Here is a 144,179-nt window from a genome sequence, read left to right on the forward strand (position 1 = left end):
CTTAAATTTAAGATCTTTGGGTGAGTATTTCACATTTACACACTTGGGTCAGTTCAAAAAATTGATTCATTCATAAAAAAAAGTTCAAAGAGATCTGTCTTATCAGAGGAACAAATAGTCACATGTTACATGAAAAAGACTGCATTCTTATGGTCACAACAAACATGGAATCACTTAAAAGTGATTTTTTTTAAAAGATGGTTAGCACAAACAAAATAATAAAAGCAATGATTTTGATTAAATTTTGAAGCATCTTAGCTACAAGGATCAAACACAGCTTATTTATAGATGTTATCTAATCAGATTCATTAAAGCACTGATTATTTTTATTTATTTATTGAGGAATACACTAAAGTTGCAATAAAAATCACAACACATTTAATTTTTTTTTTACCTATCCTGTTTAGAATAAAACCTCAACTAATAAATTTTATTAGTTTGAATTTCTCTAAATTTGTTCGAAAATTTTATGTACTTTTAAAATCAAACTAATTTATAAAAACAGATTGATTTGGTTTGAATTAATAAAAACAATTTTTTAATGTGAAAAATTTTATTTAAAAAATATATTGCTTTGTCAATAAATAAATAAATATAATCTTGTCATTAAAAGATGTAAAAGTCATATTGTGATATAATTTACTTCTATAAACTAATAATTGAGAAAAAATATAAAATAAATACATGGTTCTATTATAAAATTCAATACATAATAATTAAATATTAAAATTTTCCATTAATTTAATTTGGAGTTATTAGATTGATAAATTATAAATCTGATATTCGAGTTAATTATTATCAAATTTATTTGATTTGGTAGAGTTAAATTAGATTAGATTAAAAATTGGAATTAATTTAATTGATTTGATTTAAAATTTTGAATTATTTAAGTGAGTGAAGACAAAACAATAATAGAATGATAGTTATAGAAATAGCAGATGTTTATACACTCTATGCCCCCAATTGCAAAAAAAAAGAAAGAAAAACACCACTTGCAATTTAAATCCTTGCATAACTAAAGGCACATACAATTATATATTTAATTTATGCATCATATTATTGGTTAATCATGAAGAAGAGTGCCAAGTTTTTGACATATTGGAGGAAGTTTTATATTGAGGAAAGAATAAAGGGAATGAAAAAGAAAAAGAAAAAGAAAGTGATGAAGAAGAATAATAAATACTATGAATGATAATAAGTCCTATAAAACAGTAAAAAGAAAAGCATAGAACAGAGAAAGGTAGCAACTCTCATCAGCACCATCATTACAGGGATCACTAATCATCTCACACACTCACCCTAAAAACTCCAAACAATTCCATTCTTTCTTTTCTTTACTTTCTTTTCTTTACTTTCTTTTCAACCCTCTGCCCCACATTTTCCCTCCTTCTCTTGTTTGCACCTTCTTACACTCCACCTCTCCTTTCTCAAATCTTCTCCTACCTTGTCTCTCACACTTCTTCACATGCTCTATAAATATATGTCTATGTTTTCATTCACATGAATAGCCCTCAAAACACCTTTTTCCTAGAGACCACTCACCATCTCTAGTTTATGATATCTTCATTTCTCTCTAGCTGTTTCAAGGGAAGAAGAAGTGTTATTTGGGAGCCACATTGAAGAAGAAGGAACAAGAGGAGAAGGAACAAGTACCAAAGCAGCAAAAGAACAACAAGAGTCAAGATGGAAAGAAGTGTGAGTTACTATGTGCTACTTCTTGTACTTGGTCATTTCCTTTGTTCAGGTAATTTAGTTTTCATTTGTCTTTCTTTGGTCTATTTCTGCTTCTCCCCTTTTGTTCATGTGGCTCCTTCCACTCTATTATTCTTCTATTCTATGGATATCTAATATAAAGCTATAAGTTGCTTCTGCTTTAAGATAATGTTCCTCTCTGTTCACTATCTATGTTTCTCATTTTTCTTCTGTTTTGAACTGCTTCCTTTTGTGTTCTTTATCTTTATGGCGGATTATTTTCTGCTTTTCTCTTTTAGTCCTAGATTCTTTGGACCACTTGGATAATGTTTTTGAATTGAATGCATTTCCTGCACCTGAGTTTGGGATTTCTATAGCTTTAGTCCTTTTTCTTGCAACTTTTGTTGTTGTTCAAGTTTATTAGATATACATGTTGGATCAGTTGGGTGCAATTATCTTTTCCAAATTTATTTTCCCCTCTATCATGCTCTTTATGTTGCACTGTATAGGTTACCACCATTTCACCACTTTTTTTTATCAATGATTTTTTAAATAACAATGATTATACTGTTGAAATAGCTGCCTTTTCTGTATTTCTGTTGATATTGCAGTATCACATGGAGTTGTTGTATTGTATTCAATCTCTCTCCAGTTATACCGTTTCCTGAAAAGATGCAAGGGTCCAACTTTTTTTGGCTCATGTCTCTATGCAAAAGATACCCTACTTGTCTCTAGTGCCCTCTCTAGATCCACTCTAATAACAGGATAGGGACCTAATAATTAGTTTACATGCAATTATGCAAAATTTTGAATATAAGTACTGTTTTGGTTTGATCCTAAGTTGAATGCTATAGGAACAATTTGAATCCAGTTAGCACTGTTACTCCCTAAAGAAAGTGCCTAAAATTCTATAGTGAGTTAATTAAGAACTAAAGAAAGGTTACACCATTACAAATGCACAATCACATGCTTACAGTGATAAAATAGTATAATAATCATCATCATCTTCATAAATAACCTTGTCATTGTTATTTGAAATACAGGTTCAAGTAGGACACAGAAGGAAGCACTAAGACATGTGAATGTACTAAGGCATGATGAAGAAAAACAACTAGAATTTACAGCCTCAAAGTCCACCACTCAAAGGGACATCACCACACCAATCACTACAATTCCCAACTTAGTTCCCATCACTTCAACATCTCCAATCCTGAATCCCAATTCCAACCCTGATACAGCCTCTCCAGCCTCCACCCTCCCAATCACCACTCCTACCACACCAAATAACTCCCCAATTTATTCCTCAGGTGCAAGCTGGTGCACTGCAAGCCCTACTGCCTCACAGAGAGCCTTGCAAGTTGCATTGGACTATGCTTGTGGATATGGTGGCACTGATTGTTCTGCAATTCAACCTGGCGGAAGCTGTTACTTCCCAAATTCTGTTAAAGACCATGCTTCTTATTCCTTCAATAAGTATTATCAGAAGAACCCTGTTCCTAATAGCTGCAATTTTGGTGGAGTTGCTGTCATCACTAGCACTAATCCAAGTAAGGCTTCTAGTTATGATTCTAAGTGTTATTCTCAGTGTGATGTTTAAGAGTTAAGAGACCACTTCTTAGAAGAATATTAGACATGTTTGGTTTGATTTGAGGATATAAATTTTGTTTTCACTTCCTGTTTTCACAGATAATTACAATTATTTTTATCCTGTTATGATTTTGAGATAAGAGTTTTTGGTCTTTAAATATTATTTCCTTATAGTCTTTATATTCTAATAAGACACACTTTCACAAAACATATTGAATCCTCAATTTTAGTTGTTTATTTTAATGATTTATATAGAAAAAGATGAACACAACAAAATGTTAATTTTGTTATTTCCTGAAGAGATGATAATAAATATAAATAAAGTGACCTTGCTATAATTATGTGAATATAGAGTTTGTTTTCCCTAGCTAGATAGAAGTTTAATATTATGATAAAAATTTGGGGTAGGTGAGTATTAATTTAAGAATAAGAGACAAATCAAAGTGTGCAACAAGTCAAGAACACTGGCACTGTTACTGCTCTAACCAAAGTGAAACACAGGCACATTGCCTCTGATTGGTGTGATCAGAACTATCTCTGGTGGATTCTTGGGTTCCATTCTGCCCAGACAGCAGAAAAATAAAAAAAGCTTTTCCTGCATCATCTTTTTTGGAAATATTTTACTGCATCTTTGAATACACTTCCAAAGTGCCTTGGGGAAATACATAGGAACTAAAAAAGTGCCACTGGGTGATGCCAGAACTCTAGCTTTTTTCTTTTTCTTACTTTATTACAAAAAGTATCTCAAAAGCCTCCTACATCTTCTCAATATCTAAAGCAATGAATCCTATTTATCACAGTTTGTTTTTCAAAACATTATGTGTGTACTTTAGTAAGGACCCTTCAGTTAAAATGATGTCTAATACTTAGGACTCAGGACTTCAGCACATAAGTAAAATTTAGGTTTGATTATGTTTTTAATTTTGGAGTAATTCTGTTTTTGATCCTTTATATTTTTTCTAATTTTGAGAAACTAAGTAGTTTTAATCTCGGTATAAAAACTTGGTTGATTATAAACACTTATTAATTAATAAATGTGTTGCATTGCAGGTACTGGAACATGTCAATATGCATCCACTAGGTGACAATCTTTTAACTATCTTTCTTTCTCTTTTTGTAACAACAAATTGTGACAAATCTTAAAACATATCTGATGCTTGAAATTGCAGTATCAGTTCATCAGTGTTGAACACAACAAACACAAGTGGTGCAAATGTTTTTGGTTCAGTACCTGTGCCCAGGAACCCCTCTGCCTCAGCTGCTGCAGCTACCACATCAGCTAGATTTGTACAGTTTTGCCTCATTCTGTGGCAATTATTAGCAATTTTGGGGAAGAATTATGTTTAAGAAGAATGAAGTTTAGATTTTGCATGGATTTGATCTTGATTTTAGTTGAGGGTGGGGAAGGGGTTGTGTACTGGAAAAGGAGATAGGTACAAAACCATTAATATGACATACATCATGATATGATAGAAACACTTTGTAGAAAAAGTAGCAATTATATGAAGGGCTTTCTGAAGATATTTTTACCTTTCAACATTGCTTTTCTTTTTATACATTGCTTTTTTTCCGTATAAGCATTGGTAGGTTGGAATCAGAATTGGTGAAAAAAGATGGGTGGAGAATAAGAAAAAAATAATAATTTAAAAAAATGGAATAGAAAATTAGGGTTCACAAAGAAAATAATCTTGGAAGACTATATATATATATAAATGTAGAGATATAGATAGAATATGGATGTTATACGATTCTCAGGAAATTTTCGTGATTCTCTTTTATTTTGCAATTTTCAATAATTTGAATAAAAAATTATAAATATTCACACATTATATGTGTTGTAGTGAGCAAATATGATGGAAAAAAACTTGGAGATAGATATATACAACTGAGATTAAATATATATGCATGTTTTAAGAAAATAAATTTGTCATTGGAATTTAAATATATTTTAAAAGATTTTTTGATGTTAATTAATAGTGTTAGATTTGTTATCAACACATAACCTATTGATATGACGATAATTACTTCTTTAAAGGTTCTTCTCACCATTGCTCATTATTTTAATCTTAGTAGAATTAAAATGTAAAACATAAATTATTTTTTAAAGATAATTTTGAGCAAATTTACATATTTTAAAAGTGATTTTCTATATTTTTAAATATAATAATTAATTATGTTAAGTTTATAATTGATTAAACTAAATTTAGAATTCACATACAATTTCACAAGTAATCACCTAATATCTTTCTAACTTATTTTGCTCATATTATCTTAAATTCTTTTCTTCCTGATAATCATTTATTGCTATACTTAATTAACCACATCAACAATAATTTTAAGAAGATATTTTAAAATCTTTAGAAATTTTAAACCAATTCATCCATATATTTTAGTTGTGTTTTTAGTCATTATTTATTTTCCAAGATTTTATGTCCATATACAATAGAATTTAAAATCAGCACATTATTTCATTAGTATCAACTAAGTATTATCAGCCAAAAAAAAACTTTATGTAGTGATGACTAAATAGATTCTAAGTTGTATCAACTAAACTCACGTTGTAACAAACTAGTATATTGCACTAACACATGTTGATGTGTGACTTCTAATTGGAAAAGAAGATTAAATTAAAAATAAAAAATAACTCTTGTTAAGAAAGAAACTTCATTCTAAGTGTGAGAGGAACTTCCACTTTGTACAGAAAAAATATGTTTATTTTAAATCACTCAAAGGCACAAATTATAATAACATTAACTAAAATAAATATTAAAAAATACATTAATATCGATTTAAATTTTTTGAATTTAAATAAATATTAAAATAAATAAAATTAATATTAAAAAAGTCAATATTAATTTAATAAATATAAATATTAAAAGTAATAAGATTATGATTTGTTAATTTAATAAAAATTTAAAATAAATTATATTAATATCTATTTAATTGATACTTTAAATAAATTTTGGAAGTAAATTAGACTACCATCTAAACTAAAACTAATTTAAATCAATATAATTATTAAAACAAAATAAAATTAATTTCATACTAACTTTAATAATTAAATATAAATCACGCTAACATAATACATCAATTCCAACTTTAACAAATATTAAAAATATAATCTATGGCTCATTTAAATAAATACTAAAAGTAAATTAGAGTAAATATAAATAATTTAATTAAATATAAATATTAAATAAAATAAAATTAATATCAAATAAAATAATATTAACTTTGATAAATATTAAACAAATACTTAACATCCGTTTACCAATATTAATTTAAATAACATTAAAATATATTATATTAGCCTTGACAAAATAAATATTAAAATTTAATTAAATTAGTATCAATTTAATTAATACTAATTTAAAAATATTAAAAATAAATTAGAGTAATAATTTAAATAAATATAAATATTAAAATTAAATAAAGTTAGTATAGAGTAAATCACATTAATTTTAACATATTCAGTTTTGTTAATTATTTTAGTTTTACTCCGAATTAAAGTAGGTTAGTGGACTTTAGGAGTTATATATAACGGGTGCAATTGTTGATATTCTTGTAATGTTTAATTAGTATTTATAATTATTAAAATATATGGTTGAGATTAAATATCCCTGTATGTTTTAAAAACATAAATTTGCACTTAATTGATATTTTAAATTATTTTAAGAAAAACATTGAGATATTTAACCAAGATTTTTTAAATATTCAAATAAAATCTTATAATATTCAATTAGCAGCAAATTGAGATTTAAAATACAAAAAAGTAATTAATTTGACATTCAAAATCATACTATTTTAATAAATTATTTTGTTGATTGAATTATGGACTTTGTGGGTTCGATATCCATCCTTAGGAAAATTTATTACTTCTAACTCAGTACACTTGTCAAAATAGGTCAACACTATATTGAATAAAATAAAAATAGTGATATCCACGACCAAATTAGGAACCGAATATGATTATTTTTCAGCGATTGATTTTCATTTGGTCGCTAAATGAAATTGTAAATTTCTGCCACCAAATTAACCACTGAGTTTAATAGATTTTTAGCGACCCACGACCGCTAATGAGTTTTCAATTTCCCCTAAAATGAGACATTTTCACTTTGCATCCAATTTCTTCAAATTTCCAAATCCTGTAACCTAAATTAGCACTGAAGAAGTTATCCCGCCTAAACCTGTTCTTGTTGAACCTGTCCCAAATTTAGCCATGGTCTTTGTGATATAGGAATCGACTTTCAGTGGGTAAGTGAATATCAGTGTGCACGTTTGTTTCCATGGAGAGGGAGTTTGAGCTGTAGAGCTTAGAGGGAGACTTCGAGCTTCAGAAGTTAGAACCCGATAAGCTTTGATTTTTTTGTTGTATTTTTTTCAAGAAACCCAAAAAATCTCTCCACAACAATGTATTCGTTCACAAATATATGTATTTTCGTGAATGAATGTTTACTAAGCACATACTTATTCTAAACTGATAAAATATTATGTTTTTATTTTTCTGTTGAAATCTGTTGGGTCTTTAATAAGTTTTTATTCATAGGCTAGTTAGCTTTTACTTTTGCACCCCATGTATATAAGACACAACTTTACTCTTTCTAATTACTCATTGAATAATATTTTGCTTTTCATACAAGTGTTCTTTCTCTTCTCTTCTCTATTCTTCTCCGCTTCTTTGCTTCTTTCATAATCACTAAAGATTTCTTTCCCTTTTTTCTGTAATTGCCACTGATATTTTGTAATATGGTATCAAAGCTCTTCATCGTGAAGAGCTTTGTTGCGCGCACTCTAATTCCTTCTTCATTCTTGATATTTTGTACTTCCACAATTTTTTCGATCTTTTTCTCCTTTTTTGACTAACGAGTTTTTCTTTTGCAGTTTTGAAGCTTTGGTTTCAATGGCTACAAAAAAATCCTGATAGAAGCAAAAACCTTAACCCTAACTAGTATAAAAATCCCATTCAAAGTGACAATCTCGCTCACAACTTCTTATACTTGCACCGAGTGAAAACCCTGCGACTCCTCTCGTATCTTCAGTTCTTGATTTGACAAATTACCACTCTTGGAGCCGTTCAGTTACCACAACGTTAAGTGCAAAGAACAAGGTAGAGTTTATCAAAGGTGTGATACCTCAACCCTCTGAATCGGATCCCTCCTTCTCGTCTTGAATGCTTTGCAATAACATGGTGGCGTCTTGGCTTGTGCATTCGGTTTCTGTTCCCATACGTGAAAGCATCATATGGATGAATAAGACACTAAATGTTTGGAATGACCTTAAAGCTCGCTTCTCATGAGGTGATTTGTCTCGCATTTCTGACCTTCAAATGGAGGCATCTTCTCAATCAAGGTGATCTTTCTGTTACTGATTATTTCACAAAACTTAGGGTTATCTGGGATGAATTAGATAATTTTAGACCTGATCATGTATGAACTTGTAATGGTTTTTCTGTTATTGCCCAAAGAAAAAGAGAGGATCAAGTCATGCAGGTTTTACATGGCCTCAATGATCAGTACAATAACATAAAGGCCCATGTTCTTCTCATGGAGCCTGTCCCTACTATTACTAAGAGTTTTTCTCTGGTTGTTCAGCAAGAGCGTCAATTTAACAGTAGTGTTTTAGTTGCTCATATAACAAATAATAATTCTGTTATTCATACCAATGCCAATGCTATTACTTGTTCTTTATGTGGAAAAGTGGGTCACAATGAAACTATATCTTTTAAGAAAAATGGTTATCCTAACCAAGATGGTAAGAGATCAAGATCTGATGGTAATAATAGAAAGGTTTGTACATACTGTAATAAGAATGGACACACTGTAGAAGTCTGCTATAAGAAACATGGATACCCCCGGGTATAGATCTCAATAATGTATTTTTTCTCATGTCAACAATGTTGTTGCTCAGGAAGACACTGTTGGTGGTCAAGATCATAATAAAAATAATGGTAGTGGTGACTTCCAAATTACCCAAAGTCAGTTTCAAATCATTTCGGTTTTTTTGAAGAATGTAAATGTCTCAAATAGTCAAGCTCGAGTGAACCAGGTTGGTTCCATTTCTGCCGATCCTCAGGAATCAAAATTCAATTGTGACAGGTAATCATTATAGATTTTGAAATTTTATCTTCAATAAGCATGCTTGGATTCTAGATTCTGGTGCAACAAATCATGTTTGTTTTGACCTATCTAATTTTGCATCATATAATCCTATTAAACCCATTATTATTAAACTTCCTAATGGAAATTATGTTACTTCTTCCCATTCTGGTACAATCTTTTTCAATGATAAATTTGTTATGAAAAATGTCTTATATGTGCCAAAATTTTCTTTTAATTTGATTTCCATATCTCGATTGACTACATCTCTTAAATGTGAACTTATTTTCTCCTCCGCTGAGTGTTTAATACAGAATTCCATAACCAAAGACAAGATTGGTACAATTGATGTTATGGCTAGTCTATATGTCTTCAACAAAGCTGACAAAAAATCTTTTAAGCTGTGCTATAAAACAAACGAATATCTGACACCTTAGAATGGGTCATCCTTCAAAAGAAAGGTTAAAAGTTCTACAAACTTATTATCCTAATATTCATATTGATAAGGACTTCATTTGTGATGTTTGTCATCAAGTAAAGCAAATAAAACTTTCTTTTTTCCCTTAGTGATATTAGAACTGTTTAGTCTTTTGAATTATTTCATATTGACATTTGGGGTCCTTGCTTGGTTGTTTCAATGCTTGGTCATAAATTTTTCCTTACTATAGTAGATGATTTTACTAGATATACTTGGATTTTTCCATGCATAATAAGTTTGAATTTGGGGCTAATGTTACCAATTTTATAACTTATGCTGAAAATCAATTTTATACTAAAGTTAAAATTATTCGTATTGATAATGACATTACATTTTCCATGCATGATTTATGTGCATCCAAAGGTATTATCCATCAAACTACTTGTATTGAGACACCGGAGTAAAATGACACTGTTGAAAGAAAACATCAACAACTTTTGAACGTCACTCGCACTTTACTTTTTCAATCTAGTGTCCCTGATGTTTTTTGGTGTTTTGTTGTGCAACATGCTGCATGTCTTATTAATTGCATGCCTACTCCGCTGCTTAACAATGTCACTCCCTATGAAAAATTATACAAAGAGTTGTGTGATATTTCTCATTTGTGTGTTTTTGGATGTTTGTGCTACTCTTCTACCATTCTTGCTAATAGAAAAAAATTGGACAACCGTATTGTTCCTGGTGTTTTCCTTAGTTTTAAACCTAATACAAAATATTTCCTCTTCTTGAACATTAAAAATCACAAAATAGATTTATCGAGAAAAGTTATTTTTCATGAAAATTGTTTTCCTTATTACTCCATGTATGTACAAAACAATGATTCCAATAGTCTCTCTTTGCCTTTTCTTAGTCATTATGCCTAGACTTATGATGATCCTAACATGTAATCTAAAAATAATGTTCATGATGTTTTACTTGATAATACTGTTGAAACTAATGCTGAGATTGAACAAAGTGAGAATGTTACTGCTTCTCCTAGAAGATCAACTCGCAACAGAAGAATGCCAACTTATTTACAAGACTTTGAGGTATCCAATATCAGTAACAATAAGTACTAAATACCCAATTAATTTCTTTTTAAATTACAAATCTTTTCTGATAATTTCAAACATACAATCATGCTGATTTCATCTACCGAGGAATCTCAAAATTATGAGGAAGCTATCATGCACCCATCCTGGGTCCAAGCAATGAAGGAAGAACTTAAGGCACTAGAAGATAACAAAAGTTGGTCTATAACCGAGCTTCCTCTAGGGAAAACTGCCATTGGATGTCATTGGGTGTATAAAGTTAAACACAAAGCAAATGACTCTATTGAATGCTACAAAACTTGCTTGGTAGCAAAGGACTACACTAAAATCGAAGATCTTGATTTTCTAGATACTTTTGCTTTTATAGCAAAGTTAACCACTCTTCGATTGCTTCTTGCCTTGCTCATACTGGAAGCTTTCCATTTAGATTGTTCAAAAGTTTTAAAATTATTTACTTTTAAAAAACCATCTTTAATTTTTTTTTTTTTACTACAATTAACTATTATCTCTTTTAGCGACGTAAGATGATAGTTACTATTTTCTATTACTTTTACAATTGAATTAACGATTAATTTTTGATATTTTTTATCACCTCATCCTTAAATTTTGGTGATCAAACATTTCTACCACCAAACAATCACCGAATCTTTCAACCATAACTTTGCCAATATTCAGAAAATAATACTTTACGAATATTTAGAAAATTGATCGTAGAGTAGTTTGGAAGTAGGATTTTTTCTACCACCTTCAGTAATGTAGTATATTACTAGATTGAAAAGTTGCAAAAAATATTGACCACTTTAACTATTTCTATTGTTACTTCCATGAATTTTCTATTGAATTAATAAAAAATATTCTCAAAATTACAAATCAGCGAAATCATAATTTTTAATCTAATTTAGATTGAAGAAGGGTTGAAACAAAAAATAAATAAATTAACACATGGAAAGCTACTATAGTTTTAGATACAATGTTATATTAAAGGGTAACTTAATTAGTTATCATAACTTATATTGATTGTCATTTTTTTAATCCGAACTTTATTATTTATTTGTTATCTCTAATTAAATATGTCATTTAAAATTTCTTGTTCATATGGAAGATAAGGAACTATTGAACCTATATATTATTTTTCACACATTTTTTTTCATTAGATTTGTAATATTTTATCTACAAAATTTTATTTCATGTTTTATAAATTCTTTTAAATTTAACTACAAATTATTTTAAAAAGTATTACATTTTATAAAATATTTTAAAATCTACAAAAAAGTATATTTGAAAAATATTTTAAAATCGAAATTAAATAAATCCCTTATTATATTACACATTACATACTCTATAATAATATTCTTTCAAAAAGTACTTGTGTAAAGATTAATGATCAATTTTGTACCCATCACGGAGACCCTTATGTTTGTTTATTATTTTCCATTCTACTTTGATGTGAATAAAAAACTGATTTATTGCTTTCTACCTTCTAATTTATTTTTATTTCCAAAATATATAAGTTTTATTCATAAAGTGGTAGGGAATGGAATGGTTTCTATTGTTCAATTTCAAAGAGTATTAATTAATAAAATGAAAGGATAAAGAAGAGAAGAAAAAAAGTGCTTAAAGTGGATCTAATCATCTCATGAAGTTTGCATATATAATTATGTATGAATTTTAATACATTTTGTAGCTTTTCCCAACCCAAAATCACGGGTGTAAATAATTAATACCAAAAACTCACTTTCACTATTGTCTCTTGTGACATTTTCAAATTTTAAATAATTTATTCTTTTAATAAAATTAATACTATTATATATTGAGCATATGACTCAACATATTATTAAAAATTGTTTGCTGATATCATACTATTATAATAAATATTTAATATCTATATATATAAATCCTTCATCTAAAGTATTTGATATTAATAACTAATTAAAAATTATTTTTAGAACACCTTTTAGACTAATATAAAATTTCTAACTAATTGAACGATAGTGTAATTTACACTACGAATGCGTATATTACTTACTCTTGAGATATTTTAACTAAGATAAATAAACCTAATGACCTAATATTTTTATATATAACATGTATTTATTTATTCATTTGCAATGCAAAATAATTGACCAATATACAGTAAAAGAAAGTTTCAAACACTTGAATATGATTAATGAACAAATCTACAAAATGAAAAAGTAAGAAAATTTGTGTTGATTTAAATTAGAATGCGTCTTTATCTTCTTATTTTATTCACTTATTTTTCAAGGAAATAAACCCCTCAACTCAAATACACATTTAACATAATATTCTCTAAGTAGAAGACGACTAAAAAATTTTATAAGAGAAAAATTAAAAAATTTAAAATTAGTTTATGTATAAATTAATGTGTAAAAATTATTATATATATTTTTCTGATTTTTTAATTTTTAATTATATAAAAATTAATTTTAGTTTATAAAAAGTATTTTTAATTTTTCATTTCTAAAAGTCTCTTTTAAAAACTTTATTCAAACAAATTGAGCACCAAGCAATGACATTTAATTATTTTATGTACCCTTAAATGCTTTTGTCTCTTTGAGTTATTAAAAAAAAAACCTCATTATCATAGGTCTCATGGAAACCATGTTTGGTCTTTTATTTATTTGGTTTTTTGGGTAACCTTCCTAAAAAGGTCAAAAAGCACTTTCCGAAAGACACTATGTCGGCTAAATAAGTGATTCTGCAATGATTATTTCTTGATACGACAACGACACTCAATAGAATTTATCAAAATCCACTTTCAATTACTTGCATAACAAGGTGTACACCAACTCTACTAATGCTTACATGTTTCTAGAAAGTGTAACACAAAATTTTAATAAAGATAGATTTTAACAGATAAAATAAAATTATAAACAGACTATAAACAATAATTATTTATTTTATTAGAACTATACCCTTTTTAAATTTTAGTCTCTTTAAATTGCTCAAATAATATTTGAATGATGAGTTATAATTATATATAATTGTTATAGTTTGAATAATACTACAAGAAAATCATAAAATAAAAACTAATTTTTGGGTAAAAAAAAATTGAGTGTTATAATGACTAAATTAGTTTATATTATTATTAAATTATTTTTAAATTGGTGTCTAATTAGCAACCAAAGTTTTTTTACCAAATTTAGAATCTAAATAATTGGTAACAAAAACATTTGGTTGCTAATTATACATCAATTTAAAAAATATTTAACAATAATAAAAATTAATTTAAAAATTTCTAGAATAATTTTTAATTTATTTATTATAGTAATTAATTATTTTTTATTTTTAAAAAAATTAGTTTTTATTCTATTATTTTCTTGTATATAATAACAATTAATAAAGTTTGAGTGAGAAAGATTAATAGTTTTGTTTCTCTTAATGGAACATACCGTGTTTAAGCAATAACAAAATTATTTAAGTTTTGAGTTTTTATTGTGAGACTATGTAAGTATTTAATCCATGATATAGTCGTTTAAAAATATATTTTGTACTTCTGGAATTTTTATGTGGTAAACAAGTGCTATTAGTGAATAAAAGTCACCGTATAATAATAAAATAATAGTTTTAACACTAATGTTTTAATTATAGATAAATTCATTGTATATTCATTTAAAATTAAAACTCGCACTGATTAGTGTCCACACTATGGGTGTGTTGCATTTTTATGTTGTAGAAATTAATAAATTAAAATCAGAATTAAAAGATAAAAATTTGAAAAGAAAACATATTTAGAATAAAATTCATATAGTATAAAACCAAACACCTACAAATTCAAGTCAGTCCCAAAAGTGCAGAGATTGTTAGAATTTGATAAGATAGATGAGAGAAAATAATATAAAGAGAAGCTCCACCTATATATTAGAAGTAAATAAAAGTGGTAAACTAATAAATATGTTTTGAAGTTTAGGGACATAGACACACAACTTCAAGTAGCATAAGACAATGGTTAACATCCTCTCTCAGTTTGCAGTAGAATCTGTAATTCATTTGAAATATTTAGAACCTCTTAGTGTTGATTTTTTTCTTTCATATTCCTTATTTTATTTTATTAGTTATTGTAACATTCCTATTTTTACCCATATTTACTAATATATTATACATGCAATATTTAATTAACATATGTTACTTTCTCATATTTGTATCGTTTCAAGCACCGACAGAACCGGAAGCACCCTTTGTTTCAAACAGGGGAGAGCGGGTTATTCACATTTCATTTGATGGTCAGAGGCGAATTGAAAGCTAACCTGTGGTAATTCTAAGGATTCCCCCTGGCAAAAAAGATATCACTCTTCATAGGGATTTAATATATATACAAAAGTCTAAAATAAAACGTTCAAAAATAAAATAAAATAAAAATAATAATAAAATATTTGTTCCTTTGATTGCTCACTAAGGAACTCTGTCACCTGCAACCTCATCTGCTCCCGTGTAAATTAACACGATCATCACAGATTAAAGAAAACAAACACAAAACAAAACACATGGTAAACTTGCTATTTTTAAAACTTCAAATATAAAACTTTATATCAACATAAACCATCAATATTCACACATTTTCACAATTTCATCAAGTGTCTATCACGTTCATCATCCACATTACTCCTGTTAGATTTCTACTAACTCACATACTCAAACACTTGACTCTACTTCCGGAAGACTCGTGTATTGAAATTAGCATCCATAGAACTGCACCTGTCATACTACTGCTGTGAAACCCACACATCCATGCGCATAATTATCTCAATATCTCATCATCTCATCATCTTCATATGACAGGGTAAATCCATTTGATCTGCTCTGATAAGTTCTTTCAAACATCAGACTCAACCAAATGGGCCTCCTTCGACTCTCACCAACGAAATAACTTCATCTATGTGATTCCATTATATCAGTAGAGTCAGGATCGTCTCATTTACAGCACACTCACAAATCAATACACCCTAATAACAATCTCAACACGGTATTTCCTTTCCTGAAAATACTGTCTTGATCACACTTTAACCTCATTACATACATCATTTAAACTTTCTAAACAATCCAAATATATCTCAAACCTTACTTAAACACATAATTAATTCCAAATATATGCTCTTTAAATCAATCATCATCTAAAATCAAACCACCACTTCTCATCTAACTTCTCACTAATTCAACAAAATATTAAAAAAAACAAACAACCACTTCTCATCAAACATCTCACTAATTCAACAAAATATTAAAAAAAAACAGTTCAACTCATTTATATTATCATTAAAAAACTTTCAATTCTCAATCACAAACACTTTCAACAAATTATTCACCTTAAAATCAATATAAAAGATTCAAAATCAACCATTCAGTCAATATATTATTTTACTTTTCAAAAGAGACAATCCTGTAAGTAAATATTGGAATTGGTGACCACGTCACCCTCATATCCAGATCTTCTAACCTATGGTTCTATTGAAAAGAAATAAGACTAGCTTTCCTTACCTGAACTTTAGCCGATGGTCACTGAGAGCTCCAAATCTACCAAAAGCCTAAAGGATAGTCTAACCTGCACCACAGAGTCTTGATCACAAATCTAACTATACCACTAGGACCCTGAGCTAACACAAACTAATTCTGAAGATAAAAACCTCACATGCAAACTTAAATTAAAAGGAAAATCTAATCAGATCAAAACTAACTCAAAGGAAAAGGAGTCAGGAATGAACTTACTCTATCTAAGATTTTGATCGGCCAATCTTGTAGATCTCATTGCCAGGAGTCCAATGGCAGACTCTGATCATCAAACTGATAAGCGAGGAGCTCAGAATCTTAGTGAGAAGGGAAAGGAAAGGAAAAAGGGAACAAAAATGAACTTACTTTATTAGAGATTCTGATCGACCAGTCTTGTAGATCTCGCTGTCAGCAGTCTAATGGTAGACTCCGATCGTCAAACTGATAAGCTAGGAAGTCAGAATCTTAGAGAGAAGGGAGAGGAAAGAAAAAGGAAACTTATAGAGAGATGGTGGTTCTTTTAAAATGAAACCTGAATAACTAAATTTCTATTTATATAGTTTTTTCACTTTAATAATAAAATATTCAGGTGTCATTTTAATGGTACCATTTCTACTGTAAGACTATTTTTCTTGGTCCTTACAGTTATATTTAGAACAGTACCAACAAGGCATAACATAAGAGAGGAAGCAAAAAGGGAAGAGATGATGTCCATTTTTTTGCGGATGATTTTGGGGAACTTTGAGAATCTTTACTCAGGTACGTCTTTCTGTGCAACCTTGCCCGTCTGCTAGGGACACCCTTTTCTGGTAATCTGTGAACACCTGCAAAGAAGTGAACAAATGGGTGCCCTAGCGGCCGTTTGCACTCTGACGCTTAAGTCAGCTAACAAGAAACACCAAAACTCTACACCTTCGTATCGGAGCACCGTGAAAGGCGCTCTGAAGGTGGTAAAGAACTGTATATTGTGTGCTGTTTTCTGGTTCTGGCAAACAATCCTTCTCTAGTCCCTTGTGCGTAGCCTGAGGGCTCGAGCAAGCAACTAGAGTGTGTTCTGGGGAAAATTTGCCAAAGGTCCGATCACGATTCCAACGTCTAAAGCTCCCTTTAAACGTCTCTAGCATTTAAAGCGTCTTAAAGCGCATTTAAGGTGTAAAAACGTTCGGCGCCTTTAAGGCGTTCAAAACACTTAAAGCATTTAAAGTACCTTAAAGCGTTCGAAATGTAAACTTAATTACATAATCTTGATTACCTCATACCTGACAAACTATCCGGAAAGCAGTGATGTTTCTGTTCTTCCCGCCACGTGTCCTCCTGACTTGACCGTTATTCTACGTGGAGGGCCTCACAGCACTGTAACCCAATTTAGGGATATTTCATCGTGTGAGTCCTCATTCGTTGAGTGCATCTGGCGCAAAGGGGTGACTTTTTGGGTGCCAATTCATGCGACCCAATCTCTAGTCACTCGCCTTGGGAGTGTATCCACCTTCCTCTCGCACCCTGCACCTGGTTTCCCCTGGGCATGACCTTCTCTTGAGTCGTGTCTACCCCAAGGGTCTCCCTGAGGTGGCCTGGGTACTTCACGAGTCAGGCTACCCCCTACTGGCGCTAGTACTATGGCCTTGAAGCCACCTTTCTCTTCTCTTTATTACTGTTCTGAGCTAGGCGGGCCCGAAGCCTCCCGTGGTGTCACTCCCTCCATGGTCTTTCCTACCCATGGGTATCGGGGAGTAACACTGCGGATGACTTACTTGGCGACGCCTTACCTTGGCGACGCCTTGTTTAGGCGACGCCCTTATCTCGGTGACGCCTTGTCTTGGCGACACCTTATGTAGTCACTCTGTCGACTTCCTTCTTTGGGCCTTTCGTGTGGTCCCACCATATGTTGACCTTGGCCCTTACGTTGACTTTGACTTTGACTTTGGTCGACGCCCGGGGACGGGACGGTACACAAGCCCCCCAGTCTTGAGCTGGTGACTTGTCTTCAGCGAAAAGACTAAGGCCTCGCCCACACCTTCCACGTGGCACTCTGGTGACATGTCATTCTTACTGACGTGACATTCCCCGAACAGTTGACGTGACATTCCCTGAGTAGTTGACATGACATCTTCTTAATGGCTGACAGGACATCCTCTGAATCGGGAAAAGTGACGCTTTGGGTCACGCTTAATCGCTGGCCACGTGGCCCATCACGCGGTCACCATCTAAAGCCTCTTGTGCTCCCAGGGAGTGCATGATCCTGCGACACGTGGACTCATCGAACGATCCTGATTTAATATCCTTTGGGCTTCCTTCGTAACGTTTAAGTTACCCCAGAGCCCGCGCTCGAAGCCACTGTTCCATTCACTCTCTTTCGCACTCCACTGTTCATCTTCTTTCTCTGAGTGCTCGAGACTCTCTGCGATCTTCGTTCTTCCTGCACACTCTCCATCTCCAACCACTCCTATACTCAAAGGTATGATTTTTTTCCCCTCAACGACTCTTTCTCTTCACTGCATTGCCCTATGTGTTAATGAACTGCCTGAGACTATTTATCTTTTGCACTGTTGTACTGTTCTTGTGTTTCCCTGTTCCCCCATTGTCATTCTCTTTCTCGCGTGGGTAGGGTTGGTCTAGGGCTTCCTCTTTTTCCCCCTTTCTCCTCTTCAATTCCCCCTTTCACTAAACCCTTTCTTTTTCCTTCGTTCTTCAGCTCTTGATTTGATGGCACGAAACAAGACTACCGCCAATCCTCCGCCCCCCAGGTCCAGCTACAAAGAGGAATACAGCTGGGCCTCCGATGAACTTCTTGCGGAGTGCTCCACCTTAACCTCTGTCGAAGACATTGAAGCCCACAGGGGGGACCCCACACTCTACACCTTCAACGCGTTCCATAAGACCCACGACTCCCACATCTTTGTGTGCCGTGCAAGGCCAGGGGAGCCCGTTTGCGTAGACGAAAGGGCCACTGGGGGAAGCCCTTTCTTCTTCATCTACCAAATGGTGTTTAAGCGAGTGGGTCTGCGCCTTCCCCTTACTCCTTTCGAAAGGGAGTTACTCACCGAGATTAACACTGCCCCTGCCCAGCTTCACCCCAACAGCTGGGCGTTCGTAAGGGGCTTCCAAATTCTCTGCGGGTACCTGGGCATCCCCCCCTCCGTGGACGTCTTTCTTCACTTCTTCGAGGTGAAGAAGCAGGGCAAGAGTCTCTGGATGAGCTTCTCCGGCGTCGCCGGCCGCATCATCCTCACCCTTTTCCAAAACTCGTTCAAGGGGTGGAGGGGGAAAGTTCTTCAAGGTGCGCGCCACTAAATTCGATCCCACTGCACTGAAGGGCTTTCCCCTGTACTGGTCGGAGAAGCCCCTATCGACCAAGCCCAAGGCCTTGGATGAACTTGCCTCCGCTGACAGGGAGGTATGCAAGGCCTTGGCTGGGCTCGGGGTAGTCTTCGACACCGCCAAGCTCATTGCCAACGAGTTCAAGGCTCACGGCCTCTCCACCTACTTCGGTATTTACTTTTGATTAAATCTGTTCGAACTTGCTTGCACTTACTTGGTCTTGTTTGAATATACTTGGATTGTTCGAATCGTTGGGGTTATGTGAACTTACTTGAATTGCTTGAACTTCAGTGGTTTGCCTGCATGTGTTTTCATTCTTCCTCACCCGAATTAATCTTTGCTTGGTTATTCTGATTGATGCAGGTTCGATAATGGACTCTTCAAGGCGCCGCACACTCGCCAAGGCCTTGAAGCAAATAAAACCCGCCAAGAGAGGTGGGGACTCCCTCGCCCTCAACGTGCCTCCTACTACTTCCCCCGCGCTCGTCACTTCCCTACCATCTCCACCATCCTTTCTCCAAACATACCAAACTCCTACCTCCCCCTCTCCCATTGATGCGGTCCCACTGGCCGCGGCATCAACATGTGCTCCAACACCCCAGATAAAGGGAAGAGGGTGCTGGAGATAACCTCTGATAGTGAAGACTCAGATGGCGGCTTGGTCTTCAAAAAGAGGAGGGCTACGAGGGTCCCTACCCTACCCACCGCGTCTGCAGGTGGCGTGGATTCTCTAAGGGACAGCCCTCCAAGTGCCATGTCACCTCCACCTCAAACAGTCCAAGAAGAACGAGATGAAGGGGCTGAGTCTGTTCCTCCGCCACTACCACTGCCTGAAGTAGCTGCAGCTTCAGGTTCAGCCCCTCCCGCGCCTGCTCCTGTTCCTTCTCCCCTCGAAATTCTGATCCCCCGCCCTGTCTTCAGGCAGTTGGCGCGGGGATTCACCGAGGAGATGTCGCCAGGAAACCCCAACAGGGGAGAAGGCATGCCCTACTACATGGGGGCCTTCCTGCGATAACACTCGACTGGCCCTCCCAGGCCCAGAGCGTTGTAACGGGGAGGCAGGCCCTCCAGAGGCTGAAACAGGAGGTGGGGGCACTGAAGGAGGAGAAACAGGCTTGGGGGCTTAGGGAGGAAGCCCACCAAGCTTCATTGAAGATGACCCAAGAGGCCAAAGAGGGGCCGAAGCATACGCACATGAGGTCGAACAAGCGTATGCAGACCTGCTGGCCCACCTCACCTTCCACCAAATCCAGAACATTGGCCTCCAAGAGGTGGTTCGTGCCTCCGAAGTGCAGTAGAAAAAACTTGAAGAACTGTATGCTGCTCGGGGGCAGAAGCTGACTGAGGCTGAGGGTGCCCAGGCGGCAAAGGTCGAGGCCCTCGACCTTCTCCAAGCTGAGTGTAAGAGACTCCACATTGAAGCCAACAAGTTCCAAGTGGGGAAGGAGTTCTTGGACAAGCAGCTGGCGTCCAAGGATTCCAGGATCGACGAGCTGGAGAGGGCAAACCAGGAGCTCACCAACGAGATGGCGAGCGTGTTCGATGAAGGCTTCAAGGAGGCCCTAGCTCAAGCATCTTGCGAGAACCTAGGGATTAACGTCTCGAACTGCGACCCTACCAGCCACATCGTTGATGGAAAGGTGGTGCCTCTTGATCTGGATGATTGAACTGCAGGCCCTCAGCCTCCATTTTTACTTTTTGTCTTTTCCTTTGCTTTTGTGACTTGTAAATATCTCAACGTTTGTAGCACTTGACCCTTCTATACATTTACTGGGAACGCAATCTATGCTTTACTTTCACTATTAATCTTCGCTTTATTGCTTGCTCATTCCTGAGAAACCGAATGCCATTGGACTGCTATCTCTACTCTTAGAGCCTCACTTGGCCCTCGTATTTTTCTTGCCCTTGGCATCTCACGCTTTTACGCTTCTTCTTCTTCTTCTTCTTATTCTTCGGGTCTCTTCGGCCTTCTGGGCTCATTAAGCCCTCGATTGGCTTTCTACTTGCTTGTTTCAAGCTCCCAGGCACTTACTGCTAAAGGCACAGCTGGTTCTTCCATCACTTCAGGATGGGAAAAAGGGGGAGGGGTCTCGTTTCATCTCTGGCCTTGACGTCGCTCAAGGGCGAGGAAGGCTTATCTCATATGTACTGAGTGTCCACGCTCGAGGAGAGACCTGCTCTGGGTGCCCTTAGCGTGTCTAAACACTTGGGACAAAGTCGCGCTTTGGTGCCCACGCCCATGGAGAGGCCTGTATAACAGCGCCGTATCGTCCATGGAGTGTCTCAAACACCAAGGCAACTTGTCCCTTATCTCTTGGTGTTTGGTGCCCACGCCCATGGAGAGGCCTGTATAACAGCGCCATACCGTCCATGGAGTGTCTCAAACACCAAGGCAACTTGTGTTAGAAAAGATGGCTTTAAACTAGAGGTTTTCGCAAACCTTTCAAAGCTAGAATGAACTTATTTCAGAAACCAATTGATTCAGCAATTCAGTTAGCCAAAACAGCAAGCAAAACTGTAATACCAGGAAAAACAATCGGTTGTTTCTTCGAAACAATCGGTTGTTTATACCAGCAAACAACAAACAAACTGAATTTAAAGAGATAGGGATAGAGAGATTGTACACAGTTGTTTATACTGGTTCACTCAAAACTAGAGCTACATCCAGTCTTCTCAGAAACCCTGAGGATATCCACTAAGCAACCACACCTTGATCACTTACAACACAACCAAGAGAATGACCTTGAACACCTCAAGAAACACACTCTCCTTGGCCAACACTAAGATTGCTGATCTTGAACACCTCAAGAACACACAACCAATCTCAGCAACACACCCAAACGAATTGTTCAGCAATTTACAAAGATTACACTTGTTACAGATGAAAATCTGAAATCAATACAAGCAGAATCCTATTCAGCACCTTGATCAATCTCTCAACTCTTTAGCAATCTTAGAACTCTTTGAAAAACCCTTAGATGAAAAACTTTGTTTCAAGATTCTTAATATATCAAAACTGTTTTTCAGAATATATCTAAGAATATAGTTTGTTATCAAATCTTAACAAACTCTTAATTGCATTTAAAGTTGATTGGTCAAAGCATTTAATGATGGGAGCGTATTCAGTTAAAGCATTTAAAGCTCAGTCAAAGAAAACAGTTTTTCGGTTATGGTTTTAAAACAAACAATCGATTGTTTCCTCGAATCAATCAGTTGTTTTGTTACTTAACAAAAACACCATTCAAAAACAGTTTTCAAACTTTCTCAAAACACCTAAGTGTAAACAATCGGTTGTTTCGACAAAACAATCGGTTGTTTCAACTTAGTTTGAAAATCATTTTGCTTTGATAAAATTGAGATGCTAATTGCTTTGAGATTTAACCTAAGTGTTGATTACAACATTGAACTACCCCAGAACAAAGCTAAAACCAGCACAGCAGCATCAAGCAAAGTAGATGCTTCATCATCCTTCAAAGGATTGGATACATCAAAACATTGAACACCACTTGGTTCAACAATCTCCCCCTATTTGATGAAGACAAATCCCTGATGCTTGTGTTGTTCTTTGATTAAATCTGAAGCAATTCCTGCAAAAGAACTTTGAGTAATACATTGAACTTCTGATATTCTGTTAGTATACAGATTAACAATTAAAGCTTAAACATTCAATATCAGAACCAAATAACATCACTCATCCTGTTTTTAACAACTTTGAAAAACAGAAACATAATACAAATTGGAAACACAAACACAGCATATATCTCCCCCTATTTGTCTTCACAAATAGAAAAAGATAAGAGATAAAATAAAACATTGTTCCAATTACATCAGAATAAAACAGCAACAGCAGAAGGAAAGAAATTTTAAAACCAGAAAAGAGAACAGCCAAAAACAATCGATTGTTTCGATGGCCAATCGGTTGTTTTTCTCTCAGTCTTCTTCATCAGCAAACTGAAGATCAAAGATTTGATTCTGGACAGCTTGAATCTGTTCGTCCAGAGTCATAAACCTTGCATCCATGTTGTCAAACCTTGTATCTATCCTCTGAAAGTTGCTAACACATAGATCATGAAGGCTCCTTTGATTTTCAGCAAAGGTATCTAGCCTATTCACCATGAGTCTTTCAAAAGGAGACATGGTTTGCATTCTTTCTCCTTGATGTTCAGCATTAGCACTAGGTCCTGCATCTTGAAAATCTTTAGCTGGATCTTCATGTTGAACATCCATGTCAGCAGGTTCATCTTGTTCAAGGTGAGCAGCACCACTTGATGAGGCACCATGATCACCATCCTTACTTAACCATTTTCCACCTATTTTTGTGAAGCCCATCTTGCTGAGTGATCCATTGTTCAACTCTTGAGTTGACTTGACCAACTCAGAAGTTTCATCTTCAAGATTAACATCAAATAGTATAGAAACTTAGATATTAAAACAGCATAGGGATAGTGGTAATCGCCTAACCTCATGGCTTTTTGCATATGTTCCTTGATTATGTGAATCCAATTGATCTTCACTTTCTTGGTGATACAGAAGATGTAAACCAGATCTTCTTCAGTCAACACTGAGTGATTACTCCCCCTTGGAGTTAGGATCCAAGTTACAATGAGAGCAAGCAGTCTCTCATCAATCCTCAAGCCTCCAACCGAGCAAGTGCTAACTTGAGATTGTTTGTTCTTCAAGCAACTTTTGTAGAACTGGATTTTGTTGAAAGCTTCTACCACTCCAAGGTTTCCTTTGTTGATTCTTAATCCAGAAAACTTAAGCCCAGCTACAGCAGCCCAAACCTCATGGGTTATCTCCATCTCCACGCCTTTCACATGAGAGACCAAGTTGTTTCCCTCAAACTTCAAGTTGGTGTAGAAAACTCTCACCAAATCTGGATATATGTTCCCTTTGAGCTCCAGAAACTTTCTGAGTGACTGGTCTTTGAGAAGCTTCCTCACATTGTCAAGTTTTTGACTTTTCAGCCAGTCAAAGCACACAACCTTGGGGTTGTTTATCTTCTTGACACTTGTTTCATATCTATACTTCTCAATGAGATCGGTGTCACCAGAAAACCAGCTTTCAAGCCTTCCTCCAGACCTTACAGCTCTGGTTTTGACTCTTTTAGAGGTGGGAGGGGTTGATTCCATGACAGCAGTGATGAACACTCACTTTTCAGAAATTTGCAAGAGATGGTGCAAGAGATGTTGCAAGAGATGTTGCAATTGGTTGTTCTTGATGAAAGAAATCTGCACCTGATTTTATAGTTGAAAGAGAATCAATTTGAATTTAATTTCATTCAATGGGTACTTGATTTTCAGAGAGAGGACTTGACTCTGTTCTGCACTGAAAATGTCAGAAAAAGCTGAAAATCACATGGTCTTCACATGTGATTTTTGACTAGTCATTAAGGCTCTTGAATTTCCAAGATTTTGGAATATATTCCTTTATGACTGTTGTAAAACCTTTCTGAACGTGATCAGCTTTCAACACAGATCCTTTGACCAAGATTCTCCCTTTGAAAAAAATCTGCAACGGCTAGAAATTTAAAAAATCAGTTAAATCAATTTCTACACAGTGCTGTCTGACTCAAAACAATCGGTTGTTTCGAAGAAACAATCGGTTGTTTTTCTGCAGCAGTTAAAAACTTGATTTTTCAATTTTTAACCATAAACAGAAACAGATTAAGGCACATGACATTGATTGAAAGACAATTAATCATAAGAAAGAACTTTGAAACAGAAATTGAGAACAAATAAAAGGAAGGTCTTATCCTTCTGTTGTTTCTTCAATGAGCCACTTGCTTGTTGATCAAGAAAACTTCTTTTCACTGTTTTGACCTTTTGCACATCATTGATTCAGCTTCAATGACTGTCTTTTTCTTCAACAGCTTGATCAGATGGCTCAATTCTTCCTTTTTCTCTTCATTTTTCCTGCATAATCAAATACAAGTTGCAAGATTTGGTCCCCTTACAAATTTGGGTCCATTTGGCTTTTCTTTGCTGTTAGAAACATCACATCCCTTAGGAATCCATTTCATAAAACCTTTAAGAACATAATATTTTCTAATTTTGCAGAATCTAACAGAGTGGCCTTTCTTCATGCAGTAAAAGCATGTAACAACTGGTTGTTTCGTCTTAACAATCGGTTGTTTTTCTGATTTTCTCAAAAAACTTTTTGAAAAACTATCTTGCTTGTTCTGTGGATTGAAGCCTAAACCAGCCTTTCCAAAAACACAGCTTTGAGATGCTAGGACATTCTCAAAGTTTGACTTTCCTTTTGAAAGCTTGTCCATAGTTTCAACAAGATAGTGAATCTTTTTCTCATGATTTTCACAATTTGTGCAATTGAGAGTATCACACTTGCAAGAGGCATTTTTGAAATCTTTTTCCAAATTTTCAAAATCACTTTTTGCTTTTCTCAGATCCTCTTCAAGTGATTTAACTTTCTTTTCAAGCCCATTGTTAAGATCTTTCAATCGGTTGTTTGAAAGAACCAATCTATTAGCCTCATCATTAGTTTCTTGAAAAGCTTCAAGCAATTCACTATAGTTTTGTTCATTTAAGGAAGCACATGAACTAACCTCACTTGAACTGCAAGAATCATCATCGTCATCCTGAGCAACTAAGCATATGTTGGCCTTTTCATCTTCACTTGATGAAGAGCTTGATGATGATACTTCATTTTCATCCCAAGCAATGTAGGCTCTTTTTTGTCTTGCCTTTCTTCTCCTTGTAGCTTGTCTTTTTCTCTTTGCTTTTGTTGGGACAATCAGCCTTTATGTGACCTTGCTCACCACAACCAAAACAAGTATAGTTATTTGAATTAAATTCATTGGGTTTCTTGTTTCCATACCTATCCTTGTTGTTGTCTTTGTTGCGGTTTCTCTTGAGGAATTTGCTGAATTTTCTTGATAGCAAACTTAGATTTTCCTCATCACTATCATCACTTGAATCTTGCTTTCCCTTATGTTTGGATGCTTTCAAGGCTATTCTCCTTGTGTGCTTATCTTCACTTTCTTGAACATTGAGTCTATTCATCTCTAGCTCATGTTCCCTAAGCTTTCCAAACAAAGAGGCAACACTTAATGATGTTAGATCTTTAGATTCGAAAATAGCAGTTACCTTTGGTTGCCATGCTCTATCAAGACATTTTAAGATCTTGATGTTCAGCTCCTCTTTATCAAACGTCTTGTCAAGGCTCATAAGATGATTGATGATGTGTGTAAACCTTTTCTGCACTTCAGCTATGGTTTCACCTTTCAGCATTCTAAACATCTCATACTCTTGGATGAGAGCATGCTTTCTAGCTCTTTTCACCTCATTTGTTCCTTCATGATTGACTTCCAAAGCATCCCACATTTCTTTTGATGATTTGCATTGTGAGACCCTGAAAAACTCATCAGAATTTTAAGCAGAGGTTATAATATTTTTGGCAATGCAATCGAATTTGGCCTTTCTACTTTCTGCTTCAGTCCATTGAGACCATGGCTTCTCAATGACAGAACCATCTTTTTCAAACATTGGGATAAAAGGGCCATTTTCAATTGCATCCCAAATTCCTTTGTCAAGAGATTCCATAAATATTTTCATTCTAACTTTCCAAAACTGGTAATTCAAACCACAAAACAAGGGTGGTCTGTTTATTGAGGCACCTTCCCCAAACGGTAGTCTATCAGCCATTTTGAAAGATTTTTAGGATCAACTTGAATGACTTACAAGAACCAAGCTCTGATACCAATTGTTAGAAAAGATGGCTTTAAACTAGAGGGGGGGGTGAATGGTTTAAAGGAGTTTTCGCAAAATTTTCAAAGCTAGAATGAACTTATTTCAGAAACCAATTGATTCAGCAATTCAGTTAGCCAAAACAGCAAGCAAAACTGTAATACTAGGAAAAACAATCGGTTGTTTCTTCGAAACAATCGGTTGTTTATACCAGCAAACAACAAACAAACTAAATTTAAAGAGATATGGATAGAGAGATTGTACACAGTTGTTTATACTGGTTCACTCAAAACTAGAGCTACATCCTGTCTTCTTAGAAACCCTGAGGATATTCAATAAGCAATCACCACTTGATCACTTACACCACAACCAAGAGAATGACCTTGAACACCTCAAGAAACACACTCTCCTTGGCCAACACTAAGATTGCTGATCTTGAACACCTCAAGAACACACAACCAATCTCAGCAACACACACAAACAAATTGTTCAGCAGTTTACAAAGATTACACTTGTTACAGATGAAAATCTGAAATCAATACAAGCAGAATCCTATTCAGCACCTTGATCAATCTCTCAACTCTTTAGCAATCTCAGAACTCTTTGAAAAACTCTTAGATTTAAAAACTTTGTTTCAAGATTCTTAATATATCAAAACTGTTTTTCAGAATATATCTAAGAATATAGTTTGTTATCAAATCTTAACAAACTCTTAATTGCATTTAAAGTTGATTGGTCAAAGCATTTAATGACTGGAGCGTATTTAGTTAAAGCATTTAAAGCTCAGTCAAAGAAAACAGTTTTTCTGTTATGGTTTTAAAACAAACAATCGATTGTTTCCTCGAATCAATCGGTTGTTTTGTTACTTAACAAAAACACCATTCAAAAACAGTTTTCAAACTTTCTCAAAACACCTAAGTGTAAACAATCAGTTGTTTCGACAAAACAATCGGTTGTTTCAACTTAGTTTGAAAATCATTTTGCTTTGATAAAATTGAGATGCTAATTGCTTTGAGATTTAATCTAAGTGTTGATTACAACATTGAACTACCCCAGAACAAAGCTAAAACCAGCACAACAGCATCAAGCAAAGCAGAGGCTTCATCATCCTTCAAAGGATTGGATACATCAAAACATTGAACACCACTTGGTTCAACAACTTGTCCCTTATCTCTTGGTGCTTGGTGCCCACGCCTGAGGAGAGGCCTATTACAGCAGCGTCGTATCGTCCTCAGGGTGTCTAAAAATACCAAGGCGGAGTGTTCCCATTTGATACCGGGGCTAGTTATTCATACTTGAGGAGGGGGCGTCCCAAAGGAATCCCCTAACCCCTGCTCTAGGACTAAAACTCCCGGGTTTTACCTTATCGAACATCTGATACCGGGGCTAGCTATTCATACCTGAGGAGGGGGCATCCCGAAGGAATCCCTTAACCCCTGCCCAGGGACTAAGCTCCCGGGTTGCACCTTGTGTTGGACATACCTGTCATCTTGAGCTCTAGGCGCACGCATGTGTTCTTACTGCTTGCTTCGAATTCTGATGTATGCTCCCTATTTGGCGATGCCTACGTTTGGCGACGCCTCACCTTGGCGATGTTCCACCTTGGCGACATCTCATTTTAGCGACGCCCTATCTTGGCGATGCCTACGTTTGGCGACGCCTCATCTTGGCGACGCCTGACGCTGCCTTGAGTCTTTGTCTTTTATTTCTTTAACCTTTGGTCTTACACTTTGAGTGGGAGGAGAAAAAACTGAGACAAAGTTTTCTTGAACTTCTTTTTTACTTGGGTGACCTCAATAAAAAACCCCCGAGAGGGAAAAAGAGTGTCCCCTTTACAACTTGTATTTCGTTACTCATAACTGAAATAAAATTTCAAATTGGCCGCGTTCCAGCTGCGTGGAATTGGACCTCCTTCCAAAGTCTCTAGATTGTATGAACCATTCCCCTTGGCTTTGGTGACTCTGAAGGGTCCGGTCCATTTGGGAGATAACTTATTCTCTAGCTCATATGGGTGAGCCTTCCTCATGACTAAGTCACCAACCTGGAATTGCCGCAGCTTCACCTTGGAGCTATACTGTCGCTCCACTCTTCTCTTCACTGCCTCAGCCTTTATTCTTGCTTCCTCCCTGGCTTCGTCTAGTAAGTCTAGGTTCACTCGCCTTTCTTCATTGGACTCTTCAGCCACAAAATTCTGGTAACGGGGCGAGCTCTCGTGGATCTCGACTGGAATCATCGCGTCTGACCCATATACTAGACTGAAAGGCGTTTCCATGGTGGCAGATTGGGGTGTGGTGTGGTACGCCCATACAATCCTCAACACTTCTTCTGCCCACGCCCCTTTAGCTTTCTCTAATCTTCTCTTCAGCCCTCTCAGCAAAACTCTATTTGTTGACTCTACTTGTCCATTCGTCTAGGGGTGTTCGACTGATGCGAACACCTGCTTGATGCCTACCTCTGCGCACAGGTTTCTCAGCTATTGGCTTGCAAACTAGGTGCCATTGTCGGACACCAGCCGCCTAGGCACACCGAAGCGACACACGATGTTCTTCCAAACAAAGTGTTGCACCTTGTGCGCAGTAATCTGGGCCACGGGCTCCGCCTCTATCCACTTGGTGAAGTATTCAATGGCGACGATTAGGTACTTCATCAGTCTTATCGCCAGTGGGAACGGGCCTAGGATGTCGATTCCCCACGTATGAAAGGGCCATGGACTATATATGGATCTCAGCTCCTCTGGCGGCGCCTTGTGCCAATCAGCGTGCCTCTAACACTGCTTGCAACGTGGGCGTGCCGCACGCAATCCTCTTTCACCGTTGGCCAGTAGAAGCCGGCACATACCACTTTAGAAGCTAAAGACCTTCCCCCCACGTGGCTCCCGCAAATACCTTTGTGGAGTTCAGCCATTATCTTGGTGCACTCGTCGCCGCTTACGCACGTCAGGATGGGGTGTGTGAACCCGTGTCTGAACAATATCCCGTCTACCAGGGTATATCTTGCAGCGTTCCTCTTAATCTTCTTGCCCTCTTCTGGTTCCGCTGGAAGAATCCCATCCGCCAGGTATCACCTGTATGGCGTCATCCAAGTGTCTCCCTCGGCCAAAGTATATACCTGCATATGCCTTCCTTCCTCGAGTGCGTCCGCGTATGTGCTGATGCGAGGTGTCTTCATTGTATCTTGAGTCAAAGAACGATGACTCCTCGACCTTCCTCTTGCTGTACCAATATGGAGGACGTCCACCCTGTTATCTTCCACGAATTTCCGCGGAGCTTTGAGCGTCTCTTGGATCACTGTCCTCTGTCTGCTCCCCTTGCCTGAGCTGGCCAGCTTGGTAAGCAGGTCAGCTCTGACATTCTGCTCCCTTGGGACATGTACTAGTTTAAGAGCGCTGAATGCTCCCCTTAGCAGCTGGACATACCTCAGGTATGCCGCCATTTGTGGGTCCTTAGCCTGAAATTCTCCCGAGACTTGCCCTCTGATCAGCTGTGAATCACTCTTTACCAAGAGGTTCTATGCACCCATTTCTTTGGCCAGGAGCATCCCTGCTATCAGTGCCTCGTACTCAGCTTGGTTATTGCTCGCTTTAAAAGCGAAGCGTAGAGCTTGCTCGATCAGCAAGCCATGAGGTCCTTCCAAGACTATTCCTGCTCCACTTCCTTGTTGGTTGGACGAACCATCGACCGAGAGCGACCACTTCGATCTTGGGTCCGCCTCTTGGTCGCCTCCGGGTGATAGCTCTGCAACGAAGTCTGCATATACTTGACCTTTGATAGATCCTCTGGGCTCGTACCGGATATCAAACTCCGACAGCTCCACTACCCAGCGAACCATCCTTCCAGCAACGTCAGGTTTTTGTAGTACCTTCTGGATGGGAAAGTTCGTCATCACCACTACTGTAAAATTGTGAAAGTAGTGGCGGAGCCTCCTGGCCGAGAATACCACGACCAATGCTGCCTTCTCCAGCGACTGATACCTCGTCTCCGGGCCTTGCAAGGCTTTACTCACAAAATAGATAGGCCTCTGTACTTGGTCCTGCTCCTGGACTAGCACAGAACTGATGGCTCGCTCTGTTACCGCAAAGTATAGTCGGAGGGGCACGCCTACCACTGGTTTGCAAAGCACTGGTGGTGTCGCCAAGTACTCTTTCAACTTGAGGAATGCTGCTTCACACTCGTCGGTCCACGCAAAGCGGCTATTTCTCTTGAGGCACTGGAAATAGGGGTGTCCTTTCTCTCCTCCTGCAGAAACAAACCTTGATAATGCTGCCATTCGCCCTGTCAGCTGTTGCACTTCCTTCACTGATGTCGGGCTCCTCATAGCGATGATGGCGGCGCACTTATCAGGGTTTGCTTCAATTCCCCCTCTCCGTAAGCATGAAGCCTAAAAACTTTCCCGCCTCAACCCCAAAAACACACTTCTCAGGGTTCAGCTTGAGGCGATACTTTGAGATGGTGGTGAACAACTCTTCCAGATCTGTTGTATGTTGCCTCCTATCGCGCGAAGCTACCACCATGTCATCCACGTAGGCTTGTACGTTCCTCCCTAACATAGGCACCAGGACCTTGTCCATTAACCTCTAGTAGGTGGCGCCTGCATTCTTTAACCCAAACGGCATCACTTTGTAGCAGTAGCTACATGTCTCTGTCATGAATGTTGTTTTACCCTCGTCCCTCGGGTGCATCTTGATCTGATTGTACCCCGAAAAAGCGTCCAAAAAGCTCAGCATCTCGCAACCCGAGGCACTATCCACCAGGGCGTCAATGCTGGGTAGTGGATATGAATCCTTAGGGCACGCCTTGTTCAAGTCTGTGAAGTCCACACACATCCTCCACTTCCCGTTTGCTTTCTTCACCAGAACGACGTTGGCCAGCCACTTGGGGTATTGGATTTCCCGGATGTGTCCAACACTCAACAACTTTTGTGTCTCTTCCTTCACCACGAGGCGCCTTTCTTCGTTAAACTTTCTCCTACTCTGTCGCACAGGGCGAATCGTGGCGTCCATGCTAAGGTGGTGGCATAAAAAGTCAGGGTCGATGCCCGACATGTCTGAGGCGGACCACACAAAAGCATCTAAGTGGCGTGAAATCACCTCCGCCACTTCGTCCTGTTCCTCTTGGCTCAACAAACGCCCCAGCTTGAACGTTTTGCCGCCGATCTGTCTCTCCACCACATTGGCCGCCGGTTGGTCTCTACTATCTTCTTTTGGGGGCGTTGCCTCGTAGTGCTCTCTAGGCGACGCCTCTTCTACGGGCGAAGCGTCGTCATGCCTCTCCTCTGTGCGCGCGTCTGCTTTAGGCGTCGCCCCTACGGCTGCGGCCTCGCCAAGCGTTGACTCCGTAGGCGTCGCCTCATTCGAGGGTTCTACTTCAATCGCTGTGTCTGAACTCGATGGACGTTCAAATACCATGAACACACTGTTGAACCAAGTGGTGTTCAATGTTTTGAAGAATCCAAATCCTTTGAAGGATGATGAAGCCTCTGCTTTGCTTGATGCTGCTATGCTGGTTTTAGCTTTGTTCTGGGTAGTTTAAATTTTGTAATCAACCCTTTGATTAAATCTCAAAGCAATTAGCATCTCAATTTTAACAAAGCAAAATGTTTTTTAAACTAAGTTGAAACAACCGATTGTTTTGTCGAAACAACCGATTGTTTACACTTAGATGTTTTTGAGAAAGTTTGAAAACTGTTTTTGAATGGTGAATTTTGTTAAGTAACAAAACAACCGATTGATTCGAGGAAACAATCGATTGTTTGTTTAGAAAACATAACAAAAAAACTGTTTTCTTTGACTGAGCTTTAAATGCTTTAACTGAATACGCTCCAGTCATTAAATGCTTTGACCAATCTGCTTTAAATGCAATTAAGAGTTTGTTAAGATTTGATAAGAAACTATATTCTTAGATATATTCTGAAAAACTGTTTTTATGTTTTAAGAATCTTGAAACAAAGTTTTGATCTAAGAGTTTTTCAAAGAGTTCTGAGATTGCAAAAGTGTTGAGAGATTGATCAAGGTGCTGAATAGGATTCTGCTTGTATTGATTTTAGATATTCATCTGTAACAAGTGTAATCTTTGTAAACTGCTGAACAATTCGTGTGTGTGTTTTGCTGAGATTGGCTGTGTGTTCTTGAGGTGTTCAAGATCAGCAATCTTAGTGTTGGCCAAGGAGAGTGTGTTTCTTGAGGTGTTCAAGGTCATTCTCTTGGTTGTGGTGTAAGTGATCAAGTGGTGATTGCTTAGTGAATATCCTCAGGGTTTCTGAGAAGACTGGATGTAGCTCTAGTTTGGAGTGAACCAGTATAAACAACTGTGTACAATATCTTTATCCCTAACTCTTTAATTTCAATTTGTTTGTTGTTTGCTGGTATAAACAACCGATTGTTTCGAAGAAACAACCGATTGTTTTTTCTAGTATTACAGTTTTGCTTGATGTTTTGGCTAACTGAATTGCTGAATCAATTGGTTTTTGAAATAATTTCATTCTAGCTTTGAAAATTTTGCGAAAACCCCTTTAAACAATTCACCCCCCCTCTAGTTTAAAGCCATCTTTTCTAACAATTGACATCAAGAGCTTGGTTCTTGAAAGTCATTCAAGTTGATCCTAAAATCTTTCAAAATGGCTGATAGGCTACCGTTTGGGGAAGGTGCCTCAATAAACAGACACCCTTGTTTGGTGGTTTGAATTACCAGTTTTGGAAAGTTAGAATGAAAATATTTATGGAATCTCTTGACAAAGGAATTTGGGATGCAATTGAAAATGGCCCTTTTATCCCAAAGTTTGAAAAAGATGGTTCTGTCATTGAGAAGCCATGGTCTCAATGGACTGATGCAGAAAGTAAAAATGCCAAATTCGATTGCATTGCCAAGAATATTATAACCTCTGCTTTAAATTCTGATGAGTTTTTCAGGGTCTCACAATGCAAATCATCAAAAGAAATGTGGGATACTTTGGAAGTCACTCATGAAGGAACAAATGAGGTGAAAAGAGCTAGAAAGCATGCTCTCATCCAAGAGTATGGGATGTTTAGAATGCTTAAAGGTGAAACCATAGCTGAAGTGCAGAAAAGGTTTACACACATCATCAATCACCTTATGAGCCTAGACAAGACATTTGATAAAGAAGAGCTGAACATCAAGATCTTGAAATGTCTTGATAGAGCATGGCAACCAAAGGTAATTGCTATTTCCGAATCTAAAGATCTAACATCATTAAGTGTTGCCTCTTTGTTTGGAAAGCTTAGGGAACATGAGCTAGAGATGAATAGACTCAATGTTCAAGAAAGTGAAGATAAGCACACAAGGAGCATAGCCTTGAAAGCATCCAAACATAAGGGAAAGGAAGATTCAAGTGATGAGGAAAATCTTAGTTTGCTGTCAAGAAAATTCAGGAAATTCCTAAAAAGAAACCGCAACAAAGACAACAACAAGGATAGGTATGGAAACAAGAAACCCAATGAATTTAATTCAAATAACTACACTTGTTTTGGTTGTGGTGAGCAAGGTCACATAAAGGCAGATTGTCCCAATAAGAGCAAAGAGAAAAAGACAAGCTACAAGGAGAAGAAAGGCAAGACAAAAAGAGCCTACATAGCTTGGGATGAAAATGAGGTGTCATCATCAAGTTCTTCATCAAGTGAAGATGAAAAAGCCAACATATGCTTAGTTGCTGAGGATAATGATGATGATTCTTGCAGTTCAAGTGAGGTAAGTTCATGTGCTTCCTTAAATGAACAAAACTATAGTGAATTGCTTAAAGCTTTTCAAGAAACACATGATGAAGCTAATAGATTGGTTCTTTCAAACAACCGATTGAAAGATCTTAACAATGGGCTTGAAAAGAAAGTTAAATCACTTGAAGAGGAACTGAGAAAAGCAAAAAGTGATTTTGAAAAATTGGAAAATCATTTGAAAAATGCCTCTTGCAAGTGTGATACTCTCAATTGCACAAATTGTGAAAATCTTGAGAAAAAGGTTCACTATCTTGTTGAAACTGTGGACAAGCTTTCAAAAGGGAAGTCAAACTTTGAGAATGTCCTAGCATCTCAAAACTGTGTTTTTGGAAAGGCTGGTTTAGGCTTCAATCCACAGAACAAGCAAGATAGGTTTTCAAAAAGCTTTTTAAGAAAATATGAAAAACAACCGATTGTTAAGACGAAACAACCGGTTGTTACATGCTTTTACTGCATGAAGAAAGGCCACTCTGTTAGATTCTACAAAATTAGAAAATATTATGTTCCTAAAGGTTTTATGAAATGGATTCCTAAGGGATGTGATGTTTCTAACAGCAAAGAAAAGCCAAATGGACCCAAATTTGTAAGGGGACCAAATCTTGCAACTTGAATTTGTTTATGCAGGAAAAATGAAGAGAAAAGGAAGAATTGAGCCTTCTGATCAAGCTGTTGAAGAAAAAGGAAGTCATTGAAGCTGAATCAATGCTATGAAAAAGGTCAAAACAGTGAAAAGAAGTTTTCTTGATCAACAAGCAATTGGCTCATTGAAGAAACAACACAAGAATAAGACCTTCCTTTTATTTGTTCTCAATTTCTGTTTCAAAGTTCTTTCTTATGATTAATTGTCTTTTAATCAATGTCATGTACTTTAATCTGTTTCTGTTTATGGTTAAAATTTACAAAATCAAGTTTTTAACTGCTGCAGAAAAACAACCGATTGTTTCTTCGAAACAACCGATTGTTTTGAGTCTGACAGCACTGTGAAGAAATTGATTTAACTGCCTTTTGAATTTCTAGCCGTTGCAGATATTTTTCAAAGGGAGAATCTTGGTCAAAGGATCTGTGTTGAAAGCTGATCACATTCAGAAAGTTTTTACAACAGTCATAAAGGAATATATTCCAAAATCTTGGAAATTCAAGAGCCTTAATGACTAGTCAAAGATCACATGTGAAGACCATGTAATTTTCAGCTTTTTCTGACATTTTCAGTGTAAAACAGAGTCAAGTCCTCTCTCTGAAAAATCAGGTACCCATTGAATGAAATTAAATTCAAATTGATTCTCTTTCTACTATAAAATCAAATGCAAATTTCTTTCATCAAGAACAACCAATTGCAACATCTCTTGCAACATCTCTTGCACCATCTCTTGCAAAATTTCTGTGAAGTGAGTTTTCGTCTCTGTTGTCATGGAATCAACCCCTCCCACCTCTAAAAAGAGTCAAAACCAGAGCTGTAAGGTCTTGAGGAAGGCTTGAAAGCTGGTTTTCTGGTGACACCGATCTCATTGAGAAGTATAGATATGAAACAAGTGTCAAGAAGATAAACAACCCCAAGGTTGTGTGCTTTGACTGGCTGAAAAGTCAAAAGCTTGACAATGTGAGGAGGCTTCTCAAGGACCAATCACTCAGAAAGTTTATGGAGCTCAAAGGGAACATATATCCAGATTTGGTGAGAGTTTTCTACACCAACTTGAAGTTTGAGGGAAACAACTTAGTCTCTCATGTGAAAGGTGTGGAGATGGAGATAACCCATGAGGTTTGGGCAGCTGTTGTTGGGCTTAAGTTCTCTGGATTAAGAATCAATAAAGGAAACCTTGGTGTGGTGGAAGATTTCAACAAAATCCAGTTCTACAAAAGTTGCTTGAAGAACAATCAATCTCAAGTTAGCACATGCTCGATTGGAGGTTTGAAGCTTGATGAGAGGTTGCTTGCTCTCATTGTAACTTGGATTCTAACTCCAAGGGGGAGTAACCACTCTGTGTTGACTGAAGAAGATCTGGTTTACATCTTCTGCATCACCAAGAAAGTGAAGATCAATTGGATTCACTTAATCAAAGAACATATGCAAAAAGCCATGAGGTTAGGCGATTACCAATATCCCTATGCTGTTTTAATATCTAAGTTTCTACTCTATTTTAAAGTTAATCTTGAAGATGAAACTTCTGAGCTGGTCAAGTCAACTCAAGAGTTGAACAATGGATCACTCAGCAAGATGGGCTTTACAAAAGTAGGTGGAAAGTGGATAAGTAAGGATGGTGATCATGGTGTATCATCTAGTGGTGCTGCTCATCTTGAATAAGATGAACCTGCTGACATGGATGTTCAACATGAAGATCCAGCTGAAGATTTTCAAGATGAAGGTCTTAGTGCTGATGCTGAACATCAAGGAGAAAGAATGCAAACCATGTCTCCTTTTGAAAGACTCATGGTGAATAGTCTAGATACCTTTGCTGAAAATCAAAGGAGCCTTCATGATCTGTGTGTTAGTAACTTTCAGAGGATTGACACCAGGTTTGACAACATGGATGCAAGGTTTATGACTCTGGACGAACAAATTGAAGCTGTCCAGAATCAAATCTTTGTTCTTCAGTTTGCTGATGAAGAAGATTGAAAGAAAAACAACCGATTGGTCATCAAAACAATCGATTGTTTTTGGCTGTTCTCTTTTCTGGTTTTAAAATTTCTTTCCTTCTGCTGTTGCTGGTTTATTATGATGTAATGGGAACAATGTTTTTTTTTTTTTATCTCTTATCTTTGTCTATTTGTGAAGACAAATAGGGGGAGATATATGCTGTGTTTCCAATTTGTTTTAAGTTTCTATTTTTCAAGTAGTTAAAAACAGTTTGGGTGATGTTATTTGGTTCTGATATTAGATGTTTTAAGCTTTAATTGTTTATCTGTATACTAACAGAATATCAGAAGTTCAATGTATTGCTCAAAGTTCTATTGCAGGAATTGCTTCAGATTTAATCAAGAACAACACAAACATCAGGGATTTGTCTTCATCAAATAGGGGGAGATTGTTGAACCAAGTGGTGTTCAATGTTTTGAAGAATCCAAATCCTTTCAAGGATGATGAAGCCTCTGCTTTGCTTGATGCTGCTGTGCTGGTTTTAGCTTTGTTCTGGGGTAGTTTAAATTTTGTAATCAACCCTTTGATTAAATCTCAAAGCAATTAGCATCTCAATTTTAACAAAGCAAATGTTTTTTAAACTAGGTTGAAACTACCGATTGTTTTGTCGAAACAACCGATTGTTTACACTTAGATGTTTTTGAGAAAGTTTGAAAACTGTTTTTGAATGGTGAATTTTGTTAAGTAACAAAACAACCGATTGATTCGAGGAAACAATCGATTGTTTGTTTTGAAACCATAACAGAAAAATTGTTTTCTTTGACTGAGCTTTAAATGCTTTAACTGAATACGCTTCAGTCATTAAATGCTTTGACCAATCTGCTTTAAATGCAATTAAGAGTTTGTTAAGATTTGATAACAAACTATATTCTTAGATATATTCTGAAAAACTGTTTTTATGTTTTAAGAATCTTGAAACAAAGTTTTGATCTAAGAGTTTTTCAAAGAGTTCTGAGATTGCAAAAGTGTTGAGAGATTGATCAAGGTGCTGAATAGGATTCTGCTTGTATTGATTTTAGATATTCATCTGTAACAAGTGTAATCTTTGTAAACTGCTGAACAATTCGTGTGTGTGTTTTGCTGAGATTGGCTGTGTGTTCTTGAGGTGTTCAAGATCAGCAATCTTAGTGTTGGCCAAGGAGAGTGTGTTTCTTGAGGTGTTCAAGGTCATTCTCTTGGTTGTGGTGTAAGTGATCAAGTGGTGATTGCTTAGTGAATATCCTTAGGGTTTCTGAGAGGACTGAATGTAGCTCTAGTTTGGAGTGAACCAGTATAAACAACTGTGTACAATATCTCTATCCCTAACTCTTTAATTTCAGTTTGTTTGTTGTTTGCTGGTATAAACAACCGATTGTTTTTTCTAGTATTACAGTTTTGCTTGCTGTTTTGGCTAACTGAATTGCTGAATCAATTGGTTTCTGAAATAAGTTCATTCTAGCTTTGAAAATTTTGCGAAAACCCCTTTAAACAATTCAAACCCCCCCTTTAGTTTAAAGCCATCTTTTCTAACACACACCTCTCTTTGTCTTTAAACTGTTTTCATAGTATTTTCGCGCTTCTTCTTGATCTGACTTGATGACGATCACCCTGCCACTGAGATCCGACAGCTTCATCTTCATGTGGCGCGTGGAGGATACTGCTCTCAGCCTATTCAACGTCGGTCTTCCCAACAAGATGTTGTAAGCCGAATTGGCGTTCACAACTAAGTACCGAATGCTTTCAGTACGTGAGGCCGCTCCATCTGTGAATGTCGTCCTCAACTCCAAGTAGCCACGCACTTCCACCTGGTTGTCGGCAATCCCATACAAGCATCCGGTGTAGGTCTCAAAAGGTCGAGGGACAACCGTAGCTTGTTGAATGTCGACCATAACATAACGTCTGCCGAGCTTCCCTGGTCGACTAGAACCCTATGCACCTTCCTTCTAGCCGTGACAACCGAAATGACCACGGGATCATTGTCGTGCGGGACGACATCTCGTAGGTCCGCCCTTGTGAACACGAGGTCTGACTCCCACGGGTCGCCTGAGATATTTTCGTCAATCGAATTTACTCCCCTCGCATATTTCTTGCGTTGGGATGCAGTGGGTCCCCCCCAGAAAAACCACTAGAAATGGTGTGAACTTCGCCATGGACCGGCATCTCATGCGCTTGATCCTTCGCTGGTTCTGGTGGGGCTACGGTCGTGGCGAGTTTAGCGAGATAATCCTTCAAGAACCCGCTTTTTACTAACTCGTTTAACTGGTACCCCAGCGATAGGCAGTTGTTGATATGGTGACCGAAAGCTTCGTGAAACTCACACCAAGAGTCCTTGCGAGGCCCCAGCACCTTGTCAGACTTCACTGGTTGCCTCAATCTTTCGGCTATATTAGGTACGGCGATCAGGTCCTTCAACTCCACCACGAAGTCGTACCTTGTTGGTCTGGCCCTTTCCCTGGCCGGACGATTTCCTCCCGCTTGACCCCTGGGTTGGGGTTTTCTCGCCTCGTAAGGGCGTCTCCCTTCCTGATTCTTCCTTCCCGTCGTGGTCTCGTTGACCCTAATGGGTTGAGCCCGTGTCTGCGCTCTCGGGCGTGTGGGTGTGACACTCGTGCGCTTCTCACACACCTCTCCCTCAGAGGCAATATGCTCCACCGCGCGACGCCTTATTTCAGCGAAGTTTCTGGGGCAGTTGTGAATGATGGATTCGAAAAAGGGGCCAGGGCATACGCCTTTCCTGAACGCGTACACGATCATGGGTTCTTCCGTAGTACCGACCTTCACTACTTGAGCCCCGAAACGGTTGATGTACTCCTTCAAAGTCTCACCCTGATATTGTTTTACGTCAAACAGATCATACGAAACGGGCGGTGGGGCCCTATTCGCTAGGTATTGCTCCCTAAATAACTGCGACAGCTGCGCGAAGGAGGTGATATGGCCATCTGGAAGGCTAATGAACCAATCCATGGCCATTCCCGTCAAGGTGCTCATGAAAAGCTTGCATCTTACGGCGTCGGAGCCGCCTACTAGCACCATCTGCGTGTGGAACGCGGTGAGATGTGCTTCGGGATCCTCCATCCCTGTGAAGATCACCTTGGGCCCTGCGAATGTATTAGGGACCAACGCCTCCAGAATCTCCTGCGAGAATGGTGTGGAAAACTCCCTTGGGGGGGTGAGACGTTCGGTCTCACCTGGGTCGCGTTGCCCTTGGTTGTTGCACAAACCGCGACGCAATTCCTCGTTTGTGCGATGGAGCTCTTCATTTCTCGCCTGAGAGTCCGCAAGATCCGCCTGCTTGCGTTCTTGCTCCGCCCTCGATTCCGCCATTTCATCCTGCAGCCCCTACACCATGGCCATGACTTGCTGCATGGTCATTTCCTCGCTCGTAGCGCGCGCTGAACCTTGTCTCGTGGCCCTCATTCTTCAACGTTTTCTCTGAATTTCTCCTGTTGTTATGGTAGCTCTGATAAACTCTCTAAAATTTAAGAACTGAAACTTGTGATGGGACTGATGTTTTAAATCGGCCCCACGGTGGGCGCCAAATGTTCCTGCCGGTTGACCTGGGTACGTCTTTCTATGCAACCTTGCCCGTCTGCTAGGGACACCCTTTTCTGGTAATATGTGAACACCTGCAAAGAAGTGAACAAATGGGCGCCCTAGTGGCCATTTGCACTCTGACGCTCAAGTCAGCTAACAAGAAACACCAAAACTTTGCACCTTCGTATCGGAGCACCGTGAAAGGCGCTCTGAAGGTGGTAAAGAACTGTATATTGCGTGTTGTTTTCTGGTTCTGGCAAACAATCCTTCTCTAGTCTCTTGTGCGTAGCCTGAGGGCTCGAGCAAGCAACTAGAGTGTGTTCTGGGGAAAATTTGCCAAAGGTCCGATCACGATTCAAACGTCTAAAGCTCCCTTTAAACGTCTCTACCATTTAAAGTGTCTTAAAGCGCATTTAAGGTGTAAAAACGTTCGGCGCCTTTAAGACGTTCAAAACACTTAAAGCATTTAAAGTACCTTAAAGTGTTCGAAACGTAAACTTAATTACATAATCTTGATTACCTCATACCTGACAAACTATCTGGAAAGTAGTGATGTTTCTGTTCTTCCCGCCACGTGTCCTCCTGACTTGACCGTTATTCTACGTGGAGGGCCTCACAGCACTGTAACCCAATTTAGGGATATTTCATCGTGTGAGTCCTCATTCGTTGAGTGCATCTGGCGCAAAGGGGTGACTTTTTGGGTGCCAACTCATGCGACCCAACCTCTAGTCACTCGCCCTAGGAGTGTATCCACCTTCCTCTCGCACCCTGCACCTGGTTTCCCCTGGGCATGACCTTCTCTTGAGTCGTGTCTACCCCAAGGGTCTCCCTGAGGTGGCCTGGGTACTTCACGAGTCAGGCTAGCCCCTACTGGCGCTAGTACTATGGCCTTGAAGCCACCTTTCTCTTCTCTTTATTACTGTTCTGAGCTAGGCGGGCCCGAAGCCTCCCGTGGTGTCACTCCCTCCATGGTCTTTCCTACCCATGGATATCGGGGAGTAACACTGCGGATGACTTGCTTGGCGATGCCTTACCTTGGCGACGCCTTGTTTAGGCGACGCCCTTATCTCGGCGACGCCTTGTCTTGGAGATGCCTTATGTAGTCACTCTATCGACTTCCTTCTTTGGGCCCTTCGTGTGGTCCCACCATATGTTGACATTGGCCCTTACGTTGACTTTGACTTTGACTCTAGTCGACGCCCAGGGACGAGACGGTACAGGATCTAATGGTGTGTTTGAGAAGGAGATTTGAGGGAGTGAATTTGAAATGATTTGAGAAGAAAGTGAAAATGAAATTGTTTGGATTAGGGTATGTTAGAGTAGATTTGTGAGGAAAGTTTATTGAAATTAGTTTACAATGTGAAAGATTTTTTAATTTTTTTAAAATATAAAATGTATAAAATATAAATTTACAAATTTGATAAATATAATAAATTTTAAAAAGATTATAAAATAATTTAATATAAAAGCATTTAGAAATATATATATTAAAATAAAAATAAATAAAAATAAAAAAATTAATATTAAATATTAATATAAATAAGTATTAATAATTAAAATTAAAATTAAAATTAATCTTTTATTTATTATTTATTTTATTATAATATGAAAATTAATATTAATAATTAATAAAGAAATTATAAATGTTATATGTCTATATTAAAATATAATTTGTATATATAATCAGTATAAAATTTATTAAATTTTATTAAAAAATAATATATAATCATCTTTCTCTTCAAATCCTTTCATGAAGACAAAGAAAGCTTTGACCAAAAAACTTTTATTGTTTTTCGTGTTTTAACCCAATTCTTTTCTCATTTTTTCAATTTTCTTTGCTTTCTCCATTTCCTCACCAATCCTTGCATTTTCTCGTTTGGATACAAACATGCCCTAAGGGAAAGGAGCAAACTGCATATAGAGGATTAGACCCCCACTCAAAAGGAATCTCTAGAATCAACATTGTCAAACTCGTAAGTCGAAGGCAAATTGTGAAGGATTTGAAAACTTGCAACTCGACTATATATAACATAATTAAAAATATATTCATAACTCATGAAATGGTCAAAATACATAACATAATTTAAAATAGATTCATAATTCATAAAATTGTCCAAATATATAACATAACTAAATGGTCCAAATACATAAAATAATTAAAAGTAGATTTAAGATAATGTTTAATACAAATAAACTATTCAAGAAAATCATTCATATTAATCATAGGATAATCATCTCCCTCCCTCAAAAGATCTTCATTTTCATTATCATCATCAATTGGAGGAACCTCCAAATCATTAATGGATGGAGCAGTTGTTGCTCCTCTACTAGCATCATCTTCTCTAACTTCAAGTAATATGTCTTCATCTAAACCATGTAATGTTTCATTTTCCTCCACAGTCCATTTATCATTAGAAGAAAGATCATCAATAATATAGTATTTTGTTTTTCTAACATCTTTCTTCTTCATCAATCTTGAATTAGTCATCACAAACATCATATCATTCATGGTCATTTGGTGTAAACGATTTCTTTTCTTAGTGCGGACCTAAATAATTATAAAACTAGTTAACACATCATATGATCATCTAAAAAATAATTATAAAATCACTTTCAATAGTTTAAATTCTTACCCTTTCAAAAGCACTCCAGTTACGCTCACAGCTAGATGAACTACAAGTTAAACTCAATACTCTAATTGCAAATCTTTGTAGTTTTGGATGATCATCACCATATGATTCCCACCATTGTGATGGAGTTTTGATCTTGAGTGCAAGTTGAGCTATTCCAGTACCATACAATTCAGACTTGGTCTTGAAACTCTCAAATTGAAGATGAATTTTACTTATCACATCAAGGTCTCTCAACAACCTCCCAAACATTCATGCATTCCACGTTTCACCTCATAATCAACTTTAAAGTTAGGGTGATAGTGTAACATGGGATTAAGATCATAGCCTACAATATGCAACGAATTATGCAATTGGTTGTCCCATCTTTGATCAATGATTTTCCAAAGGGGAGTGAAGCTAAATAAGATAGAAATAAATCAATTAATCTCCAAAACAATATATATATATATATATATATATATAATCTAGAAATCAAATATAGGTAAATTACCTTTTACTAACTCCATTGAAGAGACTTTATATCTTCTCTTTTGCAATATCAATCTCTTCATGAATAAATCACATGACTGGTTTCTCATCTGAATCAACCATGTGCAACACTTTAATAAGGGAAAAAGCACCCCTCAAGCAATTTAAAATGTTTTTTCAAAATCCCTTGTCCAATATCAAATTTTCCACTAACCCTTCATCTTTAGTTTTAAAAAATTGACTGGATTGCCACTTCGAGGACGTGAACTTCTTAATAAGTGATCATTTATTCTCATTCAAGCATCCTAAAGTCAGATAAGACCAATTCTTGAGTAAATAGGAGGCTTGAGGCACAACCCTAGACATCAGTGATTGGGAGCAAAACACCATTGAGTAAATTTTAATCCAATTGGGATAATAGGAGGTGTTAGAAACCCTAAAGGAGGCAGCCGTCAAGGAGAAACATTCAGAATCTTCTTTTCTTGACCTCCCTGCTTGTAACAACTATCATGTGTGGCTAATTTTACCTTTTGGGAATGAGAGTAATCCGTTCAAACTCTTATGTATTAAGTGCTATCTAAACATAATATTTTGTTCTTGATTGATGATTGGTATTATCATTTTGTTAGTAATGCTTGTTCGCCTTGATGTCGAAATTTAGATTTGACTGGAAAATACTTCTACGTTTTTGACTCAAATGATAATGCTTAACATATTTGATGCTAAGAATAGATTTGAAATGTTAATTGTTATCAACGTTTGATCTTACTAATAAGTTGTTTTTATAAATATGCGAGGAATCGATATTTATGAAGCATCTTAATAATTTTATATGTGAGGAATCCATATAAATGATTTTTATACGGGCATCAATATCAATCAAATGACACAATATTGTCATCCTAATCAAAATACAAAAGAGTGAGAATGATGAACCCCAATCCCTATTTTTCCAATTGAAGCAACAAACTCTTTGACTTGTTTTCTTATTAATCATTGTCATCATAACAAATCTCAACAAACTTTTATTATTCTATTTTATATTCAGTGAATCTTTTACTTGATTATTCAACTGTTCCTTGTGGGTTCGATATCCGTCCTTAGGGACAAATTATTACTTCTGACAATGCGGTGCACTTGCCGTAGAAAAGTCATCAGTTAGAAAGCCTCAAAACTGTCCTTACAAAAAGTGTAGGATATGTCCTACCTCTCCTAAAAAACCTCCCAAAAATTAGAATTCACGCCATTTTAGTTACATGCATTGATAATGTGGATAAGATATAAGTCTTATGTTAATCGAGCAATTAATAGATGTTATGCATATTACATGTTCTGCTCCGTCCACCTTCACTATAGTTTTTATATTCTTGCATTTTTCTAGGATAGTCTTGTTGTGTTATTGGCTAGTATCTTTTAAAACTTGATAAATAAAGTTATATTGATTCTTGCAAAAACACCAGTAAGATCTATTGTGTTGGCATTCCAGCCTCTACCCTTGATTGTTGTATGTTTCTTCCATGTTGTATGGTTCTTCCATAAATCTGCAAAAAATATATATATATATTGTCCGCACACCCTTCATAACCTTTGTAAGTGTCGTCATCTAATCCTAGAATTGGCTCATCAACATAGTTGTAAATGCAACAAGATTTTTCTTACACAATGGAACAGCTCCAACAGGTCCATCATATACAATCCTAACAGGTTCTTATAATGTAATTCTTAAACCTCCATTCAAGCATTCATGATGTAGCCCTAGCACAATCCCCTTCCAAAGTGCTGAAAGACCTTCTTCCTTGGAAATGGTTGCAACGGTTCCAAGTGTACCCCTATATTTAGGTAAGGTCACTGCATCACCAACACCAACATATTTTTGAAGTTGAAGCCTAACTTTGCATTATTTGAAGGAACAATACACACCTACACTACAAGAAAATCATGAAATAGAAAATAATTTTAGAGACAAAAAATAATTAGTTGTTATAGTGACTAAATCAGAGACCATTTTAGGGAGTAAATAAATTTTTGGTTTCTAAATTAGTTTCTATAATTGTTAAATGGTTTCTAATTGGTATCTAATTAGCAACCAAGGTTTTTTCTACCAAATTTAGAATCTAAATAATTGGTAGTTAAAACCTGAGTAGCTAGTTAGATACCAATTTAGAAACTATTTAACAATAATAGAAACTAATTTAGAAACCATTTTTTTTTAGTTTCTAAAATGGTCTTTAATTTAGCTATTGCAACTAATTATTTTGGTTTCTAAAAATTGGTTTCTATTTGATGATTTTCTTGTAGTGCTATGACTATGGTTCAACTTGTTCAATTTGATTTGGCTTCTTTTGCCACCCGCTTATGAGTTTCAAAAAACTATTCTAGACTATAGCGTTTATGAGGTAAAACAATTGGTTTTGAATTCTCCAGTATTTTCTTCTTGGCAATGTCCCCTGTGTTGTTCTCCAACTCATTGTACTTCATCATTCCTACCTTTGAAATGGTGAATCCCAACAACATAAAACACAACATACCTTTGTGCAACATCTGTTCAGTCTGATAACAGGGAAACTTTTTATTTTAAGGATTAGTATAAGATAATTAAGCGAGTGAACCTATCCTACCCCACAATCACTTCTTATGGGCTATAGTATTTCTATTAAGTCCTTTATGAGTGAGTAGGTTATAGTCATCTTTGCTCAGTCTATATTTTATGTTATGCAAAACTCTTACAAAGTTTTTAGATACATAATTGGACATTGACACCAATCTGAATATGAGATGTTCATGGTTCTATGCATATGTTTAAACCACAACTAGACTTTTTGTTCTAAGACACCATTTCTGGTAGGGGAAATTTGTTCTAAGATTTTTGTTTGTTATCTAGAACAAAACATTCATTTAAGCTAGACAAAAAATCTCCTCCACATCTACCTTTTCCTTCTTGGAGATAATATTATTTCTTTGCTTTCATATGTTCCAAATTACTAGTACCTAAACACATTTCCAAATCCTATGTTCTTTTCTACTCAATCCGTTGTTGAAAACATTGTTTAGCAGACCAGTATTGTACAAAGCTAAAATTTGCCCACTTATTACACATATTTCAGACTCTATTTGTAATCCTACACTTAATGATATGATTCCACTAGGTAGATATGAATGATTCTTGACATTCTTAGGAATCATCTTGAGTTGGATATGAGATAGGCACTTTATGATAGAATTGGATCAAGGTTCTATGCTCAAGAACTCACCAAGACTAGTACCAAAACCCAAACTCATATGGAAGTTCCATGTATTGTCAAATTGAACTGAACAAATTGAATGAAAAGGAAAAAGCACCGAACAAAATGCATAAGAATAGAAATGCACCGAACAATTAAGCTAGAAATGAAGAAGAAACAATGAGGAACAACAAATAGAAAAAGGAACCGAAGCAAAACAACAAGAACACTAGAAAACCGAACTGAAAAGCAAAGGAAACAAGCTAAGACATGAACATAAAAAGAGAAGGAAGGAAGGAAAAGAGAAAACTCATGAAGATGGAGGATTGGTTGGATGATCACGCCACTTAGAGGATGGAGACTCCAAGATGAATGTGCTATGCCGCCACTTGAGGTAACCAAAGAACTCTCAAGATAAGACTAAGTGAGGAAGGCACAGAGCTCTCCAATTCTCTCTCAAATTGAGTAGAGTTTCATTAATACAAATTTCCAATCTGAAAAATACAAAGGCAGCACCTTAATTTATAGCCTAGAGGTGCTGAAATGCAAAGCTAATTAAATTCAAAATTCCCCCCAAATTACATGAAAGTGGCGCCAAGCATGAGGAAGGTGTGACTTCCTCTCTCACTTTGGCACCTCCCTATTACTTCTACACCTCTCTACTAAACGCACCCCCCCTAAGACTCCTAAACTAAAGACCTAAAGATGATTTGACAAAAGAGGTTTCTTATGTTTCCCTCTAAGCACCTTCAAACAAAGAAATTACAAAAAGAGAAAACAAACGTCCATTAGCTCCTAAAGCCCTGAACACGCTCCTTGTAAGCCTTTGAGGTGGGCTTTGAACTCCATGATCGTCCTCCATTTGAGCCTCAACCTCTTCTTGCTCTTGATGATTGGCCTCCATGTCCACTTGAGCTTGATCTCCATCATACTCCCCGAGTTGGAGAGAATTCGACCACGAATTCTGGAGACCTACAGAAAAAGGAGTTAGATCACTGATATTAAAAGTATGACTACCTAAGAATGTATCAGGCATATCTAACTCATAAGCATTGTCATTAATCCTCTTTAGGACTTGGAAAGGTCCATCCCCACGAGGCATTAGTTTTGACTTCCTTTGAGTAGGAAAACGATCATTCCTCAAATGAAGCCAAACCCAATCACCTTCCTCAAACAACAATGCTTTTCTCCTTTTATTGGCAAGTTCAACATACTTGCCAACCTTCTTCTCAATTCTCTTCTTGATGTCTTTATGCAAAGTTTTCACAAAAGAAGCCTTTTCATCCCCATCTTTGCACAAGACATCTCCAAGAATGGGAATAGGAAGAAGATCAAGAGGTGTTAAGGGGTTAAACCCATAGACAACCTCAAAAGGAGAATGTGAGGTGGTAGAATTTACTACACGGTTATATGCAAACTCAACATGGGGTAGTAAATTCTCCCACACTCTAGGATTCCCCGAAATGAAACATCTCAATAGTTGTCCCAAAGTTCGATTCACCACTTCGGTTTGACCATCAGTTTGTGGGTGGCAAGTGGTAGAAAATAAAAGTTTAGTTCCAAGCTTGCCCCATAAGGTCTTCCAAAAGTGACTTAAGAACTTGGGATCTCTATCGGACACTATAGATCTAGGGATCCCATGCTAGCGAACCACTTCTTGAAAGAAGAGGTTTGCAATATGACATGCATCATCCACTTTGTGGCAAGGAATAAAGTGAGCCATCTTTGAAAAACGATCCACTACTACAAAAATGGAGTCCTTTCCCTTTGATGTCTTGGGTAATCCTAAGATGAAATCCATAGATATGTCAACCCAAGGCATTGAAGGGACAGGAAGAGGAGTATATAAACCATGGGGATGCATCTTAGATTTAGCTTTGCGACAAGCTATGCATTTATCACACAAACTATGAACATGTTTATGCATATGAGGCGATAAGAAATGTTCATGCAACACATCCAAAGTTTTAGCAACCCCAAAGTGACCCATTAAACCCCCCTCATGGGCTTCTCTAACAAGAGATAATCTAATAGAGCTTTGAGGCACACAAAGACGTTTTCCTTTAAAAAGAAAGCCATCTTGTATAAAAAAATCTTTGTGTCCTCCTTTAAGACACTCTTGATAGATGAGAGAAAAGTCAAGGTCATCATGATAAAGTTCCTTAATGTGATCAAAGCCAAGATATTGAGAACTTAAAAGATTTAGCAAAGTATATCTTATAGAAAGTGCATCCGCCACAATGTTTACTTTGCCTTGCTTATGTTTGATCACATAAGGAAATTGCTCAATGAATTCCACCCACTTAGCATGCCTCTTGTTAAGCTTGTTTTGGCTTTTCAAATACTTAAGAGATTCATGATCACTATGTATCACAAACATTTTGGGAAAAAGATAGTGTTGCCAAGTAAACAAAGCCCTAACAAGTGCATATAATTCTTTATCATAAGTGGAATAATTGAGATGACTTCCCTTCAATTTCCCACTAAAATAAGCTATGGGGTGGCCCTCTTGTAGGAGGATAGCCCCAATGCCTATACTTGAAGCATCACACTCAATCTCAAATGTTTTAGTGAAATTAGGAAGGGCTAAGATCGGAGCATTAGTCAATTTTTCTTTTAAAGTCTCAAAAGCTTTTTGTTGTGCTTCTCCCCATTGAAAAACCACATCCTTTTTCACTATATCATTGAGAGGTGCAGCAATGGTACCAAAGTTTGGTACAAATCTTCTATAGAAAGAAGCAAGTCCATGGAAACTTCAGACTTCATTCAAAGTTTTCGGTGTAGGCCAATTTTGAATGGCCATCACCTTTGTTTTGTCCACATGGACCCCTTTGCTACTCACAACAAACCCTAGGAATTCTATATGATCAAGAGCAAACATACATTTAGCAAGATTAGCATACAAATGTTCCTTCCTAAGGGTTTCTAAAACTTGCCTAACATGCAACCTATGGTCATTCAAAGATAAGCTATAAATGAGAATATCATCAAAGTAAACAACAACAAACTTACCAATGAAAGGTCTAAGAACATGATGCATGAGGCGCATGAAGGTACTTGGTGCATTAGTTAAACCAAAGGGCATAACTAACCACTCATACAAACCAAAGTTGGTCTTAAAAGCCGTCTTCCATTCATCACCCGGTTTGATACGAATTTGATTGTAGCCGCTTTTAAGATCAATCTTTGAAAAGATTTTTGAACCATGCAATTCATCCAACAAATCATCAAGCCTAGGTATGGGATGCCTATACTTAATTGTAATGTTATTGATGGCCCTACAATCCGAACACATTCGCCATGTGCCATCTTTTTAGGCACTAAGATGATAGGCATAGCACAAGGACTCATGCTATCTTGAACCCACCCTTTCTCAATCAAAGCCTCAACTTGTTGGCGAATTTCCTTGGTTTCACTTGGATTGGTCCTATAGGCTGGGCGATTTGGTAAGGAAGAGGTATCAAATCAATTTGGTGCTCAATCCCTCTCAAAGGTGGAAGTCCTTTTGGAGGATCTTGAAACACATCTTGAAACTCTTCTACCAAATTTTCCAAACAACGAGGACTATCAACAAGTGGTTCTAGCTTAAGAGTTCTAGGGATGGCTAAGAAAAGAGGATGGTGAGCCACTATTTCCCTTTGAAGCTCATGCCTAGACACAAGAAGTGTAGGCTTAGAACTCTTATCTTTTTTATCTTTTTCACTCTCCCTCTTTTTTTTCATGATGATTTGGTCCTCATGGACTTCTCTAGGAGAGAGAGATTTTAAAGTAACCTTGTGACCATGGAAATCAAAAGAAAGTTTGTTGGAAAAGCCATCATGAAAAACTTTTCTATCAAATTGCCAAGGCCTTCCCAAAAGAACATGTGTAGCTTCCATGGGCACAACATCACATAATACCTCATCTTTGTATTTTCCAATAGAGAAAGGGATGAGGACTTGTTTATTCACAACAATTTCTCCTACTTCACTAAGCCATTGCAATTTGTAGGGTTTTGTATGAGAGATAGTAGACAATCCAAGTTTATCTACTACTCTTGTACTAGCCACATTAGCACAACTACCCCCATTCACTATCAAAGAACAAATGTTGTTTTGAATAAGACATCTTGTATGGAAATATTTTCCCTTTGACTTTCATCAAAAGGTTGTGAAACTTGTCCAAGAAGTCTTCTCACAACTAACAAATCTCCTTCAAGTGGACTCTCACTCTCATTCTCACTAGACGCCCTAGAAGGTGAAGAATGCCTAGGTGAATCCGAATCATGCTCACTCATGACAATGCCATTATGCACAAACATATTCCTTTTAGCAGGACAATTAGCCGCAATGTGGCCATAACCCATACACTTAAAGCATTTCTTACTAGACGATTTAATTGGGGATTTAGGCCTAGAAGTAGATGGCTTAGGTTCCTTGGGTTTGAAAGAAAAATCTTTAGAAGGAAATTTTGAAAAAGACTTTTTGTTCCTCCAAAAATTGTTGTAGTAATCATCATTGGGAATATTTTTGAAAGAATTTTTCTTAGCAAGTTAGGCTTCCACCTTCATTGCAAGATGAACTAAAGAACCCAATGATGAATACTCTTGTAACTCAACAACATCTTGAATATCCTTCCTTAGACCACTCATAAACCTAGCAATCATAGCTTCCTCACTTTCTTCTAATTCAACTTTAAGCAAAAGCGTTTCTAACTCTTTGTAATATTCATCCACATTTAGCGTGCCTTGTTGAAACCGTTGGAGTCTCAACATGAGGTCTTTCCTAAAATGTGGGGGCACAAACCTAGCGCGCATTTGATCCTTTAAAGAGTTCCAAGAGTCCACGGGAGGACCCTTGTGATAGATAATGTCCTTTACAACACCATGCCACCATTTCATGGCATAATCACTAAACTCTAGGGTGGCTAGCTTAAGCTTGTGCTCATCTTGGATCTCATGGATCTCAAATATTTGTTCACACTTAGCCTCCCAATCTAAATACACAATAGGATCACTAGAGCCATTAAAACAAGGAAGCTTGACCGAAGGTAGCCTAGCCTTTGTATCTTGGTAGTATCCAACTCCACGGTGATGTCTCTCCCCTTGGTTGTGATGTCTATGTCCATGGAATTGAGGTGGAGTTTTCCTTCTCCTATGGTCCTCCTCACGGCCAAAGTCATTTGAAGAACCTCTTGATGAAGGTCTATGTGAATGATGCCCACCATTGATAGAGTGAGATGGCCTAGCTTGTTGCACCTCCATCTTTTGCAATTATTCTTCCAAGCGCCGAATGGTGCGTTGAGCTTCATGCAATTCACCAAGGATTGAAGCTTTGGAAGGAGTGTGCTGCTTGTAAGATTCACCACTTGAATAGCCAGCCATTTGCAAATGAAAACAGCAAACACAAAAAAACAGCAAAAAAGTTAAGAAACAAAGTTAGCAAAAAAATTAATTTGGCAACCAAATTGCCGAAGTGAAACTGGCCTGAAAATCACTCTCAAAGAAATAATGTCCCTGCACCAAGCTGATCTTGAGGCCTTAGGAATCCTCAAATGAAAGATGTCAAAGCAAGGCACACCAATCTCAAAGCCAACCACAACAAAACCAAAGAAGCAATAAAGACAAACAAGAAAAGGTATAAGCAATAAAAGGCTATAACAAAAGGAATACTAGATGTATGACAAACTCAAAGAGTAATGAATAAAAGACAAGCAAGAAAATAAGGAACTCAATGAAAGATTAGGCACACAAAAGAAAACTTAAAGAAAAGCACTAGAGTGGATGAAGAAAACAAAAACAGAACTACTGGAAAATATTTCTATGCAAACTGTGCTTGATGTTCACTGATTTAACTGGAATGATATAAAGCGAACTGGATTATGAAATTTTAACCACAAAAACTTCAAGATTTTAGCTCAAAAATGGCACTGGAATCACTTAAAAACAGTAAGCCAATTAATTGAGATAAAGTTTTCAAAAATCGCTGCCAGATTACCGTATTTTTTTCGGCAGAATTGTACACTTTTTGTATTTTATTTATCATTTTTTGTGTACTTTGAATTTTTTAGTACTTCTTTTTTCTACACTTTTCTAACACTTTGAAGAACAAAAATCCATAATTTCAGAATTTTCCAGTGAGTAAATCAATTGCAATAAGGAAAAACAGTAAGCACGTTTTCAGAAAACAGAGGAATCCTAGCAGAAATGAAAAACAGAATTAAGAACTAGCAAAGACATGATGGAAAATGATGTATAGGAATTTGTATAGGTCTAAAATACAAGTATGAACTCAATTCTAAAACAGAAAATGCACAAAGGATCAAATATCACACTCAGAAAATTACATGACACCAAAGCAAGAAACAAAAAAAATTCAAATAAAAGTACTACAAGAAGTGATGACAATTATGGAAAAACATGACTAAGACAGAACTTGTATGGATTCAAAAAGGAAAATACACAAACATATGACATGCACAATTAAGAAAACAGCAAGAAAACTCAAAATAAGCCTAAAAACAGAAATGTAAACGGTAAGAATGAAAGAGCTCTTGAATTAAAGTGCAACACAACTCAAAAATTAAACAAGAACACACCTAAACTCTAGATACAACATGATATGATTCCACTAGGTAGATATGAATGATTCTTGACATTCTTAGGAATCATCTTGAGTTGGATATGAGATAGGCACTTTATGATAGAATTGGATCAAGGTTCTATGCTCAAGAACTCACCAAGACTAGTACCAAAACCCAAACTCATATGGAAGTTCCATGTATTGTCAAATTGAACCGAACAAATTGAATAAAAAGGCAAAAGCACCGAACAAAATGCATAAGAACAGAAATGCACCGAACAATTAAGCTAGAAATGAAGAAGAAACAATGAGGAACAACAAATAGAAAAAGGAACCGAAGCAAAACAACAAGAACACTAGAAAACCGAACTGAAAAGCAAAGGAAACAAGCTAAGACATGAACATAAAAAGAGAAGGAAGGAAGGAGAAGAGAAAGCTCATGAAGATGGAGGATTGGTTGGATGATCACGCCACTTAGAGGATGGAGACTCCAAGATGAGTGAGCTATGCCGCCACTTGAGGTAACCAAAGAACTCTCAAGATAAGACTAAGTGAGGAAGGCACAAAGCTCTCCAATTCTCTCTCAAATTGAGTAGAGTTTCATTAATACAAATTTCCAATCTGAAAAATACAAAGGCAGCACCTTAATTTATAGCCTAGAGGTGCTGAAATGCAAAGCTAATTAAATTCAAAATTTCCCCCAAATTACATGAAAGTGGCGCCAAGCATGAGGAAGGTGTGACTTCCTCTCTCACTTTGGCACCTCCCTATTACTTCTACACCTCTCTACTAAACGCACACCCCCTAAGACTCCTAAACTAAAGACCTAAAGATGCTTTGACAAAAGAGGTTTCTTATGTTTCCCTCTAAGCACCTTCAAACAAAGAAATTACAAAAAGAGAAAACAAACGTCCATTAGCTCCTAAAGCCCTGAACATGCTCCTTGTAAGCCTTTGAGGTGGGCTTTGAACTCCATGAGCATCCTCCATTTGAGCCTTAACCTCTTCTTGCTCTTGATGATTGGCCTCCATGTCCACTTGAGCTTGATCTCCATCACTTAAAGACTAAATGGTTTGTTATTTCCACATTTGTTTAACACATGACACAACCTACTTCCAGTCTCTACCCTTCTATTTTGTAGGTTATGTCTTACATATTTCATAAACTCCCTAACATGTGTCTTTTAGCCATTATTTTTAAATGTGTGGATCTAGTAATTTGCACATTAATTTATAATAGTTGTGGGAGTATTTTTTGGAATACCACTACCTAAATTTTGCATAAAGTTTAAGGAAATTCCTACATTTTTTCATTGTAATTCTAGTTTATTCAAGCTTAAAGAAAAAAAATGTAAATAAAATAGAGATGAAATTGTATTTTGAAAATATTATAAGTAAATTTAAAATATTTTATTTTCATTTATTATAAAAGTTTATCTCTCTTAAGTTCTAAATTCTCTATATTTTGTCTAAGATTATGCCTTAATCGACTTTTCTTTTCACAATCTTATTGTATTGTATAGAAGATGACACATGTTAGATTCATGTATTTATGATCTTAATTTGGGTACATGAACTAGAAGTTATTTAGAAATTTATTTGCCTTTTGGAAGTCCCATGGTTTTAGAAGTTAAGTAAAAACATGCTACCTTTAGAGAAAGAAAGTCCATCTAAACTTTTGGTTGAATGGATTTAGAAAGGATGTTGATAACCTTATTTTATAACATTGATGATGATTGACATTGTATAGTGGTTTGAATTTTGGAATTTGGAATTGTTTTGGTTGACTTTGGTTGAATTGAATGTTGTACATATAAACATAACTTCCTATAATCATATTGGCAATTTTCCTCAGCGCATAGATGGTGCATAAATCAATAAAACAACATGTAAATAACATAGGACTAGGCAAGCATAAATCATCAAAACCTAGAAATGATATTGATTCCCTGGGCATCTACCTGGTGAACCTGAAGGGGGTACCCTTGATACAACACAGAGAAGGTACCCAGACAAGCCCCTCGACGCAGAGTTGACACATAGGGCCTGAACGCAACTTGGAAAAACAAAAGACTACCACAAGCATAATTTCATCAAACAAATAGATTTGATACCACATCCTTACACATCTTCCTGACCAAGAACAAGGGGTAACCATGATACATAAGCAAAATCAAGTAGTGACAAAGCATAACCTTCCTAAACATAGATGACAAACCTCAATCTACTAGAAAAAGTACCCAATGAATGCAACAAGGAATTACTTATCAACTTTCAAACATTTTATAGGACTAAAACACCATTTAGGATAAAAGAAAGATGTATTTGGGTATTTGTGCCACTTTAAAGATTTCCATCGCATCCACACTTGGACCTCTGAAAATCTCATTGTTTTTGCGACTCATATTCCCCATATTACAACAAAACACATGTATCTCCAAATTTGGTTTCATTTTTTCCTCAAGACATTGGTACCAAACTAATTAAAGTGTTGGTTTAGCCTATTGTGATGCGCAAAAGACCTACCCACCCACTTATCACATAGTTGCCACACGGTGGCATCCACCTTACAATTAAAAAAAAATTACTTACGTTCTCGAAATGCATCTTACATAAGAAATAAAGCCCTTCACCTATCTTAATGCCTCTAGATCGTAATTTATCACAAGTAGTAATTAATGATTACACGCCATGTAAAAGTGGGCAAGAGGTAGAGCTTTTGATTTTCAGAAATCTACAAAAGAGAACTCTTAATCAAGGGAGCTTTGTGAAAGTAGCTTTGAATAAGAAAATTTAGTTGTATAAGATTTAGAATTGTTGTCCTTCCAAAACCACTCGTCATTCCCTTGATTATTCATTATTACTCTCTCTAGTTAATTCATGAATAATTACACCATCTCATGCTCCCATTCAAACCACTCTCTTATCCAGAATACCTTCTGAGGTTGGGGCCTAGAGAGAGGATTCGTCTTCTTCCTTTCTGTCGGTCGGTCGTATTGCTCTTCAACCTCCTTCCTTGCTCATTCCTCACATTTCCTTCCTAGCCTCGACTCTCGGTCATCTAGTGATTTCCAACTTGGGGGGTACCTGCAGAAGGCACTCTGATGCTCAAGTCAGCAAAAGGGTTCGACACTCGGTTGTCAAAGTACTATAGATAATGGCGTCCCTCATTGGAATGTGTGCTATTTATATTACCTTAGTGGAGTTTCCTTATTGGGTTAAATTGGTAAATTGGACCACGATTAGGGTTACATTACCTAGTTCCTAATCATGGGTTAACTTCGTTGACCTTACTTGAGTGTAATTGGACTTGAGCCATCGGTCGGCCCAATGGGCGTGGATCTCATGTCGGTCGGCCTAGTGATGGGACCGAGACATGACATTGGTCGTACAACCCTTACCAGTACACCTTCCATTGCCAATGGTTATCACACTGAGTTCCAAATTTGTCTATTGTCCCATCTTTACTTACCGAGTTTGAGTATACTCTAGGGGGTCTATCTTTTAGTGAGCCATCATCTAACCACCAATTTATCTAAAACCTTGTTTTATTCCCATTTCCAATTTTCCAGCCTTTATTCTTATCAAACCAGTTATTTGAGTCTCCCCCATAAATCTTCCTAATATCTCTCCACCATCATGAGTCTTGACTTGAAATATGTGGTTCATCAAGCCCTTTCCAAGAGCCATATTTGGATTCAAAATTTGTTTCCATAAGTCTTGTTCCCTTCCCTAGTCTCCACTTCCATTTTCCTAATAAAGTCATGTTAAACAATTTTAGGTCTTTTATTTCTAAGCCACCCTCAGATTTTGGTTTGCACATATTATCCCATTTTACCCAATCAATTTTCCTCGTTTCATATCCCTAACCTCATAAGAAATCCCTTTTTATCCTCCTAATCTCTTTGTCCACATCAACTGATATTTTAAATAAGGACAAATAATAGAGAGATATAGTTGAAATTACAGATTTAATGAGTGTGACTCTTCCAACAAAGGAAATATGTTTTCCTTTCCATAGAGCAAGCCTCTTTTTGACCTTGTTAACCGTATCTTTCCAATAGGATTGTGATCTATGGTTAGCCCCCACTGATACCCCTAAATATTTAAACGGTACTTCCATAGTGCTACAATTTAGTATATCAGAAAACCTATCCACAACCTTATTGTCAATACCTATACATTCTATTTTATTCTTATTGAAGTTTACCTTAAGGTCAGACACTAATCAAAGCATCTCAGTGCATATTTGATAGCCATAATATTTTTTACATTTGCCTTACAGAATAAAATGGTATCGTTTGTAAATTATAGCATACTAACATTGACTTGATTTCGTCCCACCCTAATGCCTTCATATAGACCTTTTCTCTCAGCCTCCTTAAGTACATCTAGTAGCCCCTCAGCCACTAAAATAAAGAGAAAAGGTGCAAGTGAATCACCCTAAACCTTTAGTTGGTACATATCGTTAGATTGGACTTCCATTTACAAGGATAAATATAAACGATGATTCTAAGCAACCCCTAATCAATTTTATCCATTTGACACAAAAACCCATTCTATGGAGCAGATAGAGGAGAAATTTCCAATTAACTGAATCATAGGCTTTTACAAAATCAACTTTGACAATAATGCACTTTCCTTTCCTCATCCTCACTTCATCTATTACTTCATTTGCCACCTATGATGTCTAGGATTCCCCTACCCTATATAAATGCATATTGTTTTTTATCTATAAATTTGTGCATAACTTTCTGCAACCGTTTTGATAGTACTAAAGCTTCTAACCTTTGTGGATTTGCTACTTTGGATATGAGAGTGGTGAAAGAAGCATTACACCCTTTTGACCATCTCCTCATTTTATGGAACCCAAATATGACCATCAACAAATAATTTTTAATAAGGTTCTATAATTATTTTTTAAAAAAAGTTAAAATTAAAGTCATTTGGAACTAAAATTGTATTGCTATCACATTCTTATATAGCTTCCTTGAGAAATCTCTAATCAAAAATACATTTTCTTTCCTGTTAATTTGTGAGAAAGACTTGTTAGCTAGTCTCATTTTCAGCCTATGTAGATCTAAAATCCTACCTTTTATAAAATTTCAAGACTTCCTCTTTCACCCTACTCGGTTCCTCGCTCCATTCTTCACTCACATAGGTGCCTTTCAAAGTATTCTTATTTAATCTCCACTTAACAAATATATAGAAATACTGTGTGTTCAGATCTCTCGCATGCAGCCACTTAGCTCTGGACTTCTATTTTTCTAGCATTTCAATTTTGAAGATAATACTTTTCAGTTTAGCAAATAAAGTCTTTCTTTGAAGCTCTTCATGTTCATAAAAAGCCGCTGGTTTGTCTTTAATGTCAAAGTCTCTAATTTTAAGCACTAAATCATCCCTATTTGTATCTAGTATACCAAAAACTTCTTTATTTCATTCTTAAGTGATTTCAGCTTTTCTTTTATAACCCATATTTTATTTCCTTGTAACACAAGCTTATCCCAACAGATGTTTTCAAACTGCCTAAAACCCCTATCCGTGTGCCATACATTCAAGTACCTAAAGGGTAGAGTCTCAATGCACCTTGGACTGTTTCACAACCAGGACAAAATGGTCAGAGATATTATCCACTTTGGTCTCTTGAATACATGCCATTTCGATTTCTCATTTGTGATGAGCTGACTTTTGATTTCTCATTTGTGATTTGCAGGTTTGCTCTCTGAAGCATTATGCTAGGGTTAGGGTTGGTCCTCGTGCACTTATGAGGGACATGTGGGTTGCTTCGGTTTGGGGAAGATGATGACCAAAGTGCACATGCGTCCTTTTCTTTTCTTTTTTGCGCTCCTCTCCCTTCCTGTTTCGTCCCACTTGGTGGCTCGGCCTCTGAGCTTTCCTTCTGAAACTGTTCCTCACACCGTTTACCGCTTCCAAAGATGGGGGAAGATATGTGGATTGACAACAATATCTAAATGGGCTTCATCTAACAAAGATGTCCCCCCTTCATATTGGGCTACACTCCCCTACTGCCTCAACTCCAGGCCCCATTGTCCTTCAAACTTTGGCTCATTCTTCCCACACCATATTAATTCAGATTTGCACCCAATACATTGACCTAAAATGTCCATTTTGTTCTAAATAATTTAAAATTTTTTGCCTTCTATATATTCATGTATATTTATATCCGTAAGTCAAATTAAAAAATTCTGGATATACAAATTTGAAACTAATATGTCACTTCTGGCTTTCACCAACCGAAAGTTTATCTGGACAACATAAATTACCTTTCGGATGTCAAGATCCGTAAACAAACATAAATGAGTTTCGGATTTATCCTCAACACTATTTACAACACATCATTTTGAATATGAAAATCCAAAACTTAAAACTCATTTCCAAATATGAAACTTAAATGAAATATGAAAATAATCTTTTGGATATCAAAATAAGAATGTATAAAAATTATTTCTAGATATTAACATCCGTAAACTAATGTGTGGAAAGGAGAGAATTGAATTTTAAAATTTTCGTTTGTTTCAAAGTCAAAATTTATTGGGTGCAGTTTTAACCAATGAGACACTCACGTGTTGAACAACTTTGACTTTTCTACCCCCTCCTCCTTCCAACGTCTCATTCCATTGTAGGTCTGACACCACCTTCTCCATCATTGTGCCTCTGGATGACAGTAGAATTTACGCAGTCACCAGTGTACGACCTTCCTCACATGACAAAGTGCGACGCTGCTTTAGGTGCACCAACTTGTGTGATTTTGTTTTTCGCAATTCCTAATTTATCAGAATGGTAACTCTCTTTTAATAAACATTAATTATTTATAAAAAAAATTCCTTTCATTTTTTATATAAAGTGAATGTGTGAAGAATAGAAAATAAGCAAATAAAAATAATAACATAAAGAGTAAATGAGATAATAGATATGTATGAGATTAAAAATCATAGTGAAAAGTTAGAGGGACATTATAGTCCATTTTTGTTGAATGACATTGAATGTTATTTTCACATAATAGAATGAGAGGAACAATATTATAATCTTACTTTTATAATAAAAACATTCCTAAATTAGGTTCCATAAATTTTTATTTCTCAAATGGAGAAGGTAAAAATTTTCAATATCATTATTTTAATTTATCTGCTTATTGTTTTTTCAAGTGTCCATTTTATATCTAAATTAAAAAGGAAGAATTCATTCTGATTTTGCTGGGTAAATTTCCTATCTAACACCATTTACACTTTTATTTTCCTAACTAGCACCCTTTTGATTTTATTTCCCTATCTAGCACTCTTTTGTTTTTATTTCCCTATCTAGCACCCTTTTATTTTTTATTTCCCTATCTAGCACCATTTCAAAAATAAATTAAAAAATAATAAATTAATTTTTTTTGGTAATTTTAATTTTGAATGCATTAAAAAATAAATATTTTTAATGTTTAAAATAGTTAGAAATATAATTAATGAATAAAGAAATGTGTTTTTACAAAATAAAAATAAAAAAGTAATAAATTTAAAATGTTTAGTTTAAAAATTATTTTTTTAAGAATGAATAAAATAAAAAATTAAACTCTACAACAACATAAAAGTTGAATATATAAACATAAATTAGTATTTATTTTTATTATTATTGATGATGTAATTATGTTAATTTCAAGTAAAAAATACAGGACATAATTATAAAAAAACAAAGTTAAATAAGGACTCATATGGACATAAAAGAACAACATGATCGGAAAAAAAATGTTCATATTGTCAAACACCAAGACACACATAAAGAATATGTCCCGACATTACTGGATTGTGCACTTCTCGTCATTAATTATGTTTCATTTTGCACAAACTATTTAATGTACCATTGAAGAAAATATTAAATGAATTATCATCTTTCATTTATTTTCATTTTTATGATTAACATATATTTATTTAGTATAGCCTTATATCTCTTATACTTATCTTATTTTAAGCATTAAGTGTAATATTTGCATTAGTTTCTTTTTAGGATTTTGCATTTAAGATAGACACTTCAATATTACTTGTGTATCCAATATTAATTAGTACTAATTGACTTTGTTTTTTTTTGGTAATTAATCGAATATTTTTTATGTTGTTGGGGTTTAATTTTTTATTTTCTTCATTCTTAAAAAAAAATAATTTTAAACTAAACATTTTAATTTTTTTTATTTTATTTTATAAAAACTCATTTCTTTATTCATTAATTATATTTCTAACTATTTTAAACATTAAAATATTTATTTTTTAATGCATTCAAAATTAAAATTATCAAAAAATAAATAAATTATTATTTATTTATTTATTTTTGAAATGGTGCTAGATAGGGAAATAAAAAATAAAAGGGTGCTAGATAGCAAAATAAAAACAAAAGAGTGCTAGATAGGGAAATAAAAACAAAAGGGTGCTAGTTAGGAAAATAAAAGTCTAAATGGTGCTAGATAGAGAATTTACCCGATTTTGCCCCAAAGAGAGTGATGTATTATGCCATAGTCATTTACCGTTTCACATTTTGATTGACATTGACGAAGATCTTCCCCAACCGACGATTGAGACCACGGTTCGTCCTCTTCAATAAAAACTTGATAGATTTTTCCGTTGATAATTTTTTTTTTATCGGCAATAACAAATAAATAAATTAGAACCACTTCAGGGGTGGTTCAACCCTTATACACATTACACAAAACCAATTCCAGTTGCATACCACCAAAACCAACAAAACAAACCCTGTCCTTATATAAACTAAAAAAAAAACTTTAGTAAACTAACCTCATACACTCCATTGGTTCCAAACACCAATCAGAATAGGAGAAGGAAACTGACCGGGAATTTGTAGACACCCAGGACCACACCTTTACTTGTACCAATGCAAACACTTCAAATACATCCGCCACTCCTCCTTTGAAAATTAAGCGATTCCTGTGACTCCAAATTTCACTAACCACCCTTACCCAGATTGTGTTCCAAACTACCAGACCCGTCTCAGAAGAAAAGCTCAGCCTAAACTGATCAAAGTTCAGCTTCGGCTCAATGTGAGACACAAACAGAATCCCAAGCCATCTGTAGCATAAACACCAAACTCGCCAAGCAAAACTGCATCCAAAGAACAAGTGACTACCAGACTCTTCCTCTTTCCCGCAAAATACGCACCACAAACTTTCTAACTGGACCCCTCTTCTACTAAGATTAACCCTAGTAACAAGCTTGTTTTCCAACACCCTCCAAGCCAAAAGCCCTGCTGAAGGAATTGCCTTGGACCCCCATAACTTACAGAAAACCGGCGAAGAAACCACCTCATTATCCTTCCTAATAAGGTTATACGCAAAGCTGACTGTAAAAAATTGGAGACCCCCAACCTTCCAAATCCATTTATCAACCTCACATGGGGCAACCTCAACCCAAAGCAGGAGCTAGCTCAACTGATCCGCCATCGGATTCTCCCATTCGAAAAACGACCTCCTCTAATCGAGCTGCCAAACCCATCTTCCGTTAGTCTAAGACCCCACCTCCTGCAAATTTGAGTCTTTGTTAGAGCTGATGGAGAAAAGTCTAGGATATACACTCTTCAGCGCCTCCCCCTTCAACCATTAGTCTAAGACCCCACCTCCTGCAAATTTGAGTCTTTGTTAGAGCTGATGGAGAAAAGTCTAGGATATACACTCTTCAGCGCCTCCCCCTTCAACCATCTATCCTTCCAGAAAAAGATATCCTTCCCATCGCCTACTTTCCACTCAAAATTGTCTTCGAAACTTCTCCCCCAACCCTCTGAAGACCAAACTTCCTTCAGATCTTTCCACCAAAGAGAGCAATTTCTACCTTTACCTTCCTCTCCCAAACCTCTCCAACCGCCGTACTTAGAAAAAAGGACTTCCTTCCAAAGGCCTACCTCAACCGAACCCAATCTCCAAATCCACTTCCCCACATAAAGCCAAGTTGAACTGCTTTGGATGTATGATTCCAAGCCCCCGAACTCACGAGGCTTACAAACCAAGTTCCAGGAAGCCCAAGCAATCTTCCTTCCGTCTGCCCCCCATCCGTTGATCATTACTACATAGACGTGCGCATCCAATTTAGTGTTTTTTTTTTGTCAATCTCTATAAGGTTGGAAAAAGTTACTAGAACACTTGCAAAGCAATCCCAGCCCCTGAACCGCACAGCACCTTACCCATAACCTTCTATGTGCAGTGCTCTCTACATTATTCCAAGGAGATATAGATTCAAAGAAACCTTCCAGCCATTCTTTATTTTTGTTAATAGTCTCTTCAATATTTTGTTCCCTTTCTGCCGTAAGAAGCATCACGCTGTCACCCATATACCGAATAGTCAAAACCTGTCCAGAACCGCACACATTCAGCTGCATAAAAACCAGATTCTGCCACAAAAACCACTCCATGTGCTGTTAAATAAGCTTGAGTAATGCGCAAGCTTTTATGCCACTGAGATGAATGTCTTGTGTATAATGCCAGCACCCTCCACCTTGACTTGAATCTGCTAGCCCCTCCATCCTTCAGAAGACCTCTCTTTGTATCTATCCCCTTCGCTACGTGAGAATATACGACAAAGAACTTTTCTTCCTCCAGATCTTGGTGACTTGTTCATTATTGATGCAAATAGCTGAAAATGAGAGAGCTCAACAACAACAACAATCATATATGATGCAAGAAATATAATTTGTGCCTACTGAATGATAACATCTTATTTCACCAAGCGATGTCAGATTGCTCAAAATAAGAGTCATATTGATTCTTTCTAAATTAGAAGTTGATTATTAAAAAATGAAAGATCAATTTTGTGTGATCTAAAACTCTTATCTTTCAAAAGATCAAAGGATACTAGATATATTGTTCAAGCAAAATGAGGAATAATTTTGAAGGAAGGTATTCAAGAAAATAATAGCTTACTCAAACCAAATTCCTCAAAATATATGGTTACCGTATAAAACTATATGTTACAATTATATATATATATATATATATTATTACATTTATTGACTTCTATAATAACTTTCTTCAAAAATCATATTAACAATTATTTGTAATTGGTTCACAATCGTTATATTCACAGTTCACAATCATCAAATTTTTACAATTTACAATTTCCTTCTAGTTAGAACTTTGTATCTCTACCTTTGTAGGGAAAGGAGGACCCATGTAACACAATTTGGTGATGCGTCGATGTCTGCTGGTCTACTGAGTAACTTCAAGCTTCTTTCTTTTACAGTTGAACTCAGGCGGTTAAGGCACTTGCGATTACACTTCGATGCCCGTATTAGTATTTTTGGGGTGTTCTTTCATAGTAAAAAAAATGTACCTTACAACTTTGTGGAGGTTTTATTTATAATGCTAGTTATAGGTTTTGTTCATGATAGGCTGAATATCAGTTATTAACTGATACATTGTGATCCCTGATTAATAGGAAAGTGTGTTGTTTAAGGAGTATCTATAACATCTTTCAGTTAATTAGTATTTGACTGATTGCGGAGATGTTTTCCCACATAATTCAGATACGGTTACAACACATTAAATGCTTTTATAACTGTGGTAATTCTTATTTAATGCGCAATTTGAAGTGTTTTTTGACTCGATCAGTTAGTTGCTGTGTCCAAGACAAACTCGTTCGGTACCGACTAATACAGTATCCATGTTTATGTATAAAAGAATATTTATCCACATATGTGAGTTTCTTAAGTACATTTTCATACCTTGAAGTATTAGTATTATTTTCTCACTCAAATATATAATCGCAACACAAAAAATGCATTTCAATTCAATTTTAGAAAGTATACAAATTATTTTTTCATACAGCGACAACAACACTAAAGTTAAAATATGCGTGGACTTATACAAACTTTTCAAACCACAACTACCATGTTAACCTTAATACATATTATAAAAATAAGTATTTTTAACTTTATATTACACCCCATATACGCAAAGTTGCAAATGCATGATCTCATTGCTTAAATTAATGGAGGAAGATAAACCCTCCCTCCTCCAACCCCTCATACCCCATTATTCCACTCTCTCCTCTTCCCATTCACTCCATCAGCAACATCATCACAATCTCAAACACTTATCCTCAGACACTAACAACAACAACATCTTCATCCGAATCCTCTTAATTCTCTTACTTGCCCTAATCTCCATATGGGCCAACTACGAAGCATCCAAAACCTTTAACATTTCCATAGTAAACGACGCCAAAGATTCCCTCGCGGGACGTCGTTTCGCTCTCTTCTATGTCTCCAACGACAAAGCCACTCGCATTATCCTCAACACAAGTTCCTACGTGGAACACTTCCTTTACCCTAATAATAATATTTACCGTAAGAAAAACATAGATAGCGTCACACTTCGCCTACCTCGCCGGAATCTCAATGCCACCGTCGCTGTCTACGCCGCCGGGAGCCGCCACCACGGTGGTGGAAAAAGTTCCAACAGTTATGTCATTGAGATTACTCCTATGTTACTCGAAGACAAAGGGTATGATAGAATGGCTATAGTGGGTGCAATTCTACGTGGCATGGCTAGGGTTTGGCTGTGGGACGGGGCCCCACAAGGGCTTCTTGATGGCATGGTGGAGTACGTGGCAGATACGGCCGGGTTCCGCCGTGAGATGGTGGCGGACGGCGGGAGCATGCCGGAATGTGAGGGTGGTGGTTGGGGTCGGTGGTGGGAGGGTAAGGACCCTACTCATGTGGCACGTGTGTTGCATTATTGTGAGAAGTATAAGAGGGGTTTCATCAAACGGTTGAATGAAGTAGTGAGGGACACGTGGCGTGATCATGTGGTGGATGAGGTGTTAGGTATGCCAATTATTGAGGTTTGCCGTTTGTATAATAATAATGCTTCTTGGGTTGGTTCCATCTCCATGTGATTTCAAGCTTTTTTAAGTGGTATTATTATGTGGCACGTGTTCTTTTATTATTATTATTATTATTATTTCTTGTTAATATATTTAAAGAAAAAAATGTATTATTTCATACTAAATCATTCATGAATGATAAATTTGTTGATTTTTATTATCCCCGTCATTATTATTATTGCTAATTATTACTAAATCATCATAAATACTAAAGTCTTATGTTTATTATTGAAATTGACATTCAACTAAATATTGGGGTTTCTGCGTGGGCCACAGTTGACGCACATGAATTTGCAAGAATGATAATCACATGGAATGGATATGATTGATAACATGTGCAATTCACAACTCACTTCTTTAAAATCATGAGAGCTGTGTGAAATTTGAAGTTTATATGCCACAAAATAAAGCAAATGCTTTGGCTTTTTATTTACTAGACAAATACAAGTTTCTTCTTTAAAAAAATTATTACTCGTGTAAGTAATGAAACTTTCAGTATCTCGAAAAATTCATTTTAGTTTCAACAAAAATAGATCTATAAAAAAGAAGTCAATAATAAGGATGAAATCTATTCAAATTGGACACAAAAATAAATGTCAAATATTATGTTCACAATAAAAATCTTTAACTCACACTAAAAATTATTAAAATAATAATAATAATAATAAGTTAGCATCTAAAATGGGGTCACAACGTAGATGCAATGAAAAAATTAAGTGACAAAATAATATTGAATCTAGAATGAGGACAAAAAGTGGATGCAAGTTAAAAATTATTAAAATAATAACAAATTAGCATCTAGAATGAGGATACAAAGTAGATGCAATGAAAAAAATTAAGTGACACAATAATATTCTATTACATTTAGTGTAGGTCTAGCGACACTAATATTTGTTTCCAAGTAGTGTCCCCAATGACGACAATTTACTCACATTTGCTTTCTCACGTAGTGTCTCAAACAGTGACGCTAAATTTAATTATTGTTAGAGATCCCACATCGACTAGAGATAAGCACATTTCATAGTATATAAATGGGTGCAAACGTCACATTATAAGTTGGTTTTATGAGGTTGAGTTAGGCTTAAAATCCACTTTTTAATATGGTATCAGAGTCATTTTGAGTTTATCCTAGTAATTGTTTGTTGGGCTTATCAGGCCAACTACTATTGGTCCGTTATCAAATTACCCATAATATATAGTCCAACGCACGAGTTGGTAGTCTTGGAGTGAGGGAGATGTGTTTTATGAGGTTGAGTTAGGCTTAAAGTTTACTTCTTAATAATTATTTAATTTTATATCCATTTTAGTGTTCCCTAAACCTACGCTATAGTACAATAATATATTTTTCTTTTATGTAGGTTTAGCGAACACTACCTTCTAAATTTGTGTCCCATTGGAGGTCGTCTCTAATGCATAGCCACCAAAAGATTAGCTTCCATTTCTATTGAGATGTTAAGCCCACACTAACCCCATGTAGTGTCTCTCTTTTGCTCTTTGTGTCGCTCTTTTAGGGGTTCTACCATAATTGTTTCTTGTAGTGTCTATTAATATGTATAATATTGGTTATACATAAGTTTCCTATTGGTTATACATAAATTTCCTATTGTCTCTACTTAAGATTCATGAATAATTTTATTTTTTGAATGTGACAATTCATTCTCTTATTTTAAGAAAGAAAAATTAGAAAGAAATTATCACAAACAGGTAGATTATGTCTCATTAAGTTAGTCTTTACAATAATATCTCTCTTTTATATGTTTATGTTTAAGTTTCTTAAGTCTGTCATTAAAGAGATTAATCAAATTTAGAATATTTTTCTTTGCGAATGAGGTAGGAAAGGAAAGAACATTACTTAGGTGAAATGGGACAAGTCTATAAACCTAAGAGGGAGCTAGGGATAAAATATATAAATTTGTTTAATATGGTCCTTCTAGCTAAATGGAAGTGGTGTGTAGGAAATGAGAATCTATGTATGTGGAACGAAGTGTTGGATTCCAAATATGGATCTTGGAGGACTCTAGATAAGAAGATTTTAAAAGAATAATCTTGATGATGGAGGGATCTTAGAAAGGTTTGTGAAGAGGGCAATAGTGGAATTTGGTTTGGGGAAAGTTTTAGATGGAAAGTAAGTAATGGGATGCAAATCATTCTAGGAGGATAGATGGGTTGGACAACTCGCCTTGAAAAATAAATTTGAAAGACTGTACAAAATATTTAGTATAAAAGAAGAAAATGTGAACACAATTGGTAGGTGGACAAAATTAGGTTGGATATGGGACCTTAGATGGAGACAATTGTTTGAGTGAGAGAAAAGGTTAGAGCAAAATTTGATGGGAGAAAATTAACTAACAACTTGTAGATGAGTGGGTTTGGATGGAGTGATTATACAATCAAATATGCATATACAACATTACAAAACAATTCTGCAGGGGGAGCTTGGATGGCTTTGAGGAAGTTTGGAAGGTAAAACTTGGCCCACAATCCAGTTGTTTGTATGAAAAGCCTTTCTCAATAGAGTGACAACCAGGGATAACCTTAATAAAAGGGGGATTGTTGAGAACGAAGGGACTCCAACTTCTCATCAAACTTTTGCTGCAAGGATTGTAGAATTTGATCAAGTTTCTTTTCAAACTACATGTTCATCATCTATAAGGTATCTTGTTTGCAAGAGTCGTTAGTTCTCTATGGTGGTGGATCAAAGTAATCTTGGAGTCCTTAAAAACCATTAGTACCCCACACATGTCTTGGGTGCTTTAGTCTTCTTGTTGTTGTTGTTAAAATATCATCTCGATTATAGGGAACAAATGAGTCTTGTGTTTCCTGCTCAACTAAGAAATCCTACAATATATAAATAATAATTAAGCATAAAGAATAATACTTCACCTAGGAGCAATGGGAAATAATAATGATAGCATGTATATTTATGCTTATGATTTTTTGATAAATGATCTATGCAGACTGTGAAGTCATTTGTCCATCTGATTTCGTGCGAGCAACCTTCTAGACCTCATAGCGAGGAGGTGGAGATAGAATTCTGAATGTCAGATAATAAATAAATTAACTAATAAGATGTTCACATAAAATTATTTAATACCTGAATATCCTACCACATGAGATTTTTTCTTTGTGTCTTCCACCACATCCCATGATGTAATGACAACAAAAACATGTCATTGAGTTATCATCCCAAATAGTTTCTAAAACTAGCAGCATTTAAGCCTTACGACTTTCCTCAAGAAGACTTATGTCGACATGCATCCTCTTTTTACCAATCCATCTCGTAATGACTTGAGCCAATCAGGTTATAAATTTACCTAGTATCACTACAAAAAAAAGTGTATATTGTGGCGGTTATTTTCGTATATTGTGGCGGTTATAACCGCCACAATATACGCTTGTGGCGGTTTCCTAAACCGCCATAGAACTGGCCGCCACAAAGTTTAATGTGGCGGTTTTATGCTACCCGCCGCAACACCCGCCACTTTAAACATAGTGTAAGTAGTGGCGGTTTTTATATGTAAGTAATGTCAGTTATAACTGTCGCAGTTTACATTCATTGAAGAAGATTCTGAGTCATAATATACGCAAGTAGTGTCAGTTATAACTGTCGCAATTTACATTCATTGAAGAAGATTCTGGCGCCATAATATACGTAAAATAGTAGCGTTTTTAACTGACGTAATTTTAATTGTGAATAAATAAAATTTAGCCACCACTTTTTTATAATCTTTTTTATAATTTGTTTTATACAATTATAAAATTTAACCACCACTTTTTTTATAATAAAATAATGTATAAAGTTATAATCATCCATTCATTTCATTGAAAATTAAAGCACATAATAATGTTCAAAAATTATGTAATATAAAATTAAAAAACATAAAAAGTTCATACATCCCTAATCAAGTTTAAAATTACAACACATAATTGTTCAAAAGTTCATATACATCGCTAATCAAGTTTAAAATTAAAACACACATCTCTAATTAATTTTGCTTCCAGCACTTGATCCTATTACTTGATTAGGTGATGGAGCACCACTTCCACTTCCGTAATCAGATGCCTGAAACAAATAATTTTAAGTTAATGAATTTGTATGTTTATAATTATAAAATAAAAGACACCAATAAATAATTAAAATTGTAAAATACTTGCTGAAATCAATTTAAAGTATAAGGGACTGACTTCCTCTTGCTATCAGGGAGATGAATGCGTACTCAAAATTATACTTAAAATTAAGTATAATTTTAAGTCGTACAACTTGACTTTAACGACATAAAGGATTATATAATTTCGTCATATTCAATCTTCAGCTTTGATTAAAAAATGTTAGTAATGGAAACAAACTAGATTAAAAACTTGACAACAAATTACCAAATCCATTGACAATATAAACAATGCCAAGCAGTCGCATAGTTATCTCTTTTCCTCACTTTCTAGCAAATTTGTTATCGTTAAGGATTCAGCCTGCATGCCAACTTGAAGGGAAAATTTCAATGCAACTTCAACTGCTTAAAATATAAAGACAGGACCATGTTTTGGCATAAGCCGCCAAAGATTGTTAAGAGGTCACAATTGAAATCTCAGCATAATGGGAGCAAACAGTTTAATTTGATTGCCCTGCCATGGTTACTAAAGGTGAGTTCAAATCAGCAATCTTGGCTCAAACAGAACGTTTAGGGGTGTACTAGAGCTAAAAATAAATAAGAGAGAATTTTGGAAGAAAATTACTAACAATAGTTTGGGTGTTTAGTGTAGTGGAACTCATCCTTACTCTACTCTCAATTCTAGTCTATTGTAGTTCGAAAATAAGCTTAAACTGATTCTTTCCCCACTTTTCACTTACACATCTTTCCACCAAACATGAAGGTCTGAACAATCAAAACCTGTCCACCCCACCCATTTTCTACTTTTCTAACCAAGCATGCCTTTAATTTCTTTTCACTGTGTTCTATTAAAGGACTCAAATCTTTTCTGAAGCATCGAGAGTACTTAGACTTTGCTATCAAGGCAAAAATCCAAGTTATAACGAAAACAACAAAAAAGGAATTAAGGACAGACAGATTTTGGTCAGCATATCTCCGTATTAATGCTGATGTATCCATGCTAATTGAAGCAAACCTTTCATCGGACTGTCCTCCACTGTACATAAAAAGATTGGTAAGAGTTTTATCTATGTTATTCATGAAGGATGATAGTGCAGTTTTCTTACTTTGTTTAAGATAAATTACAAAGTCCAATATCTAAATAGTCATCTGAAAATATTCATGATTGTTCCATCAGCATTAGCATATAGCACAACTAGGATGTACCTTCATCTGAAAAATCAAAATAGAAAAAGCTAACAGTGGCTTCTTTATTAGTTAATTTTCCTAACACCTTTTTCCTAGATATCTCCATGATGATTCTTTTACCCAATTCACACACTGTCGAAGGAGCATCATACAACACCAGTTACCAGCAGAGAATTGTACCTTGCAATTTTAGGCTTCTCTGATTTTCAATTGGGAGGAGTTTTGGAGTTCCATTGTATTTGGAGCCCTAGAGTATCTATTTTGCAGCCTTTTTCTTGTTGTTTTGCTCTGTATTACAGATGGCCACCCCTGAAATTTCAGAGCTAGTTTCCACTCTTTCCTTCCAATAATACTTGGTTCAATCAACATATTAGCTATAATGGAGAAAATGAATTATATTAAAAAACAGGACATAAAGCACACAGGACAGGAACAGACTATAAAACAACCGTGTAACCAATAAGATTACTCGAATAACAAGACTTCAGAAAATGAATGACCATAATATTCTAACAAAAAACTATAATTTATAAATAGAAAAGAAAGAGTCCCAAGAATTGAAATAGTAAACTATCCATCAAAAGAAAGTAGAAATATCATTCAATCATCATTCTAATCGCCTTACACACTATATTGATAGCTTGTATTAAAAGAGTACTATATTCAAACAGAACCGATTGAAGCTTTGATTGGATAAATTTCTTTATAAGTACTTTTAAGAGAAGAAAAGTATCAAGAAAAAATGAAATGAAATCCACTAGCTAAAATTAACTTGGATAAAAACTAATTTGTAGAAGTTCTCATAGCTTGTCTATAAGATGATGTTTTAATTTATGCATAAGCTAATTTTACCTTATGAAAAAGTTTATTTTATTTTTACTTACTATTTTCTTCTTATAGAAATGTTTATGGAGAATCTAAGCAGACTCCAACTAACCCTAACTGCAAGTATATTAATTATACAGAAGAGTACAGCTCGCATGAGATGTAACAAAAGGTTTTCATTAAATTCAAGAAAAGTTGTCAAGATAAAACTTCAATTCTGATAGGAGAGCACAAAATATACTTATATAACTGCATCTAAGTTTTGTCCTTATGTCCTAAGTTCTTTTTTTTCTTTTTTTGAAGTATGAAGTTTAAAAATTAGATAAAAGTATATTTTAAAGGATATATTTATAAATGATCAGGATGGAGGCTAGGATTTTACCAAATCACTCGTTAGTTAGAGTACCCAACAACAGGTGGATGGAAGGATCTAATGATGCAATTGTTATGGTTTAGGGACCAATTGGGATGACTTTAAAGGTTCATGGATGTGTTTTGCAAATGGTGAAAAATTTAGGAGATTTATACACACTTTTACAATTTATCTATACAAGCACTTCAGTAAATTGCAAAAATACCTTCACAAAAGTCCAATTAGTTGGAACATAAGCTTGTGGAAGCTCTTCATGCCAATTGCTGAGTACTGGAAAAGGATGACCTTCAGTGGTAAATACATAATTATTCTCATGTACAAACGAATCGTCAAATAGAAGATATAAATATTTGCACCTGAAGAAAACACAGCATCGCTAATCAGAAAATCTCAAATACAATAATCATTTGAGAAAAAATCCCATTTGCTTTTTTTTTTGTTTCATGATTTTTAACTTTTTGCATTATACAAAGGGGAAGAAAAGGTCTCACGTTTCAGCAAGAAAAAAACTATGCTGATGATCTTCCAACTGCATAGTTGTCACATCCTTAATGCTTGCAAACCCACCCTCAACTTTGGTGTATAAATTAATGGAATTGACTATTGATTCACCAACTTCAATATACCATGGATCTGAAATTAATAAAGTTTGATTATATCACCATTGGTTAGGTAGGATTCTCTTTATTGATGTTATAGAGATTAAATTTAAAAGATAATATAGTTAATAAAATTGAATAATTGTGATACTGTTATGATGTTGTGTTGATAGAAAATACGAAGATAATACTAATTTTTATACTAAAGTTCTAGGTCAAGCAAGTACTAATGTATTACAACATGAACAAACCTAGCTCCCAGATTATTTGACTAAAATGTTGCTATATGCTAATATAGCTATCCTGTTAAATTTAGAGTTTGAGACCCTTTTTATCATTGAAAAAAGTATTTACATGTGCACCAATCTTTTTAATAGCACACTATTTTACAAGCAGACGAACCTAATGCCTAAATATCAACAAACTTAAAATAAAAAGATGGAAGAACTATCAGACCTTTAGTGGTTTGACATAAGTAGAAGGTTGACTCGACTAATTCAGGACGTAAGGGATAATATTTTTCAGTAGGATGAATCATCTGGTGGTCCAGCAAATACCTTTTACACGGATTTATGATTGAATGTGATACATATATTATATAGTACTGTAAGAACAAAAACTTGATGACAGATTGATGGCAAAATACAAAGAGGCTGTAATGTTATAATGAAACTAGCAAAATCAGAAAATACCTCTCTAGTAGCACTCCGTATCTCTTCCACACATGGAAGAACTCACGGTGAGATGAATTAGCAGCACTAAGATCCCCAATAAGAACCTGCTTTCAATAAGTCATTCAATTACAAACTCAGAAAGATATCAAACCTAATTTTTAAGTCAGTAAAATTCAAAGTCAGCTACTAGCCTGTAGGCCAGGCCAAAATGCTTGAAGGCTTGTAAGCTGCCAATAAGTTGCTCTTCCAGTCCTAATATCAGCTTCATGGTACCTGCATTAAGCCAACCAGTCCAGGTTACAACTGTTTATCACATTCTCCCATGATGGGAGTCCCATCAACATCTTTCTCAAGTACATCATAAAAGTAGTATTTTAGACAACATAAACAAAAAATAAAGACTTTCTTAGCAAGTGTGATACCAAGAACCGTGTCTGAAATATTTTTGTACGGCAACATAAGCAGAGTGAAACATTTTCCAAAAGTCCTCCTTCCCAAAAAGGATATGGGCTTTGAGTAGATACTCATAGAAGGAATCAACCCCTAAAATAATCCAAGGAAATAAAATCCAACAAAAGAAACATCAAGGCAAGTCATTAGCATTTGAAAGTTTAGAATAACAAATTATAAAATACTTTCAACAGACAATAAACACATAAATTATACGTTGCATTATCCAATGAACTGAACTATAGAGAATATCCCAGTGGTCAGAGTTAACCTACCAGCTCCAATTCCTGATGAATATTCAATCCATTGCCCAGTTGCCACGTCCGGTGTGGTTCCAAATAATTTTAATGAGCTCTGCATACTCCATAGCTTGTGGCTCATAGATGAAAGAAGATCTAGTAGCAGACATTTAAGGTTTTTGAGAGCACGGGGAAGTAAAATTAACAAAGATGTATTGTCAAGGGACTACCTGGATCAGTGATTTGTTTTCGGATGCTGGTTAATCCACTTAGATGTTAATTGATGCAAGTTCTTCTCCGACCCTGAACTTCTTCTCACAGCAACAAATTTCTACCATCACATGAACACAGTAACACAGTAAATTTATCACAGCAACAAAGCCATGGAGTTTAGGGCACGCAAGCACAAACCTGAATCCTTGCGCGGAGGTGGCGATGGCAGACCCGAGAGTGAGCGTTAGTTCTGTGAGAGGACAGAGGCGTTAGGGTTTCGTAAGAGGACAGAGGCATTAGGGTTTCCTGAGAGGACAGAGACGTTAGGGTTTCGTGTGGAGCAATGAAAGAGGCGTTAGGGTTTGTTTCGTGTGAAGCATAGAGAGGGAAGAGACAGTAGGGGTGTGGAGCAGAGAGAGGGAAGAGACGTTAGGGGTGTGGAGCAGAGAGAGAGGGAAGAGGTGTTAGGGTTTGGTTTCCAAATTCAAACTAAATTTTCAAAAAAAAATTATTTTAAAGGAAAAGTAAGTTTTCAAAAAAAAATCCAATTTTAAAGTGAAAGCAAGTTTTTAAAAAAAAAAGAAATAATGAGAAATGGTGTATGGAGGAAAAAAACCTGGGAACTTTTTTTTTTTTGAAGGATAATTACGACAGTTAAAAATGACATATTATACTAAAATGACGTATTATACAAAGATAATTGTGGCAATTAGTTAAATGACATATTATACTGAAAATTGTGACGGTTATTAATAACCGCCATAATAAAACTGCCATTTTTTACACTGTTTTTTGTAGTGTATGATTTTTCAATTGCCAAATTCAGAGTTCGTCATAATCTTGAAAACTAGCAATCTAAGTAACTCATTTCACAAAAATATTTGAAAACACTATTAAAATAAAGGTTTAATGAGAGCTATGTTTTCCCATATCCCTTCTTCATGATCACTCCTAATAGGATGCATGTCTTCCACTTCATTGGCCACACCAACAAGAAGTGTTCTTAATGAGAAAGATGATGTCTCGTGCATTTCTAGAAAGTCGTCATCGTGAGTTTTGTGAATGCTTCTTCCCTCCAAGACCACAAACCGTTTCTCATTAGATCGATGTTGACATAAAATATTTGTCTTGCTTGATGTGCCATAGTAAATGATTCATTTTTATAACCCATCTTATTTAGATCAACCAAAGTAAACTCATAATCATTCGTTTTCATGTTGTATTGTGATCTACTCATTTACACTTGAATATTGACACTCTAAATGTCACATAATTAATTTTACGTATGTCTTGTATCACTTCGAAGTAACTTAGATGTTGTAATGAGATTTTTTTCTTTAGAACTACCAATGTGCATAGCCTTAACTTGAACGATAACTCTGCTATTTTGAACTTTTCTTTTTTATCTATTATCTTGGAATAGAAACAAAACTTGTTAATATTGCACCACCATTGGTCCACTTCTTTTCGACTTACATTTCTAATATTCACATTTTGAGTACCTTTACCTTGACATCTCCCATTGTGTCGAGTTTGGTTTACAATTTGGTATATACTCCAAAAAAAACTCAATAACTTCTTCTGCAATGTACCTCTCGACAATTGAAACTTTTGGCCAATACTGATTCTTAACATATCCTTTTAAGATCTTCTTGTATCTCTCAATAGGGTAAATCCAACTCAAGTAAATCGGGCCACACAATTGAATCTTCCTCACCAAATAATGCACCATGATATAAAAAGAAGAAGGTGCAAAATACATTTCCAATTGACATCACTTGCTTCATTTTCTAACTCATCTAACATTTGAGAGTCTCTTTCTTTCTTACAAATGGCATTGAAGAACAAAAACAACTGTGATATAGCACCTTTAACAAAAGAAAGTAAGATGTCGCGAATAGCCACTAGCAAAAGTTGTTGCATCAACACATGACAATCACGAGACTTTAAATCAACTAACTTCAATTTTTTCAGACACAAGGCTCTGAACATGTTCTACAATGTTCCTTCAAGTTAATATTTGCAATCATAAGTTTCTTTTTATGTTGAGCAATTTCCCAATTACACAATTGCAAATATTTTTCTCCACATGCATCACATCTATACGATGCCTAACATCTAGATTGCACCAATATGGAAGATTAAAGAATATGATGGTTTGTTTCAAATGTTTTTCTCAATGGTCTTCTTTTTGTGTCTTTCTAAATACAATGTTATTATTCTGTACCTACTCATATACTTGTTGACCATTTCAGACTATCAGTGAAACTTCATCCTCTTGCCATCCATTAAATGATTTCTTAATTCTAAGGTAAGAATGACTACGAAGAAGAAACTTTCGATGCCTAGTGTATATGTTCTTCTGCCCATGCTTCAATTGAGTATAACTAATGTTTCCTTTTCATATAGGACGCACATAACGATCCTTCACATTATAAAATTATTTATTGTGAAAAATAACATTGTAGGCAAACAAAAACTATTTTCATAGTATGCATCAAAGACATCCACACTTGTTTCCCTAAACATCTTCAAATCATTAGACAAGAGCATGAGATATGTAGATACAATTGGATTTAGAAGGGGGAAGGGTTGAATGGGGTATGAACTCAGTTCACCTTTTTAATAATCACGATGAAATGCATATTACAAAAGATAAGAGATAGAGAAAAGTATACACAAAAATTCATACTCATTCACCCCAAAGCTATAGGGTTATGTTCAATCCCCTTAAGCTCCCCGCTTAAGAGCCTTAAGTATTATCCACCTTTCGAGGTAACAAGTATCCTACACAATAAGTATTCTTCATCTCTCCAAGTACACAGGTATTAAATACCTATCTCGGAAACAAGTTTTAATCTCCCCCTAAGACAAAGGCTTCTCAACAAATGAGAAAAACATAGGGGTGGCAATGCGAGCTGGGCCGCCCCACGTTTGAACCGCAAAATGTGGGTCTGGTTGGCTCGCCCTGTGCTAGGAGTGCTTGCTCATTTCACTTGTCCTTCCCGCATAAGAAGTAACCCGTGGGCCTGCGAGCTAGTCCGAATAAGAATTCTTTTTCAAAAATTAAAATATCATTAATTATAAAAAATCTTATTCCTACTACTGAAAATTAAATTTTTATCCTTGTTTCAATTTATTTCATTAAGATAAAAATATAAATTCGAGTATGAGGGTTGTTAGAAGGCTTGATTAAAAATAATTAAAGTTTTGCTTTGCATATATTTTTTCCTATGTATGTATGTAAATGTATAAGAGTATCTTATCAAAATTTTGCTACAAAATATTTTAATGAAGAGGACTAATTTTTTAGCTATCCTAATAAAATCTCTTCTTTATATTATTTTTTTATTAAATTTTTTTAAATTTAAGACTTTACTTAAAATTAAATCCAATGTCACTCTTAATACTAACTCCTTTATATGATTAAAATAAAACATTCATTTTTTTAGTACATTAAATTCATTTTTTTAAAATAAAATAAAATAAAACAAAGGTCACACTGTAATAATGGGTGAATGGGGTATGATTTTTTTTTTTTTTACAAAAAAATTAAATAATTATTATTTTTATTTACGCGAGCTAGCGAGCCAACCCGTCCTGCATTTTTTGGTAGCGGATCGCGGGCCGACCCGCATGGCTCAACCCACATTGCCATCCCTAGAAAAACACTCTCAACAAGAGAGAAAACAATGAAAGCTCACAGGGTAATCTTCACACAGTGAAGGATTTACAATACAGGGTTCACTTCCCAAACTATGAGTGCTCTAAATAGCATATGTGAAATATTCTCTCCAAATAATAATCCAATGAAGGCTAAATCATTTGTAATGATTTTTCAATGCTTGTATTGCTTTATTTTATGTTCTTTATCTTTAAGGTCTAGTGTTTTAGTTTGTGACCATTGAAGTTTTGAATTCATATTTTGTTCACATAGTCGTTGGACATTGGATTAGAAAATCATTCCTATTGATTGATTCAGCTACGTCGTGGACTTCAATTGTATTTGAATTTTTTTTTATTTCAGTCCTAATGTCAATTTTGATTCATTAATCTCGTAATCTCTAGGTATCCTTCATCATTATGCATTGTTCATCATCTTCATACATTGGATGCTAAATATGGCAATTTTCACTTTGATTATATTGTTCGCGTCTTTGATCATTTGAAACAATTCAAATTTGAATTGTTTCGTTTATAATCTTCTGATGTGAACATGATCCCTTTAAAGTTTTGTGACTTTAATCATCAATCATATATTTGTCATAGATGCTTTCACTATAATTTCCTTAAACGCTAAGTATGAAAATATTTGCTTTGTCTTACATGTTTTCTCAATTTATTTATCTTCTGGGAACATTAATCTGATGTTCTGTGAATCTCGTTACCCATAGCGTAAATTACACTTTTCACTTGGTCATGTACTAGTTCGTTGCACATCTTCTTAAATCAGTTCTTCTCTAACATTGTACGGACTCTTCGTCGTAATAGACGTTGCCTTAGGAAAATTTTGCTTGCATCTTCAATGCTCATTCTGACTTGTTCTCTTCTCAATTTAATCTCTTTCGAGATTCTCTCATTCATGTCATGTGTATCAGCTTGAATGGCATCAATGACTTCCATGAATTGCACTATGCAATAACTTCATTTTGCTCATTGGACCCTTGATAAGAAAACTTGTCCTTATTCTCCTCCGCGTCTTGATGGTTTCTAAAATCATATTGGGAAACCTTTATCATTACCAGTGTTTTAGTATTTCAATATCTCAAGAAGATATGCCACTGAATAATAATTTATTAATATCTTAGAATATAAAATGAATTATCAATATATTCCATCTTTAGATACTAATAAAAAATACATAATCAATATATTCAAGTTAATTATCTAGATTAAATCTCTTTCTTTATCAATCTCAATTTCTCTTAAATATATTTCACAAAATCTTTTCCAAAACATATTTAAACCTCAATTAAGTATAATTGTGTTCTTACAAAATATCTTTCGCATAGATATATCAATTAAGCTCATAATGTTTTTGTTCTTCCCAGTTGACCTCGGTTTGATTGAATGGGCGAGCTCCACTACTGACCTGTCTCCAATGGGTACTCTGAGATACTGCTCCACTGGGACAAAGGGGCGCTCTACCTGTTGATCACACCCCGACGATCAAGTCAGTGAGAGCATTCAAACCATAAAATTGCTTCATTCTAAAGTATTCAGAAAAGTGTACCTTTACTCGAGACCAATTCAGTTATTCTCGTGTTTAATAATATACATCAACCAATTGAATTATTTCTTTTGTTATTTTTAATTATCTTTTCCACGTAAACTTACTAAAAAACTTGGGCTGACCTTGTAACACACTTTTGGGCCCAAACCCGGCCCAGGTCGAGCTAGACATAACTCACACAACTGAGCACCATACCTAAATGCTTGGCCCAAGGTCCCGAGCACTCCTGGCCAGTACACAAGCCCCCAGGCTCGAAACGAGCTAGACTAGGCGAAGAGGCTTTCCAGCACTGGCGGCTGACATGACGTTTTCCAAAGAGGGTAGGTGGGGCGTGGTTGCCGAAGAGTTTCCTGACAAGACGTCTCACCATACTAAATCTGGAGCGTCCACATGGCGTTTGCTTCAACGACGAGGAAACGCTACCGCTTGATCTCCCTCTTTCGAATAATATACACCCATTTCTTCTTCTCTCTCGTCACAGTCACTATGTAACTCTTTCGCTCCCCAGAACTCTTTTGCTCCCAAATCTTCCTTTAAAACTTTTTCTCTCACTGTCGCGCCACCACACATCATCGTCGCACCAGGTATTCATTTTCCACCAATCTCTATTGACAATCATTATTTAGCCTTTGATTGTATTACTTGAAATGAAATGCATTTCATCTTATTTCGATTTGCTTATTCTGCCTGACCTGAAATGTGCTCGTATTTTGTTTGTGTTTATGCTTTAGTTATATCAGCGATGTATTATAGTTCCATGTACCCCTAGGCCAAAAAAGATCTCTTAAAAGAAACCACCTATTATACCACCCGCCTACGTATAAGAGAGTTAAGGGAAAATGGGTGTACTCTGAGTAAGAAACATGAGGGGTTCGTTAAAATGGTAGAGTGTGGGGAATGTGAACTCGTTTGTTGTAATGAGTCTCGGACCCTGACAGTCCATTTTGCTTCTTTTATGCCACTTTTTTCAAGAAGGTCCTCCTTCGTTTACCTCTATCTATATCCGAGAAAGTGTTATTAATCGAGCTCAACGTAGCCCCTGCCCAGCTACATTCAAATAGTTGGACATTTATCCGTGCTTTCATTATCTTGTGTTCACAGCTCGACATTTCGCTGACGGTTCCTAGAAGAGGTTTGCTTACCCTTTTCCAATCGTCATACAAAAATTTTAATGGTAATTTCTTAAAATCCGAGCTTCAACAGAGATCCGACCCTACCTGACAGATTTCCCTTATATTGGACCCCTGAACCTGGATTCTAGAGTGCTCGACGCTTGGAAGATATGTTAGAAAAAGATCAAGGGATCTACGAGTTTCTGACGAGTTTGAAAGTAGTTTTTGACACCTCCTTTCTATTGACCAAATAATACCTCCTTGGTGCCCTGAAAGCCTACACCAGTACTCCTCCTTTCCTACCCTTGATAAAGACATATATATCACTGTCATTAATCATTCACTTGTTTTCTTTGCAGAGAGAATAGTGTCCAATATTAGCAAGACCGAGATGGCTGAGCGCATCAGAAAAATGAGAGCAGTTGGCAACATGAGCAAAGGCTCATTGGCACAAAAGAGGAAGGCCCTTGTTGAGGTTGCTCCAGTCCAATCTGATCAGGATAAGCAAACCAACCCGAGCCTCGTTTTCAAAAGAAAAAGGCAAGAGACAGCTCCCCCCGTCGAGAACTCTAACTCAGATGGTCGAGCTCCACATCAGGAAATCATTACTATTCAATAGTGTGAGGCTGAAAGTGTTGGGTTTATTAGTGTCTAAGTTCAAGAGGGGAGGGGTGAATTGAGCTTATAAAATTTTCGCAAGAACACACAATTTTCAGTATACCAGAGGCAAAAAGAACAGATTGTTTTTACATGAAACAGATTGATTCTTCAGAGCAGTCTAGCACAATTTTCAATTTGTTCAGTATAAAATTGTGATCAACAGAGGATTATAACAGAGTCAGATCAGCTGAATATTATGAGGATGAAGGATACAGCTATGCTTAGAAATCAAACAAATTTACTCAACACAAGGTTTTAAGGAGAACGATTCTTTCTCAGATTTTAATGATTAGACTGTTTGTTCACAGATCGCTTAAGCCATCATATACAACTGCCTTGTTTTGTGATTAGAAAGCTTTAACAAATCAGGAAGAACAGTTCTTACTTAAACCCAGAATTAACAGATTCAATTTCAAAAGAACAGATTTAGTTCTTGACAGAATTAAGCAAAACCAGAAATGAGTGCAGTGATGAGAAGAAAAGGCACACAAGTTTTTATACTGGTTCACTCATACAGAGCTACGTCCAGTCTCACCTTACCCCAAGGTGGAATCCACTAAAAACAGTACCAATTACTTACAAACACAGCAGTTCTTGAACACTACAAGAACAACACAGTCAATGCTGAAAAACCCTATTTCAGCACACCTTGCACTCCAAGAAACCCTATCAAGGAGTGACTAACACTTACACCTTTACAAACCAGAATAAAGGAAAGATTACACCTGAAAAGAAGATGCAAGAACTCAAAACCAGTAGTTCAATTTGTTGCAGAACTGCACCAGCACCTTCACCAAGATCAAAGGTTTCCTAGAACAAGCACACTTGAAAATCTCTTTGGAAAACCTTTCAAAAATCTTTTGATCCTTCTTCTCACATGGAAAATGTTTGATCTCTGTCAAAAACGTAATTGCAGCACCTTTTCATGTGAGAGAGACTTTTCTTTATATAGAAAACAGTTTCTAACTTCTTTTCAAAAAACAGTTGAAAAGCAGTTATGAAAACAACAGATTCATTTTTGAACTTAACAGATTTATTTTGTGAAAACCGCCAACTCAACTAACTGAAATAACTGTCTGAGTTGTACCTTTGGTGCCCTAACTAACTTGTGAAAAACCTTTCAGCTGACCAAAGAATAAACCTGTTCTTTCACAGTGAAACAGATTAAAATATAACAAACAGGCTAGCTCAACTTTAATTGAAATAACTAACTAAGCTTTACCTGTAGTGCCCTAACAAAATTTTAGAAAAGCCTTTTAACAGAAAAGAAATAAACCGATTCTTTCTCCATAAAACAGATTTATTTTTTGTACAGATTTAAAACTTTTAAGAGCACTTTTAAAAGCTTTTCAAAAACCCTTTAACCACATCATGTGCTTGATCTAGACTTGGTTAGGCATCTAGGATGGGTCGTACAGCAAAAGGCAACCTTACACAATTACAAGCCTACATACAAGATCATTTAAACCTATTACAAACTTCATAAGCAAACTACCTATTTTTCTACATCAAACACGCACAACACTAGGTAGTGAAGAGACTTCATCCATCTTCAACAGAAAGGTCGCGGGGAAAAAGCCTATGGGACCCTGACTTCGACGTCCCGACTCACGACAAAGCTAGGTTAATGGTTCATGACGAAGACCACCTTCGTCATGACACATTGAAGCTGCTAGGCCAAGCATTTTCCTTAGCTTGCCTAGTTGACGTCAAGGCGCATGATCAAAAGGCGTCCGAAGATCAGAAGACTAAGGAAATTATGGAGCTTCGTAAAGGCGTGGAACGTCTTCAAGTAGAGGTTAACCGACTGAGTCACCTGCATCAGGAAGCTGAATGAATCTATCAAGAAGTCGAGGTCATCCGAACAAAGAAGACTCAAGAGGACCTGAGCTATCTGAAGAGAGGAGAAAGATCTTGGGCGAGATTGAAGGCTTAAAGAAAGAGATGGCTCTCAAGGAAGAAAAATCTGCCAAAATCATAGACTCTCTAAAAAAGGATGCAACAATAATCCTTCCTAAATGGTTTTGAAACCGCCTTAGAGCAGGCAACAATAGTCTAACCCATCATGAACCTCTCTGAATTAGACCTGGGCAAGACCGTGGTCCACGAAAAATTGGTGGGAGACTAACTTAACATTTATAAACTGTAATATTTGTTCACCTGCCAAACTCACTTGACATTTTGACACTTTGAACATTTTGCTTATGTTTATTCCGCACTTATAAATCCTCTGATGCATTTGATTTCTAAGATTTCTAAAGAGTTTATTTCATATCTACAAATGCATGCCCCAACGTTTTACCAATTAACTTAACCCATTTAACACAAAAAAATATAATAGTGTTTTGCCAACTTAAGCGTGGAAAGTAATAACTTATTTCTCTTGATAAAAAATTCTAACCTTTTGATAAGCAACGCCTTTGTGGCTAAGACAACCTTTCACTTCAACTTGATACGCACCTTCTTTCTATCTGAGCATTCACTGCATAACTTTATTTCGCAAGTTAGGTAAAGAGCATGATACCTTGAGTTCTCTGGATTATTTCAAACTTGGGCATGGTTGAGTCACCATGTCCTTTGAGTTGAGCTGCTTTACAGTGTGAATTCAGCATTTGTTCCACGATATATTACCTCACAGGGCGCTTGCCCGGATAGTCGCATCTACTTCGAGCTTGGTCGTCTCAACGTGCACTATCTCAAATGATTTCCATATCAACTTAACTCTATAGTCGGGTAATCGTACTTACACCGAGTTAGGTCGTCTTACCTTGCATCATATCAAATAATTCATCAACAACAATAAATTCATCTTCACAAGGTCCCTATACTCAGATTACTCTATTTACCCCTAGCTAGGTCATCTTACCATGTGCCAAAACAAATAATTCATCCCTACTAGTTTAACTCGCAGGGCGCCTATACTCAGGTAATCATACTTACACCGAGATAGATCGACTTACCATGTACATTAAATTAAATAAATTCATCTCACAGGGTGCCTATACTTGGGCAGTTGTACTTACGCCATGTTAGGTCGTCTTACCATGTACTCAAATCAAATAAGTTCATCTCACAGGGCGCCTATACTCGTGCAATTGTACCTACACCGAGTTAGATCGTCTTACCATATACTCAAATCAAATAAATTCATCTCATAGGGCGCCTATACTCAGGCAGTCGTACTATGCCGAGTTAGGTCATCTTCCCAATGCTAAAATTATATCACATAACATTTTCCAAGAACAAATTTATTACTATGTGATCTCGTTAAAAACCCCTTTTTGGGGAAAAAAAGCGTCACCTTCAAAGGGAAAGAATAAAGATTTGAATATCTTAACATAAATAAAACTTGAGGTTTGCCACGTTCCACTTTCCTGGGATGGCTCCTCCCTCCAGGGTTTCAAGCTTATACGCATTGTTTCCTAGTGCCTCGCTACGTGGAACGGACCAGTCCATTTTGGAGACAACTTGTTCTCAATTTGATAGAGGTGGGCCTTCCGCATCACCAAGTCGGCAACCTTGTACTGTCGAGGCTTCATATGGGTCTTGTGCCTTACTTCCACCCTTCTCTTCAAAGCTTCTGAGTTGATCTAAGTGTGTTCATTTACCTCATCCGGCAAATCCAGATTCACCTTTCTTCCCTCGTTGGATTCTTCAACAATAAAATTTTGGAACCTAGGAGAACTCTCTTGTATTTCAATCGGTATCATGGCATCCGACCCATATAACAAATTGAATGGCGTCTCCTTCGTTGTTGACTGCGGGGTGGTGTGATAAGACCGCAAAATTCTCGGAATTTCCTCTGACCAATTTCCTTTTGCCTTTCCAACCTTCTTTTTAATCCCCTTAAAAGGACCTTGTTCGCCGACTCTGCCTTCCCATTTGTTTGTGGGTGCTCTAACGAGGCAAATACCTACTTTACCCGTGCTCTGTGCACAAATTTACCAATTGTTGAGTAGCGAATTGGGTTCCATTTTCGGACACCAAATACCTCAGAATCCCGAAACGACACAATATTCTCCCATACAAAATGCTGGACTTTGTGAGCAGTCATCTATGCAGTTGGCTCAGCTTCAATCCACTTGGTAAAGTACTCAATGGCGATAATGAGGTACTTCATTTGACGTATGGCTAGAGGGAAAGGACCCAAATTATCTATTCCCAATGTATGGAAAGGTCATGGGCTATAAATAGATCGCAAATCTTCAACTGGCGCATGACACCAACCAGCGTGCTTCTAACATTGCTCATAACACTGGACATATCTCCCGCAATCCTCCTTCATGGTCGACCAATAGTACCATGCTCGGATGACTTTCAACGAGAGAGCTCGTCCTCCTATGTGACTGTCGCAAAAACCGTCATGGAGCTCGGACATGATCCGAGTGCACTAGTCTCCACTCCCATAGGTGAAGAGTGGGTGAGTATAGCCGTAACAAAATAAGTTTCCATCTATCAGAGTGTACGTTGTCGAGTTTCTCTTGACAATTTTAGCCTCTGCGGGCTAAGAGGGGAGTAATCCGTCAATGAGGTATCACTTATAAGGTGTCAACCAGGTCTCCTCAACTCTGACCCGAATGACCTCAGAGTGTTCATCTTCAAGCAACTTGCATGTAGTTATCCTCGGGACCTTCAATGTTTCCTGGACCATCGAGCGATGTCTTTTCCCTTGCTCCGGGCTGACCTGCAAAATCTCCAAGTGACCCACCCTTGAAAAATCCTCTATAGCTGTCCTGGGTTGCTTTAAGGTTTCTTGGATTACCGACCTCTGCCTACTTCCCTTTCCCGAGCTGGCCAACTTGGAAAGTATATCCACTCGACAATTTTGCTCTCTGGGAACATGAACAAGGTTGAATACGGAGAAAGTCGCCCTTAAGATTCTTACGTACCTAAGATATGTTGTGGGTCCTTGGCCTGATATTCATATGTGACTTGTCCAGTTATGAGCAATGAGTCATTCTTCACCAAAAATCTCTGAGCTCCCAATTCCTTGGCCAGCAACATTCTCGCTATGAAGGCCTCATACTCAGCTTGATTGTTGCTCGCCTTAAACTCAAACATGAGGGCTTGTTCGATCAAGAGCCCGTTTGGTCCTTCTAGAATGACCCCGACTCCGCTTCCTTGTTGGTTAGAGGATCCATCAACAGAGAGCACCCATTGAAAACCTTTAGGGTTGGGCTGGCAACTTCCAGACGTAAGCTCTACCATAAAATCTACATATACCTGGCCTTTGATGGGCCTTCGTGGCTCATACTATATGTCGAATTTGGACAACTCAACCGCGCAACGAACCATGCGACCTGTGATGTCGATCTTCTGAAGTACCTTGCGAATGGTTAGGTCAGTCATTACGATTACAAAAAAACTTTGGAAATAATGTCGCAATCGTCGAGCTGTGAACACCACAGCTAGGGCGGCTTTCTCAATAGCTTGATACAGAGTTTCTAGTCCCCGCAACACTTTTCTCACGAAGTAGATCGGCTTTTGGATCGGCTCTTGATCTTGCAAAATGACCGAGCTAATAGCCCGATCTGTTATTGGGAAATATAGTCGAATGGGAACTCCTGGAATTGGCTTACTAAGAACCAGAGGACTAGTCAAATACTTCTTGAGCTTGATTAAATCCCTCTCACATTCATCGGTCCATGCGAAACAATTATTCCTGTTGAGGCATTGAAAATAAGGATACTCCTTATCTCTATTGGCGGACAAAAAACAAGACATGATGGCCATGCGCCCAGTCAGCTGTTGCAGTTTTTAACATTGACTGGACTCCTCATCTTTATAATTGTTGGACATTGATATGGGTTCACCTTTATTCATCTCTCGGTCCACAAAAAGCCAAGACAGTTCCCTGTTTCAATACCAAACACACATTTTTCAGGGTTTAACTTCAAAATATACCTCGTTATTGTTGAAGATGGGAAGTTTTGATGTAACAAATCAACATGAAGCATGAAACTGTGCTGCTTTCTGGGTTAGGGTTTAGATTAGGTTGTTTAGAATCTGTGTTAAGATCAGTTCTAATTCCTATACAAAGCTTGATCAATCAGTTTTTAAAAAAAACAGTATTTTTCCATGCAAAGGGAAAACAACTGGTTGAATTGTCGAGACAATCGGTTGTTTGTCACTTAGCTGACAATGAGGTTTTGAAACTGGTTTTTTATAACTACCTGGCCCATTCAATCGGTTAAATCGTGGTTTCAACCGGTTAAATGAGTGTTGTGCTAACAGTTTTTTGAAAATCTGTTTCAATTGTTTTAAATGAGATCAAAACCGATTTGACTCTGTTATGTTGCCTTAAACGACTAGATTTCAAATGCTATAAATATAGCCTTCTTTCAAATGTTTTAAAAGATATTTTTTTTAACACTCAGATTTGAGATTTAAAAGAGAGATTACAATCTGTTTGTGAAAGAAGTTTTCCAAGATTAGCAAGATTGCTTTTAAGCTTTGTTGTGGTGTCAAGAACTGATCATAGGGTTTCTGGTTTTTGTAATCCAAGTGCTTTCTACCCTTTCTTAGTTTCTTGTAATTGAATTATGATATTGTAAAAGTGTATAAAATCCTGTAAAGTCAATGTGATTCTAGCTTGAGGTGTGTTATGGTGCAAAGAGGATGAGTAGGCTTTGTGTGATTTAAAGTCACCTCTTTGTGGTGTGGTGTTGTAATCTGTGATTGATTACATAGTGGAATCCTCAGAGGTTGTTCTGAGGACTGGATGTAGCTCAGGGTTGAGTGAACCAGTATAATCTGATTATGTGAATCTCTCTATCTCTCTATTATAATCTGTTTGATATTTGCTTTGCTGTCATAATCAACCGGTTATTTCATATTTCAACCGATTGATATTCTGCTTTACAAACTGCTTATACTTGCTTTTGTCTCTGTAATATAAACAACCGGTTATATCAAAGTTTTAATCGATTATTTTCCTGATAACAGTTTTATTAGCTTATTTCTTTTGGCCTCTCTGATTCTTCTTTCTATAATTCATCAAAGAAATTCATTCTTAGTTATCATTTGTGAAAACCTTTCATAAAACAATTAACCCCTCATCTTGTTTAAGCCATCAATTCTAACAGCTATCATGGCGAATATCTCCTCCAGGTCGGTAACATGTTGGTCTTCCTTCTCTGAAGTGACGACCATGTTATCCACATATGCCTGAACGTTACGCTCGAGCATTGGTGAAAGAATTCGATCAATGAGCCTTTGATAATTCACACCGGCATTTTTCAAACCAAAGGGCATGACCTTGTAGCAGCTAGCGACCTCAGCCATACAAATTGTCTTGCCCTCATCCTTCGGGTGCATACGAATCTAATTATACCCTGAAAATGCATCCAGAAAACTTAATAGTCGACATCCTGAGGCGCCATCCACCAAGGAATTTATGCTTGGTAAAGGGTAAGAATCCTTGGGGCAGGCCTTATTCAGGTGAGTGAAGTCAACATACATCCTCCACTTCCAATTTTCCTTTTTCACCAACCACTCAAGGTAAGAACCACTCTAGTCGGCCTTTATAGTGATTACCCATCCTTCCAACGAGGGAAATTCATTTTCATGTGGGCGGTTGAGGCTATTGCACCCAACTTGTTCAAAGAAGGTTTCCCTAAAAGTAGGTTGTATGCAGAGGATGCATTGAGAATGATATACTTAACAGTAATCGTGTTGGTCGCGCTTTCATCTGAGAAAGTTATCCTTAGCTCCACGTATCCTTGCACTTCCACCTGACTCTTGCAAAGCCGACCAGACAACATTCTAAGGCCTTAACTGGTCAAGGGATATTTGCAAGCTTTGTAAACGTCCCCGAGAACATCATGTCGGTCAAACTTCCTTGGTCGATCAGAATTTTGTGCATCTTTCATCCTACCGTGACAACATATATCACCACTGGATCATCCTCATGGGAGAACATATCCTTTAGGTCAGAACCTCTGGAGGGAAGCCTGCAGGGCGGTCAGACCTTCGTATCCAAGGACATTACTGCTCGTGCAAATCGTCTCCGTTTGGAGGCTGAGCTTCCTCCTCTAGAGAACCCTCTTGTGATAGTGTTCGACTCCCCATGGATTGGAGTTTCATGGGTTTGATCTCTAGTTGCAACTTCTCCTCTTAATTTCTCCTGGTTATCCTAGAGATACTCCTTTAAGAAACCTTCTTTTACCAAACTGGACAGTTGGTAACTTAAGGCTATACATTGTTCGACGCTATGCCCAAATGTCATGTGAAACTCTCACTAGACCTCTCTTCGTGAAACCAAAAAATCGATATGTCTTTTGCGGAAACTTTAGCTTATTCGCTACCCCCCGGTATGCTTAAGAGCTCTTTGCATGATCGTTGTCTCCTCTTTGGCCCTTATCTCGAGCTCCTTCTTCTTAGCAACGTATGGGACATACCTCAGATTCGTTCCCTTCCTAGTGTAGCCTTTGATTGCTTCTATTGGTTAGGTCTTGACTGTTTTTCTTATGCCTGGGTTTCGTTGACCGTGAGTAGCTATTTTTCCTGAGCACGATCTTTTCAACTTCAATACGGGCGGTAGCCCGCTGGTGTACCTCGGATAACATCTCCGCCAGATTCCTGATTAGCAGTCACTGAATGGGCTTGCTAACATACCCTGTTCGAAAGCGGCGACCACCATCTCATCATCCTGCATTTGAAGTCTTATCGAGACTGCACAAAATCTATTCAAGTATGCCTTGAGTGATTCCCCTTTCTTTCTGTCTAACATTGAATAGGTCACACAGTCGTGGGGGATTGACCTTATTTGTCGAGAATTGCTTTTTAAACATTCTAGAGAACTGGGGGAAAGAAGTGTTATGACCATCCGAAATCCCACTAAACCATTGTAGGGTTGTCCTTGTGAATGTACTTATGAACATCTTACATCAAATTGCGTCAGATCCCCGGAGAGGATCATTTAAGCTCTGAATGCCTTTAAGTAATTCTCATGATCTTCTACACCAGTGAACAAGGTGATCTTTGGTGTTATGCAATAGGGTGTCACGGGCTCATCAATGATTTGATGAGAAAACGGCTTGGGGTCGTCCCTTGATGAAAAATTTGGGGAACGTTCCCAAGCATGACGTCGACCCTGTTGGCGCAAGCTTCTTCGCAGCTCCTCGTTGGTCCTGCGCAACTCCTCATTGGCATGTGCATGCTCGTTCATAGTCACTCAAGAGGCCACAATCTCTTCCATAAGGCGTGCTTGAAGACATTCTTTGTCAGCTCGGGCCTCCACTCGTAGGCGCTCTTGTTCTGCCTTGGCTTCTTCTCGAATTTGCTCCTGCTCTCGTTGATATTCTTCATTTTCCTCCTGGAGACCCCTCATGACCTCCATGATTTTTTGCAAGGTGGGGGCCTTACTTCCTTCATATCCTAACGGTACTTGCCTCGTGTTTCTCATTATGCAGAATGCACGAATATGGGTGGGATCAAGTTTTATCGGGCCCCACGGTGGGCGCCAAATGTTCTTGCCGGTTGACCTCGACTGGATTGAATGGGCGAACTCCAATTCTGACTTGTCTCCAATGGGTGCTCCGAGATACTGCTCCACTAGGACAATTGGGGGCTTTACCTGTTGATCACACTCCGACGATCAAGTTAGTGAGAGCATTCAAACTATAAAATTGCTTCAGTCTAAAGTATTCAAAAAAGCATACCTTTACTCGAGGTCTCAAGCCCTTTTTATAGACATTCTCTTAACAATTTTCATCAATGAGAATATAATCTCAATAATAATAATATCATTCAACAATAACAATAATCTGTTTACTTTGTACCTGTTAATTTCGGGTACAAATATTCTTAACCACTTTACTTGCATTTATAATATACTTCAACCAATTCAGTTATTCATGTGTTTAATAATATACCTCAACCAATTCAATTATTTCTTCTATTATTTTTAATTATCTTTTCCACGTAAACTTACTAGAAAACATGGGTTGACCTCGTAACACACTTTTGGGCCCATACCCGGTCCAGGCCGAGCTATACATAACTCACACAACCGAGCTGACTATACCTAAACACTTGGCCTGAGGTCCCGAGCACTCCTGGCCAGTACAAAGCTTGAAACTTTTTTGAAAACATTCAAAGGTTTTAATTAAAACACTGTGTTTTGATAAATATGATTTGTATGACTCAACATAATCAAAACACATTTAGAACATTTGAATAGCACATGTAAAAGTGAAATAATTATGTATGGAAACTTCTCTAACACTTTTTTGTCTAGTCCATGATCTTCATATGCTATGTTCATTCGATCATTGTTCAATGGATGTAAGGCTCATACTTTCTTACGTGCAACATGATATCATTTGATGTGTTTGTCTTTTGAGCACTTTGTGTTTAAACTTCTTCTAACATATTGCATATGACTCTTGGTCCATTAAGTTCTTTGTAGACTTCATCTACTAGTCTTCATAAGGTCCTTGAGTGATTAATTCATTTAAATCTTCGTCCGTGACTCATTATGTTAATCTTACTAACCATGAATAATTCTTTTTATGCTCATCATCTAGTAAAATTTTGTACTATCATCATCTTGTACTCTCAGTTTTATCTTGTAATCTCATAAGCACATTTTTGGTCTAATAACTTCATCTTAATGCTTCCAATTGATATTGTAGTCATTCTTGTCATTGTTTGGTAAAGTCTTTTTCATCCTACGAGATCATTGTATGATGCAAGATTTTTGAAGTGTTCTTTTAACACTTATTTTGTTTGACATTTGTGTTCACAACTCTATCATCTAATACGCCTTTATATCTATGTATTTCCAGTAATTTTTTTATTTTATGTATGGTTTGATGTATCGTTTCTCTTATGATGTATATGAGTGAGCATGATTATACATATAGCACATCTTATAATGTTTTGTTAATTATTATCAAGACTCTTAGATTCTTAGTTTAATGGGTGATAGATCGTCTGACACTTACAATATACATATCAATGTCATTTCCTGGTTGTTTAGGCCTTGAAATCATCATAGGAAACATAATATATTTTCTCTTCATGCACAACAAAGGAGACAGGTTGTAAATCATCAACAAAACTAGCAATGAACTGTGTTTACTTCTTAAGTTCCCATATGGATTTATACCATCTGTAGCAAGTCCAAATCCCAAGTTTTTTTTAACTCTACACCAAATTTTGGAAATGTTTCATTAATATTCTTCCATTATGAAGAATCAACTGGAAGTCGAAGAACATTGTCACGTTTTCTTCCATTTGCATGTCATGTCAGGTTATTTGCATCCTCTTTAATGACAAACAATCATCAAAGCCTGAGTATTATTGGCAAGTACCACAACACCTTAGTAGAGGAACTCTTTGTTTCTTCCTCACTACTACTTCCATCAAGTTTCTTTTTAAATTGTGATAACCCACAATGTTGGACACACCTTCAATGCAACAAACTTATCTCTATACAATACACAATCATTACAGTATGTATGTCCCTTTTTATACTCCAAACCCATCAGACATAGCATATTTTTTTTCTCATAGTTTACGATTAGGTAACATGTTATGTCCTGGAAGCATTTTCTTCAACAACTCCAACAATTCAGTGAAACTTTTGTCAGTCCATCCATTTCTTCCTTTTAAACTAAAACATTTTAAAGTTGTTGATAGTCGCGTGAGGTTATTGTATCTTGGTATAAATGTTGCTCTAAATCATACTTTAAAGAATCATACACACGAGTTCTACCAAAATTTTCTTGTCAACATCACGTATCATATCCTCTAAAATGATCATCCATTCATTCTTCATAATTTTTTGTTGTTCTTGACTTAACATGATTGTTTAATATTTCTTTGTACCTAGTCCATATTGTATAACTCTTAATTGCGTCGAAGGAGAATAGAGGATCATATATTTCCCCAAAATCCTGATGTATTTGATTCATACAACGAATACAAGGACAATAATAAGTCCCATTTTTAAGCTTTTGGTTTTGTTTTGGGAAGCAAACTACAAATACTCATTAACTCCCTTTTCATATTCTTCACTAACACGTTGTGTATTCTTCCAACTTTGCTACATAACTATTTATGTTACACATTTCATCATCATGAACCATGCAATATGAAACTATCACTTTTCTAATCGAAGGTGAAACCCTACCCATTTGGGAAAATATTTTTCATAATTTTGTAACACGTACAAACAAAATCTATTATCATAAATTTTATAAAATTTCAACAGCATTTCACATTTTTTTATCGAAATTTTGTATTGATCTCTAAAGTACACGAAATGAAAGTCGACCACAGTCAAGTATGCACATAAAGAACAACGCAAAATGGTTTCAACCGAAATTTTATCAAATTTAAGCATAGACTTACGATGTGTACATATTAAAAAATAATGAAAAATATTTTTCCTTAATTTTCAAATCGAACAATTCAAAATTTAATACAAATGATTAATATTTAATCATTTGCATTAAATCTCAACGGGAAACTAAGGTTTTTTCAATTGCATAAAAAATAATTAATGTAAATAAGATTAATAAAATAGAAACATACAATATCATCCAAACATATTACAATATAAGTTATCTATAATTTAATCTCTAAAATTATAAAAATAGATAGTATAAAAATAATAAAATAGAAACTTTTGCTATAATTCCCCTAAAATATATCGTATAAATTATCTATAATTTAATCTCTAAAATTATAAAAAAAAAACTAGTGACTTAATATCTATAATTTAATCTCTAAAAAGTGACTTAATAATTAAGTCTTAAGTCACTCCTAGAAACTAAAATAAATAATTAGTTCCTATCGTTTTTTTATTCGTAAGTTTTAAATTTCAATTTTAAAAATCTAATAAACATTCATCTATACTAATAAGTTAATTTTTACAATTAATTTCAATATTCAAAATTTCAAATTTATACTTTTGGATTCAATAGTGTCAAAGTTCAAGAGGGGGGTGAATTGAGCTTTTAAAACTTTCGCGCAGATTCAGATTTTATCACAGTACACAGAAAATAAATCGATTTATTTAGCAATGAACAAATTTATTTTTATACGATTTATGTACTTTAAGGTGTTTATCTCAGTTGAATGACTTTTGATTTTATAATTGAGTTAGATGATCTGCAGGCAAAGATCAAATTGATTTTCACAGAACTAACATAGAGAGCTACAACAGTTAATCACAACCTTTGAATGCAATGTTAATGCTTGTTTTTAAAACACTTAACAGGTTGTATTAACTTTCACAGAACATGAATTTCACTGATGTTTCAACACATATAGACTTATGCAGAAGTTCTTCAGGGAGTTTTCCAGAAAATCAAGAACAGTATACACGTGCCCAGAAAGAACAGATTCAAATACAATTGAATAGATTTATTTCTTGACATATCAGTTTATTCAGCAGTTATTGAGTGCAGGGATTAAGAGAGAATGAACACAAAACAATTATACTGGTTCACTCCAATGAGCTACATCCAGTTTTCACCTAATCCAAGGTGAAATTCACTAAACCACAATTCAAAACAATTACAAAAACCACTGTTCTTGAACCCTACAAGAACATGGTACACTTTGCTAAAAAACACTATTCCAGCACACACCACTCTTCAAGAAACCCTATCAAGAAGAGTTTACAACCACACTTTACAAGAAATTGAAGAAAGAAATGAATACACCTGATAGAGAATGCAGAAATATGCCTTAAACCAGTAGAACAGATTGCTCACACAGTGACAACACCTCTAACCAAGCCTTAGAACCATCCAAGAACAAGCACACTTTGTGATTTGGAAAATCTTTCAAGAACACATGTTAATCCTCTGAAAATTCTTATTTCTCTGTTGTAAAACTTGTTTTCTCGATTATTTGAACACCTTTTAAAAGACAGAACAAACTCTCCTTTTATAGAAAAACATTTTATAACAGACTTTTAAAAAACAGTTAAAGTTGTTATAAAAAGAACAGATTGAAAATAAAATGAACAAATTTATTTTTAAAGGCAGTTAGAGAATTTGTTATATGAAGGAGACTTAGTCAAACACTCTGGTGCAAGGATAAAGCGTAAAAAGCCTTTTAAGGTAAACATGGCACCAGACTAAAAATAATCTATTCATTTACAGATGAACAGATTCATTTTCAAAACGATAACAGAAACATTTTAACACTGTCGTTTTGATGGAATGAAAACTTAGTTAAGATACTTGATGCATAAAACCTGATTTTCAAAAGCACTTTATCAAAGCATCATTTTAAGAAAAGAATCTATTTATTTAGAAAATGAACAGATTCATTTTCTATGCAGTAAAGGATATTTTTGCAAAACATGTGAAAAACAGTTTCATAAAACATGTGCTTGCTCTTGTCACATGGTCAAAGGTTAAGAGGTGAGTTACATAGTAAAAACCTACTTTAAACAACCTTTAATCTATACCTAAGGCATCCTTAAAGCAAGTGCAAACACTAAGGAAAATTACATATTTGGCTTCATCAAACACATGTCTTGAAGGGGCAGCATCCATCTTCAACATATGCATCTAAATAACAAAACATGATTTCAATATCAAGTAAGCAACAACAATTCGAGGGAGACCTTCATGCATTGTTGTGATTGAGTTCCCAAAAACAACCATGGTATCAATTTTAAAAACAAACGGGAGGTTTAGACCACTAACCTTGTGAAGAATGGAAACTCAATCCAATCAGAAAGAAACAAGTCACTGGGAACTAATAAAACAAGTGAGTCAACCACTAATAGAACAACCACCAAAGAGAAAACAAGAGAGAAGGTCGAGAGAGTGTCGTTTTGCGAGGAAAAAGTGGAGAAGAAGAGGTTCGTAAAAGGGATTATAAAGAGCTTTACGTTGGACCACAATAGGCCCAATATAAAATTCAAAATTTACATCAAATTTTTGTTTTATTTTCAAAATTAAAACCGTTTTTTTTATGTGATGGACAATGAGGTCTAACATAAAAAGTGTGACATAATTTGACCATTTTGCTCTATTTATAATCACATATTGAATAAGTACTAATATTAACTATTGGCCTTTCTTAGATGTTGCTTGCGTGTTAGCTAAAAGTTTCCTCTAACACTTTCAATAATCTAATCATTTCTAGCTATTCAAACTATCAATACATACACCAATAATATCTCTCCTTAACAAATTACCTGAAAATGAAAAGAAAATAATAAAATCTCTAGTAAAGATTGAACCACTTCACCAAAACTCTACCTTAACCAATTTATCTTGGTCCTTATCTAGTTTTGTTCTCGTGACTATTAAGAAAATAATAATTATCAAATTATATGCAATATTGTACGATATTGTACCCAATTATATGCAATTAATTTAATAATGATAGAATCTCATAATTAGTATCCTACCTAATTAGATTGTAATTTGGGGAGAGAAACTCCCTATATATTTCTTATACATGAAGTGATGTAATACACACATAAGAGAATAAGAAACATCTCTTCTTCTTACCATTTTTTATCATTTTCTTATATGGTATCAGAGCACACCGATCTTGGTGCCGTGACAGCCTCTCCATTTTTATCCCCTAAATAAAAAATCATGTCTGGCAAAGAAGGCATCAGTAACGAGTCTGATAGAAACCTCGTACAAGACTTCAGTGCCGAGCAAATTCAGCAATTGGTAAAGACAATAACAGTAAAAGTGACACGTTTGTTAGTTGTGCAGGTCTGCTTGCCCATAACTCCTCTTCTAATTCTGCTTTTACGAAACCATGGATTTTGGATAGCGGAGCAACCGATCACATTGCATCGGATTCACAATTATTCACACACATTTCATCATCATTTATTTCAAATGTTAATCTGCCCACAGGCTCAACTATGTCCATCTCATCTACGGGCACAATTAAATTCAATGACAAAATCACTCTCAAAGATGTTCTTTGTGTTCCTTCTTTTAATTTAAATCTCATGTCCGTTAGTAAGATAACCAGTTCACTAAATTGTTGTGTCGTTTTTACTCCACATGGTTGCGTTTTGCAAGACTTGGCTACGGGGAGGATGATTGGCTCAGGTAAACAACATGCAAGCTTATACTACATGTCCCCTCAAATATCGACTGACCCTGATTTATGGCACAAGCGCCTCAGACATCCTTCTCTGGCGTGTCTACAACTTGTATCTTCCTTACTACCTATCCCTATCAGTAAAAATCTCATTCCCATTCATAATAATTGTAGCATTTGTCCCAAAGCTAAACAGACAAGGCTACCCTTTCCTTTAAGCACAATAAAATCTCATTCTCCATTTAATCTATTGCATTGTGACATTTGGGGTCCTCATAAAACCCCAACTCATTTTGGAAAACGTTTTTTTCTCATTATAGTCGATGACTATACTAGATGTACTTGGCTATTTCTTATGAATCACAAATCTGAAACCCAACATCTCTTAGAGTCATTCATTACATTTGCACAAAATCAATTTCAGGCATCTATTAAAACCATCCGCATTGACAACGGACTGGAATTTATTTCAATGTATGATTTTTTTCTCAGAAAAGGTATTGAATGTCAATGCACTTGCGTCTACACTCCTCAACAAAATGGAGTAGTAGAACGCAAACATAGACACGTTTTAAACACAGCACGAGCCCTCCTATTTCAGTCCAATTTACCATTAGAATTTTGGGGAGAATGTGTTTTAACCGCCACATATATCATTAATCGTTTGCCATCACCTTTACTAAAAAATAAATCATCTTTTGAGCTACTATATAATCAACCACCTTCACTTTTTCACCTAAAAACTTTTGGTTGCCTCTATTACACCACTGTTGTTTCACCTAAACACAAATTTGATCCGCGCACCCGAAAATGCATCTTCATTGGTTATCCTCACAGTCAAAAAGCATACAAACTATTTGATATATATGCAGACACTTTTCTTACAAGTCGGGATGTCATCTTCCATGAAAGTGTTTTCCCATTCTACCAACAGTCACAGACACAATCCTCACCTCCATTACAAGGTATTTTGCCCACTATTGACATTGACTTACCCACTCCTGTCCAACATTCACTCGATCAACCTTCTTCTCTTACTAATCACAATGCATTTAAACCTCCATCAAACCAACCTTCTTCTCCTATTCGTCACAATACACCTGAACCTCCATCAAACCAACCCTCTTCTCCTACTCGTCACAATGCACCTGAACCTCCATCAAACCAACCTTCGTCTCCTACTCGTCATAATACACCTGAACCTCCAGTAGACCAACCTTCTTCTCCCATGCCAAGAAGTCTAGCACCCATTACCAAACCTTCTCCAACCGACCTTCCTGTTCAACGATCCAGTCGCACATCAACCCCACCTTCCTGACTTCAAGACTACATAACGGGATCCCAAGTCAATCATTCGACCACTACCAAAGACCGGTCGAATGGAACCAGGTATCCTATGTATCATTTTCTTTATAATTCACGATTTTCTTCTACACATATATCTTGCTAACATCACAGCCACCAAAGAACCTCACACTTATGCTCAAGCTATCCTTAATCCAAATTGGCAAAAAGCAATGGACGAAGAGTTTTCCGCCTTGCAGCTAAATCAAACATGGACCTTGACACCGTTACCCGCTGGGCAAAAACCCATCAGATGCAAATGGGTCTATAAAATAAAGTACAACTCAAATGGTAGTGTCAACAGATATAAGGTGCGCCTTGTCGCAAAGGGGTACACTCAGATTGAAGGTATCGACTATTCTGAAACTTTATCACCAAAAGCAAAATTAACAACTTTGAGGTATCTCCTCACCATTGCAGCAGCCAGAAATTGGTTTACTCACCAGCTAGATGTGGAAAATGCCTTCTTACAAGGCACATTGCATGAAATTATTTACATGGACTTGCCACCCGAGCATCATCGACAGGGGAGAACATAGTATGTCGACTCAACAAATCCCTTTATGGTCTCAAACAAGCATCTCGGACATGGTTTTCAACATTTTCTCATGTGATTAAATTTGTAGGATTTCAACAGTGCAAAACAGATTACTCTCTATTCACAAGACAGAATAACTCATCATTTATTGCCCTTTTGATTTATGTGGATGATATTCTTTTGACAGGAAATAATTTGACAGAAATTCAGTGTGTTAAAGATTGTCTATTACAAGAATTTCGCATTAAAGATCTTGGAGACCTAAAATATTTTCTAGGGATTGAATTTTCCCGTTTCAAAGCTGGTATTTACATGTCCCAAAGAAAATATGCGCTTGATATTTTGCAGGATACGGGACTCACAGGTGCTCGTCCAGACAAATTTCCAATGGAACAATATCTAAAACTCACACCAGACAATGGAGAGTTATTAAAGGATCCAGTCAAATACAGGCGACTCGTGGGACGACTAATATACCCCACGGTTACTCGGCCTCACATAGCATTTTCGGTTCGGAACCTAAGTCAATATATACAGGATCCACGGAAACCTCATTGGGATGCCGCAATTCGAGTCCTAAAATACATCAAAGGATCACCAGGACAAGGATTGCTATTGCCATTCGAAAACAATCTTTCATTGACAGCTTATTGCGACTCAGACTAGGGAGGTTGTCAGACAACTTGGAGATCAGTATCTGGGTATTGCATTTTTCTTGATTCTTCTATTATCTCATGGAAGTAAAAAAAAAACAGACAAACGTATCAAGATCATCAGCGAAAGAAGAATACCACACGATGGCCAATACTTGTTTGGATATAGTTTGGTTGCGATATCTGTTGCAGGATTTAAAGGTGCCATGTAACTTGTCAGCTCAACTTTTCTGTGACAATCAAGCGGCATTACATATAGCAACAAACCCAGTATTTCATGAACGCACAAAACACATTGAGATAAACTGCCACATTGTGCTATAAAAATTACAAGTTGGGATAATCAGTCATTCATATGTACCGACACAGTATCAGCTTGCAGATATTTTTACGAAGGCATTGGACAAGAACGGTTTTTTACGCTACGACACAAGTTGGGGTTCATGATCTTCACCTACCAACTTGAGGGGGAGTATTAAGGAAATAATAATTATCAAATGATATGCAATTATTGTATGCAATATTGTACGATATTGTACCCAATCATATGCAATTAATTTAATAATGATAGAATTTCATGATTAGTATCATACCTAATTAGATTGTAATTTGGGGAGAGAAACTCCCTATATATTATACATGAAGTGATGTAATACACACATAAGAGAATAAGAAACATCTCTTCTTCTTACCACCATTTTTATGATTTTGTTATAGTGACTATGATACGATAAAGTAATATTTTTTTTATAAGCATATGATAGAGCAATAGTAGTCCGACTCTCTATGAGCTTTAAAAACATTCAAAGAATCTAAGCTTTAATTATTTTTTAATAAATATAGAATTAAATCTATCATCTATTTTTAAACCTCTTATTCTTTATTTATTTGAAATGTTATTTTGAATTAAAAATCATGTTTTATCATAATTTAATTCATTCATCAATGTTGTCAATTAAGAAATTTTATGTTCTTTTCATAAATTTTCGTTCACAATCATATTATTAATTATAATATGACATCGGCTAGTATAAGGTATAGCTTTTTTTTTATAGGTTAAGGTACATGATGTTATAGATTATGTTCTGAAACTCTTATGTAAGAGTTATTTATCTTAGAAGACTATCTGATAAAGTTTTTTTAACAAGAATTGAGTTATCCCTTAAAATGTTTCTATTTATTAATTTTATTATTTATTGATAATAAAAATACAATCATATCCTCATAATATTCTCATAATGGCATGTTTGATTCTAACTACAAAAATATGATAAAAAATGAAAATAATTCTTTTATAAATTAAAATTAGTATATACAAAAGTTAATTTGCGAAAGTTGTCTTTTTATAGTTTTATCAAAATTTTATTTTTGTCTTGTATATATAATCTAATGTTATCTTATGAAAAAAGTTTTTTATTTTTATATATTACAGGAGAATCTCGTCGAATGATAGCCTGAATATAGGTGCTAGATCTTCTTAACATGACTTATTTTCTTCCTCTATACGTGCATACTTATATTATATCATACTTTATTTTCATCTTCAAAAATTGTTAAAGGCATAATCTTCGTGTTATATATGATGTCATGCTTTTTTTTCTTTTAAATAATATATGAATTTTGTGAGAAAACCAGTGACCCTTAAAATTGTTGAGATGTAGTGGCTTTAAAAAGATACACGCAATTACATTTTCTTTGGAGAGTGATTTACGTGCATGTTTGTTTTTATCTATTTTAAGTTGAAATGGACGTTTGTTCTAAAGTTTGAAGAGAATATACTTTTGTTTGCATATTAATGTAAGGAAAGAACCATACACAAATTTTGAGTGGCTATTATTTCTGGAAAAATATTATTTCTGAAATTAGTATATTCCAAAATGATAACAATTGTTTTCCGAGTTTTATTAGTGGGAAAAGTACTGCTGAAAGTGACTGCATTACTTATATTAAATTTAAATATATTTTTTAGCTTCTTAAATGTGAACTGAAATTATTTTTTATTTTTTAAAACTGAAAGTGATTTTTTAGTCACAATTATTTTAAAAAATACTGTTCCAATCTCTCTATCTTATCTTTTGTATAAATATTGTCAAAATATATACTTGTCATTGAAAAATTAATGATAAGGTACAAAGGTCGATGTACAATGTCATATAAAATTATCAATCACACAAGAAAAATATTTAAAAATGTTTTATTTTCAAATAATAAGACCTAAAAAATCAATCTTAATTTAGAACAGGAATATACTTGGCAATAGTTATAAGGGAACCACATAGAAATAATTTTAATATCCTATTCAATTTAAAATTTTAAGATACTAAATTTATGAATTTTAATCAATTATAAAATAACATAATTAATTTCCATATACTCTATTATTTTTAAATTTCTTCTATTTTTTTTTCAGTGATAAAAAAAAAAAATAAATGAAAGTAATAGAGTACTCCAATTGTTGGAGATCTCACATCGACTAGAGATTAGAGCCTTTCATTGTATATAAGTGGGTGCAAACCTCAATCTTATGAGTCGGTTTTATGGGGTTGAATTAGGCTTAAAGTCCACCCTTTCATAATATCAATTCAATTCATGTACAAAAACATATATAAATGTATCATAACCTCAAAAAAACTTATATAGAAGGCATCATCCTTAACAACAAGAATAATATCCTACCTCAAAACACATTACGTCCACCTATGGAACTCATGAGATAATGAAAGATAGTCACAAAACCAAAAAGAGTGATTTGTTTGTTACACATCACCTCTACTATGCCGATTTGAAAGAGTATAAACAGCAGAGTTTCTCTAGCTTTTGCTGCAAATACATGTTAACATGCTGGTTAGATTTTTTTTTTTTTTGGTTTTGTGTTTTGTGGCTTCCAATAAAAAAAAGTGAATGAAAACACACAAAACTTACATCAACCACCAACGTTCATCACCAATCACCACAAGCAACCACCAACACTTAAAAATAAAGAAGAAGACACCACACTCTCTACCATACACAGAAAAATATTGTTGGAATTAAAAAAAATATGAAAGTGTTGGAAGAAGGTGTGGAGGTGCAGAAAATTTGTCCATAATTATTTCACACAAGTTTTACTCACTTATTTTTCCACTATATTGAAATCATTGTGTCTTTTTTTTCAAACATTTTAATATTTCATACAATTATTATATAACTAAATATATTATTATTTTATTTTAAAGTTTTATTTTATGTTATTATCATCTAAATATAATAGTATTTTATTATTAAAAGAAGTAGTTAAATGTTTGTTTTTAAAAAAAATGTGAGTGTGAACTATTTTTTTCTTTCTTTATATATGATATATGAAGTAAGAGAATTGACACTTTAGAAAATATGTAAAAATATATGATTGTATACAAACACTTTTCCCTTAAAACCCAATGAAATTTCAAATGAAGTACAAACTTCTCATGGAAAATCTAACTCACTTCAGCCTCTACACATGAAGGATTTGACATTATACAGAATAAGAAAACTATATAGAAAAAATTGATGTTACACTGAACAATTTTGGAATTAAAACCTCCATGAAGTTTCAAATGAAGGACAAACCCCATATCCATTAGCTGAATATTCTTCCCTTCTTTTCTTGAACAACCCCTTCATTCCCAGCCAGCATCATATATTTATCCCTCCTTGTAAGGTTGGTGCACTCAAATCCCAAAGCATACCCCAATTGTTTCTGTATGTAATTTGCCACTTCATGACTAGACCTTCCCCCAGCACAAGTGAGTTCTTTGGGAACCTTTTCAAGGATCTCAATGTCATATCTAGGCCTAGGGTTCATGAAAAAGTAAATTGGATCCAACACCTTTAGGCCACTTGCTGTGGTCCCATAGAACATGCTCACTTGAGCCTTCATAGCCACAGGCACAATCTCATCAGCTAGTTCTGCAAACAAGGAACTGAACCTCAACAGATAGGGCTCCCTACAAGTTGTTCCTTCAGGGAACACCACCAAATCCCCTTCACTAAGCAACCTTTTCATAGTCTCCCCATCTTGTTTTCTGTCCCTTGTGAGTCTTATGGTCCTAATAGGGGCTATAAACTCAGCCACCTTGCTTAAGCTGTATGTGACTGCAGTCAAAGGCCTCCCCAAACATGAGCTAAGAAAAATTGGATCCAAGAGAGTCCTGTGAGTGCAAACATAAAGCACCCCTTCATTTGACTTTGATTTTTGCTGGTTATTGTCTTTGAAATTCAGATTTATCCCACTCCACACTCCCAATGCCATTGTGAATTTGAAACAAAGGAACACACCCAGAAAAATTCTGTAAAGGGCCATCACAAATCCAATTGGAAGCCACATGAACATAAAGAGTGTTGCTAAAGGAGTTGGCAAGAATGCTAGTCTTCCATCATGAAATATTAAGGACTTTGGATATTTGTTCCTTGGTATCACTTTTCCCTCATTCATCACCACATAAGCCTCCTATCATTACCATTCAGTTAGAACAAGATATAGACAAGATGCATAAATTGAATTAATGGTGTTGGATGCATTGGAAACTAATTAATAATCTTGTACCCACTTATTTAATAATCTTGTACCATCTAAATTAAATATGGCAGAAGGTGAAATAAAAGTATACCTGGTGTAGGTACACAAATTTTATTGGAACTTATTGTTTCTGTTTTGTATACAGTTTCATTATTTGAAATTAAGAAAAAATTAACATTAGATTGAAGATCATATACAATTATTCGTGTTTCGTTTATATTTATATTCATATCTCAAAATACAATTGAAAATATAGAAACAACTATTTTCTCTGAGCACACAAAACATCTTCCATTCTTTTACACCCTCGTGATAATTTCACATTACATAGCTATTTTAAAAGAGTCAATCTTCTCATTTTACTACAAAATATAAAAGAATATTCAAAAGAAAATAAACCTAAATGAAATAGACATTTCTTTTCTATATTCTTGATCAAATCTGAGATCTTCTAGTGGACCAAGAATTAAAGATAAATCCCTCAAAATATTGAAATTTATTTAATGAAATGACCTTTTCTTATATACAATTGAAGACCATAGTTATGTATCAATATTTATCACACCATGTTGGTTCTATATTTTTTCTCTAGTTCAGTAATAAGCTGTTAATTAAATAGTAACTTTAACATACTATAACCTTAAGCAGTAGCTAGCTTCAGAGATACCTTGCAAAGAGAAATAAAAAGCTGATCATGAAGACTTGTGTTACCAATGCCAAGGTCAGGTTTTGTATCTCCAAAATAATCCATGAGGGCACTGTGCTTCACAAGCAAACCAGACTTGGAGAGTAAACCAGTGAAGTAACAACCAGCAGTGTGCAACTCTGTGGCTATAACAGCATCAGCATTCAAATACTCCTTCAGAAACCCTTCCACCATCACTCTAGGCATAGTGGTGAAGATAACCCTGGACCCTACTGAAGCCACCACCTCATAGGCCTCAAGATTAAGGTTCTCCAAGTAAAACTTTGGTAAAACTGCCCTTGAAGTGTTCTCCATGTCCTTCACTTTGAGTCCACAAAAGGAGATGAAGATCATGACTCTGAGCTTCATTTCATAGTTCAGAATCCACAGTATAGGACATGAACAAAGCAAGAGAAATGCCCTGAAAATGCTTCCACCTTCAAAGGCAACCAGCATGAAATAAGGAAAGAAAGAATGAGTCCTTAAGAGGACTTTGTGGAAGTCACAAACAAGGGTTTGAGACCCTCTATCCTCCAAATCACACTTGATGATATTAGGGAATGAGGAAGGTTGTTGCAATGGTTTAGATGAAAGATCACCCCATTGAAAACCATGGTTTTTAATTTTCCTTGCTATTCCATAACATGATTTAACAAGAACCTGGTTCATGAGCCAATTTGCAAGCCTTAGGAACTCCATGGAGGACACCATTTTTTGAGTTTCTTTGATCACTCCAATGCTTATGCCAACTCCAACATAACAAGAAAGGATGAGTTAAGCTGAGAGTTTAGTGAGTGATTGTTTCTGTGAACAGAAAGATTGCAGAGAATACATTTATATATAGTATTAAAATGCATAGGTGCAAAACAGAATGGAATCTTGACTATTTCAAATAGTTTTTTCTTTTGGAGTAATTTGGAGCTATGACAAAAAAATTATAATAATTTGTTTACATTATTGTATAAAAATAGTTTCTCTTTTTATAAATCTAATTTGACATTTACCCTCTCTTTGAATCTATTAATCCCCTGTTTATGCGGATGGAAACAAAAGTAAAAACGCGAAATCAATATATTTTCTTTTAGTGAAAAAATTTCTGCAATAAAATGGACTGATTTAGGAAAAAAGTAGATAGGTATTTATGTTTTATATTATAATAAAATAAATAATTAATATTTTATTACATCACATTTTTTATTATAAAAATGATAATTAAAATGGAAAACATTAAAATAATAAATGAAATAAAATAATTTAATATTTTGTCAACATATATTATTATAATATAATAAATTTAATTATTTTATATTTATATTTCATAAAATAATTTATTTTAATATATTTATATTTTGGAATATAATTTATTTATTTATTTAGATTTGATAATAAGTTTTTATTTTAATTTAAAATTTATATTAACTATAATTTATATTTTAAAAATTATTTTACATCAAATTATTTTTAAATACATATAAAAAATATTTCATTACGTTAATCACATATATTATAAATTTTTACTCTCTCGTCTACCATACAAATAACCTCACTTTTAATTCTCATTAGTTTCTTTTCTTTTTTTTACTCCCTTTAATCAAAGAAGTGTTAATGTTTATCTTTCTCTTTCTTTTATCAACACATCTCCTACAAATTTGGTTAAAGACATAAATGTTCAAAATTACTAGTGGAAAAGTGTGATCCTCTTACTTTAATCTTTAAAAATAATAAAATTGAAGGTAATTTCATATATATTATTAACTTAATTTTAAAACTAAGTTAATCTTATAACTAAATAAAAAAATATTTTTAATATTAAATTAGAATGAGCCACAGCAATTCCATTCACTACAAGTCTAATAAAACAATGAACTACTTTATGATAAAAGAGTGATCTTTGAGAGGTTAATAAAGTTGGTTTAGACAACTAGACAATGGAAAGTTTTGTGCTGATGTCTTTAATTTTCTTTATTATGTAAAGTATTTGGTTGGTAAGTTAGAATTATGAAAATATTTTTTAAAAAGAGTTTGTGTTGATTTAGTTCACTCTAATATATAAAAAGGTATTTTTATTACATAAAAGATCAATGTAAGTTTAATGGACATTAATAAAATATTCGTTTTATTTTTTTTATTTTGATAATATAAGTGTGTGTAAGTGCATGTTAGGTTGAAATAATGTTATATTTTGACATTTTACGAATTAAATGATGATATAAATGCATCTCAATCATTTCTCCGTTTTCTTTTGTAAATATCCATTTAATCCAAAAATCTAAGTGAAACTCATTCTTAATTCTCAAGTTGAAGAACAATCCAAAATCTTTAACTCATTTCGTTGAATTCCAAAATCTTATCAAAATTTAATCCTAATCAACCCCCTAAAGCACAATCTTGAATTCCTAATCCATTTTACTTAATCTTAAATTCTCACTCAACCTAATCTTAAGCTCTTACTCAACCTAATCTTAAGCTCCTAGTTGAAGAACATTTTAAAATCCCTAAATAAAAGTTGAATCCTAAATCTTGATACAAGAAAATTAGAAACAAAAAATAATTAGTTGCTAAATTAGAGACCATTTTAGAGACTAAAAAAGTTTTTAGTTTTTAAATTAGTTTATATTATTGTTAAATAGTTTCTAAATTAGTATCTAATTAGCAACCAAAGTTTTTGCTACCAAATTTAGAATCTAAATAATTGGTAATTATGGTAGCTAATTAGATACCAATTCAGAAACTATTTAACAATAATAAAAAATAATTTAGAAACCAATTTTTTTTTTAGTTTTTTAAATGGTTTCTAATTTAATCATTATATCAATTAATTATTTTTATCTCTAAAATTGGTTTATATTTCATAATTTTATTGTAATGTTTATTATTTATCTATGCTTAAATTCTTAGCATGAACCTCAAATGTAAAGCAATGTCGAGGGATTTTTTCACAAGATGAGCAAGATCAAACTATGACACTCTATGAAGAAACATTTGAAGGCATTGAAGGCTTAATTGATGATCCACTCATTTAAAAAAAAAGGGTTGAAATTTCTTCATCAAGTGGTTATAGTTTCTGTAGTGGATCTAGGATTTAATGTGCTATTTTATAAATAATACATTATATCAATTTCTATCATATAGTAAAAAAAATCTATATTTGAGACTTACTTTTAATAGATACATGATTTCAATTGTTGTATATAGGAAAGAACCTCCCAAAATTTATAGGTTGTCAAATATAGTTTCAGAAACATTAATGTGATGAAAATTAGTCATTTTTAAAAAAAAATATTAAGTTAAAATGAAGTGACAACAACTAAATCCATGTATTCTTTTAATGTTAAGTTAAAATGAGTGACAATAATTCAATCCATCTAATAAATTCGTGAAAAAGAAATGAAAAAAAAGTTACTTCACAGTACGATCTTATGTTCCATCATCTCTTTCTTTTCATTATGAGTAATAATACATTGAAACTCTCATTTTTCACTTACATTCAATTTATAACTTCATACATTATTATTTTATGAGAATATTTATTATTATGAAAAGCAATTGTCAAGTATATAAAAATGTAGTGTCAAAGATATATCATATTTGTAACATAATTTATCATTATATTTAAAATTTTAAGAGAATTCATTTAAAAATCAAGAACATGACTTATTTTTTCCAAATTTATTATTTAATAGTAATAAAGATTGTATATAGTAATAATAATAATAATAAATATTAATTTTTTTATTTAATTTTGAATGCAAATTTTTTTTTTCATTTTCTTTCTTATTTATTTTTCCCAATCAAAAAATCTCGATGTTTTATTCATTTTTCTCATATATTTTTCCTGCATCTACTTATATCTCAACCAAAAACAAAGCTAATTGTTTTTGTTTTTGAAAGAAAAAAAAATACATTTTTAGCATTCTTCCATGTCAATGAGAGTTTCTTCTTCTTCTTCTTCTTCTTCTTCATCTTCTTGTTTTTACCAGTCCACCTCATTTATAGCTTCAGAAAAAATCTGCAGATATTGATGCAATCACTTATCTACTTATCCTTAATGGGACCCCTCTGTCACTAACATGTGAAAAGTTCTTTAAGTAAGAATTAAATTTCAACAAAAACTTCAATTTCTTCTCTCCTCATGTTGTAAATTAGGTAGCATAACTGTCAGTGGCTGCCTCTGAAGCTTCTATTAAGTTGACAACCTTTTTTCTACCAAAATTCACCTACAAATCATAAAGACCACAAGTTATGTTTTTTAATCATATTTATTAGGTTTAATTACATATTTTATCCATGCATTTTTTTTAAGTTTTGTTTTTAATTTTCTTTACATAAATTTAATCATTTAATTATTCTTTTGTTTAATTTTAAAAAGTACACTGACACTCCAAGAAAATCATGAAATAGAAATCAATTTTAAAGAAAATAATAATAATTAGTTGCTATAGTGACTAAATTAGAAACTTTTAGAGACTAGAAAAAAAATTTGGTTTCTCAATTAGTTTTTATTATTGTTAAATGGTTTTTAAATTGTTATCTAATTAACAACTAAAGTTTTTGCTACCAAATTTAGAATATAAATAATTGGTAGTTAAAATCTTGATAGTTAATTAGATACCAATTTAAAAATCATTTAACAATAATAAAAATTAATTTAGAAACTATTTTTTATTTTATTTTTAAAATGGTTTTTAATTTAGTTACTATAGCAATTAATTATTTTTTATATTTAAAATTGATTTTATTTGATGTTTTTGTTGTATTGTGACTAATTAAGTACATGTATTACTTACTTAATTTTTTCCATGTGCCAAATGGAAAACTTGTTTACCTGCATTTATTTACTTAACCTCTCAGGTATTGTATTAAAAGTATATCGTATATAAGATTAAAACTTAAGTTTTATAAAAAAAAAATATTAAAATATGTTTGGAGATAAGATTAAAGACTTTATGTGTGGATGTTATAGAACTCTTACATTAAAATAAAATTACAATTTTAAAAAAAAAATAACGTATAACTACAAAACCTTATAAAGTAACTCCTCTTGCTTGCCCCCAAGTTGAACCACAATTATTGGAACCCCAAACTTTCCAAACAACCCCTTATTTATTCAGTTTTAAGGAAATTAAGGGCAGGGTCCAATGTGAAGCTGTTTGCAAGGTTGTAATGGCCCTAAAGAGGCCTAAGAAAATTAAATTAAATGATTTTTTAAAATTTTATAAGATGGTCTTAGAATATTAGAAATAATATTATAATATATTTGGTTTATATTTTAGCTCCCTAAAAATTATATGACTTTTGTGGAGTCATTCTTATATTCTTTAAGTTATAAAATGTATTTTTTATTATGTATTTATCATTAATGTGAAAATTTTATCTTTATAACTTTGATAATAAATTTAAGGATATTTTCCTATAAACAGTTATTTTGCAACCTATCATTTATAATGCACCTTTCCAACCATTTATTCATGCAAAATTTTATATTATGTTTGGATTAGTATTAATATTAGGGTTAGAGGTAAGTGTTCAATTAGGATTAGGTTTAGAGTTTGAGGTAAGTGTACAAAGTAGTTTTTAAATTGATATCTAATCATTATAACTATCAAGGTTATAGCTACTAACTACTTATATTCTAAATTAGTCCTTATTAGTTTTTTAGAAACTAATTTAGAATATACGTAGTTAGTAGGTAAAACCTTGGTAACTAATTTAGATACCAATCTAACCGTAAATCCTAAATATAGAAACTACTTTATAAATTTTTATTAATAATAACCACTTTAGATACCAATAATTTTTTAGTCTCTAAAATAGTATCTAATTTGGTTAATATAGTTATTTTTTTCTAAATTTGATTGTTATTTAATCATTTTCTTATAGTGTAAACTACAAGTAAAAAAAATAAACATAAATAATAATAAAAAATCAAAACATTTGGATAATCAATTATGTCACTCATACAAGGGTATCCAACATATTGATTATGGCTTAAAAACATTATAATCGATTATGCTAGTAATAAAATATTATCCAACATCGATTATCTCTTTAAAACATAGACATAATCGATTATGATTTGCTTACATTGGTCTCCATCGATCATGACAAAAAAATAGACATAATCGATTATGTTTTGCTTATCGTGGTCTCCTACATCAATTATTATAATAAAAACACTACATTGATTATGTATTACAGAAGAATGTTTGGATAATAATTATGCTAAGAAAAATATTGCTTAATCGATTATTATCTTAGTTCAATATTTAAGGAATCAATCATACTTATCTAAAGCACACTTACCCCACGCACCACGACTATGTCTCTTGCTCTTCCTCCATTTATTTGCTCTCCTCTCAACAAACACAATGCTTATGCTTTCCTCTTTCAACCAAAACATAATGTCCTGCATGGCAGTAGGAACAATACGTAAAAGAAGGACACTTAAGTAAATTCATTCATGTCTAGGCTTTCGTCCCAAATCACTATGGTATGTTTGCTTTAGGGGATGATGGGGGTTGAGGGTGAGGGTGAATGAGTGTCACCCTTGTTTACTTCTATGAGAGGGGGAGGTTGAGGGTGAGAGTGAGTGGAAAGTTGAGGGTATTTAGGATCCTCTCATAATTGAAGAGAAATTAGACTGAAATGAGATTAAAAGATCATGGTGTCCTTCATACAATAATATTAATAATGGAAATTATTATTATTAATAATTTTATGTTAACATAATATATTTTAAAGAATTATAAATAATATTAAAATTATCTAAATAAAATAAATTAAGTAACAAAATTAATTTAAATTAATAAAATGAAAAATAATAAAATTATACTTACATTTAAAATTATATTTAATTATTTCTTTGAATTTTACATTTTTTTTCTTTTATTTATAAATGAAACATTAAATTATTTTAATTAACTAAAATATGCACAAAATTAATAATTTTTTTTTATATAAGAATAAATTTATAATCTTATAATTTACACTATTCAAAATCAATTAAAATATTCTTATAACCATCACATCACATCACTCACGTATCTCAATAAACTTTCTTCACACGTTCACTCTAACATACCTTAATCCAAACACACTAACTTTTTTCACTCTTTCTTCTCACACTCTCACTCTCACTCTCTCACAGCCTCAATTTTTCACTCCCCAATCCAAACAAAGCCTATATGTGAGAGGGGAAGAAAATAGAATGCTCTCACTCATTTGGAAATCTTACATCTACTACAAATAAAAACATGAATTATATATAAGTATAAACCTCACCTCATTATAAAGTTGAGTTAGATTTAAAATTCACTTCATAATACAGTCAAATCCAAACTTTCACTCACCCGCTTTCGTCCGGAAACAAACAACTAAGTCACTCACTCTTTTGTCCTTAACCACGGTAAATCGTAGGAAACAAACACGATATTAACTTTCAATTCAACGTATTTTCGGACTATGTTTATCATTAGAAGTCTGAAAAGCATGTTTTTAACTGTAATGCAAACATGATATATATATATATATATATATATATATATATATATATATATAATATAAATAATAATTTTATATTTTTAAGAGAAAAAAATATAAAAAATAAAATAAATATATTTGTTTGCTCTATTTATATTATTTAAAAGTGTGTTTTTTTTTAGTTTTTCGAAAGGAAAGTGCATTTGAATTTTATTCTTTATTTTCACGACATTTTATGTGGACATTATATGTATTTTTTTTATAAGCATAAAGAAGACAATTAAAAATATATAACATTATTTAATTTAAATAATAAACAAGAAAGAATATGTTTGACAAAAAAAAAAGTGTGTTAATCAAAAGTTAACATGTGATAAGTTAACTTATAGTTTAATTAACTTTTAAATAATATTTTTTTAAATTTATATGTTTTGAGTTAGTAAAAGATTTTATTAGATTAAAATTATTGGATAAAACTAGTTAATGAACTAGTTGGTAAATGTAAAATGACATAAATCTTACTATACATAAAATTTGTATTTTATAAATAAAATATATTATTGTGTATTTATAATTTAAATTTATAAAAGGATAATTAAATTTTTATTAAAACTTTTAATTTAATTCTTAAAATTGTAAATTCGTATTATTTAGAAAGTTATTTGATTTAATCTAGTTGGTCAAAGTAAATCATAATAAGTACTAAAAACACATTCAAAATTTCATATGAAAAAAAAATGCAACCCTACTTCAACCAACCATGTGAAAAAAGAGAGAGCTATGAGCATTAATTGGTTACCCTTTTTAATTAAAGAGACTACTCACTACCTCCGGTTCTTCTACAATGCAATAAAGTATTAACAACAATAAATATATAAACATATTTTATGCACGTTGTTACGCCACCTCTGTAAATTTACGACAGATTTTTTTTATTGCATCTATGTAAATATATATATATATATATGATATTTAATTTACAAAATATTTATTATGTTAATGTTTTTAAAAGTAGACAATTATTCAAGTGATTAAAATATTGATTTAAGTTTAATGATTCAACTATAAATTCATATTATTAACAAAATATATATATATATATATATATATAAACTACATTAACTATAATAAAATTCTTATTAAATCCATCATAGTAATAATAATAAATATGTAAAAATTATTAATTAATGTGCTAGTCAAATATATAAATTTGAGATATTATTATAATTAATCTCAAATAATTTGGGATAAGAAATGATATTTAATATATAATTATCAATCATACATCACATCACAAATATTTGTTAGTATACATCACATCACAAATATTTGTTAGTAACGGTATAATTGCTATAAGTTCATGGATATACTCCTACAACTTAAAATTATAATTAAATGGATACCTTTGCTTACTTGATCGTGAAAAGTATTTTGTAGGTAGATCTCCACTTGACATTTGGTAACAAATAAAGGTTGGATTTCATCAACAATTTGAACGAATCATCTCTGAAGGTTCTCGCTAAATCTAATAAGAACATTTAACGTTCATCGTGGGTCCTAGTAAAACTTTTCCCAAACCACTATATCATATGGTATTAACTAGAAGTCATCACAACCTAAGATGGATTCCTCAATTGTGGAAGCTCTTAAGGCACACATAGATTCAGCCATGCAAAGGAATGTCAATCCAGTAAAGGATGTATTACTAGAATACGCAAGGAGATGAAAAACATGCAGACTTTACATCAAACAGAGCTTCACAACCTTTGTCAACAACAACAACATGAGGAGATGCATGCCCTTCGACGTGAGATGCAAACTTGGATTGTTCAACAATATGCACACTAGCATGCTCCCGAACAAGAAGGGGAGTCACATCCAACACAACATCCAACACAATGGAATGAATAACGACAACTATCACTGACACCTCTAATTCCCATAGCTCGAACACCTTCACAAGTCACTCAGTCTGGCCAAGGGCAAGGATAGTACTTCCTCCAGCAAGCGGCCTTGCAAAGATACAAGCCTTGAACACATTTCACCCTTTCACTGGGGAGATTATGCAGGTTCAATTTCGTAATTCTTTGAGGTGGCCGAACATGGACAAATTTGAACAATTGATCCTAATGCACACGTAAAAGCATATTTCACTCAAGCTAATCTTCTCACAATCGGTCACTAAAAGGCGTGGCTTGAATGATACTACTCATTACCTACCAATTTCATTGACTCATTTGACACATTATGTGAAAGATTCACAGCTCGCTTCGCTGATAGCAAGCATGTCCTTGCTGCTCTTCACCGTCATTACAACATATTATACAAGGGGAAGCTAAGTCCTTACAAGGTTTTTCAAAGCATCATTGCATATTCCCGATCTGCATTCGACTGTTACGATGCATGCTATCAAGGTATGCCCGAAACTTTTTTCAGATACTATGTATGCGAAGCCACCTTATAATATGGAAGAGTTACAAGTACAAACTGCTCAGTATATGAGTATTGAGAAGAATGAGGAAGCTCGAAAAAAGGCTTACAAGGGTCTCCCACCTATAGAGCTTTAAAAAGAAACGTGTAGGGAAATATGAAATGTATACCCGCTTAATACTTCTTAGCATGTTATTCTTAAAGGAAGCATTTGTGATGGATCTCGTCTATCTCCCACAACCTACACCTTTTCCTCTGCATGCAAACCCAACAAAAGGTGTAGCTATCACCAAAATAAGGGTCATGCTACAAAGAATGTTATAAAGTATGTGACCTTATTGAAGATCTTATTAGATCTGGAGCTTTGACTCATTTTGTTCAGAACAATCAAGCTGGTCGAAGATGAGCATGCGAAGGTGGACGAGGAAGAGGTTGCGGTTTCCAAAGGGGACATCAAGGGAGGGGCAGAGGCACTCCACAACAAGTGGCGCCTCCTAATCCCCTTCCTCAAACGGTCCTAGAAATCGAGCAATTTTAGGATCAAAAGGATTATAAAGGTTTTGTGTGTACAATCGCCGATGAATTTGTAGGCGAAGGAAGAACAAAGTCATCTCGAAAAGGACACCTAAGGAGTGTCAACACGGTTAGTTATTTAAAATCTCAGACTCTTTCTTCTATCACTTACAGATGCATACTTTTTTCCTAATGACCTCGACCATGACGATCCCATGGTCCACTATTGCAAACTGGCGAGTGGCCAAAATACTTATTGATCAAGAAAGCTCGGTTGGCATGTTGTACTGGCCAACATTCATAAAGATGGATCTACCACAGAGCTCGATCAAATCTTATCGCAAGCCACTTCTCGGCTTTGCGTGTGCTAACTAGAGGATACATAGATCTCCTTACCAATTTTGGGACTAGTGCGACTCACCGTACATTAACAGTACAATATATCCTAGTTGAGGCAGACACCTTATACAATGTGCTCATCACACACTTAACTTTTAACCATCTCGGCATTGTAGCCTCCACACCTCATGTGGTCATGAAGTTTCTGGTTGAAAATAACCAGATCATAACATAAAGGCTTATTCACAAATAGCACGAAAATCTTATGTTTAAAGCCTAAAAGTTGCACCCTACTCTATCAAGGGAGTAGCATCGAACAACACTCAAACAGAGCCTATAGTTTAGGTTCCCGAGCAGTTAGAGACACCTGAGCAAATAAACAATGTTGAAGTTCTAGGAACGAAACAAGATTTTGTTAGAAAATGAAGAAGTTGACTTAGATCCCAAAGCCAAATTTTATAATACTCCTCCTACTTTTGATGAGTCAATGCTCGATATTCAGATTGACTAATATTCTACTCAAGTCACCCGAGTAGGGAAGAACATTTCTAGAACCTTGAGGAAGAATATTGAAGATGTTCTTCTTCAAAATGTTGACTTATTTGCATGGAACCCTACTGATATAGTAGATATCGACCCTGATTTCAATTGTCGTCAACTCTCCATTTTGCCACAGGCCAAACCAATAACCCAACTCAACTGGAATCTCGGTGAACTATGGCAAGAAGTAGTAGACCAAGAGGTGGAAAAACTATTTCATGCCGATTTCATCATAAAAGTCATTTACACCACATGGTTACCAATGTGGTCATGGTAAGAAAAACCAATGACAAGTGGAGAATGTGCATTGATTACACATATCCTTTGTCGAGTATAGATTGTTTGGCAGATAATACCTCGAGATATGAACTCCTCACTTTCCTAGATGCATACTCGGGATATAACCAAATTAGGATGCATCCCCCAGATAAAGACAAAATGACGTTCATGACTAATGGTGCCAATCTTTTCTACAAGGTTATGCCATTTGGTCTTAAGAACACGAAATTATATATCAATGCTTGATGGACAAGGTCTTTGCCGATCTAATAAGCAAATTCATGGAAGTTTATGTCGATGACATGGAAGTAAATACCTCATCGGCCCGAAGATGATCTAGCTGATTTGGAGAAAGTTTTCATTCAAATTCGGGCATATGACATGCGTCTCAATCCAGATAAATGTTTTTTTGGAGTGGAAGGAGGTAAGTTTTTAGGATTCCTGATCACCAAAAGAGGAATAGAAGCGAACCCGGACAAATGTGAAGCAATCACAAGTACGGGAAGTCTGACCATCTTTAAGGATCTACAACAATTAAATGGGAAACTCACTTCACTATCTTGGTTCATTCCAAAACTAGCGGAGAAGGCAAAGGCCCTTTTTCGATCAATGAAAGGTGCAACGAAATTTAAGTGGAATCAACAGTGTGAAGATATGTTTACTAGGTTGAAAGGGGATATTGTGTCTTTACCAACACTAGTAAGTTCACCCCCACATTCCTCTTTGATTCTTTACCTTGTTTTTTTCCTTCTCGATGGTATGCTCGATTATGGTCTATGAAAAATAAAAACGACAACAACTTTCACTAGCCGAACATTACAACCAGCTAAAGAAAGATACCAAATTATTGAAAATTTGGTATTTGCTCTAGTATTCTCGGCTCGGAGACCTAAACATACCTTTGGCATCATAGCCCGAAATAATTATCCTATCAAGTAGGCCTTCAGAAGCCAGAGTTAGCCGGTAGAATGAAAACATGGGCGGTCGAGTTATCAGAATTTGGACTCCACTTAACCCACTGAGGCGCCTTTTAAGGATAAAACCATGACACAAAAAGCAGACAATACCACATATGCGGTGATTGACCCTAGCGATGCTATCTTAACGAACTTGAAGTTGTAACATTGACGTTGTCTGTGGGGACGAAACAAGGTTCCAAAAACGAACTCTCATTCCCCAAGAAAATGGAAAAGTGGTTCCAAAAAGGAACCATCGTTCCCTTAGCCCTCGACTGGGAGACTAGTTTTGGTATGTCCAATAGTCCCACTTCACTTTGGAGTTGAGGCTAATGACACTTTATATACACCTTCCTCCCTTAACCTTCCAAGGTGCCTTTTAAAAACAAAACCATGATGGATCTTCAAGTTCCAAAGTGAACAATACCTCAGATGCGGTGATTGACCCTAGTGATGCTATCTCAACGGACTTGAGGTCGGAAAATTAACGCCGTCTGTGGGAATTGAAAACTCGTCCCCTTAGTCCTTGACTAAGGAGCTTGTTTTGGTACGCCTAATATAGTATCACATCGCTTAAGAGTCGAGGTCACAGACAATTTATATACATCTTCCTCTCTTAACCCACCGAAGCGTTTTTTAAGGACAAAACCGTGACAAAGCTCCAAAGTAGACAATATCTCAGATGCAGTGATTTTGACTTTGACTTTATCAACATTATCTCAATGAACTTGAGGTATAAACAATTAACTATAACGAAATTGTTATTAAACCAATAATAATAATAATAATAAATTATAAAATTACGTTAAATAAATAATAGTATAAAATTTTGAAAAAATTAAAGTATTTTTTATAAGTTCTAAGTATTAATTAAAAGTATATATATAAATTAAGTTTCTTACTCATTTATATTGTTTTTTTGGATAACCAATATTAGAATAGTGAATTTTGTTTCATACATTTTTTAAGAGAGGTTTTGGTTTTCAAAAGCATTGAAAGACAGTATTAGATAATCTTTAATTTTTTAACATTTTCTTGAAAGAAAAAAGCTATGTTAACTTCGGTACTATAATCTGGTAATCAAGTGTTTCAAAATAATTTAAAGTTTTATTTATCAAATTAATATTTTTTAAAATACCAATTAACTTCCTCCTAATACTTTTATTTATGTCTATTTTTTACATGATTTTTTACTATTTAAAGCATTTTAAAATTAATCTAACATTTTCTTAACAAAACTCTTCCTAGAGTAAAGTACAAAACCAATAAATTTGATACTATAATTTGATTTGAATTAGTTGATATTTGATGGCTAACATTTATTTGATGTCTACCTAGAGTTTTTAAGTTCAATCAATATTTCAGAAAACTAATTATAACTAACAGTACACTATACATTAAATTAACGAACTCCTCTTTACGTTTTTAATATTTCACACAATGATAATAAATTTATTATCATTATCATCAATACCTTTGAAGTGCTGAGTTGTTGTTTCGTACAAATTAAGGAGAATCATTACCTAAGTTTACTGTCATTATTTTACTTTTTGATATTTTTTTTAAAAACATTGGTCAATTAAATAATATATAAAATAACACTTAAAAATATAATATCATGATTTAATAATACTTAAATTAAATAATAACACATTTCGTTAGTTTTATACATTTAAAATATACATACAAATCATACATACCTTAATATTATAATACTTAGATTTATGGTTTAACAATACATAATTATATTTTTTTAAATGACAAGCTTTTGAAAAAAAGATCATAAAATAATTTATTTAAAATAAATAAATAAATTTTTCCAATATAATTAGAGACCAATTTCATAGTTGTAATAGATCACACACTAAACCAATTAACCAGATTTTCAGTTGAATAAGTTAGTCTTATTTAATTATGACAAAAAATATAGCCTTAGTAAATATAGTATCATGTCTTACTACCTCTTCCTTAATTTGACTTCTAGATATATATTTAGAAAGAAAAATAGTAAAAATCTTTGCTGCTTGAGAAATCATTTATACTATATTAATTAGTTATTTGTCATCTATGACTATTAAACTTTGTGAAAATTATTTTTTATTTCTTCAAAAACAACAAATGTCAAAAAAATATTTTAAAAACTAATTAAATTAAAAAAAAGAAATAGTTGAGCTAGACTTGAAGAAGTGGTTGTTGGTTAGTTGCTTGGTTTTAAATGGGTGTCTATATAATAACACTAACTATAATCATATACTTATCTAATTACTATATTTTTCATTTATTAATTTGAATGTGTGTCAATGAGGATATACACTTGTATCTCATTTAGGTTATTCTTTCTTTAAGTGCAATAGTTACAAAACGATGGAGAGATGATAAGGACTACATGACTATGATGTTTTTTCTTTGGAAACTAAATTATTATTGTTTTTTGGAAACTAAATGATTATGATTGATTTTATTTTCTAATTTAGAAAAATGTATATTATATTTTTTATCCTTTTATTTATGAAAATATATCACACTATACCCCCCTCAATAATTTTATTGGACAAAACTAATTGTTAGTAGTGATATATTGATGATGATTTATAATAAATTGTACAAATTTTTATCACCATAAGAAGGTTGTACAAATTTTTATAAATGAAAGAGATATGGTTTTCACTTGTTTGCAGTAACATGAAAGTAATATGAAAATAGAGGGTAGAAACTTGTTAATTAGTTAGATACCAATTTAAAAATTAGATTGTAATTTTTTATTAATAATAAAAATTATTTTAGATACTACTACAAGAAAAACAAAGATTTATGTTAGTAAAAAATGGATGCAAATAAAGAAAACTGACGATTAAATGTCACGAAAAAAGCATGGAAACAACGTGATCTTGCGTCGGTTAGCGAGAGGGATGCAACTTGTGTGGGTCAGTCAAGTCAACGTATGACTAACTCAAAAATATTATATATCATCGACTTGATTGACGCTTTTGGGGATGAAATATTGTTGGCCAAATCGACACAAATGTAGTTAGAGAAAACCTTGTGTGGGCCAAGTCCACGCAAAGAAAATAACTTAATAAAATAAATATGTTGTTGCGTTGGTTAAGTCGACACTTAATTAGAAGAAAAACATTGGAAAATAAAAAACTAGTGTTGGTTGACCTACACAAAAATGGAAGCTAGAAATAAAATAAAAGATTAATAATTTTTTGTATGGGGGTGAGCGATGCATAAGAGTTGGAAAAAAATGTTCCAGTTTTGTTTGATTTTTGTAGATAGTTTTAACTTGTAAATTATCTAGATAATTCTATTTCAAACTCAATATTAAAGTCATCCAAATTATTCAAATATTCAGACAATTTCAACTCAAACTAGATATTAAAAGCCACCTATTCCAATATTGAAATTTTATTCTAAAATTAATTCATTAAAAAATAAAATAGAACTTAGCAATTTAAATATATAATGCTATTATAAAATAAAACATAAAATATAATTCTAAATTAAAATTTAACCAATAGTCCTAGAATTTGAAATGTAGCATAATACAATTACATAAAAAAAAGTAATAAAAATAAAAATATGAAATGCACTAAAAGTAATTAAAAAAGTTCATAATAAAAGTCTCCCATGCAGTAGTATAAACACAGTTGTGATCCATAAAAATCTATAAAAACAATACAAACAATGTAAATAACTGAAACATGCGGTATATAATAGAAATGTTAAATAATTAAGCTTACAATGTAGGATGTACTTCAAGGAAGGGATTGGTCATCATGTTTTGGAGTATACTGGTGGTGGAATTGATTTGTACTAGTGGAAGCATCGCAACGTTGTTGCAACACTGTGACAAGTTGTTCCTTGATCTATTTCATTTTGTCCTCCAAGTATGCCTACTTTTAACTATATATATTAATTTCTGCATGAAGTTGTTGATTTTCAACCAACTAATCAAAGTGAGCGGCATTGGAAGCAAAGAAGGAGGGTTGAGTGAGGGAAAAGACTCCTTGGCGGAAGTTACCAGCCAAGTTTGTTGTACCATAAACTCAACGTCTACTCTTCCCTCCAACAGCTTCCTTCCAAGCCTGAAGCTTGGTTGCTGGATCTACTTGGTGGACGTAAGAGGTTAAGCCCTAAGAACTATTTGCTTGAAGGGTCTTCAAGCGCTTATGGTTGTTTTCCTACACACTCATTAGGAGGTCGAAATGCTAGGAAATTACAATAAAAATATTAAAAAAATTAGAAAAATAACTTACATAAGTTTTATGAGCACGAGTATCAACCCAATCACCCTTCTTGTTTGTGTGACTGACATAAAGAGTTCATTAGGTTCAAGGGGAGACCATGTTACGCTCCTAATAATATTGTACAATTAGAAGCAGTATATGTTATAGAATGTAAGAAAGTGACAAGTAGTTACTAAGATCACTACAATATCTGAATGTGGTTTTCGACCTGCTCCACCCCAAGCTAAAGCCCGATTCATTTTATTTTGAGTTGATTTTTCTTTGAACTTTTTAGTATCCCAATAGTTCAGAAGTTCAACCCATGTTTGTTCGCCTATCCAAGTAGATTAAACGGTCTTTGCCCTGTATTTGGTTAACATGTCACAAAGTCGTTTTCTGACTTTGAACTCATAGAATTTTTTAATTTGCTAGTAATCCTAAAGGGCCCAAGTGTTTATAAAAAAAATAAGAAAACATTGGAGTGGAATAATGTCTTTCCATTTTGGTTGATTTGTATAAATTGCAATTAAAAATTAAAATTACCTTAAAGTTAGTCTACCATCTCAGTTGGTCCTCCTCAGTCATGTCATCATCAATGATAATAGGGGCCTCTAAATTGAGACCGAATGCAGTGTCCAATGGCTCACTATCATAATGATTTGTTGTCCAACTACCATACAAACAAATCAAATTACAAACATTTGTAATATGAAGAAAAAAATAAATATAAATATAGGATTACTTACCCTTTATCAAGAAGTTGGATGATAACCCTACCGCTAGGGTCACGTTGGACATCCTCAGGGGGGAGGTCGTGCTCTAAAGTAGTAGCGACGCCATGGTTTGCATGGTCAAGTAGGCTCTGCACGAGGCAGCAGTGGTCGACAGAGGGAGAAGATGTGGTTTGGACTATGGGACAAAGGGTGGATTGCACAAAGCACTACAATAAAAAATGGTTTTAATGAGAGTTTACGTTTACATTATCCATGATTAAAACCTCTATTAAGTCATTTACCTAGGGTTGTAGTTTTCCCCCGCTAAACCTCCGTAAAATACTATGGGTATCAAAACCTCCGTAAAATACCATGGGTTTAAGAACCTCAGTAAAATACCATGAGTTTTGAAATTTCCGTAAAATGACTTGCCGTTTGAAATAACCTTCAACCCCATTTTCCACCATCTCTAGTGGTCCTCCTGACTTCTCTCTTCCACTGTAGACACACTGTTCTCTGGCACAGGCTCAATGGTCGCCGACGACAGTCCTAACAAGGAATCACAATTCAACCACATTGATGAACAAATTAAACTAGTAACATATTTTGTTTAAAATAGTTAATTATGAATAAATAAATCTTTAGAATACGCATACTTGCTAAAAGTGTGTTCAATCAAAGAGATATTTTATCCAAAAATGAAAAGATTTGAATTTGTGTAGTTTATGGAATGACCATGTTTTTGTATCTCTAAAATCTATTTATTCCTAAATAGATTAATTCAAATTAAATCTTGCAAATATCTCTTTAATATATTGTGAATATCTCTAAATCTTTTTTAACAGAAACAAATTGAATGATATGATGTGGTGAATTTAGTGCGATGTATTGCAAATATAGATATTTCCAAGGAGAGAATACTCTCTTAAGATGTTCCTATTATGTAGCTTTACTTTGTGAGACAACTTATTGAAGGTGGTGTGACATGTGCAAATATCATAGTCTAATTCAGTAATGTGTCTTCCGAAAATAGAATTAAGTGTTTCTAGTGTTGATGTCTTTGTATTATAACATGAGATGAAGTGAATGTGTTAAGTATCATACACTTGATTTTAATATGTACTTGATACATTAATTGAATGTGTATCTATAAGAATATATATCATATTTGAATGACTAATATAAATTATATATATAATATTTTGAGATTTTTTTAAAATAAATACTAATTTATCTTATTTTATTTCCAAATTGTGAACGTGTACACGAGAATAGATAATATTTTAGGAAGAAAATCTTTAACAGATATAGGTTGAAGAAAAGTTAAAGAAACTTATGCAACGTTGTTTTTGTTTATTTTATTTTAGAGATATTTATATATTATAATCAATTTAATTTAAAAATATTTTGAAGTGTAATGTGGATATTATATGTGTGTTTAATTATCTTGTGATGATTAATAATAATGTAACTATTCATGGGATGTTATATGGTGCGGGTATGGACACTATGTACCAAACTCATAATTATCTATTACCCATTACTAGTAATTTTTATTTTTATTTTTAAATTAAGTGAAAAAATAAAATTATTGATGAAAGATACATTAACAATTGAAGATGATTTAAAATTTAATTTTATAGATTGTGTTTCTTATTTAAACTTGTGAAATTAAAATTACTTTTTAAACTTATATTTTATAATACAACTTATTTAAATTTATTATAGAAATACTAAATTTATTTGTACTACTATTTTATAATTATTAATTATACTTTGAGATTTGAGTTTATATTTTAGAAATTATTTTGAAATGATCTTATTTAATTTTTTCGAAAATATTTGTGGTATTTATGAATACTCATCGGTATAAAATAATTGATGTGGATTTCCGACGAATAATCGGTAAATATTATTTATATCCATTGCTATCACTAGTTTTGATATATATAAATATTAATTACTTAATAAATGACAATGTTAAAAGTTAGACTAACTAATTTCATTCTATTTAATAAAATTATTTTTAAAAACAATTTTTACTTAACTAAATTTTGTTTTAAATCACCATTTTTCAATGAAAGAAAGTTTAAAAAGAAGTGGTTTGGTTATACTATTGTTCTCTTATTATATTATTATTTTTGTCACACATTTTGTTTTCTTCTAATAATGTACCGACAAAATGAATAATGTGACATTTTAATATTGACATGACAATATACGTGATATTAATATAGATGGATAAGGTGATATTGTTGTGATGCAAACGTGATGGTGTATTTTTAGATGCCAAAATTTATAATATTTTGAAAAGTTAAAATACATAAAATTGAGAAAAATAATTTGGGAAGTCTAATTTATTATTTATTGTAAAAGAATATTTTGCTACATAAACAAAGATCACGTTATTTTTTCACTAAGAAATGCTATTGAGATATTTTACTTTTAATTCATAAGGATAAACAGTAATGACAATTAAAATAATTACAATAAAAATATATTTAAATTTAAAATAATTCTGATAATCATATTATAGTTATACAAATAAAACACATATATTTCTAATTAGATGTAATTAAATTATATATATATATATATATATTTTTTTTTTAATATTTTTTTTGACTTTATACCTAACTCAACTTTATAAAAATAGTTCATAAGGTGATATTTGTATCCACTTGTATATTATTAAATATTTTTCAATGTGAGATTTTTAATACACTCTCTTATGTTGAGACTATCAACTCATGCATGAAACTTTATACTTATGGATGATCCGATAGTGGATGACCTGATAAGTCCAACAAATTTTCATTATGATAGACTCTAAATATCTCTCGTACTATATTAAGGAGTTGAAAATTAAATCTAACTCAACCTTATAAAATAAACTCAAAAAGTGTGAGTTGAAATCACTTATATACTATGAAATGTCTTTATTTCTAGTCGATATAAGATTTTCATTATTATTATTATAATTATTTTATTAATTTCTATATCCTATTTTTTTTATTAGAGAATATAAAAAAATGATTTTATTTATTAAGATTTATTTTTCTTAATATAAATAAAGTACTTATATTATCTAAAAACGGTTGGCTAACTAACTTGTGCTTAGGTCACCTCCTCCTCCATCTGACCTAACCCTTGCTTCATTGAAGTGTGTTTGGTGGTTTGATATATTTTTCTCAAATCTCAAATTATTTTATTATTATGTTTCTAGATTTTAAGAAAAAAAAAAGTTCTTCCAACACTTAATTAGCATTCATTACATAATCTTTATATGAATGACCCACCATGCTTGTACGATTTGTGTGAAGATATCATGACACATCTTCCTCCACCAAAATTTTAGGATTTTATATCTACTTATTTTGGATGGTTATCGTAAAATCTTAAAATTTATAACTTAATATGTTTTTAATATAATTAATTAAAAATTACATTATTCCTAAATAATTATATTTTTATTTCTTAAATATTATACGACCTAATATTAAAATGGGTTAAAAATTTGAAAAACATTAAAAATTGAAAATAAATTAAAAAGATAGAAAAAAACATTATCTTATCTCTTCGTTCAAAAGAAATAAGTATATGGCCAAATATCTCACATCCGTAATCATCATATATATATATATATATATATATATATATATATATATATATATATATATATGATATACATGATGAAGGAGTAGAAAGAAGGTAAAATAAATTACACTGGTAAGAGAAGAAGAATAAAAGAGAGAGAAGCAACAAGGGAATTATAGTAAAAGACATCTATCATGTTATTTATTTATTTATTTTATAAGTTTTTCATTAAAGTGTCCCTAATTATTTGTTAAACTTATAAGTATTTTTTTTATAAAATTTTTGTGTTAGGCATCACTATGCAACTTGACATCTCAGCTAAGCTGACACCTCAAGTAACAACAATTCTGCCATCACATGAAAAAATATTATTAAAAAAAGAAAAAAGAAAGAAAATACAAAAATATGGGGGGACTAGACCAAAACCCATATGTTAACACAAACGATATATAAGTAGATTATACCTATTCATAAAGAATTCTAAGAACAGACTAGCTGAGAGTCTATTATACCAATGAAAAGATTATTTATGAATAAATCCTAAATTAGCCAACTTATCAGCACACGCATTCCCTTCACGAAAAATATGAGTTATCTTAAACTTGATTGTCCCACAAAAATTAAGACAAGTATTCCATCGATTCTGAAGCACTGTTATGAAAATGAATAAAAACTTATAAGTATCTTTTATGTTGCTTATTTTTTATTTGTTTTGTAATTTTTTTCATTAAGCTGTTCCTAGTTATTTGTTAAATTTATAAGGTATAACTAATCTTATTATATCTTTTATTGGTTTATTTACAATTATCGAGTTGTTTCCTAACTTTATCTTTACTTATTTATATTTATATTATTTAATTTATTTTTAATTATACATTAGTCATTTTTATTTATTTATATTATTTAATTTATTTTCAATCATTTTTTCTTAATTTTATATTTATATTATTTAATTTAGTTTTAACTATTTATTGATCCCTTTTATTTATTTATTTTTAATTTATTTTCAATTTCATTACTTTTTATTAATTTATATTTATATTATTTAATTTATTTTGAGTTACGCACTCGTTATCTTTTTTAATTTATATTTATATTAATTAATTTATCTTTAGTTACAAATTGATCTCCTTTATTAATTTATATTTATATTATTTAATTTATTTTCAAATATACACTACTTTTTCTTATTAATTTATATTTATCATTTATCTCCAGTTATAAACTATTTTTTTTTATAATTTATATTTGTATTATCTAACTAGTGTACGTATATTTTTTTTATTTTAATTTTATTACTTTTTTATTGGCAAATAATATGATAAAAATAATCTAAAATTTTAAAATAATAATAAAATCATTAATTAATAAATAAAGATTTTCTCACATTGTAATTGAATTGAAGGTTTCATGATATTCACACGAGTAAACATTATTTCATAAAATAATCTTATTTTATTCTGTCAACTATGATAAAACTCGTTTATCTCGACTAGTGAGTGCATAACTAATTCAAATCTTTGTAATGTAAAATGAAATAAAATATATTGATGAAATTCTAAAAATGATTTGTATATTTTTTTATTATTTTACATAATATTTGTTCTCACTTCAAGTATCGCATACCTACGCAACCCATATATTATGCCGAAGAGTTAATAAATGAAAAAAAAAAAATCTACTTAAAACTATTTCTCTAGACTTTCGAGTCATGCATTAACATGTTTCAATTTTATAAGCCACTTTTATTAGAGGATAAAACTTCCTTGTATGAAAAATATAAAAGAACCTTACTAGTAGTGATTACACAAGATTGGAGAAACAACTAGTTCCTATCACCTTTTCTAGTGTTGAAGGTGAGATGGTTGAAACTAGTTCTTTTTCCTAAAGAACCTATAAAGGTACTCACACCCTAACATGGTTTATGTCTAATTTTGGACCACCACAATGTGTATGCAAGAGTGGGAAGTGATTGAATTTAAGATAACTTTGTGCATGCATACTACATTTGACACATTACACAAAAACTTCATGAGATGCTTCAAGAATGCACCACTAAAATAAGTGATGGATGGTCCCTAAGAAAAGGATCAATCACTAGAGTTATGGCTAGGAGAATACAAAAAGAGTAGTACGTAGTTGAGCTCAACATAGCCAAACTCTTATCATCTTGGGCTAAACTTTAGTTTATACAAATGTATAGAGTATAATAGAATTTTTTAAGTTTGTATTTTTTAAATAATTTCAGCTAAGTAGTATAAATTTTTAGGTTTGTATTTGAACCTATAGCAAACAAGGGTTAGAATTAGGGTTTTTCTCAAAACTACGCTTTCAATTGGGCTTCCTTTGGTCCAAAAGAAGCCCTAGGTCGATTATGAAGGAAAGGAAGTGTGCCATTAAGGTTAGCAATTGTGCGTTACACACCTTGAACACATGGAAGGCATGACACACTTGACATCCAAGTTTACAAGTTTTTCAAACTTGTTTTCTCACTCTATTCTTCACATCTTTGGTGGAACTGTAATCCTATAAATAGGATTTCTAGGACCTTGTATTTTTTAGCTTGAATGCATATTGTGATGCTGCCCAATTTTGACCATACAACTTGTTCTTGAGTTCTCTCTAAGGTAGTTTCCTTTGTAGCTAACATTAGACTCTTTTCTAGTGAGTTGACCTCACCTATCTTCTAATCCAATTTCCACTTCAAACACCGAATCGTCATCTTGTTTTCTCGTAGATTCTACACCATTATTCTTCCATGCTTTATATATAAAGTTCAAACTATAGAGATGTAGGAAGAAAGAGCCTATTAATAAGACCTTGTAAATATTGCTAAGCATCGATCTTTCCACTTTGTATGTTTCATTAGATATACCATTTCTAACTTGTTTCGTCATATATGCAACATACACAATGACAAAACCCAAATTCAATTATTACAATTCACAAAAGAACACCAATCTAGTAGTAACACATTGGGTTGATGGGATTCTAAAGAATAAGTGGGCATTCATATGTGATGAAGGAAGACATTAGGGACACATGGCCACTAGTGGTTGAATCATCAATTTAATCCTAAAAACAACTAGAAATGCTCTAATATCTTTTATGGTCATTGTTATATACACCAGGTGTAACAAATTACACATCAAAGGGAATGAAGGTAGTGGCAATGGTTAATGTCGACCATGTCTATTGAAAAAGTTCCACAAAGACATTGAAAGATGCTCAATCAAAGGTAAATACTCACAAAATTCTTGAATTTGGTCGAGCCAACATTAGATTTCTGGTAGAGATGATCAATCCAAGGAAGGTGCAACCAATTGGAAAATTTGTTATCACACTGAATGAAAGGTCGTGTGATTGTTGGAAGTTTCAAAATTTTCACTTATGTTGATTGCACATGCTACTTGCATGCAAACATGTATACCATGATTCTGAAGTGTACATTAAATTTTTGTATATGTTGGATAAAACTTTGAAAGTCTATGTTGAACAAGGTGCTTTGATGCATCCAAATCCAAGTGGAATGCACGAAGACCCTTGCTGTTGGTTGTGTGTGTGTGTCTAGATGTATTTGAATTTTTTAATTCACTCTTTGTGATGATCCAAGGTTGTTTGATTTCAATCCTTTTGAAAAATATGTATTTTCTAAAGGAAGTGAAAAATCAACCTATTGAAATTTCGATTCAACCAATTTTTTTACACTTATTGTATTTTGAAAAGGATTTGAAAAAACTTGACTTTGTTTGACTTTGCTGTCAAACCAATTCAATCGATTGATTTGTGAAAACCTTAACTGAATTATGTTAAGTGACTTTAATCTGTTTTAAAAGATTCAAACTGCTTTTGGGTCTTGAATTAAATGTTTTGACCAAATGATTGTGGTATAAAAATGTTGTTTTACGCTTTGGTAAAAAAATCAACTAAGAGATTATTCAAATCAGTTTTCCAAGATTTCAAAAAGCTTTGTATCATTCTTAAGTGTGGAATAGAATTGTTTTGTGTTCACTGTACTTTAATATTTGATTGTATCCAGGTGTATTCCATTCCTTTCTTTCTTAATCACTGTAATTCTGTGTGAATTGGTGTTGTTCAATTTTAGAGGTTGTTTTGAAAACTGTGTGGTATTTGCCAAAGGTGGCATGTGTTCTTGAAGGGTTCAAGATCACCACTTTGGTGTGTTGTTTGTAATCAAGGTTTGACTACTTAGTGAATTTTCAGTGGTTTCTGAGGATTGGGTGTAGCTCTTGGTAAAGAGTGAACTAGTATAAACATTATGTGTCAATCTCTCTTTCCTTACACTCTTTAAACTACTTTAACTTTGATTTTATAAATTGCTGATATAAACAATCGATTTTTTTTGCAAAAACAACCGATTGATTTTATAATCAAATTAAAAACAGTTTTCTCCAGTGAGCACTTTTGTAACAATGACTTTTTTTTATCATTTATCATATCCTACATCGTAGTTAAAAACAATCTTGATCCACCCTCAAACCCTTCCCTCAAATTCACCCTTTCATTTTTCTCTTAATTCAATCCTCCTTCTTTGTTTTTAGTCACAATTTGAATTCACAATCTCCACAAACCCTCGCTCTTTGGTGACAAGACCGTCATCAAGAGAATGCGGAAGGATCTTTTGGGAACATTGAGGGTACTGCAGAACATTATGAATTTGATTTTGGGGGTATTGTAGAACATTCAACATAAGGAAAGATTAAAGGAGATAAATAATAGAAAAGTTGTGAGCGGGCGCATCCCGTGGCAGCAACGCATCCCACAAAAGTGATGCATCTCGCGACAGTGGTGCAACTCGCAGCAGAGAGGGTGGACAAAGGATGTGCGTGTGGCGAAGGTGGCAAAGATCGAGGATGGTCAACTCGCATGGCATGAGAGGATGTGCGTGCGGCAAAGGTCAAGGTCAACGACGCAACGACGGGGACTGAGTTGACAACGTGAAGGTACATGGTTGTTACAGTGAGGGTGTTGAAAGAGCGAAGAGGCTCATGGATCTTATGTGGATAACACGTTGACTCCATCTATGCACAATTGTCCCACATTGTGTGCCACATCATAAGAAGTTAACGTCGTTGGTTAAAATTTAATAGAAACGACCAAATTGTATACTTTTTAAAAACCTTAGGACCAAATTGATTTTTTTTAAAACCACTGTAGTAAATTGAATATTGATCATAAATGTAAGAACCAAAAAGGTAATTATATCAAAGAGCAAAGAAAAAACACAATTAAGATTATGATGAACACATAATTAAAATAAGGCAAAGGGAAAGTATAGGTCAAATTTAAAAGGAAGAAAAGGAACAAGTAAAGAAAAGCATAATGGTGGAATAATGAAATGGAAAATAAAGGAAATAGTAAAGAGGAAAGGAAGCTTAAGGAGGTGAAAAAGTGGGGGTATAATGCCACTTGGGGGAGGGAACTCCAAGATGAGTGAGGGAGGAGTCGCCACTTGAAGCAATCTCTATTCAAGATAAGACTTAAAGAGAATTGGAAAAACACTCAGGAAACATCCTATTTGTAGATATGAGTGTCTTGGAGAGGAAGAGAGGAAGGGTGGGGCGTAAATGACTACAAGCTTCTAGAAACTAGCTTAAATGTGAGCACATGGGAGAGTCTTCTAAAATTTAGGTAAAAGGTGAGCACATGGGTGGCATATGGGTGATCGTCTAGAAACTGGGGTTTCTAAAAGCCTAAGCTAGCTTATTCTTCTTCTAATTAGGCTAATGTGAGCACAATAGATTACAAATTAATTTTGTCTTAAAAATATTAGAAGGAAGAAAATTTGATAATTTGACCTATGTCCGGGTCTTCTTCTACTGAGACTCTTTTATTCTGAGATGACTAACCTAGGTGTGAAATGTCTTTTGTGCCCTTGATCATCTGCTTGTAGAGTTGGATTGTATCATAATTATACCAATGTCTTTGATTGAGTGGCTACAAGTTGTTAATTAGTGGACCTGGGTTCAACTCTCACTTCTAGCAAAATAGTAATTTTAAATTATAATATAATAATAATAATAATAAAATTATAAATAATAAATAATATTTTTTAAATTATTAATAATAAGAATTAAGAATATTATTAATTACCAACAGATTTTTGACATTACCAACGAATTTTGACTGTCAATAAAACCAATTTTTTTCTAGTGTGACAACCATTTGAATTTGCATGTTTGACACATGCCATTCACCTTAATCTACATCTATGATACATGAAACTCATTTCACCCTTCATGTTTAATATCTGACAATTGTCTCAATCAATATGTCGAACATAACACAATTTTCTCAATTTGCGTGCTCTTGAGTGCATATGTCCAACATGTGACATTTTGCAGTCATGATAATAAATTTTCCTTCCAACACACCAAATTATTTTTCCAGTACAATAAAATAATTAAATATAAACTAATTTAGTGATAAAAAATAATTAGTCATTATATTAACTAAGATATATACTTTTATAAACTAAAAACTTATTGATAACTAAAGTAGTTTTTATTATTAATAAAAAATTATAAAATAGTTTATAAATTGATATTTAACAGTAGTTATTAATGTTTTAGCTACTAACTACTTTAGATTTTAAATTAATAATTTATAAATTTTATATTTTTTTATTAATAATAAAAATTACTTTAAATATCAATAAATTTGTAATTTATAAAATAGTATCTAACTTAGTTAATATAATTATTAATTAATTTTTGTCTTTAAATTAATTTATATTTAATTATTTTTTTTATAGTGTTAAATATAAAATATAGAACTTTAAATCTAATTGATGCTATTATTCATGCATATTATCAATTCTTTTGGATAAATATGTCTTTATATTCTACTACAATCCATATCGCCTAAGGATAAAATCTGAATTGTTCATACTAAAGAGCATAAATGTAAAAAACATAAATATTTAATAACATAACCTAAACTAAAATCAATGTACACAAAAAGAAATATTAAAATAAAAACTTACTTCGTATAAATAGTACTTTTCTCGAACTCTCTTTTCATTTGTTCACTCAAATCTTTAAATAGTACAAAATCACTAGAGATATTACTTTCAAGGTGTTGATTTCAAAATATTTAAAATATATTATATGAATGCACTTTGAAAAGTATAATATTTCGAAAAAAGTTTTCTAGAAATGAACAAAAAATTTTAAAAACATTTTTTATAAAGGATTTTTAGAATATTTTTTTTTGGAACGTATATAATATATTTTAAAATGTTTTTTTAAATGTATTTTTTAGAATATATTCTTGAAAAAAAAACTTTTTAAAATGAGAACAAATTATATAGTATTTTGATCATTTCCCTTATTAGTAAAAGAAGAAATGTGATGAAGTACATGAAGAAATATCCATAAAAAAAACAAGTACAACATGGAAGAATTAAGCGAAGCCCCATGTAATCACAAAATAAACAAACAAGCTAAGAAAATCTAAAATCTGGCACTCCAAACATGTTTCTAAAAACATCAGTATAACAAGTTTGAGGTTCGCAAAATTTCTTATGTTATTTAATTTCTATTTTTCAAAATTTTAAATTTCATTCTTATATTTGATTATTGGCTTTTCAAATTTTTTTCTAAATTTTTTTTTTATTCATTTTAGTTTCAATTTGTTCACTTCCTTATCATGTTAGCTAATAATATTTATGTTTTTAATATCAAATTCGATATTTATTTATTTTGTCAAAATAATGACAAAAACATAACAATTAATATTATTCAAAATTTTGAATGTGTGTACATATATAATATTAACTTAAATAATTAATTTAAATTATCCTCCTAATTTTTAATTTAAATGTACAATAATTTTATGACAATTACGTTTGTGCTCCCACACTTGTTGCTGCCGTCGATAGGAAGTCTTTTCTGGATATAAGATTAGCTTCTGGATTATGTAATCCAGAATATATCCAGATTACATAATATATAGGCTTATTACAAATCCAAAAAAGAGTTCCGAGTTTTATAAATTTAAAGAACACTTCTGGATCCGAAAACATTTTCCAAATTATATATGGAAGAGACACAAAAAGGATAAAAGGGTATTTTCACATTTAGTATGAGTATGACACAAGAATGTATGGAGGTGTAGGAAGAAACAATCCATCCAAAGCATCCTCCAGCAAGAAGACCACTTCATCCAGCCCGCTCCAAAGCCCATTGGCTCCCCGCCCAATACCCAACTCCTTGTTGAGCTCTGACTGGGTTGCTTCTTCCTGCACCTCCATACCTTCTTGTGCCACCCCCATATATTTTTTATATTCCAAAAATATCCTTTATTAATATTCCGGATTACATAATCTGGAAGTCTTTTTCTAGATCCAGAATTAGTTTCTGGATTATGTAATCCAGAAGCCTTTTGTGATTAGCTTCCGGATTACATAATCCGGAAGTCTTTTCTATACATAAAATTAGCTTCCGAATTATGTAATCCAGAAGCCTTTTTTTCAGAGGAGTGATTAGCTTCTGGATTACATAATCCGAAAGTCTTTTCTAAATATGAGATTGACTTCCGGATTATGTAATCCGGAATATATCCGGTTTACATAATCCATAGGCTTATTTCAAATGCAAAAAAGAGTTTATAAATCTCAAGAACACTTCCAGATTCAAAAACAGCTTCCGAATTATGTATGGAGGTGGCACAAAAAAGGAGAAAACAGTATTTTTACATTTAGTATGGGGTGGCAGAAGAAGGTATGGAAGTGTAGGAAGAAAGAGTCCTCTGACTGGTCCGCCAGTGTGAGCAACCACGCCGCCACAACACTGCCCTCCGACGAACCGCATTTCATGTTGATATGTTTTTAACTTTTATATATATATATATATATATTATTAAAACTTATAAATTTAATATTAAGATTAAGGTTAATTTATGAAATAAATTTTTAAATTTTTATTAGAATTGATTGTTAATATTGTAATCGGAATTTGTATTTTATGTCGAAAATTAGGATTTAAATTTAATTTTGTCATTGAAGTGAAGATAAGATTGGTGTTTTAAATTTGATTTAAATTTTAGTTAAATTAGTATTAGTAGAATTTTTTTATATTTATTTTTAATTAAATTAATATATAAAATTACATTATAATTTGAAAGACGAAAAGTTAGACTTTAAAATTTATAATTTATATTCTTCATTGTTATATGTTCAATGTATTGATATTAGACCAGGGAGTGTTCAACCTTTTGGCGATGTGTATTTTTAATTTTAGAAGTTTGTATTTTAAGTGTTGTGCTATGCACACTTTAGTTGTATTGCATCACATATTGGATGGAGTGAACCTTAGTTTTTTTTTTTTTTTGAGATTTACTATAAAGATTAAATATTACCTTCAATTTTAATTATCTATATCTTTGCTTATATTTAAAAACAAAAGATTGTGGTAATGATAATTATTATATTAAACTTGAATTGTTTGTTTGAATAATTTAGGAAAACTAAACAATTTTTTATAGTTCAATAGTATTTATATTTAATCAAGTTACATATATTTCATGAAATTTCGATTGATTACATTTGTATTAATCTTTGGATGCATATTTGATTATGGTTGATTTAACATCACAATTTTCATTTCGTGTGACTTGAAAACCAACACAAAATGCTAGCGAAATTTTGTGAAGTATAAGTAATGCAAATTAAAATTTATGCGCTAATGAAATACAATAGAGCGAATCTACTTAAATGCGATAACGTCACACGTTTTTTTTTTAAATGAGAGTTATTCATGCATGAACCAAATTCTTCTATTACGTAATAATGAATCAAAGTTTAGTAATGTAAGTCAAATTAGTGATGTGTATGAGAATGACGTTGAAGGTTTCTACAATTTTATCAACGGAATGAGGGAGGTATAAATAGAAATATTATTGTCCCTATGATAATTGGTTGAGCAAGAGATGGCTAGAAATTCAATGGATACTAGAACATGTTCTTTGTGATGATTTCTTGAAGAGTTATACAAGGTAGACCTGACATGGTGAAGTTATAAACCTTTCAAGTGGATCTCAATGTGAATACTCTAATATACATTACAAGGATTGCATGGAAGACATGATTTGTGATATTGGACAAGACAATTTCTAGCAAGCAAACATTCATTTAAAGATGATTTAGATTATTTTTTTATCCTAGTTGTACAAGTTTCATACATTTTTCAGTAGTATTAAGGTTAATTAATATTAAGGCAAGAAATGAGTGGATTGATAAAAGCTTCACTAAATTGCTTAAGTTGTAGCATGAATTCTTCTAGATGCTAATCATTTACAATTAGTTGTAAAGAGAAAATATATGACGTTTTTTATGATGATATCAGGACAAAGACAACTCGAAAGTGACATCTATGTGTATCTAACTCCGTTGATATAAGACTTGAGGTTGTTATGCAATGAAGAAGTGGATGTATTTGATGTATAACAGAAAGTGAATTTTAATTTGCATTCATAAATTATTTTGCACCATTAGTGATTTTCCAACATATAGGAATTTGTAGGGTTAAAGTGCTAAAGGACAACATACTTTCTCGATATGTGAAAAGAGCACAAGTTACCATCAACTAATATATGGGTGGAAAACATCTTACATTGGCCATTGGAGGTTTTTAAAATGTAATCACCCTTATCATAGGTTAAAAAAGGATTTCAATGGATGTTAGGTGGACAAAATTGCACCACCACCCTAGTGGCGGGATTGATTAAGTCCCACTTCTTTTTACTCGACAAGCGGACCAAGTCAAATGTAATGCAACTGAGGATTGTCGTATCCGCACAGAATTAATGTTTATCACAATAGATATATCTTTCAAGATGAAGTAATGTGTAAACATAGGTTGATTGCATATATAAATAACTATTATAATAATACTACTATGATATTCAGATCGAGAGGTGAAGCTAGACAAATAACTAAAGTAGAGGTATAACAATATAATACATATGTTGGGATTGAAAAAACTTTGTGAATCCCCTTTATTATTGTTATTTATGAATTTTATGTTTATTCAAACTCTCTATTCCTTATGGCCAAACCAAGTCGATTCCTCGCTCGAGGTTATCTAGAATAATAAGTTATTGTTATAGCTTATTTCTACATTCAAATGGAACAATTCACCATAGTCTCATATCTGCGCTCTATGACTATTGATATGGCTGGTTGCATAGGGTTCAGATACATGAAATCGCCTTTCGACCTCATTCATGTTCTATGAACAATCAATAGTTGTTTCTCACCATTGAACATTAAGCACACTACGAAAGTCAAGAAATTTGAATTTTAAAGAGAAACAAAATATTCATAAATAACAATAACTTAAGGAATATCACATTGCTATTCAATCCCAACATGGTAGATTTAACAACTCATAATGAAATCTTGCAGTGAATGCTCAAGTATGAGAAGCTAAAGAACAATAAAGACGGATCCTTTGAATCTTGTTGGCCAACTTAGGCTTTTGATCGTTTCCTCTAGAGGTTTCTCTAGGCTTCAACCTTGAGGCTTTCTTGTGATCTCTCTCTTATATCTCTCAATGCCTCTTATTGGCTCTGACTCTCGATTTCTCGAGACATCTCGGTGGTTTGGAATGTTGCCCCAAGGTCCCTATTTATAAGATTTTAGAATGAGATTCAAATAGATTCAGCATTTGCTCAACGGATTGGCTTTCTTTATTTTTATGTAATATTCAGGCTTCATGCCCATTTATTGGTCTTCTTGGGATCTTCAAAGTCAGATATTTTCAAGGGATTCGCTCCAAGCTTAGCCCAAAACCATAATTTCTTAACCATAATTTAAATTTTCCTTGACTTTGGCTTGAAGCGAAATCTCCTTCCTTTCAACTTTGGTGCATAATGGCTTAAAGTCCTTCTTGAGCGAATTTGGGCTTTCTTCATGGATAAGGATGCTATGTGCTCATCCCTTCAGAATTCGCTCAACCATTTATTCTCTAGATTTTAATTATTTTGTCCTTATTTCGTTCAACGTATCTAGAAGCGCTCATCGTTTTGAGTGTATTTCATGAGGCTTATTCTTTGGACCCAATCTATTGAGTCATTCTTCATACGCTGGGTCGAATTGACTCTTTTTACTTCATCCTCGTTTTCTTGTTTTTCTGCCATTTTCTACAATATTTCTACAGATTTCTTCTTTTCTTCCTTGTCCATAGGTGCAACTGAAGTTGCATATCTTTTGACATGTTTTTCACTAGTTTTTACACATTTTATTAATAATGGTTCACTGATTAAAATGGAATTTATTAAGAAAGAAGACAAATGGGTCAACAAAGATGAAAAAACTACTCTGTTGTTAGACTAAGTGTCACTACAACAGATGATTATGTTATGCATTTTGTATTCTATATTCATGTTGAAGACCGTGGTAAACCTTTACCTCCTTTTGAAAATATTATGCTCAACCAGATGGATACAATGGCTAGTGATCAAAAGGATCACTATGAATTCTATGTTGCACGATTTCAACACCTAGATGATCAAATTGAAGTTGTCCAACAACAACTTGTTGAGTTCTAGTATGGAAAGGAGACCTAGAATTTACATGCATTCTTTTTGCATTAAGAACTTTATTATATTTATGCTTTTAGGTCTGTTTGTAATTTTGGTTTCTTTGTCTTCTGTCTTGAGTTCTATTTGTTTAAGACAAAGGGGGAGAAATTTTGTGTTTTTATGTATTTTGCTTATGTTAAAGTACATTAGTTTAATATTGTATGATTAGTATGGTCGTGTGGTTCTTAGACAACTTGTTCTTTTATTTTTCTTGTAGAGATTTCTCTTCAAAATCACTCATACTATCATTGAAGATCTGTCTTAATCAAATAGGGAGAGTTTGTAGATCTTGAAGATCAAGTCACATCTTTATTTGATGTTTCCAGATCCCACAATGAAAATTGGATGGCACAAATTGTGTGTGTGTGTCTTGGTAAATTTTGATGTATTTTGGTTATTTCTTCTTAACCATGCATTATGATCTAGGTTCGCTCCAAGATTGTTTGGTAAAGAGTTTATTTTAAAATTGGCTTAGTTTTTCAACTCGTTGTCTGAGATATTAATGTGTTAAAAAAATTATCTTTATTGAAGTCCTTTGGACTATAATAAGTATTTTTAAATTGTTGATTTATTGCATCAACAAGTTAAAATCACTTAAGCTTTTCAACTGTTGTGTTTCTATTATCATCTAGTATGTTTTGTTTTGTGAACATAAACTGTTTTCAAAATATTCTTTCTTTAGTAAAGTTTTGTTTTTAAAGTTTTTGTTTTTCTATTTAGTAAAATCAACAAGTTATTTTGAAAAGTCAATCTGTTTCAAGATGTTGATTTCTATTGTTACGTGAAATGAGCTTGTTATTTTGTGTTATCAACTTGTTGAATTTTAATTGTCCTATATTTTTCATATCATAATTATTTTCAACACGTAAATGTTTTTTATTTTTCATAAAATTCTCATAAAATAGTTTATCTGTGACCAAGGTTATTAGACTTGAGAGTCTACTCAGACTCGTGGAAGGTCTATAAACTCGACTCGTAAACCCGACTTGTAGACTCGTTAGAATCTACTTCATATAAAAATTTAATAAAAAAAATATTCATATATCAATTTCATATCATTTAACAATTTTTTTATTGTACTGAATCATCAAATCAATAAAAATTAATTTAATCTCAATCCCAATTTTATTTCATCCACTCTAAATATAAAAAAAATCCCCAAATTAGCTTAAAAATAACTCCCAACCTTAAATCCATTAAGCTTAAAATTTCCCAAACCCAACTTAAAAATAACCCACCCCAACCCAACCTAAAAATAATTCTCAACCCTAAACCCAATTAGGTTAAAAACCCCAACCCAACCCAATCTGGTTCAAAATCCCCGACCCAACCCAACTAAAAAATCACTCTCAACCATTTCCCCAATTAACCCACGAACCCACCTCACTCTCAACCCTAAATGAAGACACGATAGTGTGACGACAATGTGGCGCGGCGAGGCGCAGCACGACGACAACGAGGCGTGGCGAGGAACGACGACAATGAAGCGCGACGATGAACATCTCAATCGTTCTGGGTTTTTTTCATGACTCGTTGACTCGACCTCGAAATCGCGAGTTTACATCGAGTTCACCGAGTCTACACCGAGTTTGCCAAAAACGAGTTCACTCGCCAAGCATCAATCGACTCGTAAACTCGAACGAGTTTAAGGGTTCACCCACGACTTTAATAACCTTGTCTGTGGCATCTAAAAATTGATGACTTTTAATATGAAATAATAGAGAGACTTTGTTTTCAAAATCTTTGAGAAACACTTTTGTGTTCTTGGATCATTTTTGTGTTGGTGAAGGAGATACATTGTTAGAATAAATGGCTTTAAACTAGAGGGGGGTGAATTGTTTAAAGAGGGTTTTCGCAAACTTTTCAAACAAGAATGAAATTATCTCAAGAAACAATTGATTCAGAAATTCAATTCGCCAAAACAGCAAGCAAAAGCTGCAGTACTAGAAAACAGTCGGTTGTTTCGCAGAAACAATCGGTTGTTTATACCAGCAAACAACAAAATAAAACAGAATTTAAAGAGTTAGAGATAGAGAGATTGTACATAGTTGTTTATACTGGTTCACTTCAAACCCAGAGCTACATTCAGTCTTCTCAGAAACCCTGAGGAAATCCACTAAGCAACCACACCTTGATCACTTACACAACAACCAAGAGAATGACCTTGAACACCTCAAGACACACACTCTTCTTGGCCAAAACACCAACACTAAGATTGCTGATCTTGATCCCCTCAAGAACACACAACCAATCTCAGCAAACACAGAAACGAAACTTGTTTCACAGAGAACAAGAATTACACTTGTTACAGAAGATAATATGAAATCAATACAAGCAGAATTCTATTCCATATACTTTGATCAATCCCAAACTCTTAGCAATCTCAGCTCTTTGAAAAACTCAAAAACTCTTAGCAAAAACTTGTCAAAGATTTATTGTCAAATCTGTTTTTTTTTTAATATATTCAAAGATGTAGTTTGTTATCAAATCTTAAAAAACTCTTAAATTGCATTAAAAGATTGGTCAAAGCATTTATTGACTGGAGCGTAAGCAGTTAAAACATTTAAAGCTCAATCAAAGATAAAACAATTTTTCTGTTATGGTCCCAAAACAAACAATCGGTTGTTTCCTCGAATCAATCGGTTGTTTTGGTTCTTAACAGTTCAACCATTTTAAAAACAGTTTTCAATCTTTTTCTTAAAACACCTAAGTATAAACAATCGGTTGTTTCGATAAAATAATCGGTTGTTTTAACTTAGTTTGAAAACACTTTACTTTCACAAAGACTGAGATGCTTATGCTTTAGATTTAATCAAAGGGTGGATTAGAACATCCAAACTACCCCAGAACTAAGCTAAACCAGCACAGCAAGATCAAGCACAGCAGAGGCTTCAACATCCTTCAAAGGATTTGGATTCTTCAAAACTTGAACACCACTTGGTTCAACAATCTCCCCCTATTTGATGAAGACAAATGCGTGATGCTTGTGTTGTACCTGATTGAATCTGAAGCAGTTCATGCAAAATACAGTTTTGAACAAAGCATAAAACTTCTGATATTTGGTTAGCACAGGTAAACAGTAATAAACTTCAGAACTAAATATCAGAAAATATTACTTATCCCAAACTGTGTTAACAAATAAAAAAAAAACATTTAAACACAGCAGAAACACAACATATATCTCCCCCTATTTGTCTTCACAAATAGACAAAGAACAGAGATAAAACAAGATATTGTTTTGATTACATCAGAATTAAAGCAGCAACAGCAGAAAGAAAGAAATTTAAAAACCAGATATAACAGCAAGAAAACAATCGATTGTTCCGATAACCAATCAGTTGTTTTTCCTTCATTCTTCTTCATCAGCAAACTAAAGATCAAAGATTTGATTCTGGACAACTTCAATCTGTTCATCCAGAGTCATGAATCGTGCATCCATGTTGTCAAACTTGGTGTCAATCCTTTGGAAATTACTAACACAGAGATCATGGAGGTCCTTTGATTTTCAGCAAAGCTATCAAGCCTATTCACCATGAGTCTTTCAAAAAAAAGACATGGATTGCATCCTTTCTCCTTGATTTCCAGCACCAGTACTTGGTCCAACATCTTGATAATCTTCAAGTGGATCTTCATTTTGAACATCCATATCAGCAGGTTCATCTTGTTCAAGATTAGCAACACCACTAGATGAAGCACCATGATCACCATCCTTACTAATCCATTTTCCACCTACTTTGGTAAAACCCATCTTGCTGAGTGATCCATTGTTCAACTCTTGAGTTGACTTGACCAACTCATAAGTTTCATCTTCAAGGTTAACTTCAAAATAAAGTAGAAATTTAGATATCAAAACAGCATATGGATAATGATAATCACCTAACCTCATGGCTTTTTGCATGTGTTGTTTGATGATATGGATCCAATTGATTTTGATTTTTTTGGTGATGCAGAAGATATATACCAGATCTTCTTCAGTTAGC

At 34.1% G+C, this 144,179-nt stretch overlaps 6 protein-coding genes across 6 annotated transcripts; 2 read left to right on the forward strand and 4 right to left on the reverse strand.

Moving 5' to 3' along the window:
• The first annotated feature begins 1,232 nt into the window (after positions 1-1,232).
• Positions 1,233-4,816, forward strand: LOC137831130 (glucan endo-1,3-beta-glucosidase 12-like). The gene is made up of 4 exons (XM_068638678.1): positions 1,233-1,744; positions 2,736-3,239; positions 4,330-4,360; positions 4,449-4,816. Exons 1-4 carry the CDS (start codon positions 1,684-1,686, stop codon positions 4,624-4,626), a joined length of 774 nt encoding a protein of 257 aa, XP_068494779.1. The 5' UTR covers positions 1,233-1,683; the 3' UTR covers positions 4,627-4,816.
• A 26,941-nt stretch (positions 4,817-31,757) lies between these two features.
• LOC137833400 (uncharacterized) lies at positions 31,758-39,635 on the reverse strand. The gene is made up of 3 exons (XM_068641750.1): positions 39,354-39,635; positions 32,069-32,924; positions 31,758-31,948 (listed from the first exon to the last, which is right to left on the reverse strand). The coding sequence occupies exons 1-3, from the start codon at positions 39,633-39,635 to the stop codon at positions 31,758-31,760; spliced, it is 1,329 nt and encodes a 442-aa protein (XP_068497851.1).
• Positions 39,636-39,813: 178 nt separating this feature from the next.
• On the reverse strand, positions 39,814-40,716 carry LOC137833401 (uncharacterized). Its single transcript, XM_068641751.1, has one exon. The coding sequence runs from the start codon at positions 40,714-40,716 to the stop codon at positions 39,814-39,816; it is 903 nt and encodes a 300-aa protein (XP_068497852.1).
• Positions 40,717-66,131: 25,415 nt separating this feature from the next.
• LOC137833041 (uncharacterized) lies at positions 66,132-67,202 on the forward strand. Its single transcript, XM_068641429.1, has one exon. It carries the CDS (start codon positions 66,146-66,148, stop codon positions 67,052-67,054), a length of 909 nt encoding a protein of 302 aa, XP_068497530.1. The 5' UTR covers positions 66,132-66,145; the 3' UTR covers positions 67,055-67,202.
• Positions 67,203-71,111: 3,909 nt separating this feature from the next.
• Positions 71,112-76,208, reverse strand: LOC137831131 (alpha-mannosidase I MNS5-like). Its single transcript, XM_068638679.1, has 10 exons — positions 75,908-76,208; positions 75,533-75,827; positions 75,230-75,350; positions 74,999-75,080; positions 74,826-74,911; positions 74,590-74,690; positions 74,026-74,167; positions 73,740-73,890; positions 72,517-72,676; positions 71,112-72,184 (listed from the first exon to the last, which is right to left on the reverse strand). The coding sequence occupies exons 2-9, from the start codon at positions 75,636-75,638 to the stop codon at positions 72,593-72,595; spliced, it is 873 nt and encodes a 290-aa protein (XP_068494780.1). The 5' UTR covers positions 75,639-75,827; positions 75,908-76,208; the 3' UTR covers positions 71,112-72,184; positions 72,517-72,592.
• Positions 76,209-104,666: 28,458 nt separating this feature from the next.
• Positions 104,667-107,338, reverse strand: LOC137831132 (glycerol-3-phosphate acyltransferase 1-like). Its single transcript, XM_068638680.1, has 2 exons — positions 106,501-107,338; positions 104,667-105,764 (listed from the first exon to the last, which is right to left on the reverse strand). The coding sequence occupies exons 1-2, from the start codon at positions 107,227-107,229 to the stop codon at positions 104,895-104,897; spliced, it is 1,599 nt and encodes a 532-aa protein (XP_068494781.1). The 5' UTR covers positions 107,230-107,338; the 3' UTR covers positions 104,667-104,894.
• Between the last annotated feature and the right edge of the window lie 36,841 nt (positions 107,339-144,179).

Source organism: Phaseolus vulgaris, chromosome 6 (assembly GCF_000499845.2).
Source record: "Phaseolus vulgaris cultivar G19833 chromosome 6, P. vulgaris v2.0, whole genome shotgun sequence".
In the NCBI taxonomy this organism is placed as follows: Eukaryota; Viridiplantae; Streptophyta; class Magnoliopsida; order Fabales; family Fabaceae; genus Phaseolus; species Phaseolus vulgaris.

What these genes read in the sequence shown, in the direction of transcription:
- LOC137831130 (XM_068638678.1), top strand. Translation starts at nt 1,684, where the DNA reads ATGGAAAGAAGTGTGAGTTACTATGTGCTACTTCTTGTACTTGGTCAT. An exon ending in TGGTCATTTCCTTTGTTCAG is followed by an intron (nt 1,745 to 2,735) that starts GTAATTTAGTTT and finishes TTTGAAATACAG; the next exon opens with GTTCAAGTAGGACACAGAAG. An exon ending in CATCACTAGCACTAATCCAA is followed by an intron (nt 3,240 to 4,329) that starts GTAAGGCTTCTA and finishes GTTGCATTGCAG; the next exon opens with GTACTGGAACATGTCAATAT.
- LOC137833400 (XM_068641750.1), bottom strand. Translation starts at nt 39,635, where the DNA reads ATGGTCGACATTCAACAAGCTACGGTTGTCCCTCGACCTTTTGAGACC. An exon ending in TGTCGGATCTCAGTGGCAGG is followed by an intron (nt 32,925 to 39,353) that starts GTGATCGTCATC and finishes TAAACTACCCAG; the next exon opens with AACAAAGCTAAAACCAGCAT. An exon ending in GATGCACCCGAGGGACGAGG is followed by an intron (nt 31,949 to 32,068) that starts GTAAAACAACAT and finishes TGCCTATGTTAG; the next exon opens with GGAGGAACGTACAAGCCTAC.
- LOC137833401 (XM_068641751.1), bottom strand. Translation starts at nt 40,716, where the DNA reads ATGGCCATGGATTGGTTCATTAGCCTTCCAGATGGCCATATCACCTCC.
- LOC137831132 (XM_068638680.1), bottom strand. Translation starts at nt 107,229, where the DNA reads ATGGTGTCCTCCATGGAGTTCCTAAGGCTTGCAAATTGGCTCATGAAC. An exon ending in TTTTTATTTCTCTTTGCAAG is followed by an intron (nt 105,765 to 106,500) that starts GTATCTCTGAAG and finishes TGGTAATGATAG; the next exon opens with GAGGCTTATGTGGTGATGAA.
- LOC137833041 (XM_068641429.1), top strand. Translation starts at nt 66,146, where the DNA reads ATGGAGGAAGATAAACCCTCCCTCCTCCAACCCCTCATACCCCATTAT.
- LOC137831131 (XM_068638679.1), bottom strand. Translation starts at nt 75,638, where the DNA reads ATGAGCCACAAGCTATGGAGTATGCAGAGCTCATTAAAATTATTTGGA. An exon ending in AGTTTTTTTCTTGCTGAAAC is followed by an intron (nt 73,891 to 74,025) that starts GTGAGACCTTTT and finishes TGTTTTCTTCAG; the next exon opens with GTGCAAATATTTATATCTTC. An exon ending in CTAATTGGACTTTTGTGAAG is followed by an intron (nt 72,677 to 73,739) that starts GTATTTTTGCAA and finishes TATTATTGGAAG; the next exon opens with GAAAGAGTGGAAACTAGCTC.